The sequence below is a fragment of the Eleutherodactylus coqui genome, chromosome 10 (assembly GCF_035609145.1).
Source record: "Eleutherodactylus coqui strain aEleCoq1 chromosome 10, aEleCoq1.hap1, whole genome shotgun sequence".
Classification (NCBI taxonomy): Eukaryota; Metazoa; Chordata; class Amphibia; order Anura; family Eleutherodactylidae; genus Eleutherodactylus; species Eleutherodactylus coqui.
This window is the reverse complement of record NC_089846.1, coordinates 137,133,234-137,256,164: the sequence shown is the minus strand read 5'-3', so window position 1 is coordinate 137,256,164 and position 122,931 is coordinate 137,133,234. Positions and strand designations below refer to the sequence as shown.

Below are 122,931 nucleotides of genomic sequence, written 5' to 3'. Positions count from 1 at the left end.
GTGCCCACTTTTTGAAAAACTGTAGCAGAAACCTGAAAGTATCATCAAAATCTTGGCAAGGGACCTTTCACACAAAAAATCCACATTGTAATCTGCCGCTGCGAATTCTGCACCAAAACCCATAAGCAGGGGCGTAGCTAAAGGCTCATAGGCCGGGTGCAAAAGTTTATCTTGGGGCCCCTCAACTTCTCTTAACCCCTTAACGCAGAGGTGTAACTTGAAGCTCCTGGGCCCCAATGCAAAACCTGTAACAGGACCTTAACTATAATGCTTTATTCATAGTACTGGGCTCCCTGTATGGAGAAGAGAGGCCTTATGGGCCCCCTAAGGCTCCTGGGCCGGGTGCAACCGCATCCCCTGCATCCCCTACAGTTATGCCAGTGCCCATAAGTATTATCATCCCACATTAAAAGTGTGGGACTTATCGCTGCATGCAGTTTGGATTGTGGAAAAAGTACGCCTGTGTGACAGGTCTTGAAACCGGGATGAGTGGCCTAAATCAGATCGCATAATTAGTAAGTCAGGGCACCTACTGTATCGCTAGTAATGTCTGAAGGTTTGTGAATGTATCACCCTATGGCATCCTGTGACCTTAGTTGCCCAACAGCAGCTGCAGGCAAGTTGCACAACTGAAGCTAGATGAATACGTCTCTTGTGGAGTGAAGTCAGGTGACTTTTCTGCTCCAAAAGAAATACATAAGAACAGTGGAGTGAAGATAGTTCTCCATTCACTCATAATAAGTGCAGCTGAGTAACTGTCGAATTTTGCTCCCCGGTTGCGTTGCTTCTGTGCATTGTCCTGTTGCCAGAGCATTAAGTTGTATACACAATATAACTTCTGAACTGATTTCCTCATGAGTTTTCACCAATAAACCCTTTGGAATTGTATCATGTAATGAAATGTAAAGAATAATCACCATTTATATGAACATTAACCCTTTCCAATCCACTGTCTGATTTCTTCTGACATTCAGATTGAAGCTTGTACAGCTCCAATGTCAGAAGACATCGAACAGGTTATTCTCACCGTCTATTGCCAGCCACTCCGCTGTCGGAGCCTCTCTGGCGCACACATACTGGCTTTAGCCAGCAGATGGCACCGTTGTATAACAGCAAAAAGAGGAAGCCTTTTAGGAAACCCTGAATCCAAAATTGGATTGGAAAGGGTTAAGCAAGTGACCCCAAAATGCAACATAGAATCAAGTGGGAATCAGTTTCAGTGGGAATCCACATGACAAATGGGAAAATCGAGGGATCTGAGCAACCTCCAATGAGGCTTGGCCATCGGCGCTAGACTAATACTGGCTTTGTGTCCTTTCAGAAACCAGGTGCAACTGCTACCTCTGTACCCACTATAGCTACAGCCCTGCAATAAGCATTCATATGCAAAAGCAGTATAAGCTCTTGTTCCCACCGTGCGGTTTGGATGCAGTATTTGCATATAAAGATCGGGGAAAATTATAAAGGAAACACTTCTCCTTCTGATAGATTATTATAGTCCGCTAGTCAAACCTGATACTTTCCATTATAAGTCAATGGGACTTTGTTGGGATCTGTTTGAAAATGGATACACATTAGAGATGAGCGAGCACCAAAATGCTCGGGTGCTCGTTACTCGGGACGAACTTTTCGCGATGCTCGAGGGTTCGTTTCGAGTAACGAACCCCATTGAAGTCAATGGGCGACCCGAGCATTTTTGTATTTCGCCGATGCTCGCTAAGGTTTCCTTGTGTGAAAATCTGGGCAATTTAAGAAAGTGATGGGAACGACACAGAAACGGATAGGGCAGGCGAGGGGCTACATGTTGGGCTGCATCTCAAGTTCACAGGTCCCACTATTTAGCGGCAAGAGTGGGGCCCCCCCTCCCAAAAACTTTTACTTCTGAAAAGCCCTCATTAGCATGGCATACCTTTGCTAAGCACCACACTACCTCCAACAAAGCACAATCACTGCCTGCATGACACTCCGCTGCCACTTCTCCTGGGTTACATGCTGCCCAACCGCCCTCCCTCCCCCCCACAGCGCACACCAAAGTGTCCCTGCGCAGCCTTCAGCTGCCCTCATGCCACACCACCCTCATGTCTATTTAGAAGTGCGTCTGCCATGAGGAGGAACCGCAGGCACACACTGCAGAGGGTTGGCACGGCTAGGCAGCGACCCTCTTTAAAAGGGGCGGGGCGATAGCCCACAATGCTGTACAGAAGCAATGAGAAATAGAATCCTGTGCCACCGCCATCAGGAGCTGCACACGTGGGCATAGCAATGGGGAACCTATGTGTCACACACCATTCTGTCAAGGTGTCTGCATGCCCCAGTCAGACCGCGGTTTTTAATTCATAGACACAGGCAGGTACAACTCCCTATTGTGAAGTCCCTGTCGACCGACAGCATGGGTGGCTCCCTGGAACCCACCGGCGGTACATAAAAATATCCCATTGCATTGCCCAACACAGCTGAGGTAGTAATGTCGTGCTTAATGCAGGTGGGCTTCGGCCCACACTGCATGCCCCAGTCAGACTGGTAATATGTACCTTAACAGTAACCGCGTTGGTGGTAATGTGTTGGTGACTGCGGACCTAGTAGCACGGTTGTATTTTGTTGGTTTTCGGAATGTGGCCAGGATTAAGTGGGCTGTGGCGGGGGATGTTTTTGAGGCACTACGTGTCCTCTCCACGTGTCCGTGGTTATATGCACCTTAACAGTAACAGCGTTGGTGGGAAATGGCCTCGCCGCCATCATGTCTTTGGGAAGCCTCTGTTTCCACAACCCAGAGACATACCATTAGCAGCGGTATAGGCAGAGCCCATAATTAGTAACATTTCAGCCGTAGCATTAGGACAGGCCCCACTAACATATCACTAGCAGCATTATAGGGGGAGCACAGTATGCATTCCATTTCAGTAATAGTAGCACTCAAGACAGGCCCCAGTAACAATTCCGAAGCAGCAGTATAGTGGGAGCGCAGTCTTCGTTCCATTTCAGTAGCTGCAGTATAGACAAGGCACAAGTTACATTTATGTAGCTAAAGTGTAGGCCAACCCCACACACCTTTCTGTACCATGAGTGCAGGCGAAGAACATAGAAATTGCTATGATTACACTGTAGGCGAGGGGCCACAAAAATTGCTGTATCAACAGTACTAATGTACATCCAAAAAATTGGCCATGGCCAACCAAGAGGGCAGGTGAAACCTATTAATCGCTTTGGTTAATGTGGCTTAAGTGGTAACTAGGCCTGGAGGCAGCCCAGTTTAACGAAAAATTGGTTCAAGTTAAAGTTCCAACGCTTTTAAGAGCATTGAAACGTATAAAAATTGTTTAGAAAAATTATATGAGTGAGCCTTGTGGCCCTAAGAAAAATTGCCCGTTCAGCGTGATTACGTGAGGTTTCAGGAGGAGGAGCAGGAGGAGGAGCAGGAGGAGGAGGAGGAATATTAGACACAGATTGATGAAGCAGAAATGTCCCCGTTTTGGATGGTGAGAGAGAACGATGCTTCCATCCGCGAGTGCATAATACGTATTGCTTAGGTATCGCTGCTGTCCGCTGGTGGAGAAGAGAAGTCTGGGGAAATCCAGGCTTTGTTCATCTTGATGAGTGTTAGCCTGTCGGCACTGTCGGTTGACAGGTGGGTACGCTTATCCGTGATGATTCCCCCAGCCACACTAAACACACTCTCTGACAAGACGCTAGCCGCAGGACAAGCAAGCACCTCCAGGGCATACAGCGCGAGTTCAGGCCACGTGTCCAGCTTCGACACCCAGTAGTTGTAGGGGGCAGAGGCGTCACGGAGGACGGTCGTGCGATCGGCTACGTACTCCCTCACCATCCTTTTACAGTGCTCCCGCCGACTCAGCCGTGACTGGGGAGCGGTGACACAGTCTTGCTGGGGAGCCATAAAGCTGGCAAAGGCCTTGGAGAATGTTCCCCTGCCTGCGCTGTACATGCTGCATGATCTCTGCGCCTCCCCTGCTACCTGGCCCTCGGAACTGCGCCTTCCGCCACTAGCGCTGTCGGATGGGAAGTTTACCATCAGTTTGTCCACCAGCGCCCTGTGGTATAGCATCATTCTCGAACCCCTTTCCTCTTCGAGAATGAGAGTGCAAAGGCTCTCCTTATACCGTGGGTCGAGCAGTGTGTACACCCAGTAATCCGTAGTGGCCAGAATGCGTGTAACGCGAGGGTCACGAGAAAGGCATCCTAACATGAAGTCAGCCATGTGTGCCAGGGTACCTGTACGCAACACATGGCTGTCTTCACTAGGAAGATCACTTTCAAGATCCTCCTCCTCCTCCTCTTCCTCCTCCTCGGGCCATACACGCTGAAAGGATGACAGGCAAGCAGCATGGGTACCGTCAGCAGTGCGCCAAGCTGCCTCTTCCCCCTCCTCCTCATCCTCCTCATGCTCCTCCTCCTCCTCCTGAACGCGCTGAGATATAGACAGGAGGGTGCTCTGACTATCCAGCGACATACTGTCTTCCCCCGGCTCTGTTTCCGAGCGCAAAGCGTCTGCCTTTATGTTTTGCAGGGAACTTCTCAAGATGCATAGCAGAGGAATGGTGACGCTAATGATTGCAGCATCGCCGCTCACCACCTGGGTAGACTCCTCAAATTTTCCAAGGACCTGGCAGATGGCTTCCCAGCAGGCCCACTCTTCTGTAAATAATTGAGGAGGCTGACTCCCACTGCGCCGCGCAAGTTGGAGTTGGTATTCCACTATAGCTCTACGCTGCTCATAGAGTCTGGCCAACATGTGGAGCGTAGAGTTCCACTGTGTGGGCACGTCGCACAGCAGTCGGTGCACTGGCAGATTAAACCGATGTTGCAGGGTCCGCAGGGTGGCAGCGTGCGTGTGGGATTTGCGGAAATGTGCGCAGAGCTGGCGCACCTTTCCGAGCAGGTATGACAAGTGGGGGTAGCTTTTCAGAAAGCGCTGAACCACCAAATTAAAGACATGGGCCAGGCATGGCACGTGCGTGAGGCTGCCGAGCTGCAGAGCCGCCACCAGCTTACGGCCGTTGTCACACACGACCATGCCCGGTTGGAGGCTCAGTGGCGCAAGCCAGCGGTCGGTCTGCTCTGTCAGACCCTGCAGCAGTTCGTGGGCCGTGTGCCTCTTCTCTCCTAAGCTGAGTAGTTTCAGCACGGCCTGCTGACACTTGCCCACCGCTGTGCTGCCACGCCGCGTGACACCGACTGCTGGCGACGTGCTGCTGACACATCTTGATTGCGAGACAGAGGTTGCGTTGGAGGAGGAGGAGGAGGAAGGTGCTTTAGTGGAGGAAGCATACACCACCGCAGATACCACCACCGAGCTGTGGCCCGCAATTCTGGGGGTGGGTAGGACGTGAGCGGTCCCAGGCTCTGACTCTGTCCCAGCCTCCACTAAATTCACCCAATGTGCCGTCAGGGAGATATAGTGGCCCTGCCCGCCTGTGCTTGTCCATGTGTCTGTTGTTAAGTGGACCTTGGCAGTAACCGCGTTGGTGAGGGCGCGTACAATGTTGCGGGAGACGTGGTCGTGCAGGCCTGGGACGGCACATCGGGAAAAGTAGTGGCGACTGGGAACCGAGTAGCGCGGGGCCGCCGCCATCATGCTTTTTAAAGCCTCCGTTTCCACAACCCTATACGGCAGCATCTCTAGGCTGATCAATTTTGCAATGTGCACGTTTAACGCTTGAGCGTGCGGGTGCGTGGCGGCGTACTTGCTCTTGCGCTCAAACTGTGGCGCTAGCGACGTCTGGACGCTACGCTGAGATACTGGATGGGGCCGAGGACAGCGGAGGTGAGGGTGTGGGTGCAGGCCAGGAAACGGTAGTGCCTGTGTCCTCAGAGGGGGGTTGGATCTCAGTGGCAGGTTGGGGCACAGGGGGAGAGGCAGGGGTGCAAACCGGAGGCGGTGAACGGGCATTGTCCCACCTTGTGGGGTGCTTGGCCATCATATGCCTGCGCATGCTGTTGGTGGTGCCTCCCCAGCTGATCTTGGCGCGACAAAGGTTGCACACCACTGTTCGTCGGTCGTCAGGCGTCTCTGTGAAAAACTGCCACACCGTAGAGCACCTTGACCTCTGCAGGGTGGCATGGCGCGAGGGTGCGCTTTGGGAACCAGTTGGTGGATTATTCGGTCTGGCCCTGCCTCTACCCCTGGCCACCGCACTGGCTCGGCCTGTGCCCACACCCTCACTTGGCCCTCCGCATCCTCGCCCGCGTCCACGTCCTATAGGCCTACCCCTCAGCATGGCGTATTACCAGTGATTTGATTTCCCAGGCAGGAAAGAAAGTGGCGCAAGCCTGCAGCCAAAATAGAATTTTTTCCCTTGTTTTTCAAAGGACAAGCCACACTGCGTGTATTCAATGAATACTACTAAGTTTAATAACTGTGTTGTGGCCCTGCAAATGTGTCAGAGAACTGCAGTGATGCAAAGTTATTCGCTACAGCAGATCAGGGATTTCCCATGCAGGAAAAAAATTGGCGCAAGCCTGCAGTAAAACGTAGCTGGCTGCGTCTGATTTTTTTTAACGTTCTGCACGCAGCACACACGTACCCAGAGCCCTGAGGACTGTCAGAGGCAGGCGAAATAGAATTTTTTCCCTTGTTTTTCAAAGGAAAATCCACACTGCGTCTATTCAATGAATAATGTATGTCTTCTGGCCCTGCCTACACAATTCTATCCCTGTAGTATTAATGCCGGGTGCAATGGTCTGCACAGCCGGTTTTGAGAAAAAAAAAAAAATGCAACACTGCTAACAGCAGCCTGGACAGTACTGCACACGGATAGATGTGGCCCTAGAAAGGACCGTTGGGGTTCTTGAAGCCTACACTCACTGCTAACACTCTCCCTGCCTAACCACCACTTCTGTCCCTATTGCTGGGCGCAATGCTCTGCAGATCCAATTTTGAAAAAAAAAATAAAAATACAGTGCTAACACAGTACTGCACACTATTAGATGTGGCCCTAAGAAGGACCGTTGGGGTTCTTGAAGCCTACACTAACTCCTAACGCTCTCCCTACAGCAGCTCCAGCACGATACCACTGTCCCTCAGCTAACTCACAAGGCATGTGTGGCGAGCCGCGGGAGGGGCCGACTTTTATACTCGGGTGACACCTGATCTCCCCAGCCACTCACAGCAGGGGGGTGGTATAGGGCTGGAACATCACAGGGGGAAGTTGTAATGCCTTCCCTGTCTTTCAATTGGCCAGAAAAGCGCGCTAACGTCTCAGAGATGAAAGTGAAAGTAACCGGAACACCGCGTGGTGCTCGTTACGGGTAACGAGCATCCCGAACACCCTAATATTCGCACGAATATCAAGCTCGGACGAGTACGTTCGCTCATCTCTAATCCACATACTTGTCCATTAACAGAACAAAGCCTAAATCATATACCATGGTGCATGAGTACGTCTTAATTCAGTATATAGATAAGAAGAGGATCCCAGCCACTAGCAGAATGTACTCTATTACTCCTACAAAATAAAGTGTTTAGCAGACCCCAAGTGGCAGTAACTTTCCTGCACATTTCGAACAATACTGTTTTTACTTATGACATGGTCCCACAGAAGAAGGCTGCTGCCGGAGCCTAGACCAATCCGTTCGTGGGGCAGTTGGTAGAAGTACAGTACCCTCCAGACGTTGGGAAGCGCCCCATGCTTTATACAGCAAATCAGTAGTCAGAAATATCTCCTGGAGGTTTTCCACCAAGAATGGAAATGGATCCCGACCGAAAAACTGAAGAGTTGATCCACTGTACGCGAAGAGTATGTGCGGCTTACAGGCGGAGGCTGGAGTCATCCAATATTTGAAGTTTTTTCCAGATTCCAAGAATCAGCTGGAAGATTGTTCTGTTGTTTTGCCTTTTTAGCTCAATAAACCCGTGCATCCCACAGCATCAGGAGTTTTTACCATTTTCCCTACATTTTACACTCATAAGTGACATTTCTGGAGGTGCCACAAAGCCACTCCCACAGGTATTAGTAAAAACTGCATTTTCAAACAGCGTTTAACGCACCCCTCATTGCAATGGGTTATGTAGTGCGTTAAAAATAGCTGAAATGCACTAAAATAGAGCAGACCGTTCGGAAAGTGCACCAAACTCAAACGCTCTTCCGAGAAGCCCCATTGAAACAGACCGCCCCGCTTTTTAAATGCTCTGTTCTATTTTAGATGCACCACATCACCCATTATAATGACGGGTGTGTTAGAAACCGCACTGAATGCGTTCGAAAATGCTATAAAATGCAGCGTTTTTACTTGCGCCTGTGTGAGACTGACCTACCTGTTGACGGAACAAGCATACGTACTGTATATAGCAGCTTTATAGAAAATTCATTCCTGAGTTAACTCCTTAATGACGCGGCCCTTGTTTTTTTTCCATTTTCGTTTTTTCCTCCATCCTTTTAAGAAATCGTTACTCCTTTATTTATCCATCGCCGTCGCTGTATGAGGGCTTGTTGTTTTTTGCGGGACGAGTTGTATTTTTCAATGGTGCTATTTAAAGTACCATATAATGTACTTTTAAAAAAAACTACTTTCGGACAATGTTCACCGTGTGGGGTAAATAATGCACTACTTTGATAGATCAGATGCGGCAATACCAATTATATGTTTTTCTTTTATGATTTAGATTTTTTTATTATAGATATGGCAAAAGGGGGGGTGATTTATGGTTCAAAAATATCTTATTAGCTGTATCGGACAGTACAGTAGATAATCGTTGCAGGGTTAGTTGTGCATCAGTCAAATCCTAATCACAGACCTTTCTCCCTTATAGTTCCTCCGCCACCCAATGCCCCAGCTATTTTTATTTTTATTCGTGAAAAGTGAAATATAACAAAACAAAGTAATCCAAAATCCCCTGGTGTAAATTGCGACACATCCTGGTCTGGGGGATTGAGGTAATATCGGGGTCTTCAGGGTTTTAGAGTAGAGCACTGAAAACCCTGAAGAAGAGATTTAGGGGAGGGGGGGGGGGGGTATAGGGGAGTAGAAAAGTAGAAAAAGAGAACGGGAAAAGAGAGAGAGAAAGATGTCTGTCCAGTCTATAAACACCCATCAGTAGGTTCGTCGGTATGTTTGTTAGGGTTCGTCAGCTCCATTAGGGTGTGTTCTGGAACTTAAAGAGCGGCAACGCCACCACACAACCAGGCATCCAGTTTAGGTGAAGCCCGAAACTGTATCCACACCGCCCAAGTGTTATAGAATTTAGAATATTTCATGTCATCTTTGGCACAAAGTTCCTCCATTTGTTTTAAGTTGTCTATGGCTTCCAGCCACATCAGTCGTGATGGGGGAGTTACCGCTTTCCATCTCCTGGGTATGATCTGTCTCATATCCAGTAGAAAGAAGGGTAGCAGGGAGCCTTTTGCTCGCGACACTGATCCTGGTATCATGGATAGAAGTGCCATCTCAGGGGTGAGATTGAGCGGACTTTTGCAAAGCGCTGTGTATAAAGCTTGCACCTCACGGCCCAGTGGTTGAATTTGTGCACAAGACCACCAGAGATGTACGTAGGTCCCCTTTTCGCTGAGGCACATCCAGCAAAGCTCCGGATACTGGGGGTACATTCTGGATAGTCCCGCCGGGGTCCTGTACCATCGGATCAGAATCTTATAGTTAAGCTCCTGTAGTCTGCTGGAGACGCTCATCTTATGGGTCATAGCATAGGCCTTCTCCCACAACTCTGCCTGAAACTCCTTTCCTAGTTTGTTCTCCCAGGTTAGTTCCAGGGTCCTATTTCCCCCTGATGTGTCTCTCTCTAGAAGTGAACTATACAGTGAGGAGATAGACTGTGGCGTGTCTGGTTTAGTCAAACATAATTTCTCGAAGGCCGTGATTGGTCTCCTCAGTTGTGGGCGTCCCAAGGACCTGATATAGTGGCGTAGCTGTAGGTATTGGTACCATGCTCCGGCTGGGGGGCCCCTTCTCTAGTACCTCTTGTAGGCTCTTTGACCCTGTATCTGTCAGAATGTCCCGTATCCTGGGAACTGAGTCTGCCATCCCGGCCGTCAGGGGTGTGCCCTTTAAGAAGGTTGGTATATCTGGATTGCCTACCAGTGGGGTAAGTGGACCCGGGGATGTAATCCACCCGGATTTGACGGCTGGTCCGATCTAGGCGCTGAGTAAATTTTCTATAAAGGGCGAGAATCCCAGGTCTCTGTGTCTGTCTTTACCCGGAATCCAGATGCAACCTTGCCCCCCAAATAGGGTTGAATCCTGCTCCGCCTCTACCCATCTTTTCTGTTCCCTACCGTGGAGCAAATCTAGCACGCATTTGGTCAAGGATGCTCTATGATAAAGTGAAAGATTGGGGACTCCCATTCCTCCGCTAGCTTTCGGGCCAGAAAGGGCTTTCCATCTACTCCTGGGTCTGCGATTGCCCCAGATGAATCTCATGACTAACCGCCGAATCCATGACAGAAATACGCCTGTTAGTTTTATCGGAACTGTCTGGAAGATATATAAGAATTTGGGGAGGGAATTCATTTTGATTGTGTTTATTCTCCCGAACCAGGACAGCGGCAGAGACCTCCATCTATCCAAATCCCTCTCAAGGGCCGCAAGCAGCGGGGTATAGTTTTTTTCAAAAAGCCTGTCAGGGTTCGCTGTGATGACTGTTCCCAGGTATTTGATCCCGTCCTCTCTCCAGGCGAAAGGAAATGCCAGTTGTAGGGATTCTTTCTCTTTTCTGGGCAGGGTAATATTTAGCATTTCAGACTTATTAAGATTTACTTTGAAGTTAGATATTCCACTAAACATCTCAAATTCCTTTAGGATACAGGGGAGCGCTATTCTCGGATTGGTGATGTAGATCAGCAGGTCGTCTGCATACAGAGCGACCTTGTGCTCCTCTTGGTCCACCCTGACCCCTTGTATACTGCAGTTAGCTCTTAGGGCATTTGCTAGTGTCTCCATCACCAAGATATAAAGGAAGGGAGACAGGGGACAACCTTGCCTTGTGCCGTTATTGATGTTTATTGGCTGGGAGAGTTGTCCGTTGACCCGTACCCTAGCAGTAGGGCCGTGATACAGAGCCAGGACCCTACTCAAAAAACGCAGACCTATGCCCACCATCCGCAGGGTTGCCTCTAGAAACCTCCAATCCACCCTGTCAAATGCTTTCTCGGCATCTATGGATAGTAGGCACAGTGGGCTTCCCGAGCGATGTGCCCCTGATACAATCGCCAATGTTCTAATTGTGTTGTCCCCTGCCTCCCTTCCGGGGACGAATCCCACCTGATCCCTGTCTATCAGCGAGGGGACAAGCGGTCTCAAACGAGCCGCTAGCATCCCAGAATAGATTTTAGTGTCAATATTAAGCAGCGATATGGGCCTGTAACTGCCACAGGCAGAGGGATCTTTCCCGGGTTTAGGGATGACGGTTATGGTGGCCTGTAGGGCCTGTGGTGGGAAAACGCAGTCATGTGATATGGCGTTAAAGGCGTCTAGCATTATAGGGGCCATCGCCTCCCCGCATATCTTGAAGAAGCGTGGAGTGAAGCCATCGGGCCCGGGACTCTTTCCCACCTTGAGGGCCCGAACACCGTCATTTAATTCCTCAAGTGAGAAGTCCTCTTCCAGTGACCGGCAGTCTGCTTTGGAAAGGTTTTTAGGGCAGTTTTGTAGTAGATAGGCGTCCTGACCCCTTATTATCTCCTCTGGCTTCCCTGTGTGCTCCTTCTGTAGGTTATATAGATCGTGGTAGAAAGAGTGGAAACTATCTAGAATTTCCGTGTTGGTATGTACCTGTGCCCCTTTTCGTGACTGGATAGAGAATATGTATGTCTGTGGGGACCTAGGGTTGAGAGCCCTAGCTAGTCCTCTGCTGCACTTATTACCGTATTCATAGAAACTTCCCTTCGCCTTATCTCTCTGACACAGCAAAGCCTGATCCAGCAAAAGCAGGATCTGGCTGCGGACATCTGATATCTCTGCCGCTCCCTGGTCCGAAGGTGTTGTTTTTGTTGGATGATTCCAAGAGACCCAACCCAACCTAGTGAGTAGGCCCTCAAGGGCATTACTTATTTCTTTTTTCAGGCGTGGGATATAAAAATGCCCCGTAACACGCATTTAAGGGCCTCCCATTTAATTGGGGCTGGGGTGTCATCCAGCTGATGGTTGGCTTTGAATTGTTCTATTGCTAGTTGGATGTCCTGTAGGCAGGCCCTATCGTTCAACAGATTATCGTTGAGCCTCCAGCTGTTGTTAGTGTTATCCTTCCTACCCCACTCTAGGGATCCCCAGACCGGAGCATGGTCCGACCACAAGAATGACCCCATGGAGCACCCCGGGCCCCTATCTAGGAGTCTATGTGAGATGAATAAATAATCTATGCGGTGATAGCTATTATGTGCTGAGGAGTGGTAGCTGTAATCCCTAACCTTGGGGTGTAGCACGTGCCACATGTCTATTAGCCGCAGGTTTGTCAGTTCCCTCACCAATCTACGTGTTGCTGAGTGCGATATGCCAGACTTACCCTCCGATGAGTCGAGGCCAGGATTCAGACCCAGGTTGAAGTCGCCTCCTAGTATTATAGAAGACCCGTCAGCAAAGGACGCCAGAGCCCCCAGCATCCGGATCCCAAAGCGAACCTGTGCCTGATTAGGAAAATAAACATTGGCAATTGTGAATATCTCCATGCCCATTTGTATTTTCACGAACAGATAACGGCCCTCGGGGTCAATTTCTGATGAGAGGAGTTTGTGTGGAAGATTTCTGTGGATAGCAATAGAAGTTCCCCCCGCCTTTTTTTGCGGGTGAGGGCTGTGAAACCAGGTCGTGTAGTGGCGGTGTCTGCATCCGGGGATGTTTCCGGCTTGGAAGTGTGTTTGTGTAGGTAGTCTAATATTTGACCTCTTTTGGCTGGTTTGTTTAGGCCTCTCACATTAAAGGTGCCGAATGTAAAGTTAGCCATCATGTGGTTACCCTGTGGTGGTTTTCAAAGACTGGACAGACATCGAGTAGAGGAAGGAGAGACATTAGAATGTGTGTGGGGGGAGAGAAGCTCAGGAGTAGGAGAGAGAGGGAAAATAGTGAACGGCGTAAAATAGCCGTTAGATGGTGAATCAGTGGTACCAGCGATTCGCCGGGGGTCGCGTTCAGTTGCGCGACTAGTCACCCAGTAGGGAGAGTGAAAGCACATCGAGGGTCAGGAGGCACCCCCTGGCTACTACCACCCTTTAAAATATCAAAACTCAAACGTGTGACCTCCAAGAGGTCTCTGCTAATGAACCCCAGACACCGACGTCCCGGTAGATTTAGGTAATTTTTTTCTTAAAACAGTAGGCCCTTTCAGAACTGGGCCTCTTAAACAGGAAGGCTTGAATAATCCTAAACATTGCGCCCTTCGACGGGACCCGTCTCCGTCTCTTCCCCACCCCCGGCAAGTGGCCGGGGAGGGGGAGTCGACCGGAGACAGACCCCGCCACTCCGTATGCAAAGGCATCAGGCAAACATTCTATTCTGGGATAACCCCCTCGAGGGGGGGGAGCATGCAGTAATAAACTTTCATGACATTAAAGTCTCCATTCACGTGGTACGGCCTCCTCCTCTGTGGCCTTCTCGTTGTCTCCTGGGACACGTTGTCTGCCACTGCTCCCGTGTGGTCTGCGTGAGCAAGCTGGGAGGTGTGGGCCATTCAGGGGAGGGGGGGGTGGGGTGATTTAAACTTTTATTACTTTTTTTTTTTTTACAATTAATAAAACTTTATTGATCTTATGTTTACTTTTTTTAGCTTCCCTGGGGGACCACAGCTAGCGATGCTTTGATTACTCCTGCAGTATGATGTAATGCCACAGCATACTGCTATCTGACAGGCAGTCTATCAAGCCACCCCACGGGGATGGCTTGATAGGCACTCTGCTAAGGCACAACACCTCGCTTGAGTCAACCCAAACAACCAATCACTGTGAATCAGCCAACCCAAACAACCAATCAGGTTGTGAATCGAGCAGAAGTGTTGTGGAATATAGATATATGCGCCCTGGGGCCTTTTAGAAGGACCCCAGCTGCCATGACAACCATACAGCTCCCTGCAATCTCACGCAGGGGCCTGTATGGGACCATTCGGCGGATTTAAATGCCGCTGTCAGAATTGACAGCAGCATTTAAGGGTTAATAGACACGAGATCGGCCAGTTGCAGCTATTTCCCGCAGGTGCAATAAACAGCTGACACCCACGCTGTATGAAGAGAGGTCGCCTTGCGATCTCTCTTCATACATAGCCCGCCGATATAGGCCGTCAAAAGGTGTATCGGCAGTCGTTAAGGGGTTAAGTACTGTAATTTGTAAGCGTGTTGGCTCCTGTGTTCATGGCTTGGAGTCCTCTGCGGTCTCGGACTGTGTATTTTTGGGGTATGATGGCAATGCCATAAAGCTTATTCATTCTGGAGCAATGTATCCCAATGTATGTCTCAGCTGTAAATCCTCCAGGATGACTCTTCCTGATCCAGCTGGCACTAGATTTCTAATCTTCCATATAGATGACATACGAGGCGGTACCCAAAAACCAACAGGTATCTTCTTCTGGTGGGTGGGGTGTTACTAGTAGAGGCTTCTGCTGCTGGTGAACGTCTGCGGACCCCTTCGGAGGTGGTATAATAGGTGATGTTGTTGGGGAAGGTTGCATTCAATTACAGGGAGTTTGTTTTTCATCTATTCCCTGATGTCTGAGTCATACGGAGGGGGGGGACCTCTTCAACATCAGCAAACGTTTGCCTTCGTGATCTATTTTAACCCGAGGAAGTAAAAAAAAATTTGCACAGAGCGAAATTGGATGAATACAGAGGGTTAGGTGAGGGTGTCGGACCATTTTTTGCCCCCAAACTGTTTAATACTCAGCACTGCGTGGGCAGGTGCGTTGGCATGATGGAAGAACCAGTCACAGGATGTCCAGAATAAGGGTGATCATTGCCTGACATTTTACCTCGTTTGGAATGGGGGAACCATTTGTAAACTTCTGTTTTACTCAAGCCGCTTCCTTATAGTCTCTTTGAAGCATAATAACCGGATCTGTTACTTTTTCTCTTAAAAAGAAAAACACAATTTCCCAGCTACTCGTTGTCCTTACGAATCAACTAACACAAAATAGGCAAAAATGTGAAAATAAATTATTGGAAGCCGAACACAACCTTCCCCAACAATGGTGGCTGGTGTACCGCCTCAGAAGGGTTCCGCACACATCCACCTACCAACAGAAGCCTCTACTAGTAACACTACGCCCAACAAATGAAGATTCCATTTTTTTTTGGTAGCCCCTCCTATACTTACTTAGCTATATTATGCTGCACAACTAACTATAACCCAAACCTGGAACTCATCTAACCTCTCCATCTGAGAACTAATGAACATGCTCACAGAGTTATTACATGGAATGGGGCCTGATATGCCTCTCTATGTATTTGCGGCTTCTCTCATCTTCTGTAAGATGCAATTATTTGTTATGCTCTCTCCATGCACGGTGGGCGAGCTGAACCTCCTTTATTTGTTAGAGGATCTAATTCAAATCTATTGACAAAAAACAAGCAATGCAAGATTGCAACACTCTTCCATAGATTCGAGGTTTCGGGTCGCCCCTGACACGGAGGAGGTGTGCTGCTAACACTTTCTCTCCTGGCTGCCAAGAGAAGTAAGATAGCATTCAAAACAGCAAACAGGTAGAACCTGCTCATCGCCCTGTTCCAGCGTTTAGCATGTCCAACGCAAGGATACCATATAGACAAGGCAAGTAATAGCAGAAAGGATCATCCACATTCTCAGACAAGGATCAGCAGCTATGCTAAGTCATGACAGATGACAGCGTAGATCCCCAGATGCAGACATGCTTTGGATGTACTATGCATCCTTAGCCTGGGATTTGGAGTCTCCTTGACGGTGTTTTTCTTGGTCCAAATCAGGGGAGAAAGATGGAAATGATGTCAATGTGCTGTTAATTTTAAAGGGAGACAGTCTGCAGTTTTCAAACTGCAGGTAGGGGCAGGGGTGTAAATGTACCTCTATCCGAGCTTCTAGGGTCCCCAACAGTCAGAAAATTAACTTTGATGTTGCAAGTGCTGTCTGTCCACCCCTACTTGACAACTGTAGCAGTCTTCTGGTCAGATACTACAGCTATTAATCACAACTGTTGAGCAGTTCAAGGGGCAGAGAGGTGAGCACTTCAGGGAGAAGTTCTGTCCCCAGAGCTCTCAGAGCTCAAACCCAGGAGCGCCTGTTCTCCAGGCGGCGACTCTTCCTGTTGAGCTATTCAGCCTCCTGAACAGCTCCCTCTGCTAAACCTTGTTCCTGCTTATGTTTCCCTGATTGGCTCCACTCGGTCTCTTGATTGAACATCCTATATAACCTGGCCTAGCACCTCCCATACTTGCATGATTATTGTGCTCCAAGCCTGTAGTCAAGCTCCATCACCTGCCTGCTCATCCATACAACTGGATATACTGTGTACCTACCTCTGGTTTCTCCTGACTAAACTCCTAGCCTGCTCCTCCATACTGCAAACGGATATACCAACCTTTGACTTGCCCTGACTATGCTACCTGCCTGTTCTGGTTGCAATAAGAGGTTTCAAACCTGAACCAGAATTGTGACAATTGCAGTGGTAGCAAAGATTATTTTCTGACTGCTGGGGACCCTAAAAGCATTTTCCCTACCCATACCTAGCGCTGGCAGCAAAATTGCAACTTTAACGGGTTGTAAGACCTAAAAAAAAAAAAAGGTCGTTTCATACCAAAAAAAAATCTTGCGCACTAGTTCTGGCATTGCAGCTCAGCCCCATTCAAAGGAGTGGACAACAAAAGAGTCAATGATGTAGGTATCCTCAATGAGGGCTGTTTAATGTTGACCTACTTTTGGAATAACAACATATATTTCCATTAAGTGTTGAAGTGTGACCCACATGCAGTTTACATGCGGCCAGAGTAATACTGTTCATTCTTCCTATAGTACATTTGCCGTGCTAGGTCGTTTTAGCTGTTCAATTATCAAATTGTGCAAAGTGATTAAAAAAGAACGGTGTAAATGTAACCCAAATTTCATCATACACGAATTTACATACAACAGCCAAAGTGACACGAAAAGATGGAAGAGCTCTTCAGGTTTGTAATGCACTTTACAGATGTTTGATATGGGTGCTCTCGAAAACACGGCGGATGACAAGTTGATAGGCTGGCTCTGCCCAGACATATCCAGGCATATCCTCTGCCTTAAATTCCACTGAACTGTACTACTAACTTGACATCTACTGTGTGACCAATGGTGTCCACATCCAACATCTGTAAGGTGCATTAACCCTTTCCAATCCAGTTTCGCACCTCGTCTGGCATTGAGATTTCTCTACATAGCACCGATGTCGGGCAAGGTTCGACATGTTTCTAACACAACGGAGCTCTGTCCTGCATAGTGTAATACACATAAGCAGAACAGCCTCCGACATCAGAGCTCTGTCCTGCATATTCTATTCATTTCTAATTTCTCTAATGACTTCTATCTATCATTAGAGGAATTAGGAATGAAGAAAGCCTTATAATATAAATGTATGTTATATCAATATACATATATTTATAGGATTATTACAAATGATCTTCTTGCTGTGAAACACTCATAACTCACATTTAGTTTTTTAGAAATTGCTAATAAAGTCATCATGGCCGGACATTTTTCTGTGTTTCTGTTGAGTAATTCCAAGGAATCCATAATGTGCTTTCCCACCCAAAATAATAAGAGCCGGGGAGTGTGTGGCTACAGGGAAATTGTATTGGAAAGGGTTAAAGAGTTCTGGCTGCTGTACGTCAGTTCATGTATGAAGAGGGAAAAAACTGAAGTTTATGACCCTGCTGTAACATCATGTATTAGGCATTAATGGCCATCATATCTACAGGATCACTCGGCTCCTCTCACGGAGACCAATCACATGTTCTTCATGAACGAATAAATCCGCTTCACTTTTGACCCCTTCTTTGTGGATCTGCACCCGGGATGGTGCGGTCACACGCATGTTACTGAGCTATTGTCACTGCCTCTATGGCTCTTGACGTGTTTGATGGTTCAGGATTGGTTTATGCACAAGGTATAGGAAACTGAAACAGTCTAGTCTTGCAAATGTTTGAGGTTTTCAAGAGAAAACCACCGAGAGGCGAGACGTGTTCCAAGAAAAGAGCGAAAGAGTAATAGAAAAACAGAAACATAGTAAAGGCAGTAAGGCCTCACGGCCGTGTCAGGCTCCGCCAGCGGAATATCACAGCAGAGTCCGACACGGCGCCCCCCAAAGGCCCACATACTCAGCTCTCTGGATCCGCTGTGCGAGTCCCGTCCAGCGAGCATGCACAGTGCAGCGCATCACATTCCGGCGGTGATGCGTAATCACGCAATACTTCCGCTATGCTCACAGTGGTAGTATTGCGTGACGGACAGATTCCATTTACTACAATGGAAGCCGGCCGCGCGTTTTTCCGCAGCAATTAGAACACGCCGTGATTGCTTTCACGCTTCGGAATTCTGCGTAACATTGAAAGACAGAAAGCTACTAGGTTCAATAGAACCTAATAGCTACGGGATAACGCCACAGATTTCCACCACATAAAATGCGGCAGAAATCCGTTCATGGGCATTAGCCCTAAAACTACATATAGGAATCAAACAATTGGAAGCTAGAGACGTAAGCCTCATTCACGTGGGCATAGGCAATTTTGGTGCATGAAAAATGCACCATTTTCATTGTGTGTGCAGGTGCAACTTGTTTTTGGTGTGTATGCACCTTTTTTTTCCCCCATGCATAAAAAACATATCTGAATACACCAAATTAACTCAATGGGGCTGTATCCTTCTTATATGCCTACGAAACGTGGACCGTCTACAAACGTCACTCTCAACTCCTGGACCGATTCCATCAGCATTGCCTTCGGAAAATCCTGCAAATCTCTTGGGAATACAGGCGGTCAAACGTCAGCGTTCTGGAAGCAGCAAAGACCACCAGCATTGACGCGATGATCCTGCACCATCAACTTCGCTGGACTGGCCCCATTGTGCGAACGCCCAACTACTGTCTTCCAAGCAAGTACTGTGCTCCCAACTCAAGAACAGAAAGAATATTGGTGGACAGCAAGAGATTTAAGGATGGGCTTAAAGGGGTTCTGACACGAAAAATGTTTTTATGCTTTAACAGCCATTGTTCCCTGGTCTGCCTAATGGACACAGGGAACCCACGAATAAGGGCCTGTTAAAGCATTAAAACTAATACTTACCTCGTGTTCCATCGTTGTGGTGCTGTGGGGATCATCTCCCAGCAGGCAGTCTTTTTCCTCCGACAAGCGGGATTGCGTGCATGCGCAGTGGAGAGGTGCCCTCTGACAGGAGTCAGGACGGGCAGCATCTCCACTGCGCATGCGCAGAATCTCGGAGTTCAGCCAAGACGGACGGGCCGCCCACAGCAAGCACTGCTTGTGACGTGCTTGCTGTGGGCAGCCTGTCCATTCACCTCGGAAGTGGCTGACGGATGGAGCAGAGCGGTCATTTTGACCGCTCCTGCTCTGCTTCTAGAAGCCACCGAAGAAGAAGCCGGATGGAGGGGACATGCCTGACGATCGGTCCTGGCCAGGCAAGGTGAGTAAAATTTATTTTTTTTCTCATGTCAGAACCCCTTTAAAGTTAATCTTAAAAACTGTGGCATAGTCATGGAGAACGGGGAAGCCCTGGGCCTCGAGCGCTCAATTTGGGGGTCAGCCGTTACCAACAGCACTGTGAATTGCAAAGAGGCTCAAATGGACGGCGAAAGAGAGAAAAGAACGTCAAGCTAACTCTGGGTGGGACCGTCGTGCACTTGGAAACCGATGTCCCCACCGCGAAGTAACCTGTGATCAAGAATAGGTCTCTATAGTCACCCACGGACTTATCGCTAAGGCCCTATACTTGGAAGGCAATCATGCTCGGCCACAAGTGATAGCCAGTGATCCAGGCAGTAAAAAAATACAGATTTAGGGCTTATTCATACGACCGTATTTACACTGGTAGTTCAAAACCACACAACTAAACCGTGAGCATTCGAAGCCTTGGATTTCAGTGGCTTCATCAGACGAGTGTTTCTTTTTCAGCGTCAAATATATGTGCATGAAAAAAATAGGACATACGCAATCATTTGTGGCCGTACATTTTATAAGGCACGTGAAAAGATAGGCCTTTCCTTATGAGGCAGGAAGCTATATGGCAGATAGTAAAAGGGAGAGTGTTACCCTGCGTACAGCGCTGGGAAAAGAGGACCGTTCGGCGTAATTAGGCATTTTAATGCCATTCCGAGGATTTCTGTCGATCTCTGCTTGCTATCGCTTTTGTGTATTTTTAACAGTTACGCTGCAGCACCCCATGTGAATGGCTTTAAATAAAAGAATTAAGGTCCACGGACGGACTTGAATTGCAAAATCCGTATGGGGCACCCATGCGGGCGATGTGCAGTTCAAACTGCCTATAGAGAATCATGGGCGTCCGCAGTTGAATTTAAGCATGCAGATTTAATTTGCGGACCTTTTGGCCTGGAAAACAAATTGCAGCATGCTCCATTTCAGCGAGTTTCCCGCACGGACGGCTTCTATTGAAGTCAATGGAAGCCATTTGATCCACGGCCCATCTGCAATTCGATTGCGGACGGACCACAGATTCCTTTGGAAAGCAGTTTAAGAAAAAAAACCCTCCACTGCGCTTGTCATACAGCATGGCGGCCAGCGCTTCGGTCCATGTCCGCAGTGAAGAAAATAGAAGATTCCGAAAGTGTGCAGATGAGCCGGACAGGTAAGGAGTGTCCTCGGCCGTGCGCAGGGTCGGATTCTGCTGTGGGATCCTGCATGCAGAACCAATCCACCCCTGGACATTACGGTTAAGATCAGGCCTTGATCGTGTCAAAAGGTCATTCATGATTGGTTCTCGAGCACCTTGTCTCAGCCAATCAGAGGCAGCGCTTCCTGGAGGCGAGGTTTTGAACCTCCAATTCAGGAAGTGCTGACAGAAGACTTCAAACCTGGGAGGAGACGTGCGGCGGACTGGACAGCGGCTGTTAGGTGATTTTTTTTTTTTAATGCAGCTATGGATTATTTTAGGGCTGTTACATGTGTTTTTGTGTGATGCGATGCAAAAGAAATGAAGCCTCCATAGGGAAAGATGGGCTACAAAGCCTCCAAATCGCAGCAATATTAAGTCATCCGCGATTTTTTTTCTCTCTCGCAATGGAGCAAGCTACAAAACATTAGGAATGTGAAGAAACGCATTGGAAAGCACGGGCTTTACATGCATGCGACAGCACTATAAATCGCATCGCAAGAAAATTGTGTGATTTTGTTGCCTGTGTGAAACCAGCCTTAAAGTTAGGTGCCCCACGTGAAATACTACATCAGCTTGTACGGAGCTCTCCCAGCTCCCTGCTGCGTCCAGCGCCACAGGGTCTCCCAAGAGACGTATTGTTTAAAGTTTGCAGCAGTCGATCGCTGAGCTCTCATTAGCTGCTGCAGCCTGTGACGTCCCGTACATACACTGCTGCAGCCTGTAAACAATACCAGGAGCCATTGGTGGAGGACTTGCAGGGAGAGGAAAGTTTGAGCTGCTTTATTATTTTTTCACATGATGGACCCGCTTTTAAAAAATATTGATATTGGAAAACCCCTTTAGGGGGTTTAGTTTTTCAGGTGTATATAAGTAAGTAAACTGTAAAAGGGGTTCTCCCACTTTTAGCTATTAACCTATCCACAGGCTAGGTCATCAAGAGCATATTGACGGGGGTCCAGCTGTGCCCGTAACTCAGCTGTACCCCAAGCCAATGTCTTTGTGTATGGAGTCACTTTACTGCGAGAAGCAGAATGCCACATACATTGTGCAGCGGCTCGGGTCATTATTGCAGGCTGAGCCCCGTTCGCTGTAATGGGACTCTGCCTGCCGAGCCACTGCACAATATACTGCTTCCTGCAGCAAAACAGCCCCATACATGAAGCCACAAGCCAAGGGGAGCAACCGACTACTGGGAGTCCCAGGCAGCAGACCCCCGTCAATATGCTATTGATGACCTATCATAAGTATAGATCAATAGCTAGAAGTGGGAGAATCCCTTTAAAAGGTACATCTGCAATGTCCAGAGACATCCATGTAGAGACATAGAAACAAAAGCATTTTAAAAAGTTTCAAAAAAACTTATTACAATTCAGCTATATTTGCATAAAACCGGAAAATGCCTTATACAATGGGATTTACATAAGAAAACCCGGTATGTAGCAATTGGATCTGTTCTCCATTTAATTCTGTGGAAGAGAGCGGTGCGACCCGAGGCTCTCACAAAATGATGCCTGGGACAGTCAATTGTGACTTTACTGCTGATACATAGATTTCAGGAAACCACAATGTAGAGACCTTCTCACGAAAAGCAACTGGTGTAGAAAGGCCCATGAACAAAAAACAAAACTGCGTCAAATCTAAACAAACCACCAAATCCACCTGCTGCTTCAAGGGGTATTTTTCCTTTAATTTTCTATCCCAACAAGCTACATTAACCCTTTCCAATCCAATTTGTATCCTGGTTTTCCTAGGGGGCTTACTCTTTTTCTGCTGTTACACAATGGCGCTATATGCTGGCTAAAGCCAGTACTGCATGAGATGACACGGATAGGTTCCCTCAGCAGAGAGGCTGGTAATATACAGTAAGAGAACCCTGACGGATGTCTTCCAACATCGGAGCTGTACAGCCTTAAATCATAATGTCTTCAGAGGTCAGACAGTGGATTGGAAAGGGTTAATGCTGGAATATACCACTTGTGCCCAAAGAGGTTGTTCTGGCCCATTTAGATGCAACGATGATCACTCAAAATTCGCTCAAACGTCAGGTTGAGTGACGGTTTTTAGCAATCATTTTGCATAAACTCTTAAGTAGATACTCAGCTACTTAAGAGTTTATTAGCGTACAAATGAAGCCTTTAGCTGAATGCAGATAACAGCTGGAGGTCTGTTATCTCCATTCCGCTGCTTTGTTTTCGTGCAGCACTGCAGCTGAAAGAATGCCATCAGCGCTGTGGAGAACTCAGCATGTGATCCCGATAAGACACATCGCTGACTTCAAGCTGGCCTGAAGTCAGCGATGAACGAATAGTGCTCGCATTTAGACGCAGCGATTGTCGCTCAAAAGATTGCTTTTGAGCGAATTATATGCGATAATCGTTGTGTCTAAATGGGCTTTTACTCCATCTTTCCACAGATCCTGATTGGTGCATTTATCTGCACCTTCATATTTAAGAAGAATCAACAGAAGCAACTTACTCCAATCGATCATCTTCCAGCGAGCCGCAACAAATGTATATCACATGCTCGCTCTATAAAACGAACAGGAGACAAATGGTGTGCGATGCATCCATCATCCGTACCGAATACAAGCTGATATCCTGCAGCATTTACAGGTCAAGCCGTGGGGACGAGATTTAAAGAATCTTCACATGGAGTGTAAAATTGGCGCACAGACTCTACAGCATATTTGAAAGACGCCGCAGATTCTTAATCCTCAGTCTGTCAATTTATGCAGCAGATTTTGACTGCAGATTCTAATTGAAGCTCCTGCTGAATCCGCACCATTTAGGTACATATTTGGCCCCTGTGGATTTGCTGCTGATTTTCCACTTTGGAAAGTTGGCAGCGATACGCCCCATGTGCAGATAGACATCGATACATTAAACACCGCCGGTCCACATTCGTTACATACATTGTATAGGAGGCGTGGCCCTGTCCAATACGCATTAATAGTACTGACAGCCGTTTCTTCATGGCGGTCATGTAAACGAATGCCAAACCATATTCACTCCTCAACATTGAAATTGCAACACTACGAAGGACAAGCTGTAAGGTTATGCAAATTGAGGCAGTAGAGAGCATCACTAACATGTGCAAAGGACCACATTCTCAAGCATCTAGCTCCAACTTGTGACATGTGGGAGGGGCTTCAATGGTATCAAAGTGTGATCGAAAGTAAAGTTTTTCCAGCCACATAAAAGCTCAAAAATCAGTTAGTCTTGTGGTGTGATTGTCTGAGGCATCGTGTTCGTCGACGTGCCCGTTATTACCACTTGTTGCAAACTAGAGGGACAGAATCCTTGAACTGAGAGACCTTAGTTTATCGTTCTGGTAGATCATTACACACTTAGGCCAAGATGTCAGCACCGTGTGGCCCAGTGGTTGGGAGAACAAACTCAAATGTCAGCAAGAGTTGCACAGAGAACCTCCGCACAGACCATCATCAAATTAGATTCTGTACAGCGAGTGAAATTGGACATCACATCCCAAGCCGAGGGTATCAAACAGTGTCTACACAAACCATCAGAAGGTTTCTTGCACAACCAGCGCCAGGTGTTCCATTGACTTAACGCCATCGGTCTCAAGGGCTATCATGGTGCAGAGCAAGATGGCAATGGAGGCTGGAATGGAGGTCTATCCTCTTCAGCGATGAGTCCCGTTTTTGTCTCAGCAGCCATGATAGTTGTGGTCTCTAGACCATTTGGCAATGCCATGAGGAGGCCTTCACAAGGAACGTCACACCAGTCCCAGCATTACGGTGTGGAGTGGTTTAATATATGACAGCAACTCCCCTCTAGTCTGCATCCCAGGTACATTAACAGCTCAGCGCTACGTTGATTTGGTTGTGGAACCAGTGGTATGGACAGTTCTCCAGTATCTCATAAGCTGCTTTTCAACACGCCAGGCCACATGTTTGTGCAACTGTGAGCAGCTTGTGTGGCCTAAACATGCTACCATTGCCCGCAGCGTCTCCACACTGATCTCCCATCAAGCACATCAGAGACGGCATAGGTCAGCAATAGGAAAGGGAGTCGCAAGCACCAGACCTTGACGATTTGGGTGCCCAAGTGCTTTCAGCATGGCAGATCATTACTCAGACAACCAGTAATAACCTCATTGACAGCATGCTGAGGCGTGTGAGTGCATGTATCTGTGGGTGGTGCTCATACTCGATACTAAGATATTGTCTACATTTATTATTTGCATATCATTAACATGCAGGGGTGGATTGGGAACTTAGTGTCCCTGGCAAACAAAAAAAAAAAAATCTAAAAAAAAAAAGGGCACCAAGTTTTAGTTGGGTCCAAATTAGTAAAAGTTGGAGCCAACACAAGTAGGCAAGGTAAATAAACCATAGCAACAATGGTGGCAGGTAGGGACAATGCAAAACCACAATGGCAGGTGGAGCTTTTAAAGAAGGCAGGGCTAACGCACAAGTAAGTAAAGCATGGCAGTGGTAGAATGAGCCAGAGACAAAAAGGAGCTTTATGTGGATTTTTCTTCTTTACTATTTTGGGCTTTTTTTTTTCCAACTATTTTTAATATCCCCAATAGTAACCCATCAGCCCCCAATGATGTCATAGAGAGAGCTCCCTGTTAACTCCATCCATGCCGCGATCACCATTTACTTTGGCAAGAAGGCTCCTGGGGAGGAACAGCCAAGTATAGAATTTTTTTATTTTTTTTTAAATTACAAAACTATTTAAAACAAACTGGTGTATTCCATCCCATAAAGTCAGTGGAGACGTTAGCGCTGTTCCTGTTCCAGTTCTTGCTATCATTGCGGCACAAGGACATGCTGAGCAGAGCCAAGTGACTTGACCAGACAATCATAGACCACCATGGTAGCAATAGTAAGTGAAAACTTTCAGATGTTTCCCCAAGTACGTCCACCCCATCAGCAGGGCAGTCTCAGATGTCAGAAAACACTTTTGTGGGTTTTTTTTTTTTATTTTATGACCTGCACATAAGAGAGCAATGCCTGTGGTCTTCTCATTGACCTGGTCTTCTCTATGTGACTGCAACGAGCCGCGGCTACAGCTGCCATGTATTTGAACAAGGTCCACGCCTGCTCCACCTCCTCTTCTCACGCTATACATGTATTTGTACACACCGAATGACAAGGATTCTTTCCTACCACCTGGGATGTACAAACAAGGCCCAACATTGTGTTTGTAATGGAATGAAGTCAGTCAGCTTGTATTGTATCAGAATTACCAGAACACCTAAACTGTTGCTGCATTTCCAGCTAATCGCACCTCGACGACACGAGTAACAAACGTAAGCCCAATGGATTGTGTGTTACACCATCTACAATAACTGTTTCTAATGCTGCAGGTTGCACACTTCAGACTTCTGCGCAGGGCGGTAGGGGTTGTCTTAGACCCCATCCATATGCCCCATTGGGCTATATGAACATTATATAGAAAGTGCTCCCCCTTGAGGTAGGATGCAGAGAAGTCCTGGTGGGCTATTACACCGCATAGAAACCATGGCCAGAGGTAACTTTCCTAGTGTTTTTTTTTTCTGAAAGTTTTGGATGTGGTGAAAACCACATTAGAAACACACTTTTTTCCCCACATTCAAATGACCCTGCGTTAAATACACCAAGTGGGGCCTATTTCACACGAGCGTTGTATAGAGGCTATTTTGGCGCGATAGAATGCCAGCCGAGAATCGCGACCATCTGAAGCGTTGGATCCCAATGCATCCATTTAGCTGGACGGTTTTCCGGAGGGTAAAAATTGGCCGGCAAAGAAAGCACATATGGGGCGCATTCCGGTTGGCCCCTTTTACGCACTGCAGGGAAAGATAGGACTTGTCCTATCCTTTGAAGGAATATTCCGACTGTTCCCATAGACTCCTATGGGAGCTTATGAGTTCTGTCAGAAAAAGGAAGGGGGAGGGAGTTTACCAGCGGCTTGCATTGCTAAAGTCCCTCCCCAGCAGCTCCCATAGGATGGGAAGGGAATTTAGCGTGGCAAGCGCTGCTCAAGTCCCTTTCCTTCCCAGCAGCTGGCAAGGGGAGGGGGGAGAGACTTTAGCAGTGCTAAGGTCTCTCCCCTCGGCATGCAGCGTATATATGCTGCAGCCCAGTTGTGTGAACGGGCGAGAAAACAGGAGATTTAGCCGTGACTTGGTCTCGGTTTTTCCCACCGACAACGCATTTCTTCCCGACTCCAATTTGGCAGTCAGAATAATCCCTGATCAACCCTTCTGCAGTAATCAGGGATTAGAACAGGTTATATTGTTACACTCAAGAAAGGAGTCCGGACCTCATTGAATTCTTTTAGTGACATTCTGTATTCCTCCAATATATTTATTTCCAGATACTAAAAAGAACTGAAACAATCATATTACATTCAAAGCAATAGTTCCCATTAGTATCATGACAATGAGTGATAACAGAGGGCGCCGGACATACAGCTACACAACAGCACAAGGCACTTTATTATCCAACATGTTAAAAAGCTATAAGCTGGTGATTATCGAAGAGAAGAACATTCCAGAAGTCACCCCGACCTCCGGAATGTCAGACCGTGGTGAGACCGAAGAGGAGCCACCTATGGTAATAGTCACCCACATCCACCATTTTGGTCATATACTCGATTTGGCCTGCTAATGTCTCTACTGAAGTACTCAACATCGATGGTATCCAATACTTCAGACTTGTGTGACCAAATTCAAGGCAAAAGTAGGTGACGAAGGTTGTATCAGCTACATAGTTACTACAAGAACTAATACAACGAAGAGAAGTGATTATACAAGGGAGAATTAAAAGTTTTAAATTAGAATAGTGCTCATTTAGACAATGGGACAGCCAAGTGCTGAGTGATAAAGACAAGGACATTGGTGGGTCATTCCTTGGAAGACTTTCAAAGTCTGTTTGAGGCAAGTTTGACACTTGCTTGTGTAATGCTTGTGGGCAAATGGTCTTTGCAGTGCCTGTATGTGGGCATCATTTTCATCATGGGATGAAACTGAAAGGGAGGAGACACAGATTGGATATTAGAACACACTGACAGTGAGGGGGATCAATGAGTGGAACAGGTCGCCACGGGAGGTGGCGAGCTCTCCTTCAATGGAAGTGTTCAAACATAGGCTGGACAGACATCTGTTTGGGATGATTTAGTGATCCTGCACTGAGCAGGGGGTTGGACCCGATGACCCCGGTGGTCCCTTCCAATGCTACCATTCTGTGATTGTTTTCTCTGCAGTGTCATCAGGATTTAAGGCCCATTAGACGTGCGGTGTTCAGGACATCATCCCGTGTCAGATAGCAACCACAGAGTTGTCTGTAACCGGTGAAGGACTCCCGGCCGTGCAGTACCCTCCAGTTATCCACAAACAGAACCTGAAATAAAAGGAATTAAGTTTAAGTTCAGGAAAACAAGCAGAACGTGGAAACAGGATCCAGTGTGGCCCCCAGACCGTAAAAGGGATAGAAACGGATTGGGGCATCAAATATGAAAACAGAACCTGAAAGGCTTCACCAGTGTGGCTTCTGATGCTTCCCCATTACAGTCAATGATGAAACACTGCCACATGGGGCAGAACACGCGAAATTAAGAGGTCCTTGACCAAGGGCCACATAGGGGGAAGTGCTGCATGCTTTTCTTGGAGGAACAAAGGAATCTTTAAATTGACACCTATTTTGGATGCTGTCACATTACTCCTAGGCTGGATTCGCACGAAGCGTACGAGTGTTCGCGCGCCAAACTGCTTTTTATGGTACTTTGAGCATGCAAGTAGTGTGCAAAAAAGAAAAAAAACCAAGAACATGCACCGACGCCCTCAGACATTGAAACGGCCAATTAGTTTAAGGAGTTCAAGAGGAGTTTTTCCCTGTGTGAATGCACAGAAATAGAGCATACCCCCATTTTTTTTGCACACAAACATGTGCAGGCGATTGAAGTCCCAGTGATTTCTATGGGTTATTTACTGTATACAGTCATGTGAATAAGCCCTTAGGTTGGGTCCCAAAAGGGCCAATTTGCAGCGGAAGGGCTGCACCCAGCATTCTGCTGCAGAAAACCTGCGTCTAAGGTTGTACCGTTTGGTTTTGATCAGAGTTCCCCCCCACATTGACAAGGTGAATTCCACAGCGGAAATGGCGATAAAATTGAAGTGCTGCGGAATCGAATTCCGTACTACGTGTCAATTTCCACATTTTTGTTCTTGCAGCTTGTGGACGAGATTTTAAAAACCTTGTCCACTTTGCTGCTACTGTAAATGCCGCAGAATTTCTGTGAGGAGGGTAAATCCCCCCCATGTGAACCTTGTATGCAGAGAATTGCTTCAGTGGATCCCTAGAGGTAGCGAATCGTGCTTCCCATGTATAAGAGGTTCTGGGAGACCTGCTGTGTTATGGACTGATGCTAAATCTAGAGTTACATTCAACAATGAGAACTTCGAAAGACACAATTCCTCATCATCCTGCTGCAGTAAAATACAGAAATGACGAAGGCCTCCGACGCAGATCCGGCCAAAATAACGGAGCGCCATTTCATCTGGAAAAACGCCAGATAGCATAACGAAAGCCGGAGGAGCAGAAAACAGAAACCGGAACTGGTGTGAGCCCAGACGGAGTGTGGAAGCGGGCCTTAGGCCTCATTTATATGTTACAGCTCCGTATAACCTCCAGGCTGGTCTGTGCAGTAAGGAGGGCACCACCAGCCTTCTATGGGGCTCTACTGCCCCTCTGGATGCCCCAAAAAGGTTTCTCAAAGTTTTATCTGTATATGATAAGCATGTGACAACAAAATGACAAGCAGTGCAAGAGGTCACACAGTCTTGTTTCCTTCATGATTTGTGTCATGGGAATTTCCATAAATGATAGTGATAAGTGAAATACTGTACAGAAAGCCCCACTGCTGCTCAGCATGAACCCATGGCAGCCAAGATATTATACTGTGCCTAGGTCCCTGGAGGTTAAACAGGAACTGCAATTTTTAATGGCTGAGTGGAATCCGTGTGCCGAGCCCCCCGCTTACTGCTGAAATAAGGGGCTGCAGCACTAACACAAGTACTGAGCTCCCCCTCTATAGACATCCTGTAGCTTCTGTTGGTAAGAGTTTGGGGTACATAGGACTTTGATTTACTACATTTTTTTCAGGGCGACCAAACAAGCGCATTGCTGGTATTGCGTATTTCTCTCTGATGGCATTCACTATTTGGTATAAATAATGGCTTATAAGGGGACTTGAACTTGCGATCATTTAATCACTTATATACTGCATCACTATAGTATTGCAGTATACTGCAATTTTTAAAGGTATTCTATTAGGATGTGCGACGTCCAGGATACTTAAATGTTGTTGCCAAAACAGAGCATTCAGATGGTTAACAGCCGTAATGAGAGTTACTTAAAATTGTGACAGTTGTGGGCAGGGGTCAGCTATTCTACAAACCCGAAGATCCAACGCACATTGTGTGAAACGCACAAAAATTTTCAGAAATAGGAACTCCATTGTTTAGAACGGAGTCATACATGTGAGCGATTGTTTCCCTCACAATGACGCTCCCCAGAATGCATTTCCCTTTGATTTTAAAGTGACTTTAAGTACATTGCAAGGCTGCCGCATGTCGTGTGATGCGAGGTTTCCCAATGAAATGAATGGGAACCACTTCCGATCTGCTACCGTGCCGGGGGATCAGAATTTAACGAGAGGGATGTGAGGCTCGCCCCCGTGTGAAGACAGTCTTAGAAAAATCTTCTGACCAACCATCAGAGGGCGTTTTATTCCAAACCTCACTGGATCTCCAAGCAGTTATGATCATTGGTTATATTCCAGCCAAGGAGAGCCGCTTCATATTAAGCCGACAACGTGCTCCTTTATTAGCTATAACTTTGGATAGTAGTCAGATAATGAAGCAAACTTTCTTGCATTACATTCTACGATTATATGGTAATAAAGCTGGAATTAGGAGTCAAACATGAACTTATTTCTAATGGTTTCCACAATTTGCCATTAGTGTATTTCACCTCTGTAGACAAATCTAAGTCATTCTCCTCATTTTGACCCAAAAATTCGTCACTTCTGCAGTACTTTTGTACTCACTTTTCTTATTGTGAGAGGTTTTACAATACTGCAGAATGAGTGATGTGAGGCCGGAGATGTTATCTGGGACCTTTAGATTGTTGCATAAGGTAGGTTTATCTCATCTGTGATGGAACCGTAATTACCAGCCAAATTAATCACCAGTTACCCATCACAACTACACTGCAAATGTCATCACCCTTCCTGTAACCCGCAGCTGGTCATACAAGGTCCTCATCATATCCCATGGGGGCACAAGTAACTGTAGACTTTAGTAAGCAGGTAATCAGAACTTCTGTAAGAAACACCAATCTTTTTTTCTTCTTTTTAGCAGTACCATCTCTCCAACTATAAATAAGTGTGAAAAAGCTGCATGCAGAATCCGAGGTTGTTACTTTGTATCACTCCTAGCAATGTGACTGTAGGACAAAGGCCTCATGTCCACTCAAAAAATACAATCCGCGCAGAATCTGCCGCGGATTCGCTTTAAATGGCGTTTTTTGTATGCAGATATCCGCACACATTGCTGTCAATGTGAAAGCGATGTTGCCGATCCTCACGGATTCCGCGGCAAATTGAGCATGCCGCGTTTTTTCTCCCGCGCATGGAAAACGCAATTCTTTTAAAATGCACACTTTGGCTGAAAAGTCAGGGCAGTTTATCAAAATCGGTTCCTCTGGGCAAATGTTCCACTTCTTTACACCAATCTGGATCCAGTTCTCACCCAAAGTCTAATCATTAAACAAAATGGCTGTACTGCCTCTGCGGACATTAGGTCTTAGGAAAAAAAACGACAAGAGTGCAGAGAGACCAGTTCACTAAGGACAGGAAACACAAGAAGTCTCCTGCATCATGTGGAGGAGTGGGCAGAAGGAGCTAAAATTATGATTGGCAGCATCAAACATGGTACCCACATTTCAAGCAACTTAGGGGTTATGCAACAGTGGCCAAGTTAGAGGCTGGGCATTTATGGGTCCCTGCTACCCATCTGGATCAATGGTCTGAACATGGTTGACCCCTTTATGGCTACAATATCTAGGCTATGATGGCCATCGTTAAAAGGCAAACTGGTGAAAATGTTAGTAACCAGTAAGAAAAGCTGAGAAATCTGTTGCCATCTCATCGGTTCGGAGCCATAACATTGGGCAGAGCTTGTCAAAGGCATTGCACAGCAACAATCCAGAGTGTCAATGGATGACAACTGTAAGACCCTCAAACAGACCTGCTGCTTCCTGTACAAAGTTATTCCTACAGTTAAGATGGCGGACAGAGCGAGATTATTCTCCTCTATGAGCCAGTTCATATAAAGTGGTTGCGTCTGTCCAACTGTTTTTGCTGAGTTGGGCAACTGATGACAGACCCCAGCACCCTTAGGGTCCACATGTCTGCCGGAGTTTCTGGTTGAAGGCTTTTTCCAGGGAAATGCCATTAATGACCTATCCCGATGATAGGTCATCAATAGTTGATAGTCTGGGGTCCGTCGCTGAGGACACCGACTGATCAGCTGTGCAGGCGTATGCTGTCAGCACCACAATAACAGAGGTCGGAGCAGAAGTTTCCACTCCAGAAGTCTCTGCGCCAACCTCCCATGCAGTGGCCGGTGCTTGTAACTGCAGGCATGGCTCCCATAGATTACAATGAGAGCTGTGCCTGCACTTACAAGCACTGGCCACTACACAAAGGTCGGCGCAGAGGTTTCCGCTGTGACTTCTGTGTTAATGTGGCGCTGACAGCATGCACCCACTCAGCTGACCGGCTGGGGCCCGAGCGATGGACCCCAGCCAATCAACTAATGATGACCGATCCTGATGATAGATCATCAATAGTATTTCCCTGGAAAACCCCTTGAAGTGCTTATAGGAACACGACAAGAATTTATTACTGGAAGCTTTCCTGCTCTCCACCCCCCGGACATGTCAGATAACGGCACCTACAAGTAATTTCCAGCGGCTACCTAATGCCATCATGTCAGTCTTATAAAAGCATCCTTAAGGTAAATTCTAGCCATGACCTCTCAGACTTCAGTTGAGTCTCCACTCACCTTTCCGGGTTTTAGTTTCACCCACAGCTCATTCTCCGGCTTCCTCAGTTCGGTGGTGAGGATGCGATGACTAGAATACCATCGGCGCACCAAATCGTAGGGTACTGTGTTAATGACGGCCCGATCATAGTTATTGTACCTGAAAGAGGCAAAGACAATCCGAATAAGATATACAGCGGTGATTCCCTGGGGGTCCAGTGGGGTATACTATGGGGCACTGTATGTTACTCATCTCATAACCCAACTGCAAACACCGTGCCAATGCCTAGATACCTTGTGAGAACCAGTTTTAGTTGGCAGAAAAATTACACCGGGCATATACCCATCATATAGGAAATCCGATAACAACTAGGTGTAGATCTCATAGCAATGCTCCAATAAATACATGAATACTACAATCACAAACCAGTTATGTGCCTACTATATATTATATACACACACACACACACACACACGGGTAAACGAAAATATGGAGACACCATACAAAATGCATGGGATTTTAATCAGTAGCACTGAGCTGTCCTTTTGACCCAATCTTGGCTGAGAGTTTTCCTGCCAAATTTGTGTTTACTTCACCTCTTGCCCTGCTCTGGGTGGTTTTGGGAGCCAGCTGGTAACAGAGTGGCTCAAACCCCCTGACCAATGCCACATTGTTGCCCAGGCAGATGTTCAATTCTGCCTGGCAGCATATGTCAGTTTAACTCCACAAAAAAAAAAAAAAAATTTGGTCTCTATATGTCTTATTGAAATAGGTTTATAATCCCCTCCAACTTCAGGCATTTCCATATTTTTGTCCACCCCGTGTACATCCCTCACTTCAGTAAAGATGCCACATCTTTTTGTCTGTGACTTGTTTATAGGTCTTTAAAATCATTGAGACATTCTTGGTAAATATCCCCTTTTTTGTACGTTTGGGTCTTCGTTAACTTGAGCTGAAGATGAGGCGTCTGCAGACTGAAGGTGATAGAAATGGAAGACTTAAAAGAATCGTTTGTTGGGTGGACGTGGAGGTTGGTCCTCATGCAGCTGATTGCTGAGCATTCTGGTTCAGATCTGCAGGTGTGAATGCTTAGCTGATCCACGACAGTCCGTCGTCTGGAAACCAGTCGGCTGCACTCATCTTTGGTTCAACAGTTGGTTGAAATCCCTTTAGTCTTCACAAATGATCTTACTTTGAGGCCGCTTCCACACGGACGCTACAAATCACATGTATGTGGAGCCCGCTCTTTCCTATGGGTTCTTCCACACAAGCATGCTCTATACAGCTGCGATTTCTGTACCCCATGTTTCCCAATGGAGCCTCCTTATGTGTGCTGCAGGTTTTGTGCAGTGCAACTTTTACAGTAAGAAATGCTACTCTAAAAGCACTAAAATAAGCCCTAGCTGCATCAAGAAAAAAAAACATACATCACCAAAAAAGCGCTGTCAGATCTGGTGGGTCTTCTCCCCGATCCTCAGCAGTTGTCTTCAGGCATTTCTCCCTGGTCAGGGATTTGTAAACCCCGCCTCCAGGAAGCACCACCTCTGATTGGTCCATCGAGCACTGGTGCTCAGTCATTTAAAGGAGATGTCCCGAGGCAGCAAGTGGGTCTATACACTTCTGTATGGCCATAATAATGCACTTTGTAATGTACATTGTGCATTAATTATGAGCCATACAGAAGTTATAAAAAGTTTTATACTTACCTGCTCCGTTGCTAGCGTCCTCGTCTCCATGGAGCCGACTAATTTTTGGCCTCCGATGGCCAAATTAGCCGCGCTTGCGCAGTCCGGGTCTTCTGCAGTCTTCTATGGGGCTCCGTGTAGCTCCGTGTAGCTCCGCCCCGTCACGTGCCGATTCCAGCCAATCAGGAGGCTGGAATCGGCAGTGGACCGCACAGAAGAGCTGCGGTCCACGGAGGAAGAGGCCATCTTCAGCGGTGAGTAGAGAAGTCACCGGAGCGCGGGGATTAAGGTAAGCGCTCCGGTGAGCTTTCTTTACCTCCCTGCATCGGGGTTGTCTCGCGCCGAACGGGGGGGGGGGGTTGAAAAAAAAAAAAACCCGTTTCGGCGCGGGACAACCCCTTTAATGAATGGCTGTTATTGGTTTGAGCACTGGCTCCGATTGGTGCTCAGCCAATCAGAGGCAGTGCTTCCTGGAGACGGGGGATTTACAAATCCCTGAAGACCACTGCCGGGGATTGGGGAGAAGATGTGCTGAGCTGACAGCGCTTCTTAGGTGATGTGTTAGGTTTTTTTTATGCAGCTAGGGCTTCTATTTCAGCCCTTTGATGCTTACAATAAAATAAGCCGTTCTGAAAGGCGATCAGAAGCGCCGCTGCCGCTCACCTAATCATATAAAGCTCTTTATTCCAAGGATAGACATTTAATACCGGGCCGATGCCAACCATGTGATTGTGACTCTCTCCAACATTTTCGATGTATTCGTGCCTCAGTGGGACATTGCTGAGAATTTCAAAGTCTTCAGGGTGATTTTGTCGCACTTGCTCAGCCGCGTGGAAGCCGTCAACGAGGAGCGTGCGACCCCCGGTGCCTTCGTGCCGCAGGCAATGGAAAAGCTGCATCCTGCAACAGGAACAGATTAGCAAGTCCCAGTATTGCATAATAAAACACAGTATGTACAGTACTAATGAAACACGGAGGCGATGGTTTGTTTTGCATCCATTCGGTGGAGGTCTGATCGTTGGGAGCCAGAGACGGCGCCCCTTACGTTGTGACAGCAGTGGGAGTGCAGGTACACCGCTGCTCCATTCACTTCAATGAGAACGGCTGGAAATTAGCAAGTGCTGAACTGTGCCACTTCCAGCCGTTACCATTGAAGTGAATAGATGAGTGGTGCGCATGCACGGCCACCGTTGTCACAACTGAGGGATGTGCCGGGGCCCCAGTGGTCATATCCGACGGATCAGCAAGTTATTCCCCATCCTGTGCATAGGGATCAACTCGCAGAGATGGAAACATCTCAGAATCAGATGAGCATCCACTAACGGATGTGGTACGTCCAGCCATCGGTTGCAGGAGGTAGCGGTGTGCCACCACCGGACGTCCTCCTCTCTAACCAGAGATTACAGCCCCCGACACGTGGCCAATCATTTCCTGAAACCACAATCTGTATCTTACAGAAACACAAGGGTTTACTTAGACTAAAAGAGAAGACTTTAAATAAAGAAGTCCTGGATAAGTCTTACAAATAGTAATTATTGTGCCAATTAAGGCCTCGTGTCCACGGCACGTGCGGATGCCACCTGTGCCCGCAGTCATGGACATTCTCACCTGTCGGGATGCGGTGTGGGTCTTCTGCATCCCGGCAGACCTTTTCTTTTGCACTGCGTACTGTGGGGATGCACCGGTCGGCGTGCCGCACATGTGAAGTGAAGTTTTTTCTCCTTTCTTCAAATCTCCTGCTTTCCCGCAGCACGTCCACATTGTCAGCTGCGGGGTGCCGCGGATCGGATGGCTTCCATCGACTTCAAGGTAAGTCGTCCGCGCAGGAATCCTCAGAAAATGGAGCATGCTGCGATTTTTTTTATCCTGCACGTGTGATCCGCACACCGGGATAATAGAACGTCTGCAGATATTTCATTACCTGCGGATGCCCAATGATTGTCTACAGGCATCTTGAACTGCGGATCATCCACGGGGACATGAGGCCTAATGAGATAGTTATATTCAGGGGTCCGGTGTATTCTTTAGGCCTCTTTCCCACGGGCTACAAAACCATGTATGTGAAGCTCACGGTTTCCAACGGGTTCTTACAGGCTATAAAACATCTCATGTGAAAGAACTAGATATGAGCGAGCATCGCTCTTCGAGTAACTGCATTCTCGAGGGAGAGGGATCCAGTTACAGGAGAAAACATCCATTGTAGTGACAGTCACTGGCAGAGCTGATCAGGGTCTGCTAGGACCCTGCAGCTCTGCTATGGCAGGGGGCACTCTGGGGTCATGTGATTGCCAGCTTGAATAGTGGAAATTACACTTGTGCTTCCTCTCTTCAATACATAGTGCTCACTACATAGCGTTTCTGCCTTTTCCTCTGGGCCCTTGGACGTCACTGACATCTGAGGTCCTGACCTGCTCCTGCTACACTGCAGTGGCAAGAGCTTTAATCCTGCGCTGTATTTTTACTATCAGCCAGGATTAAAGCCCAGGACCAAGTGCTATAAAATAATGTGCTTGGTCCTTAAGGGGTTAATATACAGGCATAAGGCTGTATTTACACTGGCGAGTGCCATGCGATGCCGATCTGGACAGAACCTGCATGTGAAAATACTACATTACTATCAATGTGTTGATTTACATGAGAGATTCTCGCAGTCCTATCTAGAAGAATAATGAATAAAAGTCACACTGTTGGGCGATTCTGTTCAGAAGTTGCCAATTAGTTCCTATGGAAAGGCGGGGAAAAAATTACATCGCACTCATGTTTATTTTAATTTTTATGCGAGTACAATGTAATTTTTCTATTTTTGTTATTGTAACATTATGGCAATTGCTGGAGGGGGGGGGGGGGGGGAAATCACTGGTTTGCAAGTGCGATGTTGGTCGGAGGTCATTGTGCAGGAAGGGAGGAGCGGTCATAGATCTGGGGTTATTTGGCTCCCATTAGCTTCACAATACAAAGTATTTCATAGTAATCCTGCCTGCGATGATAAGTGATGAGCTGCCTGCCGAGAAGTTATCTGTGCAGAGCAGGAAGTGGCGGACTGGTGGGGGCTCTGTGGTTGGTGTAAAAACTGCAGTAACAATTGAGCATTCATCGGAGGAATTTAAAGGGGCAGTACATGTAGAAAGTGAACATGAAGACAAAGATACTGTTAACACGGACCATGCCATCCTCCTCTGCAGTGAGCCCACTCTGTCCCATAGAGCTAAGGGGAGAAAAATAATGTCCTGTCCATGGGCACCTTAGGTGGCATCTATTGGGCACTCCTATTCTCAGACCAGTGTACGGTTGGGAAGCATCTTGCCGCAGCACAAATTTTTCCTTCAAGACGAGGAAAACTAAGACCTTCCTCAAGGGACAGATTTCATCCAAAATAGATCTTACAGGTCATCAAGTACAAGAAAGTCAGAAGACAAAGTCGCAGCCATTTTTCTTGCATTCAAACAGAGTAACAGTTCTATAATTTGCAAAGAAAGTTAACGTACCCACAAGGCTCCTGGAAGTAAGTGGTGTCTGTATGACGGTCGAGAGCGAGCTTGGTATACGCCGTGTCTCCCCGTGAGAAGTCGGATGTGAGGTCCCACATTTTACCATAAATGGTCTCCCTGCAGAAGTGGGAAATGCAGAATTAAATATTAGCAGACAGATCGGCATCACGACACAGCGGCCGCACTGATAGATGGTACCGGTGGATACAGATGCAGACCCCAGAGTCACAGAACTCCCGACAGCCGGATCACGTGACCTGGGCGCCATCTTCTGCTTGGCCATTCTAGGCCCGCTCTTACTACCCTAGGAGATATGACAATGGTTTACATGGCAGGCTGCAGGAAGTGGATTCATGAAGATTAGAGGTGTATGCGACAGAGGACTAAAAACTTTACTTTGGGAGTTTTTGAAGACTTATGCAACAGTGCCTCCTAGTGGTCAATAAGAAAAATGTACTCCCTGCATTCAGGATACACTTAACCCCTTAAAGACGCAGGGTTTTTTCAGTTTATACTCCCCACTTTCAAAAAAAAAAAAGTTTAAAAATATATGTTTTATATCATATATAGCCCATTTTTTGTTAACAGCTGTCTAGAGGGCTTGTTTTTTTGTGGGTCGAATTGTATTTTTCAATGGTACCATTTCATATACCATATAATGTACTGAAGGGGGGGGGGGGGGGGACTTTCAAAAGTTTCTAAGAGGGCTGAAATGGGAAAAAAAAGGCAAACCAATTTGGCCTTTTTGGGGGTGGGGGGGGGGGGGGGGGTGATTCCTTTCAGCCCATATGTTCAGCTTATAGGGCTCATATTACCCGACAGTCTCTAATGTCTGCGCTGGACGTCTCTTTGGTCTCCATTTTGCAAGTTTCTGTACCCATCAGTCTTTTTGGCCGGGTTAAAAAAAAGAACAGAGTTCAGCATAAGAGATGGAAGACTGCGCTAGATTTAAAAAAAAAAAACCCAACTATATGAAAGTTGCCCAAACCTGAACTCTTTTCTTTAATAAAAGATTTCCATCCTCCCCTAAATTAGTGATCTGCTCACCCAGCGGAGCGCAGCACGGGATTTTCAGTGTGAATTCAGCATAAAAACAAACAAAACCGCATCCAAATCAGAGACTTTCTGCAGCTTTTTTTGACGTGGAGCTGCACACGGAGCTTGCCTGTGCACACAGCGGAACGCGCTGAGCGCTGCCAGGTGTGCACACAGCGGAACGCGCTGAGCGCTGCCAGGTGTGCACACAGCGGAACGCGCTGAGCGCTGCCAGGTGTGCACACAGCGGAACGCGCTGAGCGCTGCCAGGTGTGCACACAGCGGAACGCGCTGAGCGCTGCCAGGTGTGCACACAGCGGAACGCGCTGAGCGCTGCCAGGTGTGCACACAGCGGAACGCGCTGAGCGCTGCCAGGTGTGCACACAGCGGAACGCGCTGAGCGCTGCCAGGTGTGCACACAGCGGAACGCGCTGAGCGCTGCCAGGTGTGCACACAGCGGAACGCGCTGAGCGCTGCCAGGTGTGCACACAGCGGAACGCGCTGAGCGCTGCCAGGTGTGCACACAGCAGCACCCGCTGAGCGCTGCCAGGTTTGGACAGGTATTTTGCCGCCTATCTGCACCCGGTAACCAATAGTTTACAGGGGTGTTTTGACAGATTCTTTCGGCCCCATCCATTCCACCGTGTGAACAGATGAACGCACCGATGGACGATCCCCGTCCGTAACCTACAGGGTTGTTTGTGGTCTGTCCACAGACTCGGCTGAAGAGTTCCATCTCCTTGCCCTCCAGACAGTTCACTAACATACAGTATTGGAGGAGTAAGTTACCGGATATGGCTGATTCTCTCCGCCACTTTCTGGGTTTCTTCTCGGGTGGCTGGAACGTCTTCTACAAAAGCAATACCATAGAGAAGGAAGTTCTGCAGAAAGTCTCTCAGCCCCTCGCCTGTCTCCAAGAAGTCTAAGTAACTGACGGACGGAACGTTGGCTTCCTTATAGCTCTGGGTACTCCACAATATCCTTGGCTGGACAAGCTGCTGTTTCTGGCCTTCATAACAATTCTGCGACAACCATTCCAAGCCATATCGGGTCATGTGACCATCCGGCCCTGCAAATGGGAACAAGAATACAAGTAGCAAAGCTAAAGAGTAAGAAGAATTGCATCACAAGCTCCATTCAGTGCCGAAAGCAGAAACACCACAAATCCTCCTCTTAAAGTATAACACAACTTAAAAAACAGTTACAACCGTTCAGAGGTTTCTATGTAAATTAGGGAGATTGGACAATACCTCTGCAGCGCCACCTATTGGATGGCAGCATTCCTTCACATCAATGCCAGACCCTTTATACCAAGAATTGGGCATAAGGAGAGATGAGACCATTTCCTGACCCACTCACCCCATTGGTGTCTTCACACACTTTTTTGGGTGCTCTCCTTAAGGAGTGATGTTCCCCCTCTTGACCCACGTCATAGGTCTCTCACCAGCCAAGCCAGAAACCTACTGCACACTGATGAGGGGCGAGCACCCCAAAACAGCTCTCTATGTAGTTTTCTGGCTTGGTTTTCCATCCCAATCATTGTTATAAAGACCTGCATAAAGGCTCTGACATTGATTTGAAGGAATGCTTGCATCCAATAGGTGGCGCTGCAGAGGTATTGTTCCATCTTCCTTATTTGCATAAATTACCCAGAGGAGTGTGCATGGCCCTATAAGTCTCCTCACTCACTTTTTAGGTGTCTTCTCACACCCCTTCTGGCTGCTCTCCTTGGGAAGAGACGATGCCATCCCCCGACCCACTCACTCCGCAGGAGTCTCCACACACGTTTTGGGTGCGCTCCTTAAGGAGAGACGACACCCCTCTTGACCGAGGTTTTATGCAGCTTACTCACGGTTTTCAGTATCAAACACTGAATGGAGCATGTGACGCAAATATTTTTTGCACACTTCTGTATATGTATTACTATGTGCTGCATAGAGGGAGCTTAATGGTGCAGATCATAGATTCATCTACACTGTCCTACACATGTAAAAACAAGTGCGCTGTAGACTATTATCAGAGGGTTGGACGTTTCCAGAAGTGCCGCTCTTGACCACGGGCTGCATTTGATTTTGCAGTAACAGACCGGGCCAATCTATAATACTGGACCGGGCGCATGAACAAAAGAACAGAACCCATTGTAATCCTATATAACGTAAGTAAACCTGGTCAGGATGTAGCCAATAATAGGCCCAATAGTCCCATTAATGGCCTCCTTTATGCCGAAGGTGACGCTCCTCGGTTGTAAGACACTTACATGTTAGGTACAGCGTGGTCTCATCTACTCGCACTTGTGCTGGCTTGATGTCCAGTTCCACGCTGGCCGTGTCCAGACTGCGCTGATTGGTCTTCGAGTTATAGCATGAAGCTGAGCGGCAGTGATCACGGAGCCACACATAGTCCAAGTGCATGGACGCTCCGGAGTATAAGAGCTCTGCGGAAAAACATAGGAAGGAAAGACTGGAGATGGAGCAAGATTTGCCAAAATTTGTTTAGTTGTACAATGGCTCATGCCAACATCTGGAGGTTGTCTGGGTAATAAGATTTATTTTTAAAATTGGATCAAAATCTGTTAAGATTATAAAAGTAGCAATACTTACCGGTCATCTCAGCGCTGCACTCCTGCTGCAACCAATCAGAGGTAGGAAGCAGTCATGTGCCATTCTCCTGGGAGCCTGGATGCAAGGAGAACGGCATATGACCTGTTTTTACTTCTGATTGGCTGCAGTGGTCAGGTGGTTGTAGTGCCTACACAAAGACCAGGACCACCGTGGGACTGCAGTGCAGGATCACTGGGAAGAGGACAGGCAAGCACCACTGCCTTTATTGTTTTAACGGATTCAAGTCATATCACGCCAGCCAAGCACTTAAAATATAGTTAATAAGTCGGCCCAGGAACTTCCACATGCCTCCCACCAAGTCCCATGGCAGCAGAGAACTGAACAACAGCTTTTCAACATTATTCTATAAAACTGCTACAAGTGGCCTCATATCCCCCTCAATTTAATAAAGAATGTACAAGAGAAATGGGAGCTATAGATCTATACATACGAGCACATGGAGTAACCAGAAAGGGCAATGTAACCTCATCTCAGAAGCTTCCAACGGTGAATTAAAGTGACTCTCAGGTCCCTGAACAGGAGCAGGGGGAAGTATTATTACCTGCCGTCCTCCACTTGTGCTGGTGTGCCAAGGCAGGGCCTTCCAAGATAGCTCTAGTGCTCCACTTACTACCGACGTACACTGTGCAGTCAGACTGGCCAGTGCTGCACCTCAGGTAGTCAGAGAAGGTCCATGGCCATCTTGGAAGAACAACGAGGGGCCCTAGGAGATCTGCAGCACAAATAGAGGAGAGGTAATATGACAGCCCTCCTCCACCCCCCAGCTTTGTCCTGGGACCAAAGGGTCACTAACTACTTAACTAATTGATTTCTCATATTTCTGTAGACAGAGATATAGATTTTTTTCCCCATCCCACACAGTTAGTCTTCCATATACTGAGCAATTAGACAGTAAAAGGAGTTAAAGAGTTGCATTATTACACATTTTTCAAGTCTCAACTCACCCATATGACCAGGATGGAGGACCCATGAGCATTCTGGAGTCCCTGGACCAGTACTGAGCCATCGGACCACCGACGGAGAAGACCTTTGTAATTTAGTTGTCCATCGATGCGGCCGTTTAGCCACCTTGGTTAGAAGCCTCCTGGTCTCCGGATAGAGCCATGCCAGCCTGCGACACCACATGCTGTCCCGAGAGAGAAAAGCATCAGAGTAGGGTGAGCGAGAGCGTAGGACAGCGGTGGTCCGTAGAAAGGAGAAGAACGCAACCAACGGCAAATCAGAGAGTGACAGAAGAAGGGGGGCAAACTGCTAAATACAAGCAGCAAGCAAAACAAACGAGTCAGCAGGAGAAAAATGTGACTTGAGGAAAACCTACTGAAAGGTCAATAACTATTGTGTCACCAACTGCAGGTCTCCAGTGTGCACCAGCTACGAGCAATTAGGAAGTCAATCCCCCTTGTATACTGCTCAGTCCAGCGTGTTCCCGAGAAGAAGACTTACTGCTGCTTGGACTCCGCTCAAAACTAGAGGATTTGGTGTGACGCCAATAGCCTAATCTTTCCAGGGCGAAGCGGGCGGAGAGCAGACACAGCCTGGCTACACTACAGCCCCTACCAGCAGGGCACTGCCGACTCAAGAAGTAGGTGCCCCCTCAGCCCTAATCTTAAACTGCACATCAAAAGCGTCCCACAGACCCGGCTTCCTGCGTAATTACATTACAGCCAGAACGACACAAACAACCTCTGCACCTTGTCAATCATGTTCTGCTAGGAAGACTTCAAAGATCACCTTGGAGAGCCGGCTCAGCTTTATTATGGCTCAGCTTTATGATATTATCCTCCTTGTGGCCGATCTGCTGATTTAATGCACTCTGCACAGAGGAAGCTGATCGTCCAAGATGCTAATGACCGCTGTACAACACAAGTACAGTAACTAATAGCATGGACAAGGGACAAATCCTGCAGACCGTTCATTAGCAGTGCGGCAGACATACCAGCAATTTATATACTTTTATCAATTTATAAACAAATGTATTAACTTTCTGAAAGTGAGGTGATCAATGAGTGGAACAGGTTGCCACGGGAGGTGGGGAGTTCTCCTTCAATGGAAGTCTTCAAACAGAGGCTGGACAGACATCTGTCTGGGATGATTTAGTGATCCTGCACGGAGCTGGGGGTTGGACCCGATGAACCTTCCAACTCTACCATTCTATACCTAAAGGCCAGCATTATTACAGTAATGATCAAGACTAGACAACCACATAGAAGTTATTGGAGCTGCAACCTGTATGGTCAATCAACAGACCAGCCACATGGAAGAAAACAGCACCCCTTTCTTAGGATCAGTGAGGTCCCATTGGTTGGACCCCCAGTGAAACAATTCTTCCCTATTCTGTGGATAAACAAGGTTCCGGCACTTCAGAATTGTGACAATTACTTTATTCCTCATGCATAATAGTAGAATAAATTGTATGGAGTATGCAACTGTCCTACGCGTTTCAAGCTGAGCTGTTATGCCATGACTAGAACCTCACCTCAAACACGTAGACCAGTTGTATACCCGGTGCACGGCTTTATTCTAGGATTACTCTTTGTGCACAATGTTCTTTCCACGATTGAGGAACTGGAACCTTTTTGTGGTTAATGGGTCTAGCAGCGGCTTTGTGTTCTTGCTCTCGGCAAGAGAAAACAGTGAAGCGGAGTTAGCTGGTGTCCTTTCCTGGTACCATCATGTGGATGGGAAAGAAGTTTATCTAGGGAGGATTGCCTCTATGTGTGGCATGATGACAACCTTGATAAACAGAGTCATTCGGAGAACGGCTGTCTGAAATCGCAGATGTATGGCCAGTTTTGCTCAGAATACTTGGGTGTTGCACTACAAGCAAGATTGCCAGATGTTAAACCATAAAGTTCTCCAACTCAGTCGGCAAACAGGACAATAGTAACCAGAGTCTGATCAAGAATTAGTTTGAATAGAACCACATTCCACCATAGCGGTCACATTGAAGACGATATTGGGGTCGAGGGGTGTCGTCTCTCCTTAAAGAAGAGCACCCCAAAAAGGGTGTGGAGAAGCCAAGGGGGCGAGTGGGTCAGGGGATGGCATTGTCTCTTCCCAAGGAGATCACCCAGAAGGCGTGTGAGAAGACACCTGAAAAGCGAGTGAGGAGACTCATACGGCCATGAACACTCCTCTGGGTAACTTATGCTAATATGGTTTCATTTTCCTTATTTGCATGTGAGGCCATCAGCACTTTAGTCGGTTGAAGAAGAAAATGCAGCCAACAGTTATACAACTACCGGCTGCATTCTTTTCAAGAGAGACGAGAGGGAGGGATGGCCAACTAGTGTTCAGCTACTTCTAGTTCACGAGCCACAGAAACGATGTAGAACTGACCTGCTCGTTAGCAATCCTTCCTGCATTCACTGATCCTAGAGTAGTCTGCTGGTAAACCAAATCATCTAGTCTCATGTGCGCCAAGTTCTAACACCCCCACCAAGTCTTACAAGAATGCAAAGGTCTTCCCCTCCCCCTTAAGAATGCATAAGTCTTCCACCTGTCAGGGATGAACAACGTGTCACAAAAGGGTCGTGAAAAACTGTAAAGAGAGATAGAACATTAAAGGACATAACCCTACCGACCTTCTGACTGCGTCCTCTACACCGAAGAACCAGGAACTCTGCAGGTATCTTCCTTTATTCCTCACGTATCAAAGGTTGCTAAGAAGCATAAAATAAGACTGATGAGTAAACCAAGTAGTTGGATCGTTTCCCTTATTATCTTGGGGGTTAAAGGTTCAGTATTTGACGTTCACCATCCTGGTGCAGGAACACCTTATTCTCCTTAGGGAGAGCACCTAGAAGGTGAGTGAGGAGACTTATAAGGCCATGCATGCTCCTCTGGGTAATATGCAAATAAGGTAGATGGAACACCTTATCTGCATCTGTCCTGATGTGACACGGGGGAAAAAAATGTCCCAAAGCGATATACCATGGTAGACAGACTAATAAATCACAGTAAATGAGGCTACACGGCACCGTCTACTGACATCACCTTAAGGGCTCGTCCACATGAGACTATTGGCACAGCGCGGCACGTGCTTAATACGCATTGAAAAGAACTCATTGATCTTGATGGGTTTGTTCACATAAGCGCATTTTTTCAAGCGGTGTGTGATTGCGTGTAAAAATACGCGGTATGACCTATTTTGGTGAGCATTTGCACACCGCAAGATCCCATTGAAATTAATAGGTGTGCGTAACGCGAGTCTCCACCGCACCTAGACGCACAAAATCAATCTGACTTGCGCATATTTTTTTGTGCGTGGAAACACGGGGCATTTGTGTACACAAACACAGGACCAGGTAGGTGAAACAAGTGGGCTTAAGGGCATGTCATTCGCACAGACATATGGCGTATTTGCGTGTCTGAAACATGTTTACGCCCATGTGAAGCCGTTGCAATGCAAAAAGTGAAGTCTACATGCAACTATTACCATCATGCGGTATTACAGAGGCCTTAAGGCACCGAATACAATGCGGTACTATATGGAAGCAACATATGCCTAGGGGTCCAGAATATAGAGCTGTAGGGGATCTATGTGTACGAGTCCCAAATAAGGGTACGCACAGCGACACCCGGGTCCATTGTCCTGGCCTTCATTACCAACGGATACACAACCATCTGCTTGTACTCAAGCCATTGCCATTCATGGTGAACAATCGGGCAGGAGAACATATCTCGCGGATGTCAGCGTGAGGGGAACGCAGACAAAGTGAAGAAAATCCGTAATGTAATCTACATGAGCAGTAATGGATACAGCTGAAGAGAAGGGAGTTGTATCAAGACCACCACCATGCTGTATGACAAGTTAAGGGGTTATCCTCCATCCGCAGGGACCCCCACCGGTCACATGTACGCACACTGCTACGCCATTCATGTCAACGGGACTGTCGGAAATAAGAGTACCAGTATTCGGCAATCTTGGGTCGTCCCAATGAAATGAATGAAGCGATAGCATTAGTTAGAGCCCTAACCCGTTCATTTGGGGGTACAAGATTACACTGTTCTCATAAGTGGCGAGGCACAGTACATATAAAGACCATTTATGGCATTTGCTCATGGGCTTTAATCCCAGCCGATAGTAAAAATATGGCCAGGATTAAAGCCCCAGCTTCTGCAATCAACCAGAAGCATGTCGGGTTGTCAGCTCTTAGTGACAGCTAACAACCCGTGGGAGAAGAAGGCAGGAATGGTTTTTAACCTCTTTGCCTTTTTTCTCTAGTACACAGCGCTCAATGAGTGCTATGTACTAAAAAGTAGAAGTATTTCTTCCACTATGCGAGGTGGCTGCCAGGATCCCTTGCTACAGGATCCTAGCAGACCCTGACCAGCTCTGCCAGTGACTGTCACTACAGGGGAGGTTTTCCCTGTAACTGAGGCTCCTATGGATGCAGCCCCTATGGACGCCCCAGCTGCAAAGGAAAAGTGTCAAATAAAAATGTAAATGTCGCCCAGAGGTTTTATGTGATGTCACAGGGGGAACATAGATGGAAAGAGCATGATTACATAATCCTGCGCACGGCTGTGACGGACTCCACCAGCGGAATAGTGCAGCAGAGTCCACCACGGTGCCCCCTAAAAACCCCATACTCACCACTCCAATCCGCTGTACGAGTCTCGCATGGAGGGCTAGTGCACATGCAGTACAGCGCGTGATGCGCCGGCGGCAGTGCCAGATGACGCGGCGGGTATTCACGCAATACTTCCGCTGTGCTACAATGGAAGCCAGCCATGTGTATTGCTGCAGCAAATAGAGCATGCCACATTTTTTTCATGCCACGGAATTCCACAGTGCGAACATTGAGCTACTAGGTTCAATAGAAAATAGTAAAATGCGGCAGACATCCGGCTGTGGGCATTAGCCCTAAAACCACCACATGGGTAAAATCCCTAACAATGTCCGGTCCTTAAGGGGGGAGGGGGTGTCGTTATACAACACTGAAGTAGGTAAGTGTGTAATATGTGTGAGCAAAGGTACTTTACATGGCGCAATTACTGCCTGAATAAATCGCTAGAAACAGCAAATTTGGGTAACAGTTGTCCCAAGCTGATCAAGAGTAGTCTGATGTAAGCTCAGTCAGGGCTTATTCACATCAGCGAGGCTCTTACGTGGGTTTTGCGCGATGCGAGACTCCAATATGAATGCCAATCTTTTGAATGGACTTTACATTAAAGAGAATGGCAGCACGCTTTATCTAATGGCGTTTCCACGGAACGCCTCGCCCATTGTTTCCAATGGGACCTTAAAAGACCTCGCATGCCGTGTGATGTACCGCGAGTGCCATGTGATGCTTCCCATTGAAATCAATGAAGGATGTGCCTGCAGTTACACGCACCGGCCACTAGGTGGAGACTTCTGCTCCGACCTCTGTGTCATTGTGGCGCTGACAGTGTGCGCTCGCTCAGCTGATCGGTTGGCGTCCTGCGCGACGGACCCTGGAGAATGAACTATGCTGAGGATAGGGCATCAATAGGATTTCACTAGAAAACCCCTTTAAATTGTGCTTAGTCTGTACAACCCCTTTAATGCCCCTTTTACACGAGACAATTCGCGTTTTACCGAGCGGGTGACGTCCCCGCTGGCTGTTGGCGCTCGTGCTGAAGGTTTGGACAGGCAGCTCACCGCTGGGAATCCCCGACTTCTCGCTCTGCGCTTCACATTCCGTTGCGACACGGAACAAGAAGTGAGCGAACAGCGATGATTATTATTCAGGCTGAACTAAGCAACAAACAAAAAGTGCGCGAGGCTTCTGCTCCAATGAAGCGATTATCGTGCACTGCCGTTCATTTGAACAAACAGTGACAAGCGGTGCGTGTAAATGGGCCCCGTTTAAGTTTATGGTCTTCTTTGCGCCCATGAGCTACATTATGAGGCTGAGGGGAGGGAACAGGGAGTTCGGGAAGCTGCTTGAGGGCTCACGCACACGGCCGGATCCGTAAAACGCTACAGGCGCCCCCGCTGCATTTCACACACTTTGCAGCCACACGCTTCGCTGGCAGAGAGCCGGCAGATACCGCGTATCACACGCACTTGTGCTTTGTTCTTTTGCGTATGGACAGCGTATCATACGCTTCCCATACGGGTGTGCAGGGTGCACGCTGTGGGGGCCACACATACAGGTCCAGGTCTCTTGCGTATCGATACACAGTGTCCATACACCGGTCTGCACGGAATAACGAAAGTCCGTTGACTCCATTTACCACATATCTCACATCCGTGGTAGACATGACCCCCTATACTCAGGGGTCCCCCGCTCCAGCCCCGTGCCCCCTAGAAATTAGCGCATGCCGCAGCGCCTCTTTTAGAAGGCTCTGTGCGCCGCTCTCACTGATCTGATGGGACAGCGCACCGAGCCGTCGGAGGAGTCGCCTTTTGCATACACCAATTTTTCAGAGACCCAAAAAGCAGCCCCCCCCCCCTCACCTTTGACCCCTGTAACAGTTTATGGTGCTGGCAGGTTCCCTTTAAAGCCATAGACGCCATCTGCCGGCGGAGGGAGACGAGCCGCTGCGGGACCCAGGAGCAAATAAATGACAGTAAATGCACCAAACTCAGCCAAAAAACGGTAAAGCGCCCCGCAGATCCGTACGGCGGATTACACAAACACTGGTTAAAGGGAAAAGTGATCGTCGCAAACAGAAATCAGCTAATATTAGAGAAAGACACGAAATACATCCAGCAGGGGCCACAGCCTGCAGCTGGTGTGGGACTACAACTCCCAGCAGCCAGGACATGCTGGGAGTTGTAGTTTGACAAAAGCCACTGCACTACACAGACAAAAGCAACACGTGTAGTATCAGTGTATAGCACAGGAGTATTTGCACGGCGTCCCCTCTGCCCCCTCCCGAGGCTCCTGCAGCACTGCCACCGCAAGCAGGCCGCCCCCCTACCTGTAGACCGGTGCCCCTGGCGGATGGCTTTACTGAGCTTTTATATTTCAACTGGCCAACACAATTCTTCACCCTCCAAGGATTATGGAAGTTGTAGTTCTTTGACGCTCCACTGCCTGTAACAGTAAGCAAGAGCAGGACTACAATACCCAGTATGCATTGCATATTGTGAATAAACGAAGCCATTCGCTGCGAATATTGCCCAATAGACTCTGAAGAATGTGGGACGACGGGAAATGTAGTTTTGTCAGCCGTTGAGTGGCATTACTGTACAGAGGTTAACAGAAAGGGTGAACTACTATTCCCAGAGTTCTAAGCGCCGTCCGAATGAGCAGTAAGCGGCTCCCCGCTGTCTTGCAGGCTGCTGATGTGTGTGCTGTAAGCTGATCTCCCACTGAGCACCACGTGTTCACTTTCTGCTTTCCTTGCCTGGATGTGGGAAAGTGATGTGTATAGATGTTTATTATATGCCTGTATTAGATGGGCGTGGCAGTGAAATGGTTAATTGCTGTACTAGGTAATTGTTATTTTTTTTTGCATTGTTACATTTCAAGATGCAACAATGTTGCCATAATGGAGCTGTATCAGGTCTTGTTTTCTATTTGTACCATCAGACTATTTTTTTAATGTGTTTTATTCAACAAAGTTGAAAATGCTGCATAGATTATAAAAAAAAAAAAATTTTTTATTCAGCCATAAAAATCATCGTTGGCTTGTTCGATTTAACCCCTTAGTGACCGCCAATGCGTGTTTTTACTGACCTCGCTAAAAGGGGTTTTAATTTGCACATCTTTTTCAGGAAGTGGCTTGGCTGACAGCCAGGATCCTGCGCCAACAGCCAGTAGCAGAGAAAGACCAGAGCCTGGCAGTTTAACCCCTTACATGCCACAATCAATAACAACTGTACCATGTCAGCAGATGACAGGGGCCCATGCTGTCAGATATCTTCACCCCGCAGCACGATCATAAGGCACCAATGGGTTCCCATTGCAGCTGGAAGCCTAACAAAGACCTCTATGTCTGTCATGTAAGTCAACCTATTAGACCTCGCCTCCGGCAGAGTCTAGTAGGCTGCTGTCATAGGCTTAGTAGAATGCACTACATAAGTAATGCAGTGTACTATCGTAGCAATTGAACTATCGCAAAATGTGTTTTAGCCGCCTGCACATGGGCAGATTTGCATTGCAGATCCTGGAGCGGGCGTTCGCTGCAAATACCGCCCATAGCATGCTATGGAAAACTATGGCTTCTTCCTCTACATGAGCGGAAATCAAGTGTGATTTTCAGCTCGCGGAGGAAAAATTGCAGCATGCTCTATTTCTGCATGTTGAAATCAATGGAAGCCGTCTGACATTGTGGAAAGGTAGTGGATTCCATATCATCGCCTAGCGATAACGTGGGAAAACCTCTATTTTGAGAAAAAAACTGTACTGCACATGACCGACGGCTCGCTGTGCGAACCATCCGCAGTACAGGAAGAGGTACGCGTGAATGCCGGCCGGGCACAGGGTCGGATTCTGCTGCAGGCTCCCGCATGCGGAATACGACCCGGTTGTGTGCAGCCCTTGGTATCACAGCAATCATGCAGATCCGGGTAGGAGATTTATCATAGTATTTCCACTGACGGGTTAACCAGCGCTCATTCAGTCCCTCTCATTCACCTATAAAGCGAATGTAAAAGCTGGAAGGATTCTGAATGAGCCAATGATGTATCTGCCTTTCTAAACCGGCTGCACGAGCCAATAATGTTGTGCTGCAGCAAACACATAGCCCCCAGCGTTGGCTGTGCCGCAGCATCCGACGATGACATTGACAGTACGGAATTGCTATATAAGCAGTGGAGCTCCGCGTTCTCCATAGAGGTTTAGGATGACTTGGTACAAGGGTTGGAATTCGCAGTGGGACAGTCCGGCTGTGTTTACCATTATCCCCGGCGGCCGCATTCTTTCCCATAGACACGCGTGTTGTTTGTTGATAAACATACACAGGGGATACTATGTACAGCCTTACTGCACCCAAATCTACAGACAGGAGGTTATGTGCCCTGAGAAGCCTTCCAACCAGACCTAATTCATCAAGCACGCCTCCCAGGTTCCATAAATACGCGGCTTCCACAGTCATTTATTTAGTTAACGGGAACTGTTGTATTCTCTAAAATGGCAGGAAAGAGATCGGAGCCGAGCCAGAATGTGCACTTTGATGTCAGAACTAATTTGGGAAGAGAAGGTCAAGGACAATGATGTAAGGCCACTCCTCTCCCACGACTGGTTATGTAGACTGAATTATGCCTCAGGGTACAGTAAGTACACATGTAAGGGGGCGGTGTGGATGGGCAAGATCAATGCAACGTGTGTGATGGGTGAAAACCTACCTGATACCTTAAAGAGGTTCTCCCACCAAAATCATTTAGCACATACCCAACAGGATAGGGGATAAATTATTGATCAATGGGGGTTCAACTGTTAGGAATCATGAGAACGGTGCACCCCGAGTCCCCTGAGGGACTGGAACTCCATTCACTTCTATGGGAGTGATGGAGATTGGCGAGCGCATCGCTTAGTTATTCCCATAGACAGTGCATGGAACCGTGTTAATAAAGGTCGGACCAACGTTGACCCCTCATTTATCACCTATCCATTGAGTTTAAGTGGAATAACTGTTAGAAATATCTCCAAAAATACTGGCGGTGTGTGCCACGGGGTCTTTATGTTAATGTTGACCCGGTTTGAATTAAAATCCAAAAAATGTATTTAAAAAAAGGCTTCTATGTCTGGGGCCTCCACTATATCTTTATCTCCTCTCTGAAGGTCAGAGTCATAGATTTGAGAACAATGGCAGAGCTTGGGTTTCTTTGCCAGTGACTGTAGAGACCTGTAGTAGCTTACAGCCATAGGGATTATTTTAAACCCTTTCCAATCCACTGTCTAACGTCTGAAGACATTCTGATTGAAGGCTGTACAGCTCCGATGTCGGAAGACGTCCGGCAGGGTATTCTTACTGTATATTACTGGCTGCTCTGTTGTCGGGGGCCTCTCTGGCATGTCACATACAGCAGTACTGGCTCTAGCCTGCAGATGGCGCCATTGTATAATGGCAAAAAGAGAAAGCCTCCTAGGAAACCCTGAATCCAAAATTGGATTGCAAAGGGTTAAAATAAAACAAGACTTGGCTCTTACGGCTGCTCAATTAAAGAGGTTTATTAAATGGTTAAAAACCTACATAAACAGATATTAGTATTATACAGAGAGTCACCCCAGGGTGGGATCCTCACAGCAGATATGGAATCAGCACCCATCTATTATAAAGCCACATATACCATGTACTTCTATCACAGTACTAAATGGCCACTCGCACTACTATAGTAGTATATAATAGTCCCACGTACGCACCGAAGATAATTCACAGGCACAAATATTCCAATTTTCCATTTATCTACCACTAATATTAGGAACTCAGTTGTTCAGGGTAAGGCCGGGTCACACCGCCGTGAGCGTAAGACGCTGCATGCGTCACACAGCGTTTTACGGCTGTGGAGCCGCCGGTGACCCGACCTGTCGCCGCGTATGGGAGCAAAATTGTACTGTGCATGACAGAGTATCTCAGGAGGGGTATCTTTTCTCCTTAAGGAGAGCACCTAGAAGGTGAGTGAGGAGACTTATAAGGCCATGCATGCTCCTCTGGGAAATATGCAAATAAGGGAGATGGAACAATACCTCTGCAGCGCCACCTATTGGATATCAGCATTCCTTCAAATCATTATCCGACCCTTTATACAGGTATTTATAATATACAATTCACAATCATTGTTATAAAGACCTGTGTAAAGGGTTGGACAGTGGTTTGAGGGAATGCTGCCGTCCAATAGGTGGCGCTGCAGGAGTAGGTCACCTGTCCATGGGCGTTAGAGCATGCGTAATAGACGATAATCAGACGTTCTTGTGAGCCCGGCCTTAGTGAAATAAAACTTTTTCAACTCAGAGGCCTCTGGAGGGCGTTCTACTGCTCTAAATAGGAAGGGTTTCTGCCAATGGACGCCTCGGGGGATGCACTCGTTATTCCGGAAAAAAAAAATAGTTAAAAAAGTCGCCAATAGGTGGTGCTGTAGCAGACCAGGTCTACCGGAACAGACCTGAATCAGTGTCAGCATGCGGTGGCATGTTGTAGCGATAAAGGGCTGCTTCACACAAGCGCAATTCAATGCTTGCCGCCTGCATGTCACAGCCGCGCAACACGTAGCAAGTACACAATAATATTACCGCGGGTCGCCGATCGCCATGCTCTATCTTGGCCTGTATACGTGCCATGATAGAACATGCTGCGATCTCTGTTGTACGTGTATTTTGCGCAATATGTGTGAGCAGCAACATGGGAGCCGATTGCAAATTGGTACAGTGTATTCCGCGCCCTTAATATGCTGTGACAATACGTGCATGTAAAGGAGCCGTAGAGCTGATCTGCTGCGCTCAGAAATGGAAAACGTGGTTTAGTGAATCACGAGCATTGCAGAAAACAAGGGGGGACTTATTAACTTATTGAATATTTGTAGTGTGACGTTTATCATAAATGGCGCGTGCGTCCGCTGAAGTGGCCGTTGTCTGAAGTCTCTTTCATTTGGATTAGCAGAACGCCCTCTAGTGGCCTCTGAGTTGGGGGAAGTATATTGATTCCAACTGCCGGACACCGCCACTGACCCCCCACGCTGCCTCCAGCGTTCCTTCATGCTTGCTGCAGTAGCGCTCCAGGTACTCCAACACTTCATGCATGCAGGGTGGCGCTGCAAATTCTTGGCTGTCTGTTGTTTGAATAGTATAGTCAATATGACATATTGCACAGCAGGGTGGTGACAACACAAAAAGGTGTGCTGCAAGGCGTACTCCATCCTAAAGGAAGTGATTCACAACCCACAGTGGGTGTTATAACAATTATATATGGTGGATAGCTGCCGAATTAAGTACATTGCTATACAGTTCAATCCAACAGACCTATTCACCTCCACAGCGGCAAATGACCCTCCACCGTCTCCAGTAGATGTAGTAACATACATAGTAACATAGTTCGTTAGGCCGAATGAAGACAATGTCCATCTAGTCCAGCCTGTATAGCCTCCTGTGTTGTTGATCCAGAGGAAGGCAAAAAACCCCAAGAGCAGAAGCCAAATAGCCTTTTTTGGGAAAAAATTCCTTCCCGACTCCCTAATGGCAATCAGACTGTTCCCTGGATCAACCCCTAATAGTTCCTACCTGCCTGTATACCAGGATTAACAATTAACCTAAGTAGAAAGACTGTTGAATAATGTATACAGCTATGTGGTTCCATTCAATAAAATATCCTGGTGCTTCTAAAAAAAACTCCAAACACGTTTCGAGGCTATCTTCGCCCCTTCCTCAGTGGCTAGTATCAAAAGTAATTTTTGTCTACTCCATCATACTTGGGGAGAGGGGAATGAGATGCGGGGAGACACCTCTGGCAGCAACTTATCCCCCATAGAAACAAAGGATTGGACATGTTGAAATTCTCGATGTGAAAAGATTAGAGACCCAGTAAAATGGAAAAAATGTCAGATGTCCCAGATCAGCAGATATTCATACTGTCCCTCTTCTTACAAAAATGATGAAATATAAACATTAGGGGAATTTTTAAAACTGCTTAGCCCAGTGGGATAATGTTGGGTTGTTGAGGGCTCCTTCACATCAGCGTCAGAGGTTCTGGTCAGAACCTCCATCTCTGATTTCCACTATTTCGTTCTGTAAATTCCGGGTTGCTGGTTGGAGATCAAACCGACCCCATTATAGTCAATGAGGGTCCATTGGGTTCCATCACAAGATGGAACTGCTCAGCCAGGGGGCGTTGTTTTCCTGCTTCCAGAATGGAGCAGGAAAACGGAACTCTGAAACGCCTTTATCTGTATGTTGTTAGGGTGGCCAGTGGTCTAACATATCAGACTCTAGTGTTAACTGTTGGGGCTCATTCACATGGGTGTAGGAAGTTTTCGGTTCATAAATACGCAGCATTTTCACAAAGTGAAACACGGTGCGTTCCCTGTGTATCTGGCTCTGCTTTCAGGGTTTTTTCTGTAGGCAATAACAGTGTTTTTCTTGTGCACAAAAAACAAAGGAAAGCGGATCCATTGATTTCATATGTAAATACACAGTGCATATGCATGTATTATGTGTACTCACTGCATATTTGTGCAACCGCATTGACTTCAAGGGTGTTAGGTTGTGCATCCTCGACCTGTTGTTTTACAGGCTTCCTGTTGCACACCTTCACAGGTCAGGGGTTAATTGAGCTGGCTGGGTGTGGTTGCTCAGGTCAGCCAATCCCCTGTGTCTGGGTGTAGTTATAAACTTCAGCCTCTCTGCAAGAGGAAGCTGTATCTCCTCAGTCTTGTCTCCTCAGTATGTGTCATGTCTCTCTGCAGCTTGCTGTGTGTGTAGTGCCTGGACATGTTGCTTTGCAGCTTGCCGTGTGTTTTGTGTCCTGTGCTGCCTGATTGTGTGTCTTGCTAGAGTAGGGACCGCAAGACACAAGGACCCTTGATCGTTGGGCTTGCGGCTTAAGTTTATTGGCCAATGCACAATCTAATCCCTCGTTTTTATATTCAGCTTTATCATCTGCTTTAGTGTGCGAGGTTGAGTGGTAAGTTTGTTTGTCATCTGTCAGTTTCCTGTTTGTGTATTTGGATTGTCGGTACTTGTCCTGGCTCTGTGTACCACCTATTCTGGGAGAGCCAGGGCTGAGGTTCCAGCGTGGGGCCGCCTTTATTGAGGCGATCACTCCGCTGTTAGGTAGGGCCTCGCTATCTTCCCTTCCGCACAGGGTCTGTTTCCCCTTCCGTGTTCTGAGTGCCAGCTCTGTCTATTACCTCACAGTCTGTCCGGCTGTCAGTTGTCTGTTGGTTCCCATTCTGTACCTGTTGGGTCTCGTTCGTGTGGGCCTGGTGCTTGTTTGCCCACACGAACGTAACATAATGGGCTGTTTTGGTCCGTTATAAATTGGGACATGCTGCGATTTTTTTTCACGTGCGTAAATATCTGTGTGAAAAACGCAGTTCTGTATACACCAGTGCAAATTAATGGGAATTCAGCACTCCTTATTACTCGCAGAATACATAGAGTATATACGCCTGTGCGAATGAGCCCTTATGCGAAGTGGGTTACTCTGGACTCCAAATGGAAGCATAGGTTCAGATCCCACTGCTGACGTTGATTGCTAGCTTTAGAAAACACACTTGTTCCTAATTAATGTAGACGTCTAGAGTATTTTAAAAGTTCGCTAATTTGAGGTCTCATGATGGTTGTGCATGAGGAAGTCACAGTTTGGTGTCTTGAGTCATCCTTTCATATGGTTATTAACATGCTGGCTTTTTTGGTATGGTCACAAGACCTAAGACATGTGGAAACATTAAAGGAGCTTTACAGAAAAGTTATTCCCTGTCCACTGGGATATCCTGCAGCAAAGTGAATAAAAAGGAAATGCATCAAAACAGGCCAGTGTGAATAAGTTCTCCCATATTCAGAAGCTGTTCCTGTTTATTATAACAGTGTGGCCCTTAAACCAGAGAAGGTTGGGCACCCCTGCTGTAGACCATACATTCTATACTGAAAAAAGCCTAACTTAGTTCAACTTGATACACTGTTGATTCCTAGTAACACAGGTAAAATGTACAAGTGGATAAATACCATTTCCGTTCCGTGCCGTGAGCTGACATCTTTCCCCCTTTTATTTTAAAATACTGTTTGTTGTGTTTACCTGTATACCCTTATCTCCATTGTAACATCATTTTCTGTATATTTTTGTATACATATAGATATTTCGCACTGCTAGTCTTTTTTAGAATAAATATGCAATTTATTAGTCAAGCCTTGTCTGTTTTAAAGCGAACCATAACTTTGAAGATTGTGCTTATAATTCATAAATCTGGGTTCCAGTTTACCTGTAAAAGCTGGTGGTCCTAGCGAGTGCGTATGGGTATTGTAGAGTGCAGGAGCCGTTAGACCGAATCAGGCGGTGATTTGAGCTTTTGCTTCGCATGCATGCAGAAGTCTGTATTCTAAAGACTCCAAGCTTGCAATCCCGCTAGATTGATCGATCGAGGCTCTGCCGTGATCAGTATTTCAGCGGCGAGAGTGCCCAGAATAGTCAATCCGTGACGAATAGGCGGCAGAGGTGGGATTGGTCGGGGCCCCCCCTCTCTCTCCGTGATAGGTCCCATTTTGGGTATATACAACTTTTTGATCAATATTTGACCAATTTCACACAAGAGTATTATCGGCACATTTATGGCTCTTCCAGCCAAACTGCAGGTCTGCTGACCCAAACTCAAAGCATCATATTGATCCAGCTTGGGTCAGTAGATCCATGGCCCGGTCGGGGCTCTCATCTGTATAAGGGCACATTCACACTGGCATATTTTCTGTCTAGATTGTGTCTGTATTTTGTATGGACAATATAAACCCCATTGATTTGCGTTGGGGTATGCAGGCGTGTCATTGTTTACGCGCATAAAAATAAATTGCAGCACCTCCTATTTTGGTCCATATTACAAACAGAAACTGCCCATTAAAGTCTATGTGGTCTTTTTACACATGTTGCCTGCAGAGCGTGGGTAACAAAATGACATAAATTGGTCCCTCTTGCAGTTTATACAAATGTTAATATAGATGAAAAATGCAGTTAATACAGATGAAACGCGTGTAAAAAAGCATGCGTACCAAAAACGCTGTGAATACTGCGATTGTCACAAATTGAAATGGCATATGCCCTGACAGGTACATAAATGTGCCGTATTACACCCAAGAACGGGGGTCCTGTGTGAACCTCTCCTCCTCACCGTGGGCTGACTGCACCCCCTGCAGGAGGAGGAGATCGAGTGGAGTGGCAGTCGAGCATGCATGGTGCGGCTTCATTAATCTTTAATGGGACTGGGATTTCTATCAGCCCAAGTGAAATTAATGGAGCAGCTCAGCGAATGCGCAACCACTGCATCAATTCATCTCCTCTTCGCTGCGTTGGGTGCAGTGAGCCCACAGTGAGGAAGAAAGTGGAAAAGGGCATCCCCGTTCTAAGGATCGGTGGGGGTCTCAGTCGTGAGAGCCCCATCAGTCAGACTTTTAGCACCTATCCTGTGGTCGTCTGAAGATGCCTTTATGCCAGTTTTGTCACAACCCAATGTGCAAATAAAAAATACAGTGACTACAGATACTAGTGCGGACCATTATACCTGCTGCAATTCGCTTTGTGTGTAACATCGGTCCACATAAAAAAACGAACATTTCACTCCACCACTATACTTCAATGGATTCATAGTCTGACCATATTTATTAAGTAAAACATACAGAGTGAATACGGACAGAATATCCGCCAGCGTGGATGGACCTTAAAGGGGTTGTCCCGCGGCAGCAAGTGGGGCTATACACTTCTGTATGGCCATATTAATGCACTTTGTAATGTACATTGTGCATTAATTATGAGCCATACAGAAGTTATAAGAAGTTTTTCACTTACCTGCTCCGTTGCTGGCGTCCTCGTTTCCATGGAGCCGACTAATTTTCGCCGTCTAATGGCCAAATTAGACGCGCTTGCGCAGTCCGGGTCTTCTTCTTATCTCAATGGGGCTCCGTGTAGCTCCGCCCCGTCACGTGCCGATTCCAGCCAATCAGGAGGCTGGAATCGGCAATGGACCGCACAGAAGCCCTGCGGTCCACCGAGGGAGAAGATGCCGGCGGCCATCTTCAGCCGGTAAGTAAGAAGTCACCGGAGCGCGGGGATTCAGGTAAGCGCTGTGCGGATTTTTCTTTAGGTCCCTGCATCGGGGTTGTCTCGCGCCGAACGGGGGGGGGGGGGGGGGGGATTGGGGGGTTGAAAAAAAAAAAAACCCGTTTCGGCGCGGGACAACCCCTTTAAGGACTGGAGCTTCCAAGCGCCTTATTTCTACCTCCACATTTAGCTCTAATGTTTTTCTTGGCTTTACCAATTCTATAGCTGTAGATGGCGCTCTAGGGCAGTATAACGCTGAATGATAAAACATGGAGTCTCCAGCGCAATATATTACTGGAGGTATGCAGCCGAAATCAGGACTTCATACAAATACCCCAATCGTCTTACTGTTTTCTTTGCAGCTTGGCTCATCATCACTCTTTGAGTTTCGTCTCATCTTGTCACTTGTTATAAAGGCAGCTGTTATACGCAATATCCTGGCCATTTATGGACAAGCTTTATGGGGCACACCTATAAGAACTTTCATAGATAGGCTTTGGAATATATAGGAGAATTGCAAATAGTGCGGCATATGTGCGGCATTCTGCAGCGCTTCTATAACTACTTACTGCCAGTTTCATCTAGCAGCTCAGTCCAGTAGTTTGCGGAGGGGCCGGATCAGACTCAAACATCACAATTTGATATTTGCAGATTGCTTTCATGCAGTTTTCATTTATTTGAGTATCACTTTCTGAGCGTTGGGTTCTGTTTGAAAGCTGTCCCAAACAGTGGCTCCTACCTCTGCGCTTGAACTTGGAGCGCCAGGCAACTGTTATACAATAGATTAGAAGGAGTGGCTGTAAATCACTTCCACTGAACATCCCCTCAGAATCACAGCTTCTAGTGAGCCTTAAAGGGGTTTCGTCAAAAAAAAAATCAATACTCACCAATTCCTTCCCCGTCTTCTTACCGCACCTTCTCCTTGCTGATCTTCTTCAATCCCCCGGGGTCAGCTCACCGCAAGCCATCCGGATCCTCTGCTTGTTATGGAGCGTTGTTCCTCTGCATTCTCCTTTCAGCAGGTCAGTGTAGGTTACATCACTAGTGGTTAGAGTTGAGCGAGCACGCTCGGATAAGTCAGTTGCTCAAGCAAGCCTCGCTCTTCTCGAGTAACTGCATTTTTGTCCGAGCGTGCTCGGGGGTGGGGGATAGCAGGGGGTAGCGGGGGAGAGAGTGAAAGAGATCTCCCCCCCCCCCACCGCCCCCAGAGCATGCTCAGACAAGAATGCAGTTACTCGAGAAGAGCGAGGCTTGCTCGAGCAACTGACTTATCCGAGCGTGCTCGCTCATCTCTACTAGTGATATAATGTTCACTGCCTAGAAAGGAATGGTGATCTATTGCCAAGACTACACATGTGCGCTGTCACACCGCGAGAGTTCACATACTATTGCAGAGAGACAGCACTCATGCACAGTTTTGGCAATAGCTCAGCACTCTCTGCTAGACTGTGAATGCTACGTCACTAGTGACAGCGTACATTGCCGTGCAGGAAGGAGAATGCAGAAAATGGACACTTTGTCCCCGGAAGATGAAGAATCGGCCTGCTGGAGGTGAGGTGACCCGTGGGACTGCAGGAGACAGGAGAAGATTGGCGGGCAGAAGATATGGTAAGAAGGCTGACGGTAGAGGAATAGGTAAGTATAGAATTTTTGTTTTCTAGTGACAGAATCCCTTTAAAGACAAGAGGTGGTGCGGTGCAAGCTAATTTAAAGGGGGTTTTCGACATTAAAAAAATCACACGGAGCAAATAATTATGTAAAACAGAAAAAAAGCCATACTCACCTTCTCAGTGGTCTCCACCATCCAGCACTGCTACTCTGGTCCCCGTCGGTCTGATCCTGGAAGTGACTACAGTGCTCATGTGCCATTCATTGCTCAGCCAATCACTGGCCCCAGCAGTCACATGCCATTAATGCACAGATGTCTATTGAGGCCTATAATTGGCTCAGTGGTCACATGAGCAATGAATGGCACATGACTACTGCAGTCACTTCCAGGATTGGACAGGCTGGAGGTGGAGAAGCTCTTAGTAAAGGTGAGTTTTTTCTGTTTTGCACCATTATCTGCCCATGTGATTTCTCTTTATGTCTGTAAACCTTCTAATGAACCAGCAGAGAAATTCCTCTTACATGTGCATACGTTTGCTAAGACCTGCGGAACATGGCTAAGTCTATGACATCACACAGAATCTCTATAGTTCCATGATATGAAGTCACGGCCTGTGCTGCCATATGGTGCTTCTGTATGGCCCTGTATTTACCCCAAACAGCAAGGAGAAAGGTTCAGTAATACGTCAGGCACTGGTGTGAAAAACTAATTCTGTATCTCTCCATATAAGATGGTTGGCATACAGAGGTGCAGTACATGCCCCATTTCTGGGAGTGTCATAATATAGATCTGTTGGTTTGATCAGGAATTGTCCATGTACCTCCCACCTCTTTTCCAGTCAGAAGGACCAGAACAATTTTTTTCTCTTGGAAAGCATTTCAATAACGCCTTGTTACAGCGTACCTAACCTTTCAGACGACTTTTCAGAATAAGCCATTGTGTGTGTACATGAGGAATAGCACTATTTCTGGCCATTATATGATGTGTATCTTGTATTTTCCCCATTTACATCTGATTCACAGTTTTCTCAGACTGGTGAGAGGTGCCTGGCTGCTGTGCTGTATTCTATACACTGTGTACAGAGAACTGTAGATTCTGGTCTCTAACTGTCCTTAACACACACAAAAACATAACATCATCATGGAGGACACTACAGCAGTACTGAGCAGTGGAGATGTGATTGCACAATCTAAAATAATCAAAAGTTACTTACTGTTAGCTGCTGGCAGCATCTGCCTGAGTCTCTCCTCCTTTTCCTCCTCTACTCTCTGTACACCTCAAGGAGCAAGATGACTCACCACCTCCTCCACATCCTGTTCTGTCCTCCCATCTCTAGTGACATGCTTTACAGCAGGTAGTGGACAGCACATTTGGAAGAAGATAATGGACAGTACTTTAGAGCGATTTTTCAGCACTAAAAGGTCATTTTAGGAAAATAAATTTTATAGCACTTTTGCTAGCGATCACACTGACTAGTATATAAGAAGAAACATCAGTGACCATTGAAAGGGTGTAAAGTAGCGGTGGTGAGGGCATTCAGAGACCCTTGAGTCACTAGCTCTGTTATGTTTGACTACTAGTATAGGAGTTTTGTTGCCATACTGAGCAGAACAAGGCACCGTATTCTCCATATCGGTAGTGATCTCAGCTCATGGATGTGTGTCGTTTTCATTTTCTGACAAACACTTTTTCAAGAATCAGAAGTAGTATCTATTTCCACGTGTTAGTGCTTAGTGGGGCTCTTTGGCCCTAATGACGTTGGATACTCGCCGTGGCATTCTTTCTACTAATGCCTGATATACTTCAGCTGGTATTTCCCTCCATTCATCCTGGAAACATCTGGTGAAATCACAGTGGTATAGAAATCTATATAAAGTTTACTGAAACCCTTCACAGATATAGATTAAAATTTAATGACTTTTATTGAAATATTCTAAAAAACGTGGGCTCACATATAACACTTACAGACAATACATAAAGAGACAGGTAACATATAAACAAAGAATAGGCCCTAGTAGAAATATGTAGGGTAACGTATCTCTCAGATAGATTTTTGGAGATAGGTACCGCTCATAAATATGAAAAAGGATAAGAATCCAGATGGAGAGAGAATAATATCCAAATCTAGAGAATATGTACTTGGATACTAGTGCGGTACAGGAAATGGTACCTATTTAGGGCACAATGTTATTAAGTATACTCATGTTGCTAAAACAATTTTTCAATGAATTCCCATTAGTAGCACGGTTATCGCATATACGGGTGCTAGGTGCATGGGCTCATTACATGTCAGTGATGCTGACCAAAACGTTACGAAGGCTTGCTCGACGCGTTTCCCTACCCTTGTAGGGGGCAGTTCCTCAGGAGCACGGGTAATTATTGCCCGTAGATTCGTGTATCTAAGATTGTCACGTTGAAACAATAGAGCAACAGGATTGGTGCGCCAGGACGTGGTCCTGCTATAGTTTGGTCCTGCTAAGGCGATGCCACCTGTTCGATATTTCCCGTACAATTACGGTTACCACTTCTTACTTTGCAGTTCAGGCGCGGTATCTATATTAGTACCGCTGTCGGGCTTTCTCTTTGAATATTTAGAGAGAGAGAGGGTCATTCATTCGGTCTGGCATATAGAATGGTATATACCAGTATTCGAATGTCTCAGATAGAGCCTCCGGATAGCAATTGGTGACCTAAGATCAAGCTTAGTCACCAGCTACTGGAGCAATGCCAGGTGATGCCCTCCTAAAAAATTCCTGCATTATCCATTAGGGTGATCGCATTGTTCTGTAGATTTCTATGACCAATATAGGTTAATGCAACACCCAAATAGAGATTATTCTGTCACTCGAGGTTTACTAAAGCGAGTGCTCCTCTAAGGTCTCTAGCCATCCACTCTAACACAACGTGACAATCTTAGATACACGAATCTACGGGCAATAATTACCCGTGCTCCTGAGGAACTGCCCCCTACAAGGGTAGGGAAACGCGTCAAGCAAGCCTTCGTAACGTTTTGGTCAGCATCACTGACATGTAATGAGCCCATGCACCTAGCACCCGTATATGCGATAACCGTGCTACTAATGGGAATTCATTGAAAAATTGTTTTAGCAACATGAGTATACTTAATAACATTGTGCCCTAAATAGGTACCATTTCCTGTACCGCACTAGTATCCAAGTACATATTCTCTAGATTTGGATATTATTCTCTCTCCATCTGGATTCTTATCCTTTTTCATATTTATGAGCGGTACCTATCTCCAAAAATCTATCTGAGAGATACGTTACCCTACATATTTCTACTAGGGCCTATTCTTTGTTTATATGTTACCTGTCTCTTTATGTATTGTCTGTAAGTGTTATATGTGAGCCCACGTTTTTTAGAATATTTCAATAAAAGTCATTAAATTTTAATCAATATCTGTGAATGGAAACATCTGGTGAGTTCGCTCAAACAAGACGGATGCTATTCATAGTTCCTGACCGAATGTTCCTGTTCGTCCCAAAGATGTTCAGTTGGGTCCATTCAGGTCGGGAGACTGACAGTCCAATCATGGAGCATCCATATCCTCAAACCAACATAAAACGGCGTTGGATCAGCGACAAGGTGCGTTCTCTGGTTGGAAGTGTGGCCGACCATTCCCAGAGTATTGTCATATTGTCAGCAGCACATTATTATCTACAATGTCAGGGTACACCACCGTGTTCGTGGTTCTTGCCACTACAACCATGGACCGAGGCCATGCCATGTAAAATATCCCAAGGCCATAAAGGAACCTCCGCCGTACGTACCTGTTGGCACAACACACTCAGGTACAAGGTGTTGCCCAGGCCTCCTCCACACCCAGGTAAGTCCATCTGATCTGAAGAAGGAGTAGTGTAATCTTCACTCCATAGAACGTTCTTTCATTGCTCAACTGTCCAATGCTGACACTCCTTGCACCAAAGTAGATAGCTGATGCATTGCTCTTCATGATGGACGGCTTGTGTGCAGCGGCATAACCCATATATCCAATAGCATGCAGTTCTCATCACAAACTATGCCTGACACCTCCGAGGGTCGGCATCTTCTGTAGCATGGTTTAGGACACTCGCCATGCTAATAAGACACGATCCATCCTACTGACGTCCAGATACTTTTGGTAGGATAGTGTATCTCTATGACATGTCAGAAGATGATTCAAAGCAGAGCAACCTTATAACAGTAATGGTACAATGACAGATACACTTTAAAAAAAACCAAATGAGGTATTTCTGTAATGCTGCTCCCATCTAAACGAACATTCACCATAGCTGCACCAGCCGTCTACATCATATTATGAGTTAATGGGACCAATGGAATTCAGAGCAAAGTTATCCACCAAAAGAATTTAAAGAAACTCAATTAATGGAACTAATTTTCACAAGGGAGCTTTAGCATAGGCCATAAAAAGTCAAAAGCAGAATTGCAAGAATCCCAGGGATTAATTTGCTCTTGTATAACCTCTGTACAGCAACCAATTGGGAGAAACTGAAATTCTTTCCTTATGTTGTAGCTCTCATCGCTGTGCCAGAATATGCATCCCGGGAGAGGGAGTTTCTGCATTGCTGCATTGTATTTATTTATTCCCCCGCACAATCAACAACACATTGCCATTGTATTATTCTCCATGACAACGCGTAATAATATTAATAATATTAGGCACGCACAGCAATGTCCTAATATCACCTTATATAACTAATAAGATGTGCAAAGTGCGACCTTCAGCTACAGTAAAAGGTTGAGCCTAAAAATCTTGGCTGCTCACTGTGTGAGTATATCATTCTTATAATGCTTTGTATTGGTATTCTACACTGAATGGCCGCTTTATTACACCTGGAAATTGGAACTGTGACCCCCGAGTGCAGCATAAAATCGAGTGAGCAAGTTTTCATTGGATCAGTTTCAGTGTTCATCCACATTAGTACCAGCCATAAGAATGTGGCTGTATCTGGTACTGCAGTGAAAGGGCTTTAGCGCTCACTGTAGTACCAAGCACAGCCACAGTGAGTGCTGCTGCCCCATCTGCCAATTGGTTGGGTTCTCAGGAGTTGGATCAGAAATTGATGGCCTAACCTATATCCATACAGTATCAGCCATAATAGCCCCCATATAGATGCCAGGCAATGCCAGCCGACATATACAGCATGGGCAAGTAAAAGATTCCTAGTTCTATATCTGAATTGTCAGCGTTTGCTTGCTCTGGATGGGAGGCGACTCGCAGGAATAGGACCAAAAATATTTGTTTCTCATTAAAGCCGTTTGGTTTCCAAGTTTTGGAGAGTGAAAAAAAATCCATCTGTTTTCCCCACAGAGAAAAGCCTGTTTATACGTTTTCTTCACAACATATACAGAATTGTTCCAGATGTACTCGCTTCCTGAGATGGTTTTTCCCTCAAATAAACTTGATGCATCTTACAGTAAGTCGAAGTTAGATTTGGAGAAAATAAACTTTGTCTTCAAGTAAAGAATCACCTAATATATAAAGTATAATGAGGGGATCCATACGGGATAGTTTTTTAGATGGATGATTATTTACCTACTACTTTCTAGGGACCCTTCATTTATATGGATGTGAATGTGTACAATCTTAAGGTCATATAGAAATATTTTATTTGCCTTCTTTTAAGAAACTAGATTGGCCCGATGTTTGCTACGCAAACATAATGTTTTTGGAAAAATGGTTGTTGTGAATTTCCCTCTCTCTCTCCCTTTCTCTCCATGCTGCTTCTCTTCTCCCCCCTCTCTTACTACCTCTCCTCTCCCCTCTCTTACTACTTCTCCCCCCTCTCTCCATACCACTTCTCTCTCCTTCTCCCTTTCTCTCCATGCCACTTCTCTCCTCCACCTCTCTCTACCTACCGCCTCTCTGCATACCACTTCTCTATCCCCTTCTCCATGCCGCTACTCTCTTCCACCCTCCATGCCACTTCTCTCTCTCCCCTCCATGCTGCTTCTCTCCCCCCCTCCATTCTGCTTTTCTCTCCCTCTATCCCCCTCTCCCTCTCTCTCCATGTCACGTCTCGCTCCCTCTCTCCCTCTCTCTCCATGCTGCTTCTCTCGTCTCCCTTTCCATGCTGCTGTTCTCACCCCCCTCCGTGCCCCCTCTCCATGCCACTTCTCTGTGCCCCGCTCCATGCCACTGCTCTTTCCTTCCCCCCCCCCTTGCTTCCATGCCGCTTCTCTCATATCTCTCCATGCCACTTCTCTCTTCCTCTCCCCCCTCCTTCTCTCTCCATGCCGCTTCTCTGCCCCCCTCCATGCTGCTTCTCTGTCCCTCCCCCCTTTTTCCCAATCTCTGCAAGCCGCTTCTCTCTCCCCCCTCTCCATTTCCCTTCTCCCCTCCACCCTCCATGATGCTGCTCTCCCCCCTCCCTCTCTAATGTCTGTGTGTGTTTCTCTCACTGGTGCTTCTGACTCTCCTTTGCTTCAGCCTGCAGCGACGTTCATAGTCTCACAACGGTGAGGGAGAGACATTGCGAGACTATGGACGTTGCTTAGTAATGCTTGAATCTTCATAATGGCGCTCGAGCTATACTTAAAGGGGTTTTCCGTTCAAAAATACTATTGATGATCTTTCATCAGGATAGGTCATCTATAGTTGATCAGCCGGGGTCCGCAGCTCATATAGTTGCAGTGAGATTTCAATGAGAGCCATGCCTGCAGTTACCAGCATCGGCCATTACATGGGACGTTGGTGCGGAGGCTTCCGCGCCGACATCTGTTATTGCGGCGCTGATAGCTCGCGCCAGCACAGCTGATCGGTCGGGGTCCCAAGTGGCGGATCCTGGCGATCAACTAATAATGACCTATCTAGAATATTCAGAGTCCAACTAGCAGCACCAAAGTCATCCCACTCTGGGTCAGACTGGGTCATGCAGAAGCCAGAAAAGGAACTCAAACCAGACAAGTTCCAATTTGTAAGCCATCCAACTAGGAAGGTAACCGGCAGCATAAGCAGATGTAGAAGACAAAACTTTATTGCCTCATCACCATGACAATTTCGGCCGTGGTGGCCTTCTTCAAGCTTATACAACACAGTACATATTATTTATGCAAAATACATCACCTACAATTAACCAATCACAATAAAACATGCACCTTTGTCACAGTTACCTTCCTAGTTGGATGACTAATAATGACCTATCCTGATGATAGGTCATCAATAGTGTTTTTGACTGGAAAACCCTTTAACATGTGGAACTTTGATGTGCCCCGACAGGTCACTCAATGTAGCAACCTCATATTGTAGGATTTTACAGCAGTGGTGAAGATCTAAGGCATCGAATGACACCAAACCCATCCTCCTTAGGTGAGGCAAAGTGCCCAAAGTCTGGTGCAAGAAAAAGCATGTAGGGTTTTTTAGATTAGATGAAAAAGAAAGTAATGGGAATGCAGAAGAGTGTTTGTATGCTCAACGACTCTAATCACACTTTAATATTGTGTCTCCATCTAGGAGGACAAGTCTACTTGTCCTCCTTGATTTTGGCTAAAAGCAATCTAGCTTAATAAGGGGTTTTCCAAGCACTGGCCACTACAGGGTCGGAGTATCGGCTTCCATCCCATTCCTCTGTGTGTTGCAGTGCTGACAGCAGGCACTCGATCAGCCGGGGTCTCAAGTGGTGGACCTCAGCCGATCAATTTGATGACTTATCCTAAGGATAAGTCAACAATAATATTTTCCAGGAGAACCCCACAAGATAAGGGATAACTAACTGATCAATGGGGGGACCACTGGAACCCCCACCAATTCCCAGAATAGTGGTCCCTGTCCTGTGAAAAGCTGGCAAAATGAATGGTGTGTCAGCGTGCATGCTCAGCCACCGCTCCACTCATTTTAAGGGAAGCGCCAAACATAGCTGAGTTCAAGCGCTAAGTTGAGCATGCACGCTGCTCCTTCATTCATTTTGCCAGTTTCTCGGGATAGGAACCACCTTTCTGGTGATTTGTGGGCTCCTGGTGGTTGGACCCCCATTGATCAGCTAGTTATTCCCTATTCAGCAGATAACTTAATATCAACCGATTAAAGAGATCACAAAGAAAGTGTGCGATTAGAGGACAGTCTTTTTTTTTCTTCCTAGAAACAATGTCACTCTTGTCCCATGGTCTGGATCTACTATTGCAGATCAGTCCAGTTCTATTGAATGAGGTACAGCTGCAATATAAGACACAACCCCTGAACTAGGGTGCTGCTTCTGGGAAAAATAAAGTTTGGACCCTTTTTTCCCTCCTAATTTCAGACAATTTAAGAATGTTTTAGGAAATTGCTAGATACATACCATCTACGGTAAATGCTGGGGTAGTCCATTTATAAGTGTACGAAGGGGGTCTCCCACAAAAAAATATTGTTTATAGTTAAATTGAGACCATAATTAAACACAGTTTTTTGCATTTACACGTATTCAAAATGTTTGTTACCTAGATATTCCAGGACTAGTGTTAGAATAGTGCCGCCTGCTGTTTATATCCTCAGATAGTCCAGGACTAGTGTTAGAATAGTGCCGCCTGCTGTTTATATCCTCAGATAGTCCAGGACTAGTGTTAGAATAGTGCCGCCTGCTGTTTATATCCTCAGATAGTCCAGGACTAGTGTTAGAATAGTGCCGCCTGCTGTTTATATCCTCAGATAGTCCAGGACTAGTGTTAGAATAGCACCACCTGCTGTTTGTCCTGGCATACGTGAGGATATAAATGGCAAGTGGCACTATTCTAACATTAATCCTGGAACATCTGGGGATATAAACTTTCGTTTAACTAACTGTAAGTACAAACAATATTTATAATTATGGGCTGGATCTAACTCCAAATAATTTTCCTGGGACAACCCCTTTAACATTCCTCGATCCACAGAGTGATGTGTGTGCCAGGAAAATATCATAGAAGGCATTGCCACCCACAATGTGCAGTGACCACCCATGGGTGCTTAATGATCGCAACCGGTGGTGTCCAGCTAGAATTGTCTGTGCAAAGAGACTAGTGCCTCCGGCAGAAATCACATGCACATGCAATGCAGGAGGCTCCATAGGCATATGCTGGGACATAGTGTCTCATCTGGGCTTGGGAAGTTGCTAACTGGACCCTAAAGGACTGGCAAGGTGTGGCCTGATGAGTCACAGTACCAATTGTTTTGGGCTGATTGTAGGATTTGTGTGTCATGCAGACCCCATGACTCCATGGACCCCAATTGCCAAGAAGGCACTGTGCAGGCTGTTGGTGGTTCCATACTGGTATGCGGCATATTCTTATGGCATGGGTTGGGTCTACTGTTCCCCCTTTAACACGTCATTGACTGGTGCCAGCTACATTGTACTTCTTAGTGACTATTTCATGGACTTCATGTACCCCTACAATGATGGGATATTCCAGCAGGCATTGCACCACTGGGTCCAAGTTATCTAGAATTGGTTTGTGGAGCATTCTGGAGAGTTGCAACAAATGGTGCGACCTGCACTTTGGCCATCCTGAGCCTAATTGTGCTTTTATGGGATGTAGTCAAGAGGTTCATTCACATCCAAGATCCTGCACCTACAACTACCATGAAGCTGTGGCTATCCAGATCACAAGGCTCAATAATCCTACAGATGTCTCCCATCCACTTGTAGAACCAATGCCAGGTCAAGTAGCTGTACTTCGGTTAGAGAAGGTCCTACACAATATCAGTTTCTGTCCCATGACATTTGGCACAACCGTGTATAAATTGCCATCAGTCTTTTCAGATAATACTGTCTGAATTGAAGAACTCTTTGTAACCTTTCATAGGCACATTTTATGGAACTATATGTTAAAAAGGTAAAATAGGAACAACATATAAAATGGAACTGTTTGTACCGAAAAGGCTGAATATATGAAGTAGATCTCACTGGGCTTCCTTATACATCTAAGAATAGTTCATCAATGAATGTTCCCATTTAATCCCACACTAAATCACAGTACTGTTGGTTAGCTGCACAGTATGTTTAAAGACTTCCTCATTGCCATCTCTTTTGTGCAGAGGATATGAATGAGTCAGTCATAAATGAAGAATCAGCATTCCTTCTTTTTAGACCTGCAGCTGCGAGCGTTACCCTTTCACTACCTCCATTACTAGGATCATTCTGCAATGCTCCATTTTACAACATACTTTAGTTGATTCTTGTTATGAAATGGTTAATTTTTTTTTTATGCACTCTTTTTGGATTTTCTTTGCAGCTGGTAATGTTGTCTGGCAATGCTAGCCGGATCCTGACCCCGGTATCTTCCGTTCCTATACTTTGCAGTTGTGTGTGAAAAGAAAACTGAGGGAGAGAACTTCCTATGGGCCAAAAGCTAATGCTAATAGTGATAGAAATGTTATCTCTCTGTTCCGAGGCTCAGATCCAAGAAGAGGAAAGTCTGCCAAAAATCTCTAGTCTTTTGAAAACAGAATGAGATGAAATATATTCTTTTCTGTGACCTCCCCCATCATATCTGGTAGAGCAGAGGATCTGTCTTAGTAATAAACCTGATTTTAGATCATCTGTTGGTTCCCCACTTTGCATATGGTCAATTTTTCAACTATGTGTGGGTTTAGTTACTTCCAGACAGTGCACTAAGGTCAATCTCCACTTTTATCATGTCATTTGGGTCAAAAATTCTGCACCCATTAATTCCTTGATATATCAATATATAGGATGATACAGAACTCCAAATCTGCTCCATAGAGATAGTGTTACATATGCCCTGGGCTGCTGACAAAGCCAAGTGGAGATTGACACCAGGGCAGTCAAGATGGCTGTATTAGCTTGCTATTCGGGTGGCTAGACGCAGGATCAGGCAGACAACAAAGACCCTATCATCCGCCTACCAACGGACAGGATAAGTCACGGGCATCTGCCCACCAACGGACAAACAAAACGGGTGTCCAACAACAAACGGACAGGTGGATCAGACATAGAACAGAAAACTGATATAAACTAGACTGGCAAACGGCCAAAACACTCACCTGGCATACTGGCACGCATAAACAGATGTAATTGCTACAGTACATACAAGGTATTAGTCCGTATTTTGGCCAAGATACTTAAGCTCGTGAGCCTGCTTCAAGGGTCCTCGTTGTCTCGCAGGTCCCTACTCTCACAAGACAACTTACCCCATGAATCCTGCCTGCATGCGGGGCGATCGTCCCAACATGCTGAAACCTAAGGACCTACCTCGCCTTTGATGGTAAACGATCCAAACAGACAGGAGACAGTCCATAACAGCACAGCATAGAATGCATACAATACGGAACAGGACTGTTCACACCCCATGTCTGGCACCTAGCACAGACACACAGAACATCAAGCATGAATGCAAAAGGGGAATAAGGAAACCAGCACCCTCTAGAAAGAGGGGCTGTTATTTATGAGCAGCAGACCCGTGGTGATTGGCTGGCTTGTGAACTTTATTGGGTTTTTTTTTGCTTTCTTCTGAATCAACATGAGGGAGGGCAACAAGCTAAACTGGATGTACAATTGTCTTTTTTCGGCCTAGCATACTATGTTACTATGTACTTTACTATGTTTTCTTAAAGGGAACCTGTCAGCAGATTTTGTAATGGAATCCAAGAGCAGTGCTGCAACATGGTTATTGCTGTGTTGTAGGATGGCTTCACACAAGCATATGGAGTGTCCCATCCATCTGGCACACACTATCATGTCTCCTTCCAACTGTTTTAATTTACGTTGACTTGCCATGAGCACGCTAGCCGCAGTGCAGCGTATTTTTGCAGTGAATGAGGTTGATGAGGTACCCCATGTCCCAACGTCTTATACTATGATTGATTCACATAGTGAAAATGGTGTGACAGACATCCTTTAAAGGGGTTTTCTGGGACTATGATATCGATGAGCTATCCTCAGGAGAGGTCATCAATATCAGATCGGTGGGGGTCTGCTGTTCTGCGCTCCCACCGATCAACTGATTAAAGAGGCTTTGGCACTGGCCCGAGCGCTGCCTCCTCTTCTCAGGCCTGTGGCATGATATTCATGAATCACATGGCTTAAGATCAGCTCGGCTGCAGTAAGTGAATGAGATTGAGCTGCTATATCAGGCACAACTGCTATGAAATGTACTGCTCTGTGTCTGCTGCGCAGTGAAGTCGCTGCGGAACTCACAAGCTTCGTGGCCAGTAGGGGTCCCAAGTGGTGAACCCCCATATGTCAGATATAGATGATATAGCCTTAGGATAGATCATTAGTGTCAGGGAATATTGACTATATCTCCATAGGTCATACAAGGAAGGGATAAATCCCAATGTCTCCATTATTCCTGGTGTTTAAATCACATTAGGCATAAAGGTTTAAATCTGTTTTAATTATATCATTAATCTCCAGGTATGTTACTGGTTCATTAACCCTTTTATAGGCCGCCTGCAGATGGCCGGGTCAGATCCCGCAGTGGGGTCCAACCCGTGCCCCTGCACAGCCCTGCGGCTCGCCCGCTTCCAGCGTCTCCAAAGCTCTGTGATGTGCCGGCTGCCGCCCAGCCGGTGCATGCGCAGAGAGGAGCCAACGCGTCACTAGTGGGTGGGCCTCCGCAAGACCTGCACAGAAATAGGCCATGCCGCGATTTGTTTTCAGCACGTGTTTTCATGCGGACAAATCGCGGCTGTGTGCATAGGATTGCATTTTGTAATACAATCCTACGGCAGCGGGCACAGGCGGAAATTCTGCGGGAAATCCCACTGTGGAATTTCCACCCGCATGCAGGAGGCCTTGGTCTCACAAAATAATGTAACATCAACAGAGGTTATCCAAGGATTCCATATCTCTTCAGATTGCCAGATTTTTCTCTTGGCATATGGCTATCAGTTTTTCATTCAAGAGAATTTTATTCATGCGAGATATGAGAGGTTCAAGTGGGAGTTTTGGTTTTCGCCACTGCTGTGCTATCAAAATACATCCTGCTATAGTAATGCATTGCAGCAGTTTAAAGGGAGCGTTGCAAATACCCGCAGGTTTGTTTCCTAGCAGTAAGACATAGGGATTGAGTCCAGGACTCTTCCCAGTCACAGAAGCTATGAGATGGGAGACCCTCCCCCAAAACGCCTGTGCTATTGGGCATATCCACCAAATGTGGGGATGTGAACCTATGTCATCACAGCCTCGAAAACATAAATTGGAGATCTCCGGGTAGATGGCATTTAGCCTCTCGGGTACCAGATAAGCTCTGTGTAACACCTTTAAGGATGTCTTTGTCAAAGAGACTTGCCCGCTATTTTTGCTTAGAGTCTCACAGCAGTGGTGCCAATGGTCTAATGACAGAGAGGAGTGGAAATCTGACCCCCATTGAAGCATAAAGGGGAGTTTGGAATCTTGTAACACCCCATTCAAAATATTATAGAAGTGAGACAAGGTGCCTGGGTGTATGCGGCAAAATTTATATATGGCTTCCATGTGACTCGTCTCCACCTTGGTCGATGGTGGTATAATGGAGGACCAATAATGGAAAACCTGCATTCTTCTCCACCATTCTTCCGGAGGGGGTTTATATTGGCTATTAAAAGATGAGAATGAAATCAGTTTACCATGGATGAGAAAATCGTAAAGAGAAGTCAGTCTGTTAGTTCGCCACCATATGAAAGTGCCGCATCTAAGCCGGGGGAAAAAGCTGGGTTGTAGACTAGAGGGGTGAGTGGGGATGGGGTGGGATGAGGGTTCAATTTGAACCTGACCTGTCCCCATAACAGAATAGAAAAAAATGAGTATGGTGCATTATTTCTAAAGTTTGAAGGGAGGGGGATTTACGTCCAGAGTAGGGAGGGCCAGTTATGAGGGGGAAATTGGGTTTCTTCAATGGAGGTCCACAGTGAAGTTTGGGAGCCAGCATAAATGGGTGGGATTTGCGCCAGGCGGGCTGCTTTATAATATTTAAGGATACATGGAACAGAAAAGAAAACCTCTTTAAACTGATTTCTGTACAGGTGATGTGGACCTCTGTACCAGGAAACCAAAGCTGCAGCTTGTATAAGAATATAGTAAAACCCTTGGCTTATCATTTTCAACAGATTTTGATGAAAAAAACAAATATCTGTTATTTGTAGATGGATACTGACTTTAGAAGTTTACATACCATCCATCTATTCCCCTACTAGGGAACTTCCACCTGGGTGGAATTTGGCCACAGAACACAGAAAGTTCTGTACCAAAATGCGCATGGCTTTTTGCAGATTTTGATGCAGAATTGAAAATGGTTTAATTTTGCATCAAAATCCGCATTTCGCTGTGTGAATTTTGGTTTGGATGATGCGGTCAAATTCCGGCCCTTGTAAAAGTCACCTACTCTGCAAGGCTTGTGTTCTGCACAGTTAGGCTCTCTTCACATGCGCGTATTTGCGTATGCATTAGCATAGTGTTTTTGCAGAATGAACTATGCTTTTTTGCGCATGCATCGGCGTATTTTACTGTACCTTTTGTACCTGCAAAGCATGTTCGTTTGCACATGTAAGACCTGCTGACATATACTGACTGCGGACAGGATACGTATCCCCAACACACAGCAGGACTATAAGATCCCGGGACATTCACATGTTCCCCATCCGATGTTGTGTACCTGATCCTGTGTAGTAAGTGTCCTGCTGGGGGGCTTTATGTTGGAGAAACAGGACAGAAACTGAAAGGGAGGATGAGATCTCATCGTCACACAATTAAACAGAGAAAGACAGAATACCCTGTGGCCGAGCACTTCTCTAGTCACGGACACGACATAGAAGACATGAAAGTTTTTATATTAAAAGGCAATTTCAGATCACAAAGCCATAGAAGAATTTGGGAATATCAATTTATAACAACTTTTGACACTTTCAACAGAGGGTTAAATTCTTTAAAAGGATTCGTGCATCACTGGGAAGTATGAGATATCTATAGCACAGATAACACTGCTGGCCTGGTGACCCCCCAACACTAATTCAGGGACCATAAAACCTTCACATCTATGTTTGTATTTCTGTTGTAGTATTCTTTTAAGTGCAAATTAATCACATCCATGTCTGTGCCTTATCATAAGTATGTGTATAAATATGCATGCCTCTTTGAATCCATTTCATTATGCCTTGATGAAGGACACTGCGTAGGTCCGAAAGCTCGCATTAACATCATGTATTTTTGTTAGCCATTAAAAAGTATCATATCTACAAGATGGCTCCGACAGGCTTTCTTCAGTCCTTGGCCATGCACAGAAGATTGCTTCCTGGTTACGGGACTCATAAATCCCACCTCCAGGATGCGATGGCTGTGATTGGTTCTCGAGTGCTGCTCAGCCAGTCAATGCAGCACTAAATGAGACAATGCGATGGCTGTGATTGGTTCATCCAGCACCGCATAAACGTCCATACAAGTTTGGCTGTGCTGGATACTGAAGCACAATCATACACCGCCCCGTTCACTTGAATTGATGAGCTGCAGGGCCAGGCACAGACACTCTTATATGGATGTCAATGGATGTCAATGTGCCGAATACTGCAGTAAAACGCCGCTGCCCATTTCTGATGGTCTGTGGATTTCTGTGGTGGGATGGAGCATCAATGTAATATCCTGGAAAAGCCTTTAACTTCTGCATTGCCACTAGAACTCCTAGGATAGTGTAGAAGTAGCTGAAAGTTTACTACAACTTTAAAACATGATTGACTGGAGACAGGTTGTAATGGTTTATGAAATGTAGAAAGCAAGGATGTGCATCAATCAGCGGAGGAAACAAAAGGGCATTTGAGGATAAATGTGATGGAAGAACAAGCAGAAAGATTGCGTTCGTATATGGAAGTTAATGAGGATGCAATTTACATTTGGTCCAAAAAGCTGAAAAATGAAAATGTAATATATTTAATGAGTAAACAGAAAGTATATTACAAGCTTCCACTATTCTGTAGATTCACATTGTAGATACTGAGAGCTGAAATCTCTGGTTTTTAGTCCATTAAATGTAGTATATGGCATAACAATATCCAATCAGAGTATTGAAACAAAAGGCGATTTAGAAAAAGAAGCAGAACCTTATAGCTTAAAGGGGTTGTCCCGCGAAAGCAAGTGGGGTTATACACTTCTGTATGGCCATATTAATGCACTTTGTAATGTACATTGTGCATTAATTATGAGCCATACAGAAGTTATTCACTTACCTGCTCCGTTGCTGGCGTCCCCGTCTCCATGGTGCCGTCTAATCTTCAGCGTCTAATCGCCCGATTAGACGCGCTTGCGCAGTCCGGTCTTCTCCCTGGTGAATGGGGCCGCTCGTGCCGGAGAGCGGCTCCTCGTAGCTCTGCCCCGTTACGTGTGCCGATTCCAGCCAATCAGGAGGCTGGAATCGGCAATGGAGCGCACAGAGCCCACGGTGCACCATGGGAGAAGACCCGCGGTGCATCGTGGGTGAAGATCCCGGTGGTCATCTTGCTAAGGTAAGGAAGAAGTCGCTGCAGTGTGGGGATTCGGGTAAGTACTGAACCGTTTTTTTTTTTAACACATGCATTGGGTTTGTTTTGCGCCTATTGAAAAAAAAAAAAAAAAACGTTTCGGCGGGGGACAACCCCTTTAAGCTGATATTTCCTTATTTGGCTTCTTTATAAACAATTAGAGATGAGCGAGCATACTCGCTAAGGGCAATTACTCAATCGAGCATCGCCCTTAGCGAGTACCTGCCCGCTCGGAAGAAAAGATTCGGCTGCCGGCGGCGGGGGAAAGCAGGGAGGAATGGAGGGGAGATCTCTCTCCCTCTCTCCCCCCCCCCCCCCGCTCCCCCCTGCTGACTGCCGCAACTCACCTCTCACCCGCCCCGGCACGCGAACCTTTTCTTCCGAGCGAGGAGATACTCGCTAAGGACAATGCTCGATCGATCGATTAGAGATGAGTATGCTCGCTCATCTCTATAAACAATGTAAAACTGTACATGAAATAAATGTAAAAAAACCCCGACATTGGCCAAGCAGTTGAGGCTTATCAAATTGCAAACTTGGTCTAATAATCCATTTTATATAATCATGGATAATGTACAAGGCTATCAGAAATCCAACCACGATTATATAGGTTCAAGAAAAAGTAAGTGAACCTCTTGGAACTACCTGGATTTCTGCATTACTAATAAAATTGTGGTCTAATCTAAGGCCTCATGCTCCCGGCCAGGTCAGATTCTGCCAGCAAAATATCCTGCACCCACCAGAGACCCTATACTCACCTGTCTGGATCCGCGGCGAGCGCCCAGCGGTGGGCTGTGACGTGATTTCCCGCAGTGCTCACTGCGGAGTATTGCAGGACGGATGGCTTCCATTAACTACAATGTAAACCGTCTGTGCGATTTTCCGCACAAATTAGAACATCCTCCGATTCTCACCCACAAGCAGACAATTGCAGCTGATTTTCACTCGTGGGCATGGGAGAATCTTTTATCATAGCATGTCTATGGACGGACATTGCTGAGAAATTCGTGGTGGGCGTCTGGCTGCGAATTCTGCAGCGATCATCTATCCATAGGCATTAGGTCTAAGTCACAACTACAGACAAACAATAGAACTAAACTAATAACACACAAATGGTACTGTCTTTTATTGAACACATTGAGTAAACATCCACAGTGTATGGAGAAAAAGTATGTGAACCCTTGAATTTAATAAACTCTAGATCCTCCTCTAACAGCAATCACCTCTAGCAGATCTTTGCTTTAGCTACATGTAGGATTTGCACAACACGGAAGAGGAATTTTGAACCATTCTTCCCTGCAAATGTGCTTCAGTTCAACAATATTTCTGGGATGCCATGCTTGCCTTCTTCAGGTCATGCCACAGCATCTCAGTAGACTTAAAGTCAGGACTCTGAGTTAGGCTGCTGCACATGGGCAGGTTGGACCCTGCATGTGGGATTCCCGCAGCAGAGTTCGACCTGGTGCCTGGCCGGTGACCCCTGCTTACCTCTCTGGCGTCTTCTCCTCTGCTGCTGATGTGTTTTCCCGGCTGACGCACATGCGCAGTATGGAGGGCGCGATGGCGATGACGCGGCTGCCGCGACCATTCTGCAGTGATGATTACAGAATGGCCGCGGGACGGACGATTTCCATTGACTTCAATGGAAGCCGGCCATGCATAGCCCGACAAAATCGTAGAATGCTGCGATTTCTTCCCCGCGAGCAGTAAATCGCTATGTATTTCAGCTCGTGGGCAGGAAATTGCATTTTGCCATAGCATGCTAGGGGTGGGATTTGCTGCAGAATCCAGAGGCAGAATCCCATTACGGATTTCGCAATGCAAATCCGCCCGTGTGCAGCCGGCCTTAGCCATTCTAAAACAAAATCTTCCTCTTTTTCAACAATTCCAATCTGCTGCAAACAGGAAAAACAATCCTTTCCAGCACAACAGACTGTATTCGCCTTCAACCCAAGTTTACATCAGCATTGCTGCTGTTTTACTTCAAGAATTCACCAAGACTTCTTAAAGGGATCAATAGTTTCTGCTAAAACCAGCTCATCATATGACTTTTTGTTGGCCTGAAGAACTCCTGGACCTCTTCATTATGTCTGCATTTATACATTAAATTGCTGCAATGTCTTTGGCATATTGGATATTTGAGCAGGTGCACTGAATAATGGAGCTATGCAAATACACTTATTACCAACCCTAAAGATGTGGTAATAATCAGCTGATACTTTGCTCTGTCACAACTAGTGATGAGCAAACTTTTCAAAAGTTCGATTCAGCCGATTTGCCAAATTTGGGTGAAAAGTTTGGTTCATTACTTTGAACTGAACTGAAACTTCACCAAACTCCTGAAACTGGTGTATAGCATCTAAGAGCCATAAACGACACAGAAACGGATAGGGCAGGCGAGGGGCTACATGCTGGGCTGCATCTCAAGTTCCCAGGTCCCACTATTAAGCCACAATAGCGGCAAGAGTGGGCCCCCCCCCTCCCAACAATCTTTACTTCTGAAAAGCCCTCATTAGCAATGCATACCTTAGCTAAGCACCACACTACCTCCAACAAAGCACAATCACTGTCTGCATGACACTCCGCTGCCACTTCTCCTGGGTTACATGCTGCCCCCCCCCCACGCACGACCCAGTGTCCACAGCGCACACCAAAGTGTCCCTGCCCAGCCTTCAGCTGCCCTCATGCCACGCCACACTCATGTCTATTTATAAGTGCGTCTGCCATGAGGAGGAACCGCAGGCACACACTGCAGAGGGTTGGCACGGCTAGGCAGCGACCCTCTTTAAAAGGGGCGGGGCGATAGCCCACAATGCTGTACAGAAGCAATGAGAAATATAATCCTGTGCCACCTCCACCTGGAGCTGCACACGTGGGCATAGCAATGGGGAACCTATGTGCCACACACTATTCATTCTGTCAAGGTGTCTGCATGCCCCAGTCAGACCGCGGTTTTTTATAAATAGTCACAGGCAGGTACAACTCCGCAATGGGAATTCCGTGTGCACCCACAGCATGGGTGGCTCCCTGGAACCCACCGGTTGTACATAAATGTATCCCATTGCAGTGCCCATCACAGCTGAGGTAACGTCCGATTAAATGCAGGTGGGCTTCGGCCCACACTGCATGCCCCAGTCAGACTGGGGTTCTTTAGAAGTGGACACATGCAGTTACAACTCCGTGTGGACCGACAGCATGGGTGGGTGCCAGGAAGCCACCGGCGGTACATAAATATATCCCATTGCATTGCCCATCACAGCTAAGGTAATGTCATGTTTAATGCAGGTGGGCTTCGGCCCACACTGCATGCCCCAGTCAGACTGGGGTTCTTTAGAAGTGGACACATGCAGTTACAACTCCGTGTGGACCGACAGCATGGGTGGGTGCCAGGAAGCCACCGGCGGTACATAAATATATCCCATTGCATTGCCCATCACAGCTAAGGTAATGTCATGTTTAATGCAGGTGGGCTTCGGCCCACACTGCATGCCCCAGTCAGACTGGGGTTCTTTAGAAGTAGACACATGCAGTTACAACTCCCTGTGGACCCACAGCATGGGTGGCTCCCTGGAACCCACCGGCGGTACATAAAAATATCCCATTGCAGTGCCCAACCCAGCTGATGTAGCGTCAGCTTTAATGCAGGTGGGCAAAAAATTAATTCGATTACACTGTAGGCGAGGGCCCCAAAAAATTGGTGTACCAACAGTACTAATGTACCTCAGAAAAATTGCCCATGCCCAACCAGGAGGGCAGGTGAAACCCATTAATCGCTTTGGTTAATGTGGCTTAATTTGTAACTAGGCCTGGAGGCAGCCCAGTTAAAATAAAAATTGGTTCAGGTGCAAGTTTCAACGCTTTAATGAGCATTGAAACGTATAAAAATTGTGACTGAGCCTTGTGGGCCTAAGAAAAATTGCCCGTTCGGCGTGATTACGTCAGGTTTCAGGAGGAGGAGGATGAATATTATACACAGATTGATGAAGCAGAAATGTCCCCGTTTTGGATGGTGAGAGAGAACGATGCTTCCATCCGCGGGTGCAGCCTACGTATTGCTTAGGTATCGCTGCTGTCCGCTGGTGGAGAAGAGAAGTCTGGGGAAATCCAGGCTTTGTTCATCTTGATGAGTGTTAGCCCGTCGGCACTGTCGGTTGACAGGCGGGTACGCTTATCCGTGATGATTCCCCCAGCCGCACTAAACACCCTCTCTGACAAGACGCTAGCCGCAGGACAAGCAAGCACCTCCAGGGCATACAGCGCGAGTTCAGGCCACATGTCCAGCTTCGACATCCAGTAGTTGTAGGGGCCAGAGGCATCACGGAGGACGGTCGTGCGATCGGCTACGTACTCCCTCACCATCCTTTTACAGTGCTCCCACCGACTCAGCCTTGACTGGGGAGCGGTGACAAAGTCTTGCTGGGGAGCCAGAAAGCTGTCAAAGGCCTTAGAGAGTGTTCCCCTGCCTGTGCTGTACATGCTGCCTGATCTCTGCGCCTCCCCTGCTACCTGGCCCTCGGAACTGCGCCTTCGGCCACTAGCGCTGTCGGATGGGAATTTTACCATCAGTTTGTCCGCCAGGGTCCTGTGGTATAGCATCAGTCTCGAACCCCTTTCCTCTTCGGGTATGAGAGTGGAAAGGTTCTCCTTATACCGTGGGTCGAGCAGTGTGTACACCCAGTAATCCGTAGTGGCCAGAATGTGTGTAACGTGAGGGTCACGAGAAAGGCATCCTAACATGAAGTCAGCCATGTGTGCCAGGGTACCTGTACGCAACACATGGCTGTCCTCACTAGGAAGATCACTTTCAGGATCCTCCTCCTCCTCCTCAGGCCATACACGCTGAAAGGATGACAGGCAAGCAGCATGGGTACCCTCAGCAGTGGGCCAAGCTGTCTCTTCCCCCTCCTCCTCATCCTCCTCATGCTCCTCCTCCTCAACGCGCTGAGATATAGACAGGAGGGTGCTCTGACTATCCGGTGACATACTGTCTTCCCCCGCCTCTGTTTCCGAGCGCAAAGCATCTGCCTTTATGCTTTGCAGGGAACTTCTCAAGAGGCATAGCAGACGAATGGTGACGCTAATGATTGCAGCATCGCCGCTCACCATCTGGGTAGACTCCTCAAAGTTTCCAAGGACCTGGCAGATGGCTGCCAACCAGGGCCACTCTTCTGTAAATAATTGAGGAGGCTGACTCCCACTGCGCCGCGCAAGTTGGAGTTGGTATTCCACTATAGCTCTACGCTGCTCATAGAGCCTGGCCAACATGTGGAGTGTAGAGTTCCACCGTGTGGGCACGTCGCACAGCAGTCGGTGCACTGGCAGATGAAACCGATGTTGCAGGGTGCGCAGGGTGGCAGCGTCCGTGTGGGACTTGCGGAAATGTGCGCAGAGCCGGCGCATCTTTCCGAGCAGGTCTGAGAAGCGTGGGTAGCTTTTCAGAAAGCGCTGAACCACCAAATTAAAGACGTGGGCCAGGCATGGCACGTGCGTGAGGCTGCCGAGCTGCAGAGCCGCCACCAGGTTACGGCCGTTGTCACACACGACCATGCCCGGTTGGAGGCTCAGCGGCGCAAGCCAGCGGTCGGTCTGCTCTGTCAGACCCTGCAGCAGTTCGTGGGCCGTGTGCCTCTTCTCTCCTAAGCTGAGTAGTTTCAGCACGGCCTGCTGACTCTTGCCCACCGCTGTGCTGCCACGACGCGCAACACCGACGTGCTGCTGCTGACACACCTTGATTGCGAGACAGAGGTTGCGTAGGAGGAGGAGGGTGGTTGAGTGGAGGAAGCATACACCGCCGCAGATACCACCACCGAGCTGGGGCCCGCAATTCTGGGGGTGGGTAGGACGTGAGCGGTCCCAGGCTCTGACTCTGTCCCAGCCTCCACTAAATTCACCCAATGTGCCGTCAGGGAGATATAGTGGCCCTGCCCGCCTGTGCTTGTCCACGTGTCCGTTGTTAAGTGGACCTTGCCAGTAACCGCGTTGGTGAGGGCGCGTACAATGTTGCGGGAGACGTGGTCATGCAGGGCTAGGACGGCACATCGGGAAAAGTAGTGGCGACTGGGAACTGAGTAGCGCGGGGCCGCCGCCGCCATCATACCTTTGAAAGCCTCCGTTTCCACAACCCTATACGGCAGCATCTCCAGGCTGATAAATTTGGCTATGTGCACGTTTAACGCTTGAGCGTGCGGGTGCGTGGCGGCATACTTGCGCTTGTGCTCCAACACTTGCGCTAGCGACGGCTGGACGGTGCGCTGAGAGACATTGGTGGATGGGGCCGAGCACAGCGGAGGTGAGGGTGTGGGTGCAGGCCAGGAGACGGTAGTGCCTGTGTCCTGAGAGGGGGGTTGGATCTCAGTGGCAGGTTGGGGCACAGGGGGAGAGGCAGCAGTGCAAACCGGAGGCGGTGAACGGCCTTCGTCCCACCTTGTGGGGTGCTTGGCCATCATATGTCTGCGCATGCTGGTGGTGGTGAGGCTGGTGGTGGTGGCTCCCCGGCTGATCTTGGCGCGACAAAGGTTGCACACCACTGTTCGTCGGTCGTCTGCACTCTCAGTGAAAAACTGCCAGACCTTTGAGCACCTCGGCCTCTGCAGGGTGGCATGGCGCGAGGGGACGCTTTGGGAAACAGTTGGTGGATTATTCGGTCTGGCCCTGCCTCTACCCCTGGCCACCGCACTGCCTCTTCCAACCTGCCCTGCTGCTGCACTTGCCTCTCCCTCTGAAGACCTGTCTTCAGTAGGCGTAGCAGACCAGGTGGGGTCAGTCACCTCATCGTCCCGCTGCTCTTCCTCAGAATCCTCTGTGCGCTCCTCCCTCGGACTTACTGCCCTTACTACTACCTCACAGATAGACAACTGTGTCTCATCGTCATCGTCCTTCTCACCCACTGAAAGCTCTTGAGACAGTTGCCGGAAGTCCCCAGCCTCATCCCCCGGACCACGGGAACTTTCCAAAGGTTGGGCATCGGTCACGACAAACTCCTCCAGTGGGAGAGGATTCGGAACCATTGCTGCCGATTCTGCGCAGGGGCCCAAGAACAGTTCCTGGGAGTCTGCCTGCTCCTCAGAATGTGTCATTGTAATGGAGTGAGGAGGCTGGGAGGAAGGAGGAGCAGCAGCCAGAGGATTCAGAGTTGCAGCAGTGGACGGCGCAGAATTCTGGGTGGTCGATAGATTGCTGGATGCACTTTCTGCCATCCACGACAGGACCTGCTCACACTGCACATTTTCTAATAAAGGTCTACCGCGTGGACCCATTAATTGTGAGATGAATGTGGGGACGCCAGAAACGTGCCTCTCTCCTAATCCCGCAGCAGTCGGCTGCGATACACCTGGATCAGGAGCTCGGCCTGTGCCCACACCCTGACTTGGGCCTCCGTGTCCTCGCCCGCGTCCACGTCCTCTAGGCCTACCCCTACCCCTCAGCATGCTGTATTACCAGTAGTGCAGAAACAGAACGCTGTAATTAAATGTGCCGCTTATTGGCCTGTGGTTGGAGGCTGACTTCCCTTACGGAACGCACAGCAGAGCCAGGAAACAATTTTGCGCACACCTGTAGTGAGACGTAGGTGCGTATGACTGAGCTAGTGGAATTCACAGCGCAGAAGCAGTCAAGTGGCCAAAGGCCACTAGTAGGCCTTAAGTATTTTGCTTCTATTTTTTTAAAATGCTGAGCTGATACAGCAGATAGATACTGTAGGCAGCGTATAATATTATGTATACTCTTTCCCTCTGGAGGGATGACGGCGATCATGTAACAGAGACAGCAGATCCAGGAAACAATTTTGCGCAAGCCTGCTGTAACGCTTAGCTGCGTATTAATTAGGACTACTACCCCCAGCAGATAGATACTGTAGGCAGCGTATAATATTATGTATACTCTTTCCCTCTGGCGGGATGACGGCGATCATGTAACAGAGACAGCAGATCCAGGACACAATTTTGCGCAAGCCTGCTGTAACGCTTAGCTGCGTATTAATTAGGACTACTACCCCCAGCAGATAGATACTGTAGGCAGCGTATAATATTATGTATACTCTTTCCCTCTGGCGGGATGACGGCAATCATGTAACAGAGACAGCAGATCCAGGAAACAATTTTGCGCAAGCCTGCTGTAACGCTTAGCTGCGTATTAATTAGGACTACCACCCCCAGCAGACACACAGTAAACTGAAGACGGTCACAGGCAGCCCAAATATAGTATTTTCCCCCAATTTTTTGGAAAAAGCCCACTGCGTATATAGCCTGAATATCTCTTTCCCTGCCTCACCAGTAATGGCCCTATACTCTGTACAATGACTACAGACTGCGGACGCAATGCTCTGCACGCCCGATATACAAAAAAAAAAATTGTGCAACACTGCTAAAAGCAGCCTCCACACTACTGCACACGGTCAGATGTGGCCCTAAGAAGGACCGTTGGGGTTCTTGAAGCCTAAAATACTCCTAACACTCTCCCTATAGCAACTCCAGCAAGACAGCACTTTCTCTGATCTCTGTCAGAACGCATCTGAGCCGAGCCGCGGGAGGGGCCAAGTTTTATACTCGGGTGACACCTGATCTCGCCAGCCACTTACTGCAGGGGGGTGGTATAGGGCTTGAACGTCGCAGGGGGAAGTTGTAATGCCTTCCATGTCTTCCTATTGGCCAGAAAAGCGCGCTAACGTCTCAGAGATGAAAGTGAAAGTAACCCGAACATCGCGTGGTGCTCGCCTCTAGTAACGAGCATCCCGAACATGCTAATACTCGAACGAGTATCAAGCTCGGACGAGTACGTTCGCTCATCTCTATTAATTATCATAGAGAAATCTTCGATTTGCATTGCTTACCGAGTGTCAAGTCAATGAAGAATGCAAAGTTTGATGTGCAACAAAGTAGATACATGTGATGTGTTCTCTCTGTAAACTGTTTCAATTAAATTTTTCACATGTTTTCCATGGGATAGTTTACATCGTTCCTGTCATGAAGGCTTTCTTGGAATCCTCCTAGCTTTCTTCATTACCTTCACAATTGTGTCATCTACTCTGGCAGACTCCTTCACCTTGAAATAGCCAAGGTCATCGGTTTAATCCGAGTGCACTGGATGGGCCTTAACATGTTAGCATGGTTGCAAATTTACAAACAAAATATTAATAAATTGCTTTTGACATCACAACATCTCACTTTTGTTGATACAGCTGCGCAGTTCAGAAGTTTATGCCAAAAAGAGAAAGAAAATTCGAAGCTTACATTTTACAAACAGCTTGCAAAATAAGCTAATTGTCCCCCAGATAGATTGTTGTTATGAAAACCTCATGTGACATCTGCAATGCTTTTCAGAGTCTAGGACAATAATCTGGATCCTGATCGTGTCCTCCTCTCTGGCTGGAAATGAACAGATCGCTGCCCATATTTTAGGATTTCTCACGGTTGAGATGATTAATTCTTTCTCTTAGCGATGCAGTCCATATTCTAGTGGAAGGAAGGAAGCTTAGCTGGGATGTTTATATGTTCTGTCCTGTCTGATACATCTTGGTATTCATCCCAGTGGTCGAAAATCTGGCAAGGGAGTCCCAAGTGGAGCATGAGAAAGTCTCTTTAGACTGCATCTCCATCTGCCTTCCACATAACTCGAAGTTCTCAGTGATTCGTTGAGATGCGAGCTCCCATATAGCAGTCTAAACTGTGATTCATATCTGGCATTTTTCTGCTAGGAACGTACTGGGATGCATACAGTTACTCATGCTCTGTGCTCCTTGTAATGACCGGGAAGCTACTGTGACAGAGGGAAGGCACATTCCGTATATAAATATATAATACGGATCAATCAGCCATAACATTACAACTACTGGCGGGTAAAGTGAAGAACATTGAACATTTCATGGCAATGGCACCAGTCAAGGAGTGGGCAGCAAATAAACAGTTCTTGACAATGTGTTGGAAGCTGAAACAATTCTAAGTGTAAAGATCTGAGCAACTTTTCCAAGGGCCAAAATGTGATGGCTGGACTACTGGATCAGAGTACCTCCAAAACAGCAGGTCTTATGGGGTGTCCCTGATATGAACTAGTCCCAGCACCCACACTGACTATTGCCCAAAAATGAAAGTGGCTACAATAGACACGTGAGCATCAGACCTGGACTATAGAGCAATGGAAAAAGGTGGCCTGGTCTGATGAATCACATTCTCTTTTACATCAGGTGGACAGCTGGGTAAGCATCGCTTACCCAGAGGACAGATGGCACCAGGGTGCACTATGGGAAGAGGACAAACTGGAGGAAACAGTGCGAAGCTTTTGGAAATGTGCTGCTGGGAAACAATGGCGGCATGCAGATCACGTGACTGCTCTGAGACCTGTCCAACCACTGACTCTCCTCTCCCTTCCCCTGAATGTCCAGCAGCACAGTCTCACATTAAAGTTGCTAGGGGTTGTTTCTTCCTCAGTCAGTGCAGGCTGCTCCTTCCCCTCTCGTGGCAGAACTACTCTGAAAGCAGGAAGAAAGGGGAGTAGCCACCTGCACTGACTGAGAGAGCAGCATCCGGATTAGCTAGAATGTAAGTTAGCTGTGTACTGCACCTGCTGGCCAGATACTCCAGACATTCAGGGGAATGAGGGACACAGAGAAGGGGATAAAAGCTTCAGGGACCACAGAGGGGATAGCATTAATTTGTGGGCCACAGAGGGGATCCTAGGACTTTGTGGGGCTACAGAGGGGACTTAAGACTTTTTGGGGCCATGGAAGGGACCCCAAGACTTCCTTGGGGTGGTTATTTGAATCTAGCGGTAGGATAAGGAGAGTGTGCAGAGACCAGTCATAGCTGGAAGATATCTTCATGGTGGTCTGGACCCAGAGAAAAAACAAGAAGGAAAGCAGACATCGCCAATCGGAGAAGACACTGCCTGTAATCACTGGTTGTAACTGCTTTGTAATCATATCAGTGTGTAGAGTTGGTATCTGACTATTACATGGAGACTAACATCAGTTTTAGGCAGGTAGCTTTAAGTAGTTGTCTGAGTTAAAAGTTTTTTCTAAAAACAGCTTCCTCGTGGCTACAACATAACAAATTGCTGATACTTACCTATCCTTGTTCTCCACTCTTCCCCCACTGGTGGCTCCAGGTCCTCCAATCAGTGGCATATCGTAAACCTGCCACTGCAGCCAATAACACAGCTTAGCGGTAATCGCTGTGCGTCATCAGTGTTTTGCCACATGCTGAGCAAAGACCAGTGAAAGATGAGGCGAACATGGAAGTCCTCCATGTGCATTCCGTCTTTTCTTTTTGCACACCCATTTACATGAGTGGGTGACTCTTGTCTGAGAAGTTGGACCAAAATAGGACAGAACGTGTAAAAAAAACCCTGCATATCTATATATATAGTTCTATCGACTGAAATGGGGCGGTGTGTTGTCTCTCTGCAGACAGTTGTAAATACAAACAGTACACGGATGTGAAAATCGACCATTTGAATAAGCCCTTATGGCGCTTGAATACATGCACACACCTGTACGCACTTTCTGATTTTTGGATACGTTATACACTATAGAGTGCCATGCTCTTTTTTCTTCCTTCTAGATCAGCAAAAAGAGGGTACCTTGCAGCCTTAGATTTAGGGGTGACACTCACTACTTCTGCAGATCCTGTGAAAAGGACGTACAGGCAGTGCTTGAGGAGGCAATACTGTTGTAATAGTAATAAAGTTAGCCCTGTTCTACGGACCCTGTTGCTGCTGCTACTTTACGTGGCACTATTCTACAGGCAATGTGGCTTTCAGTATTGGATGGGCATTAAGTTGGGCATTACAATTAGTGTCGAGTGAACCAAAATAGCTTAGCCCAGTTTTTGGTTGAACTTTTCAAAAAGTTTAGTTCAATGTGATTCCAAACCTCAAGTTGCTCTTCTCGGGAGAAGAATGGTAGCTCAGTCGTTAGAACTGGGATCCCAGAAACATTCATGCAGATGTTGTCCTTGGTCAGTTTTGAAGCTCGCTCCCCAGTGCCTCAAGGCAACAGTGCCAACCACTGAGTGGAGGGGGAGGAACTGAATACTTCAAAAGTTTGCTCCACACTAATTACAATTAAATATTTGCATTGATACATGCAGCATACAGCATGCCGGTTCTTTTCTCCAGCCTTCATATACCCCTGGTCAGAGAGAATTCAATAGTTTATAAGTTGTTGCTGAACTTTTGCTCTTTGCTTAAGATACTGTAGTATTCTTAATCATTAAACAGACAGGCCTCATTCCCAGATCTGGAGAAAGCATCTGTTATATTGTCAAGCATCTCACCCAGGAATAAAAACTCTTGACCTTTTGTTGCCTGAGCAATCTGATACCGGTACGTCCACCTGCATATTAGTCACAATGCATCTGTTAAACAGATATGTTATATAGAGACATTGATACAAATGTTCACAGTTTGCTTAAACATCTGCAGCTGCAAATGACACGGCTGAAAAGGTGGTGCTACAACGGACAGACCCCAAGACTAATAAACTGTAAGTATCCTTGATTTCTAGGAACATTCCCTAGACTACAATAGGAGACGATACTGTGCTAAGCCATCTGAGTAGGTCCTAGAAATGTCCTCAGAACATGCTAAAACTGGAAGATGTTATGTTGCATCCTGTCAGTGTGAAGATCATGGGTATGGTGATGCATATATGGCACACACACATGTACAATAAATGCCCTCATTATAAAGCAGATCAATAATGTCACCATACAGTGTACAATGTGTATAGATTGTGTTGCCATATTGTGCACATAACTAGTGCCAACATACAGTACACATAAACAGTACATTCATATAGTACAATTAATGCTACTGTACACTACACAAATACCATGCTGACAAAATGAGAACCATACTAGAAAGCAGATGGTCAGCATAAAAAGTGCCAACTGTTTCTCCACAGTACCAGCAGAGTGCCCCCGAAAATCTGTATTAGGTAAGTACCATCTATGTAATAGAGTAGCAGCATAATCTGTGGTGGTCTTGGACAGCAAAGGGATTAATGGGTATATCCCTGGTGATCTAGGTTACTGAAGTGGTTAGTGTCATTTTGTTTTATTTACTTTAATAGATCTAAAATGATTTGCTGATTCACTTTATTATATATCTTTATAACAGTTGGAGGTCTCTCAAAAATCGCCTTTTTTGTTCATACAGCTATCGAGTTAAATCGTAGTATTCTAGCTGTTTACAGTCACCATTAAAAGAAAACTTGCTGATTACAGGTGTAGCAAACATTAACTTGATGCTTATTTAAAAGCATTGTCCCATGAAATGAAGTCATCCTATATCCACAGGTTAGGGGATAACTACTTGATTGTTGGGGGTCTGACCGCTGGGACACCTGCCATTTGGGAGAATAGGAGTCTGGGGCATTCTTGAATGAATGGAGTGATGATCACACATTAGCACTACAGCTCCATTTATTTCAATAAGGCGCTGGAGATCCTGTCGAATCTAGCAAAATGCCAGACGGCTGTCTGGAAACCGATTGGACCCCATTATAGCCAATTCGGCCCTTTTCAGCGCCACTTGGCTCTGTTATATGATAGTTCCATTTGACCAGTTGAGCAGGAAAACAGAAACCGTTAGCGCTGTTGTGAACGAGCCCGTAGCTTTTTCTGATGGCCTCATTGAAAATAGAGCGGCTGTGTAGTTTGCTGTAACTGTGTATTTATTCTTCCCTCCCTTCATCCGGAAGGGCCATTAATTTTTAATTGGAATGCTCATCAGGTATGGTCATACACAAATTCCATTCTGCAAAAACAGCACACAGAACTCATGCAAATACACATACGCTCATGTGAATCCAGCCTAAGTGGAACCATTATTGTTAAAAATTGCGAATTGCTAAAGAGGCCCTGTCATGAAATAAAGTCAGCGGGTCTGGCTGCAAGCTCTTCTAGCCTCACTACTCTGTTCCTGTTTGCTTAGGTCTGGCTCCCAGCGCTGTCAGTTTGTCAAGTAGGTAGTCCCAACCGCCCATTCTCATTAGTGACGTCGGACTTAATTGACAATCCAATGTCACCCATTGAGACTGATGGGTGGTGACTGTCCACTTGGCACCTTGGCTGTGCCAGGACCTGGACCTAAGAGTTCATCCAAGCGAAGGGGGGCGAGTATAAAAAAAATCAATGATAGAGTCAGCAAGGCTGCAGCTACAGAGCCGTACAGCCAACCCTGCTGGCTTTATCCAGTGACAGGTCCTCTTGAACACCATTGTGCTATAGAAAACCAGTATGAACCAGTGACACGGTTGCCTGCCACCTTATGCTGGTTTATTTGCCCGGTCAATGTGAACAAGCATAGGCCGTAGACTGTTGGCACTTTTCTCTCATGGGAATCTTGGATTGCATGAGCAGTTCACTGGTAAAACCCCTGTAACACTGACATGCATCCATTTATTGTCTAGTAGCATCTCTATAGTACAGTGCGGTACTATTCTTTACCTATGCCAGGATGAGTGGCGCCTTTGGATACCAGATGAGGGCAACTCCATTTGTTTTTTCTGATTCAGTGTGTATATGACCCTAAGGAAGCTCCAGTCCTCACCATAGTAAGTGATTTACAGCTTCAGACAGCTCCTTCTGACTTTATAGTGAAGGGTTTGCTCTGTATGAATTAGGCTCTGTTCATATCTCCGTCACGGTTTTCGCTGTAAATGAAAACCATGATGCAGTTCCAGCTCCATGGCATGCCGCATACAAATAGAGCCAGACAGACCCCTTTGAATTATAACTGGATCCATGAGGTTCGTCATTTTGACAAAATCTTTGACAAAGTCTTCTATAAGAGCCTCTGATGAAGATTGGAGCATAGCCTTATCTGATTAGATTTCTTTTAATGTTTATTTTCTTATTTTGGTTGACATTTTGGTCGCCTCAGAACCAATTACTAGTTTTCCATAGCGTTATGGTCTCACATAGCAAAACTTTCAACTTGTAATGTTTGCCCTGGAACACGTTAAAGTTACTCTCCAGGCCTGGACAAACAGAGATGGCCGCACCTCTCCTCTGACTACCTGATGCACAGTAGGTATTAGTATGCATCATTAGTCTACGACACTACACCAGCTTTGATTGGCCAGTGTTGCCCATGTGAGCGGTGCCGGCCAGTCAGAGCAGCATGTAGTGTCTTAGTCAGATAGTCAGAGAAGCGGTCCAGCCAACTTTATTTGTCCGGGGCTGGAGGGTTGCTTTAAAGGGGTTGTCCCGTGCCGAAACGGGGTGTTTTTTTTTTCAACCCCCCCCGTTCGGCGCGAGACAACCCCGATGCAGGGGTTAAAAAAGATCACCGGACAGCGCTTACCTGAATCCCCGCGCTCCGGTGACTTCTTACTTACCCGGTGAAGATGGCCGCCGGCATCTTCTCCCTCCGTGGACCGCAGGGCTTCTGTGCGGTCCATTGCCGATTCCAGCCTCCTGATTGGCTGGAATTGGCACGTGACGGGGCGGAGCTACACGGAGCCCCATTGAGAAGATAAGAAGACCCGGACTGCGCAAGCGCGTCTAATTTGGCCATTAGACGGCGAAAATTAGACGGCAACCATGGAGACGAGGACGCCAGCAACGGAGCAGGTAAGTGAAAAACTTTTTATAACTTCTGTATGGCTCATAATTAATGCCCAATGTACATTACAAAGTGCATTAATATGGCCATACAGAAGTGTATAGACCCACTTGCTTTCGCGGGACAACCCCTTTAAGACTTAAGGTTTGTCTGTTTGCTGATGACACAGAATTCTGCAATAGGGTTAGTAGTCCTCGTGGTGTCTCGAACATGGAGAAAGATTTAATCTTTTTGGGTAAATGGTCAAAAAATTGAAAACTGCAGTTTAATGCGGGACAACCCCTTTAATATTGTTATGTGAAGAAACACTTGTATAAGATAGTTGATGATTGGGGTGCTGAACACTAGATGGCAGTATAGAAGCCTGGACACTGCTGTGACTTGCAAAAAGCAAAGGCTTTATTAAATCTCGCCGAAGTAGGATGTGAGTGAGCATTATCACTTGCTGGAGAAGAAAGCAGCATTGATTCAAGAGTCAGTGGTTTCCTGAACTGACTAATACATCAACTTCAATCTTCATTTAGCCTCTTGTATAACGCGTAATGCATTTGCAAAGACAATGCTGCAAGATCTAATGAGACACAACAGTATCTATTCAGTTCTGATAAGCCCAATAGGAAGTGTCACCGCCTTATGATGTCACAGCATCAACATGACTAGTGCTGAATATCAAAATGTTACATAGTCATAACTACTCCAATATAACGGCCAGGGCTCGGGGTGGAAATCTTCCTACTGTGGTAGCTAGAACATTATGAAGCTTGGAGCAAAGGGTTCTGGAGTGATTTTCATTTGAAAGAAGATATTTGCAGCCCAAGTTCAGTTTAAACTCTTTAGTTTGACTTTACTTGTCTTCCCTTTCAGTGGCACAGTAAGCTTGATGGTTACAGCTCTCAATTGTAGGCACTAAATCTCAATGCCTACAGTTCGCAATGTTTCTTCACTTTCCAGAACACAAACTGAACAAAACAAAACACTGAATGAATGTGTCTCCCTCTTTATTAGGTTTTGTTAACTCCATAGAAGCCCTTCCTCAGGACTATATTACTTTACACAGGTCTCCACTTGGGATCAACTTCTCACTGCAGGATATGAAGACAGTCTCTGCTCCTCGGATCCATCCTCCTATTAGCAACTCAGCTATAGGTCCACTGCTTTTCAGTACCTACCTGACCAGGCAACACTACAGGCCTCAGGCAAAGCAGGCCACCACTGGAACTATTAGCTTGGCCTGGACTGGAATCTTCTATGTTCCCCAACATTACGTAGCTTCCCCTGGTGCTCACTCCATTCTGGTGCCTGCCGGGCCGACGTTCCTCCCCACAGCTCCAACAGACTCTCCCGGAGCTAATCCTACCCGGACTGACAATGCAGTCAGCCAGCACCTCCACTCCAGGAGCTGCCTGCAAGTTACCCTCTTCAACGCTCATACTTCCCTAGGCTCCAACTAATAAACTATCACTCTGTTGGCTCACCATCGGCTCCGTGTGACACCTCTTCAAGGTGTTGCTTAGTGAAGAAGCCCAACAACTTCCCTCTTGGAGACTCCCTCAAAGCAATCCTCCTGTTTCTGGACAAAATTCTATCCTGGGACTGATGGGGGGAAGTATGTTACCTGCTGTCACTCTTCTCTGCTGATGTTTCTCTGATCTGCAGTTTGGGATCCTGTTTTCAGATGACCAGGATAGCCACTGCAATTTTCTAGCTACCTAATGCACACTGTGCACTGCTTTTGGATTGGCCAGATGATCACATGAGCAGTGCTGGCAAATCAGATTGCAGGTACAGTGCATTGGTAGTCTAAGACTACCAATGCATTGTGGGTATTAGGTAGTCGGAAGATTGTGTTGGCCTTCTTGGACAGCTGTAACTGCCGTATCTCTGGAGCCTCAGTACAGAAGACTAACAACAGGTAGTATAACTGCCCCTTCCATTCCAGGACAAAACCTTGACCCAAAACCAGAGGGTTGCTTTAGTTCACCTGGTGACTCTCTACACAGCCGCTACTTGACAGAAATTCCTGCAGCTCCTTTAATGTTGCTGTAGGCCTCTTGGCAGCCTCCTTGACCTCTTCTAGTCTTGTCATCAATTTTTGAGGGACGTCCCATTCTTGGTAATGTAACTGTTGTTCTTGATGACCGTCTTCACTGTGTTCCATGGTATATGTAATGCATTGGGAGTATTTTGGTCCCCTTCTCCTGACTGATAGCTTCCAACAATCAGATCCCTTTGATGTGCTGTAAGCTCTTTACAGACTAACTAAGAAAATGTCAGGAAATCCTCCTAGAAGAGCTGAACGTTATATGGGGTACGTCAGACTCACTGTAAATAATGGCGGCGGAGTGCGGACTGCTATTAACATGAGTTTAAATGTGATTGGCTAATTCTGAACACAACCACACCCCTAAATATAAGAGGGTGTGAACACTTATGCAACCACATTATTTAGGTTTTCTTTCTACTCTGATTTCAGTTTGTTTTTCAATGGAATTGTACAGATAACGGGTCACATGAAGGCCTCTTGCACACGAGTGAGGCGCTCCTATGCTGGCCGCATCGAGGCCAAAAATTGCATGGTCAAGTCGTGACTAAAATTAATGTTTTCTCGTCCATTCACATGGCTGGCTGCGGCATATTAGCGGAAAAATACGCCGCAGACCTGAATTTTATTGGTAGGCATAAAACCTCGGAATTAATTCTGATGCCTAAATACAGACACCGGTCATTTTTTCGCAGTGTTGGACGCTCTTAAACTCGCTTCCCCTCCCTTTTTCTGTAGCTCCCATAGGAGTCTATTGGAGCCACCAGCGTATATCGACCAAAAGATAGGCAAGACTTAACTTAAAATCGGTCGCCGATGTCCTATCTTTCCCGGCAATACATTGGAAACAAATGCTTCAGATGGTTGCGATTTTCTATCGCTGCTAAATTAGGCGCGTAAAAACGCTTATGTGAATAAGGCCTGAATGTGGAAATAAATCGGAAAAGATTCATCTTTATCACATTTTCTAACATGACAAAAATATGGCATTTTAACGGGTGTGTAAACTTTATATCCACTGTATGGTTATCAGTCGTGTAGTTTATACAGAGATTGCTTTATCAGTAACTTTCCTCTCTTTGGCCTCAAAGTTTCTGCGGAGGGCAGTTGGCATACTGAATTCTCTTCTCTGGAACAGACACTTCCATCCATTATTACAGCCGAGAGGGCATGGAGAGGTAAGACCATTTTATACAGTGGCATCTATGGTCCCTATTAAAAGTCAGGAAAAGTTCTCGAGTTCCTGGTGAGTCACAGAGATACGAGTCGGCCTATGGAGAAGACATTGCTGAAAGACTCATCAAAGAAACCGAAAAATCTTCAAATGCCTTCACACTGACTGTTGGCACCCCAGAGGAGAATGATGCGGGCTGTATACTGTCTAGTTTGGTTCTATAACCAGTATATCTTCGGAAAAATCACAGATTTCACAGTTCAGAGTATTGAGAAATGATATCATGGGTTTCTTTTTTGGAAACATATTTTAAACCTTAGTTTTCCCTGATTATTTCTATTGTGACATCATTTCCTGTAACATTATACAAAAATCATCACATCTACAAGAAACCCGGCATGTTATAGCATGCAGCTAATACTGTAGCTAAACATAGTGGTAGCTGGATACATGAGGGGAAAACAACGGGTCTGTATCAGATCGCAGTCCATAAACCAAGACGACAAGTTATGGAATAGCATCAAAAGTTGACCAGAACATTTTCTTGCTTCTTATAAGATTTTCAGAAGTTCTTGGAAATAAGAGGGGTGTTCATTAAATATTTCCCCTGACCCATTTCCTGTGGTCTGAGAGCAATGAAAGTTGGCACAGTTATTAGTCCTTCTCTACATAGGTGCCACCTAGGGACACAAATGGCTCCCATCTCTTTATGACACCCCGCTTGTAGAAGTCGACAGGTTGCTCCAAAAGCCACGTTGTGACTTCGGAGATCAGAGTCTCTTCATTAAAAAATGACTTAATTGCTGGAAAGAGGTGGAAGTCCGATGGTGCGAGGTCGGGTGAATAAGGGGGATGCGGTAGAATTTCATACCCACAGCAGCGTGCTTCCATCTGGGCAACATGGGAGTTGTGAACTGGGGATTTGTCTTGCAGAAGGCGGACACCTTTGGTGAGCAGGCCACGTCTCTTGGTTTTGATGGCCTCCCTCAGTTTGCCGCAGTAGTGAAGCATAGTACGCCATAGTAATCATGGTACCCTTTGCTAGGAAATCCATAAAGACTACTCCTGCTGGTCCCAGTTAAAGTGAGGCACACCATTGTTTTCTGGTGAAATTCTCTGGCAATTTGATATATCCCACACCTTTCCCATGGGAAAAATTGAGTTAAATCTAAGATAGAGGCATTCAAAATGGCCGTCATGTTGGCAACAGCCTTACAGGTTTACCTCTTGCCCCGCACCCTCAATGCAATATTGGATCACTGTCTGCCAAAGCATTGTCATTGTATACGGGTGTTTCCACACATTCTCTTTAACCCTTTAAAGGGAACCTGTCATATCCCCTCAGTACCAGAAGCTAAGTTATGGTGCCGTTAGGGAATGTGACAGGGAGCCAGGTGATGTTTTTATAGTCACCGGCTCCCACAATCCAGTGTGTCACCACTAAAGTAGGCGGGCGCCATGAAAATCCTGCTTTTTTTAGAGTCCCGTGCATGTGCTCTCCTATAGGCTTGTACAACTTTTTGTTTTTCCTTTGACATAGTCCTATGAAGACTTATTTTTGCGTGGCAAGCTGTAGTTTATTGGTACCATTTTGGGCTACATGTCATGTACCGTTTGTATTGTTTTTTTTTTAGAGGAGAGGGTTTTTGGGGGGTCTCTGCGGGTCGGAATGATTACAACTATACAAAAGTTATATAATTTTTTAGATTTTCCACTTTTTCACACTAAAGACCCATCATTTTTAAATTTTTTCATCGACAAATATATGGCAGCTTGTTTTTGCTGTGACAAGTTGTAGTTTTCACTGATTCCATTTTGGGGCACATTTGACTTTTTTGATCAATGTTATTGCATTGTTTTGGGGAGACAAAATGATCAAACCCCCAAAGTAAGTGAACATTTTTGCAATCACCTAGATTTTTTCATTTATTACAAATAAAGTATGGTCTAATTGTCTGATTGTTATCAAAGTCCCAATTATAGACAAACAGACACAAAGTAACTAAACTAGTAACACACAGACATATGTACCTTTCATATCTTATTGAGCAGACTGAGTAATCATCCACATGGCTGGGAGAAAAATTAAGTGAACCTCTGTGTTAACGACTTCTCTGAGAGCTAACTGACAAATAGTGTTTCAATTAGGGCTCCGTCACATGAGCGTATGCGTCTTTACATTCGCTCATACGCGACGTTAATTCGCATGAATGGACGCTTTTCCGCAATCAAGTCTCGAGCTTAATTAGTGTTGTCTCATCCATTCACATGGCTGGTGACGACGTATTAGCAAAATAATACGCGGCAGCCCGGAAATCCCTCGCTCGGCATAAATCCTTGGAATGACTTCAAATGCACCTGTAAAGCCCTCTTTTTTTCCCCAGCTCCCATAGGAGTCTTTTGGAGCCACCAGCATATATCAGTCGAAACATAGATCAAGAACTATCGTTTTCAGCTGTGCGTAAGAGTGCCCGCTGATTTTGGTCCCATATGTTCAATTTTTTAGAGTGCAACGTTTTTATGTGCTGCAAATTCGCCCATGTGAACAAATGCATTGGGGTTCAATGCCTCAGATGGTCGGGCATAAAAATGCTTGTGTGAATAAAGCCTTAAGAAGATTATGTATGAAGTGTCGGTTTCACTGGTGCTTTGCCCATTAAATAAAGGCTTTCAAAGCTTGGTTAATGACAAGTATGTTCTCAAATAAAATTGGTTATTATGAAAAAAAGCTATACCAAAATACGCCATATGATCTAAGTTTTTCTATTCTATCTATCTATCTAATTTTAGTACTAAACTCAACATACTCTTTGGCCTGTGCATTGATTATTAGTGGTTATAGAACTATTAAGCTATATTTTGACAGTGTGCACCATCTGTGTTGCTGATGGACATAGACATCAATTTATTCTAAGTGGGTGAATCCCCAGTACAATATAAGATAATCACATTTATTTAGAATCACAAACTTTCTAGCTCTTCATCCTCAAACTGTCCCTTGGCAGTGCAGATGTCTGCTGAGGGAAGGATATCATTTATTCCTCTTCCTACTTTTACTCTCTATCCACCCCTTACACTCCCCCTCGGGAGGTGAGATTACATCCCTGGAATTTCCCAGTAATTCTTAGACTAACAGCTGTTAGAATTGAGGAGAATGTGAATATCAGTTTTTCTGTCCTAATACTGAACTGTGTACTTGCACATAATAATGGGTTCCAATTTTTCTTTTGCTTGATAAGAGAACACTTACATAAAATGTAACTATTTCACGATATGTTCATGTTCTGACACTTCAGTCAGTTCTAATGTACGAAAAGCATTGCAACTCCATATTTACAAATGGCTTCACTCAACAGATGGTGCTTTTGCAAAAGTGTGATTGTTCCCAGCAAGAGAAACCATGTAATCTTGTAGATATGATACCTTTTAATGGCTAACAAAAATATGTGATGTTAATGCAAGCTTTCAAACCAACACAGGGTTCTGCTTCAGGTTTAAATGAAATAGACTTGAAGAGGCATGCATATTTATACACACATACTTATTACAAGGCACAGACATGGATGTGAATAATCTACAACAGAAATAGAAACATCTTTAAATAGCCAATGATAAGGGAGTGAAGGTTTTATGGTCCCTGAATTAGTGTTGGGGGGTCACCAGGCCAGCAGTGTTGTCTGTGCTGTAGATTTCTCATACTTCTCATTAACACATGAATCCTTGTGAAGAATTTATCCCTCTATTGAAAGTGTCAAAAGTTGTTATAAATTTATATTTCCAAATTTTTCTATGGCTTTGTGACTTGAAATTGCCTTTCAGTATCATAACTTTCATATCCTCTATGTCGTGTCCGTGACTAGAAAAGTGCTCTACCTCAGGTAATTCTGTCTTTCTCTGTTTAATTGTGTGATGATGAGACCTCATCCTCCTTTTTGTCCTGTTTCCCCAACATAAAGACCCCCAACAGGACGTTTACTGCACAGGATCAGGTACACAACATTGGACGTGGAACATGTGAATGTCCCCGGGATCTAATAGTCCTGCTGTATGTTGGGAATTTGTATCCTGTCCATGGTCAGTACATGTCAGCAGGTCTTGCAGCTCCTTACATTACAAGGATAAGTTCCTTTTTGTGTATCGGAGGCAATACACTCTTGATTATAAAGTTTCTCAAATTTGGAGGTTGCCTGTAACATAGAAGTGGAGGGTCCAGGAATATGGTTTTTAGATGGTCCGACTTGTGTAGGGTATGATGGGGTTTCTTTGTGGTTTTCCTTAGTGCCTCTAGCTGTGAGGTACTAGAGGTACCTGACCTTGTCACCGTACCAGTGTGCGATTATTCTGCTACACAGCATTGACTGATCAGCTCCCCTTCTGCCTGTTCCTCTGCTACTGTGACAAGACCTCCTGATATCGACTTCTGGCTTTTCATCTGACTACATTACCCACCTCATCCCTTGTACACAGTATTCTATGTGAGGCTTGACAAATGCCTTATATAGTGGGAGGATAATGTTCTCATCCCTCGCCCTTGTAGATCTTTTAATGCACCCCAAGACCCTATTTTCCTCCGCAGCAGATGACTGACACTGGTTGCTCCAGTTAAATCTACAATCCACTAGTACCCCCAGGTCTTTTTCCATCTCACTATCTCCATCGCTACCTTCTTGTCTTAGTAATTTAAATGCTTTTTTTTTTTATGGCTTTTTGTCCCCCTTACAGTCTTGTCAAGCCACATTGGTTTCCTTCTACTTGTAGTTCTTTTATTTTTAAAGGGTAGGAACTGCTCACATGAGGTAATTAGGATGATTTTAAACTTCTCCCATTTGTCATCTGTGCATAGAATCATAGAATCATAGAATGGTAGAGTTGGAAGAGACCTCCAGGATCATCGGGTCCAACCCCCTGCTCAGTGCAGGATTTACTAAATCATCCCAGATAGAGATGAGCGAATGTACTCGTTTAGGGTGAGTTCGCAATCGAGCACCGCTTTTTTCGAGTAACTGACTACTCGGGCGAAAAGATTCGGGGGGCGCCGGGAGTGAGCGGGGGGTTGCAGAGGGGAGTGGGGGGGGGGAGAGAGAGCTCCCCCCTGTTCCCCACTGCTACCCCCCGCTCCACCACGCCGCCCCCCGGCGCCCCCCAAATCTTTTCGCCCGAGTAGTCAGTTACTCGAAAAAAAGTGGTGCTCGATTGCGAAATCGCCCTAAACGAGTACATTCGCTCATCTCTAATCCCAGACAAATATTTGTCCAGCCTTTGTTTGAACACTTCCATTGAAGGAGAACTCACCACCTCCCGTGGTAACCTGTTCCACTCATTGATCCCCCTCACTATCTAATATCTAATCTGTGTCTCCTCCCTTTCAGTTTCATCCCATTGCTTCTAGTCTTTCCTTGTGCAAATGAGAATAGGGCTGATCCCTCTGCACTGTGACAACCCTTCAGATATTTGTAGACCGCTATTAAGTCTCCTCTCAGCCTTCTTTTTTGCAAGCTAAACATTCCCAGATCCTTTAACCGTTCCTCATAGGACATGATTTGCAGACCACTCACCATCTTGGTAACTCTTCTCGGAACTTGCTCCAGTTTGTCTATATCTTTTTTAAAGTGGGGTGCCCCTAACTGGACACAGTATTCCAGATGAGGTCTGACTAAGGAATAGTAGAGGGGGATAATGACCTCATATGATCTAGACTCTATGCTTCTCTTAATACATCCCAGAATTGTGTTTGCCTTTTTGGCTGCTGCATCACATTGTAGACTCATGTTCAGTCTATGATCTATTAGTATACCCAAGTCTTTTTCACATGTGCTGCTGCTTAGCTTAATTCCTCCCATTCTGTATGTGCTTTCTTAATTTTTCTTGTCCAGATGTAGGACTTTGCATTTCTCCTTGTTAAATACCATTCTGTTAGTTGCCAACCACTGTCCAAGCTTTTCTAGATCTTTCTGAATACTCTCTCTCTCTTCCCTAGTGTTAGCTATCCCTCCTAGCTTTGTGTCATCAGCAAATTTGATCAGTTTCCCATCAATTCCCTCCTCCAGATCATTTATAAAAATGTTGAACACCACTGGGCCCAGGACAGAGCCTTGTGGTACCCCACTTGAAACATTCTTCCACTTGGATGTGCAGCCATTTATGACCACTCTTTGAGTACGATCACTCAGACAGTTGTGAATTCACCTTACAGTTGCCTTGTCAATCCCATATTTGGTCATTTTTTCAATAAGTGTGGTATGAGATACTTTGTCAAATGCTTTATTAAGGTCAAGAAAAACTATATCCACCGCATTTCCCTGATCAACCCAGTCAGGGATACTATCATAGAAGGAAATTAGCTTAGTCTGACATGACTTGTTTGTTACAAACCCATGCTGGCTCTGGTTAATTACTCCATTTTCATGCAAGTACTTCCATACACCCTGTTTAATAATTTGTTCAAAGATCTTTCCCAGTATAGAAGTCAGGCTCACAGGCCTGTAGTTTCCTGGATTAACATTCTTCCCTTTTTTTGAAGATAGGGAAGTTATTTTTGAGGAAGTTGTCCCAATTTATGTTCTCAAGAGTAAATCTGAGCTGATAAAATTTTGCTTTACTAAAGTTTAGTTTTTTTGTCACTCCCAAATAGGGATTCCTATTGAATAACAGTTAAAACTTAATTATATTGTGGTCACTATTTCCCAAGTGTCCCTCAACCTGCACCCCCATTATTTGTTTTGGCTTGTTAGTTAATACTAAGTCCAGAGTGGCTCTCGCTCTAGTTGGCTCCCACACAAGTTGGGAAAGGCAGTTGTCTTTAATTGTTCTCAAGAACTCATCACCCTTGTGAGATTTGCAGGTTTCGTCTTTCCATATTATATCCGGATAATTAAAGTCCCTCATAATAATTACTTCATTGCGGTTTGACACCTCTTATATTTGCCTTAATAAGAAGTTTTCAGTTTCTTCTGTTGCTCTTAGTGGCCTATAGAAACCCCCTATCAGGATTTTGTTATTCTTTGCTACCTGAATTTCTACCAACAGAGATTCCACATGTTCATCTCCTACACCTATGTCTTCTTGTAGCTTCCACATTAAGTACGATTTAACATATAGACACACCCCTCCTCCTTTCTGGTTGTCGCGGTCTCTTCTGAAGAGATTGTAATCCTGTAAATTCACCGCCAGATCGGACTTATCATCAAGCCATGTTTCTGTTATTCCCACTATATCGTTATTTTCTTCAGACATTCTCACTTCGAGCTCACCTATCGGTCCTACTAGCTATATTTCCAGTTCTAACTGTACTACCCCCACCTCCTGCTCGACCCCCCACTCCCATTACTTGGTCCCAAGTCGCTGTCTACACTATCTACCCCCTATTTCTCTTGGTGCCATCACCCGGATCCCTAGTTTAAACACTCCTTCAGTCTTCTAGGCATCTTCTCCCCCAGCACAGCTGCACCCTCCCCATTGAGATGCAGTCCATCCCTACGGTAGAGCCTGTAGCCAACAGCAAAGTCTGCCCAGTTCTCCAGGAACCCAAACCCCTCCTTTTTACACCAACTCCGGAGCCACTTGTTTACCTCCCTAGAATCCTGCTACCTTTCTAGTGTAGCTTGTGGTGCAGGTAGTATTTCCGAGAGAAACTACCTTGGAGGTCCTCACCCTAAGCTTGGATCTAGGTCCCTGAAATCGTTTTTGAGGGCCCTCCATTGACCTCTAATTAGTTCATTGGTACCAATGTGCACCATGACCACTGGATCCTCACCAGCTCCTCCCAGTAATCTGTCAACCTGATCCGCGACACAAGCGCCAGGAAGACAACACACTGTTCGACGATTATGGTCTTTGTGGCAGATTGCCCTGTTTGTCCCCTTATAATACCACTAGGACCTGCCTAGCCTGCTCTGCACTCCCCTTCTTACTGAAGCAGTCATCTCCCTGGTGTTAAGAGGGTATGTCATGCTGCAGTGCTTCTGGCTCTGTGATGGCACCCCCCTCATCTGCCAACTTTGCAAACTTGTTGGGGTGTGCCAGTTCAGGACTAGCCTCCCTGGTTCTCTTCACTCTACCCCTTCTAACTGTCACCCAGCTAGCTGCCTGCTCCCCCTGCTCTTCCAAACTACCATCCTCCCCGCCTCTGCCCCAGTGAGTGCCTGCTCAGTGAGCAGCAAAGTCCTTTCCATGTTGTCATTGGATCTCAGTGTTGCCAGTCGCTCATTTAGATCCAGTATATAGTATATATTTTCTTGGTGTCATTTCCCCATGCAGAAGAGACATTTAGCTTTTATCACAAGAGAATAGATTAAAATTGAGTGTCCTTTAAAGTAGTAAAGATAGACTTTCAGGACTATGAGTCACTGCCAGCATAGCCATTGCTGACTTTCTACAATCTAATGAACTTTCTCTTCTGTCTGATTATACTCCAGCCAAGTGCTTCCAATCACAGGGTGAGACAGGGGCTCAGCCAGCCATAACCTAATTACCTTTGATTATATCTAATGGGATAAGGAGCCTAATAACACTTAAGCATCCTTCCTGTTGTAACGAGGAAGGCCATATCTATTGCCTGTGAGCTTTCATATACATATATATAGCAATATACAATTTACTTATCTATTTTTTCCTTAAATTGAATGTAAAATTCAGCTTGTAAAAATAGAACGCTGCACTGTATGTGGCAATAAAAGACCCTTAAAATAGGTTATTAACATACATAATATGTAAAAGTTGCACTTACTTTATTGTATTTACCTTTTTAAAGGAGTAGTCCTCTTGTCAACTTTTGGTGGCTTATTGGAAGGATAGGCCAAAAATACTAGATCTGTGGGGGTCTGCTCCCTGGGATCGCCGCCGATCAGCTGTTTGCTAGGCCAGTGTGTTCATTAACTAAGCTCATTTCGGCAGGAAGCAGGCAGCTCCGTTTCCACTGCAGTGGCCAGGCTTGGTACTGCAGGCAAAGTTCACACTGTCCTTTGGAACGCTCTACCGAAAAATCTCCGGGCAATCCCTGACTCACACAACTTTTAGCCGTGCTCTAAAAACGCACCACTTCAAAGAGGCATACTATATCTCCTAAACCAAACCCCTCTTTACTTCCCCTGATAATATAGTCTCTGTCCTATTGACTGCAACCCATGCTAGCCACAATCAACCGCCCCCTGTAGTCCCACCAATTCAGCCACTATACGGCGCAATTTGACCATTGTCTATGTGTATAGCATCCCACACTCTCCACCTCGCCATACCTTGTACAACTTCAGCCCCTTTACCTTCGGTATCACCCCATTATCTGTAGTATGTAAGCTCATACTGTCTCCATCAATTGATTACTATATGTAACCGTGGTTTTGTTTCTGTTCTCCCTGTCTTGTAAGTGCTGCAGAATATGTTGGCGCTATATAAATAAAGATTACTAGTAGTAGTATTATGTACTATTAATGGCCTATCCTAAGAATAGCTCATTAGTAGTTTACAACTGGATAATCCCTTTAAGAAGCATCTAATGTGACATTGTAACAAAATCAAAGATACATGCCAGGCAAAGCTGATAAATTGCAATATGCCTAGTACCGGGCCTAAAGGCCCATTTAGACCCAGTGATTCTCGCCCAAAAATGTCTTTTGAGCGAGAATCGTTGGACATTGTGCAGTTTTCGTTAACGAGTCATTCATTGTTGTTTTTCCGCAAGCTGAAAGAGAACGACGAGTCTTATCAGGACCACATGCTAAGTTCTCCGCAGGATACCGCTGATACTATTGTTTCAGCTGGTATAATGCTGGAGAACACAGCCAGAGTATGAAGAAGACAACACTACAGCTGTCTTCTGTATACCCCACTCGGAGCACTTAGCTGTTTACCAGCTCTGTGCTCCGTGAACACAGCAGAAGTATGCAGAACACAGCTGGAGCGCTGTCTTCTGCATACGTCTGCTGTGTTCACGGAGCACAGAGCTCTCCAAGAAGAGAACAGCTGTATGCAGAAGACAGCGCTCCAGCTGTGTTCTGCATACCCCGCTCCGATACCAGCTGAGCGCTCCGAGAAGACAACAACTGTATGCAGAAGATAGCAGTCCTGCTTGTCTTCTGCATATAACATGAGCCTTCATTCACACACTTATGCAAAATGAACATTTGAGCGAACTTTGAGTGATCATCTTGTTGTGTCCTCTCACCATGCAGGTTGCTGACTACCAAATGGAGGAGCAAATAACACCTGTGCAGGACATTGATAAGACATCCACTCACACTGCCTCTTGATAATGAGGGGGGTGGATGCTTGGTGTAAATTCCCACACATAGTGGATACAGGGTGCCAGACCATTCTGATATATGTAGTTCACCATGCAGACCAGCAACCTAATAATGACGCCATGATAATTCGGCGGGTTGCCCTGCATTTCCATCAGTGAACCACATTGGTACTGCCACCCTGGGCTCCCCCTGGAGTCTTAATGCCACACTGCATGTGAATGATAGATAATAAATGCAAGGCAATTTGGTAGTCAGCAACCTGCATGGTGAGAGGATGCATCTATATGCACTCCTTACTCAGTAAGTAACGGCCATTTTTCTGTGATTGTTTTTAATTTTTAATTTCCCCTTCTGTGATGCATCATCTTGTTGTGTAAGTGAACATAATGATTAATTATCGCTTAAAAGATGTCTTTTGAACGACATTTGAGCGATAATCGTTGCGCCTAAATGGGCCATAAGAGGCAGAGCATGACACGTTCATTCTCTCCTGCCTAAGTTATGAACTCTCAAGCATAACACAGTATATTAGTTTTGTGTGACCAAGCCTGTTTGTGCCTTAGTGACGGAGCCAAACTTTAGATATCTGACATGTGTCACTGTAACATAGAATAACTCAGTAAAGGTTTTGCATATCCCAGTAATTCTGACATTATTTTTTCGCTACATATTGTACTTCATTTAGGTGATAAAAATAGACCGATATATATATATATATATATATATATATATATATATATAGCACCAAAATTGGGAAAATTTAGGAAACATTTTTACTTTTATCACATTTTCAACTGCAATATGTCAAATATGTAGAAACATACTGTACAAATTTAGTTGAAATATATATTTCCATCTGTTTACTTTATTCTGGAAGCACATTTGAAAAACTTTAGTTTTTTTAACCATTTAGGAGATGTACAAATTTAACATTAGTTATTAAAAGTTTGAGGAACATTTTGTTTTCCTACACCAAGCTGAAATGGCAAAGCCTCACATGTGTCAGAATGATAGATACCTCCACAAATGACCCCATTTAAAAAATATATACCCCTTAACGTATTTACTAAGGGATGTTATGAGTATTTTACTCCACAGTTTTTCTTTCAGGAGCTAATGCAATTTAGAGGAGAAAAAAGTAAAATTTCATATTTTTGCAAATATGTCATTTTAAAGACAGATTTTTTTTTGCATTGGTGGGGGGTAGAGATGAGCGAGCATACTCGTCCGAGCTTGATGCTCGTTCGAGTATTAGGGTGCTCGGGATGCTCGTTACTCGAGACGAGCACCACGCGGTACTCGTCTCGATTAAACGAGCACTGACCATTGAATTCAATGGAGCCGGCAATACAGCCGGCTCCATTGAAAGCAATGGCCTGCCGGCGAGCGCGGGATGAATTGTCGGGAAGGGCTTAAATATATAAGCCCTTCCCTGCAATTCATCCAGAAATGTGTAAAAAAAAATATATATATATACTCACCTTGTCCCGGCAGAACGATGTTAGCCCATTGAATTCAATGGAGTCGGCAATACAGCCAGCTCCATTAAAAGCAATGGGCTGCCGGCGATCGCGGGATGAATTGTCGGGAAGGGGTTAAATATATAAGCCCTTCCCTGCAATTCATCCAGAAATGTGTAAAAAAAAATATATATATATACTCACCTAGTCCCGGCAGACGGAGTTCAGCGCGGCCAGCGGCAGTCCTCCTGAACTGCTCTGAACAGCTGTGAGTAGTATTCAGCAGCCGGGGATTTAAAATCCCCGCCTGCTGAATGAGCTGCCTCTAATTGGTCACAGCCTGACCAATCAGAGGCAGATTCCACTCACACACACATTCATGAATTTATGAATGGGTGTGTGACTGCTGCCTCTGATTGGCTCAGCGGGACCAATCAGATGACCCGTCTGCCGGGACCAGGTGAGTATATATATATGTTTTATTTTTACACATTTCTGGATGAATTGCAGTTGAATTCAATGGGCTAACATCGTTCTGCCGGGACAAGGTGAGTATATATATTTTTTTAATATTTACACATTTCTGGATGAATTGCAGGGAAGGGCTTATATATTTAAGCCCTTCCCGACAATTCATCTCGCGATCGCCGGCAGCCCATTGCTTTCAATGGAGCCAGCTGTATTGCCGGCTCCATTGAATTCAATGGGCTAACATCGTCACAGCTGTGGCAGAGGAGAACGATCTTTATGCTGACAGTGCGGGAGGGGGGGGCCCACTCTTGCCGCTATTGTGGCTTAATAGTGGGACCTGGGAACTTAAGATGCAGCCCAACATGTAGCCCCTCGCCTGCCCTATCCGTTGCTGTGTCGTTCCCATCACTTTCTTGAATTGCCCAGATTTTCACAAATGAAAACCTTAGCAAGCATCGGCGATATACAAAAATGCTCGAGTCGCCCATTGACTTCAATGGGGTTCGTTACTCGAAACGAACTCTCGAGCATCACCGAAAGTTCGACTCGAGTAACGAGTGCTCGCTCATCTCTAGTGGGGGGAGATTAAATGTTTACCTTTGTTTTAGCCTTGCATGTGAAATGCTTGTTGCCTAGCATAATGCTCATTAATCACTGTATATGCTTATTTCCCAGCCTGCATTTTTTTTCATGCGCATATAGAAACGCGGTTACATATGCAGTCATACCCTCACAAAAAATGCATACACACTCAGAATCAGGGAAGTACGCAAGAAATATGCATGAACATACGTCCTTAGATGGGTAGGAATGAGAAGTATGTTGCTGTCACTTTAATGGGGAAATGGGGTTTGGGGGATAATTGTGCTGCCAGTCATAGAGGGGTAGGAAGAGATTCCAAGCTGCTGCCACTGGGAGAAACTCTGGATAGGGTGATAATGCTGCTGTAAGTGTACAAAAATTGGGGAAAAGGTGAAACAACAGAACAATGCTGCAGTCAGTAGTAGAGTGGAAGGGAGCCAATACCTTGTAGTTCTTTTATTTTTAAAGGACTTGAACTACAGTAACAAGGGACACCCTCTAGGTCTAGAGAAAAGAAGGTTTATACACTGACATAGAAGGGGGTTCTTTACTGTAAGAGCAGTGAGACTATGGAACTCTCTGCCTGAGGACCTGGTTGCAAATTCAATAAAAGAGTTCAAGAGGGGCCTGGATGTCATTCTTGAGCGTTACAATATTATATGTTATAATCATTAATAACTTCAGGGATTTTTTCAGAATACCAGATTGGAGTCGGGAAGGATTTTTCCCCCCCTAAATGAGGAAACTTGGCTTCTACCTTATCAGGTCTTTTTGCCTTCCCCTGGATCAACATTGGGGGGTAACAGGCTAAACTGGATGGACATATGTCTTTTTCAGCCTTACATGGTATGTTACTATGTTAGGAGCGGACAGATTGCGCTTGCAAATGGATGTGAATAAGTTGGGAGCTTGGACAGAAAATTTAAAAATGAGGTTTAACACTGAGAGCTCAGTCAGACGAGCGTTTTTCTCACGGACGTATAGGTTCATGAAAATGAAACACGTAATGCATGTATAGAAAACGAGTGACCGAAATGCAGATGCATTTTTTATTCGCACTTATTGTGCGGTCACATGATCCTTAATTCGCACATCTAGTGCGGCCTCATTGAAAGCAGTGGGACAGGATCGCTGTCACAGCCACGGCAGGGGATTCCTTGGATGTGAAGCCCCTGGATGCTGTCACAACAGCACCAGCCCCATTGAAAACATAGGGAGAAGATCGTGCTCCTCTGTCACAGCTGTGGCAGGGAATTCCTTCATCCCCGTGGGGAGGCCCCTCATCACTGAACATTCTGGCTGTGATTGGGTAAAGCGCTCAGCCAATCAGAGGCAGCGCTTCCAAGAGGTGGGGATTTTTCAATCCCCGGCCAGAAGAAAATGAAGAACAGTGCTGGGGACCCGGGGAGAAGATGCAGCAGAGCCCTGGACACCGCTTCTAGGTGATGTATTATTTATTTTATTTTTTTCCAGCATCTATGGTTTATTTAAGAGATTTGACAGTAGGAATTCCTACTGTCAAAGTGGCATCGATTTGCACGAAAACCACGTTTTTGTGCGAATAGCAAAACACGGTCCTATTTTTTACAAGTGCAAATTTTATTTGCTTGTAAAAAACAGACATGTGACCACTTTCATTTGAAAACATTGGTTCTAATGAAGCCATTTTTTTCCGCCCCTTTAGTCCCCCTGCACACGGGTGGAAATTCTGCAGTGGGATTTCCCGCAGAATTTCCGCCCGTGCCCGCAGCCATAGGATTGCATTAGATTTGTCATTGTGAAAACACGGGCCTGTGTGCAAAACGCACATGTTCTATTTCTGTGTGGGTCTCGCAGAGGCCCACACAGAAACGTCAGTAGTGACGGGCCAGCTCCACTCTGCGCATGTGCCAGCTGGCCGGCAGCCGGTGCATAGCAGAGATGGAAGATGCCAGGAGTGGGTGAGCCAGAGGGCTGTGCAGGGGCATGGGTCTGCATTCCGCTGCGAGAATTCTCGCAGCGACATCCGACCCGGCCGTCTGCAGGTGGCCATACATGCAGGAAAAACCGCTTGTCTGACTGAACCCTGATAAATGTAAAGTTATGCACATGGGCAGGGGAATACATGTCACCATTATACACTAAATGGGAAATCACTGAGAAACACTAACATGGAAAAGGACTTGGGGATTGTAGTTAATTGTAAACATAACTGGAGCAACCAGTGTCAGGCAGCTGCTGCCAAGGCAAATAGGACCATGGGGTGCATCCAAAGAGGTATAGGGGCACATGATGAGAACATTGTCTTTCCTCTTTACAAGTCACTGGTTAGACCACATATTGTGGACAGTTTTGGGCACTGGTACGCAAGAAGAACATATTAAAGCTTGAGCAGCTTCAAACGCAGGCAACTGAATTAATAAATGGAATGGGTTTGGCTACAATACCCAGAGGTTATCAAAATTGTTGTTCACTTATGAAAAAAAAAGGTCTGAAGGGTTACCTAATTGCTGAATTTATTAAGGGGTCTGATCAGGAGTTTGAAGGAGTATGAATTTATTTGTTTTGCAGGGATCAGGAGAAGTCATCATGGTGGTCTGGACAGAGTAGAGAAGAAGGTATGGATTAGAGCCTTCAATTGTAGATATGCATTAGAGAATTTGTCACCGTCACTGACAACATTACCATCAAGAATAATACATGTGCGTCAATACATTGTAAATAAATGATTTGCCTGTTCTTCAATTATCTGACATTGCAGCTCGAATAGCTGTGGAAGATCACAGCGTCACCTGATCCTTTTAATACCACATTACATCAGAGGCATAGTTGAAATTTGCACTTTGAGTTTTCTAAACCTTAGTAAGGTAATAAATTATAGAAGCGAAATATTTCTTTTCTGCATCAGTCACAAAACATACATTATGTACACTTGGCCTTTTTTTGTCAAGCCAACTAACATATCAGCATTTTTTGCCATGTGGGAGGAAACTCGCACAAACGCGAGGAGAATATACAAACTCCATTTAGATGTTGCCTTTGGTTAAATTTGAACTCAAGCCCCCAGCACTGCAAGGTAAGGGCAGCTTCAGACGGACGTATTTGTACCGCGAATTGCGCATGAGTACAGAACCGATTGATGTAAATGGGTTCATTCATATTAATAAACCTGTTGAAAAAAGAGGACTTGCTATATTTTCCTACGTATTTGTACAACAAGGGCCCCCAGAGAAGTCTATAGAAGGTGTGCACTGCACAAAACTACGGGGTAAGAGAACATAATTGGACCTCATTAGGCTACATAGCCTTTTAAATCAGGGTGACATATGAACATGATCTGTGTGTGCAAAAAAGTATAGTGCTATGTGCAAACACGCACGCAAATCAACCTCATTCACTGCACAAATACATTGCACTGAGACATGCATATTTGCGAATACGCTCGTCAGAATGTTGATGTCAATGGGTTTGATCAAATTTGTGTTTTTTTCTGCGCATTCTGTGCGCATGCAAAAACAATATGATCTGCTCTATTTTCCTGCGAATTTGCACACAAGAGTTCTCATAGAAGTTTATGGGAGGTGCGCAAATGCACACGCCATACGCAGCAGGAAATGCAATACGTTGCGCAAACCCGCTGGGGAAAGCACATACCAGGACATCATTAGGTTTTAGAGCCATTTAAATCAGGATGACTGAAGATGCCCATAGTCACTGGCCCACTATGCAATTTTCCATTAACTCTTTCAGTGGCACGCTCGGAAATTTTCTGGGACTAGCTCCACTGCCCATAGTGATATAGCCTGAAATATTTCCAGGCAATGTTTCACTATGGGACTGTGCAGAACACAATGCCACACCGCCTGCACAGTCCCACAGAGAACCAGCTCAGGACTTTAAAAAAAGAAGCAGGAAGATATAACTGATCTGCTGGCAACTTCCCGCTTCTTCTTTTGAACTCCTGCGCTGTTTACACGTTGCTATGGAGACCATTGGCTTGTCAGAAGCCGGTCGATGGTTTCTGTGGCAGGAAGAGCTGGTGATTGGCTGTCAGATGATAGCCGGTTACCAGCTCTTACAGCGGAGAATAGAGAAAACCTCAGATCTCCGCTGTTTAACCCATTACATGCCGTGGTCGCACAGACCGCAGCATGTAACGGGCTGTCACCATTGGACCCCCCGCTATGTGATTAGGGGGTCCTGATGGGTCTCTGTGGTACCCGGAGGCTTGAATATAGCCTCCGGTTCTGCCAGTGATTACTGCTGTTTAACCCTTTACATGCCACGGTTTGTGCGACCGCAGCATGTAAAGGGCTGTCGGAGGGAGGGGGCTCCCTCTGTCACCATCGGACCCCCCTCAATGTGATCAGGAGGTCCTGATGGGTCTCTGTGGCACCCGGAGGCTTGAATATAGCTTCTGGGTCTGCCAGCTATATTAGGCTATGGCGCTCAGACTCATACTGCTCAGAGAATGCAGTGAAAAATAAAAATAAAAAACATGCCAGAATTACAGATTTCATTAATCTTGCCCCTAGAAAAAATGGAATAAAAAGCGATCAAAGTTTTACATGTTCCAAAAAAATATATAAATGAAGACTAGAGTTCTTCCTGCAAAAAAAACAAGGCCTTCTAGAGCTCTGGCAATAGAAAAATAAAAGTTCTGTGCTAATTGCGGTACAAAGCCTCCATTGATTTCAATGGAGCTTCACAGACTAGCACTCGAACGGCGCATTTCTAAGGGCACAATTTTCGAGCGCTGTGTGCTCTATTTTCGTGCATTTTAGGAATTTTCAACCTCATCACCCATCACAATGATCGGGTTCATTAAAAAAACGCTGTACAATGCATTAAAAAATGCAGCTTGAAATTGCGGTAAAACAGTGCGATTTCGGATGCGGCATTTTGTGAAAGCATATGTGAGAGCGGCCCTATGGGGTACATACAACTTGTTGACTAACTTCTGTTAAAGGGAATCTGTCATCGGGTTTTTACTGCCCTTGTTGTTTTTTAGTTTTCTTAAAATCACTGGGGCTTATTTACTAATATTTTCTAAAAGAGAGTCTTAAAATGTGCCGGACCCATCACAGCAGCGCTGCTGAGTGATGAATCTGTTGCCTTTTAAGACTGCCTAGTCTGAGTTTAGACTTCATGTTAGTTGGCTTGGTTTACTCCAAAAATTGGGCCAAAATTTTGCTACAATTTAGGTTATACTCTTTTTCGAACAAGTCTGCAAAAAAATAATCTGTCCGCAAGTGACTAAAAACATGTCGGCAGGGCTTCTTCACATGGGCGTGTTTTAGTCCCGTTATACGGCCGTGATAATCATGGCTACATAACAGGAGGAAACAAAACCATTGATTTCAAAAGTCAACCTAAATGATTGTCCAGAAGAAGACGGTGTCAGAACCGGCAACTCTCGGGGCCGCCGGGCCCGCACCACCGGTCCGGCCACCCGGGGTACAGGAGCACGGCGCAGAGGTACCCCGGTTCTTGTGATCTCCCCGGGCCGCTGTAAGACTGGTCGCCGCCGGGTTGCTAGGGAGGCAGCTGGTGCTTCTAGTCGCTTGACTACCAGGCTGGCTTCCCTGGTAACGGTCTGTGCAGTGAGACTGGGGGCGTGCCCCCAGCACCGCCCTGATTAGCCCTGCTGCTGTCAGGCTCCCCGCCCCAATCAGCTTCTGGGGCGGGAGCGCTGACAGCATTTAAATAGGTGTGTTTTCCTCTCAGGCCTTGCCAGTGTTAGTTTGGTTCTCCAGCTGCACCCGCGTTTATCCTGACTGCTCTTGTGACCTCGGCTTTTCTGACACCTGCTTTTGGACTTGACCACGTTTTTGCCTGACCCCTCCGTACTGCGTACCCTCTTGTTGCCTACCCGGATTGTCTGACCACTCTACCGTTGCTTGTCTCAGTGTCTGTTTGTCTCCCGTGTCCCGCTTCCCTAGTGAGGGTAGGGACCGTCGCCCAGTTGTCGCCCTGGGGGGTAGCCCAGGGGGGCAAGTAGGCAGGGACAGGGGTTGCGGGATATCTCAGGGACCCCATATCCCGGACACTGTCCTGACAGTAACACTGGCCGAACTAAGGTCAGACCCTTGCATCCGCCCGGCAACTTTGAGCCCCTCGATGGAGGCCGTGGCGGCTGTAGCGAACCAGGTCCAGGTCCTTACGACCCTTGCCCAGGACCTAACAGCCCGCTTGCAGCCACGGGAACAAGTGGCAGCTGCAGGCCCCATGCAGCCCTCGTCCGCTCCAGGAACGATGTCAGAACCTCGAGCCACGCTTCCGGATTGCTTCTCCGGAGAGAGAGATCAGTTTTTTGCATTTAGAGAGAGCTGCAAGCTCTACTTTGATCTCCGCCCCCACTCCTCTGGTACTGAATACCAGAAAGTGGGAATCGTAATTACCCGCCTGAGGGGAGAGCCCCAGAATTGGGCTTTCTCGCTACCAGCTGGCTCCCCAGCCCGACTATCCCTTGACGCCTTTTTTTTCGCCCTGGGTCAAATTTATGACGAACCCGACCGGGCGGGCTACGCAGTCTCCAAACTTCTGGCCCTGCGCCAGGGTTGTAAGATGGCGGAGGACTACTGTTCCCAATTCCGTCAACATTGTACGGAATCCCGGTGGAACGATGCCGCCCTAAAAGACTTATTTTTGACCGGTCTGTCTGAGGGTCTCAAGGACCTACTTGTGGCCCACCCAGAGCCTAAAACCCTGGAGCAAGCCATGTCGCTGGCTATTCGAGCCGACCGACGTTTGAGGGCCAGACACGCCGCTCGGACCACCCCACTCCCCACGTCTACTTCTTCGACTGACCCGACCTTTTACCCTCCCACCACCGAGGCCATGGAGCTGGGAGCCGTGAACCCCGAGCAACGACGGGAACACCGCCTGAAGAAGAACCTCTGCTTCTACTGTGGGGAGCCGGGTCACCGCATTGCTACCTGCGCTAAGAAGCCTCGGCAGGAAGAACTCCCGCTCCTAGGCAGTTATCGGGGGGACTGTCTAGGAGCCAAGGTACTCCCTGTGTTGTCCAAAATGTTAGTGCCTTGCACCCTAGAATTTCATGCTTTCCACCGTACTGGGCAAGCCTTTGTTGATTCGGGGGCTGCGGCTAATTTCGTTAACTTTAATTTCGTTGCTCAACTGTCCGGGGTTTTGTTACGTTTAGAAACTCCGATTCTGGTTTCAGGAGTGGACTCCACTCCTTTGCAAGCAGGGGTGGTTAATCTGGTGACCCCTGAAGTAAGGTTTACTATAGGAGCCTTACACGTGGAAACCTGCACCTTTCTAGTGATGAGAGATTTGTCTGTGGACGTCGTCCTAGGCCTCCCCTGGCTCCGGGAGCACAACCCGGTAGTAAATTGGGACACGTTGGAACTGGTAAAGTGGGGTCCCCGCTGTGCCAACCACCTTTGTGCGGTGAAGGTGGGAATCTCCACCTGCGAGGGGAGCCCCCTACCAGAATACCTCTCCGAGTTTTCTGACGTGTTCTCCAAACAATTATCTGAAGCTCTGCCCCCTCATAGGGAATGGGACTGTAAAATAGACTTGATTCCTGGGGCCAAACTTCCTAAGGGCCGCATTTATAACGTTACGGTTCCAGAGAGAGAATCCATGAGGGACTACATCCAGGACAGCCTGGCCAAGGGGCACATCCGGCCCTCAGAATCCCCGGTGGGTGCCGGGTTTTTCTTCGTTGAGAAGAAGGATGGGGGTCTCCGGCCCTGTATTGACTATAGAGAGCTAAATAAAATCACAGTCCGAAACCAGTATGCTCTTCCACTCATTCCTGACCTCCTCAACCAGGTCGCTGGTGCCCGATGGTTTTCTAAACTTGATCTCAGGGGAGCATACAACCTCATCCGCATTCGGGAGGGGGATGAGTGGAAAACCGCCTTCAATACGCCCCTCGGGCATTTTGAATACCTAGTTATGCCTTTTGGATTGTGTAACGCCCCCGCCATTTTTCAGGGGTACATGAACTCAGTGTTTCAGGATATCATGGGGGTGTTCGTGGTTGTATATCTAGACGACATTTTGATTTTTTCCTCCGACTTGCCGAGTCACCATACTCACGTTCAGACTGTGCTAGCTCGACTCAGACATAACAAGCTGTTTGCTAAACTCGAGAAATGTGTTTTCGGGGTACAAAAGATATCATTTTTGGGGTATATCATCACGCCATGCGACTTCCAGATGGATCCTGAAAAGGTGAAGGCCATCACGGAGTGGGCCCAGCCAGGGTCGTTGAAAGCCCTTCAACGCTTCCTCGGCTTCGCCAACTACTATCGCAAATTCATTAAAGACTTCTCCGTGGTGGCTAAACCTCTAACGGACCTCACCAGAAAGGGGGCAGATGTGAGGACCTGGTCTTCTGAGGCTCTGAGGGCCTTCAATACCCTAAAGGCGGCGTTCTCGTCTGCACCTGTCCTAGTACAACCGGATCTGTCCAGTCCTTTTGTGGTGGAGGTAGATGCCTCTGAGTTTGGTGTGGGAGCGGTACTGTCCCAAGGTCCCTCCACTCTCACCAACCTTAGACCGTGTGCCTATTTTTCTAGGAAGTTTTCGTCCACCGAACGGAACTATGATATAGGCAACCGGGAATTGCTGGCGATTAAGTGGGCTTTCGAAGAGTGGAGGCATTTTTTGGAAGGAGCCCATCACCAGATTACGGTACTCACTGACCATAAAAACCTCACTTATCTAGATTCCGCTAAGAGGTTAAATGCTCGGCAAGCCCGCTGGGCCTTGTTTTTCTCTCGGTTCAATTTTGTTGTTACCTATAGACCTGGTTCTAAGAATGTCAAGGCTGATGCCCTGTCTAGGAGTTTTGGTTCTCCGGAACCTTCCGAGCCGGAGCCTGAGAGCATTCTCTCCCCTGGGGTGGTCCTCGCTGCTGTCTCCTCCGACCTTTCACCTCTCATTCACGCCGCTCAACAATCTGCTCCTGAAGCCCTTCCGGAAGGCAAATTATTTGTCCCGTTGTCACTGAGATTGAAAGTGTTAGAGGAGACACATGCTTCAGTCCTAGCTGGACACCCCGGTATCAGGGGTACTCTGGAGTTAGCGGCCAGACTCTATTGGTGGCCGCACATGGCCAAGGATGTACGGGTATTTGTGTCCGCGTGCCCGGTTTGCGCAAGGGGGAAGAACCTCAGGAGACGTCCTGAGGGGCCTCTTCTGCCCTTGCCCATTCCGTCCAGGCCATGGTCCCATTTGTCCATGGATTTTATTACTGATCTGCCATCCTCGCTGGGGAATACGGTCATTTGGGTAATAGTTGACCGTTTCTCCAAAATGTCTCATTTTGTTCCACTTGGCAAGTTGCCTAACGCCAAACTTTTGTCTGAGATGTTCATCAAGGAGATTGTTCGGTTACATGGGATCCCCGAGGATATTGTGTCTGATAGAGGGGTTCAGTTCGTCGCTCGCTTCTGGCGAGCCTTCTGTAAAAATCTAAACGTTAATTTGTCCTTTTCCTCCGCTTTCCATCCCGAGAGTAACGGACAAACGGAACGGATGAACCAAGAACTTATCCAGTATCTGCGACTGTTTGTCTCTGATAACCAGCATCAGTGGGCCAACTACTTACCTCTCGCCGAATTTGCTATTAACAACCATGGTAACTCGTCGACCCAACTGTCACCTTTTTTTTGTAACTATGGGTTCCATCCCCGGTTCTCGCTTTCTACTCCTTTGGTCTCGAACAATCCGGCCGCCGACATATCCGCCGAAGAACTGTGCACAGTTTGGGCCCAGGTTCGTAAGAACCTTCAGGGTTCCCAAGAGAAACTGCGTAAATACGCAAATAAAAGACGTACTATCTCTGCACCTTTTGTGGTCGGGGAGCAGGTTTTATTATCATCTAAGAATCTGAGACTTAAGGTTCCCTCCCTGAAACTTGCTCCTCGGTTCATTGGCCCATTTACGGTTTCTCAGGTTATCAACCCGGTGTCATATAAGTTGGCACTTCCTGACCCCTGGAAGGTCCACAAGGTTTTTCACAAGAACTTGCTTAAGAAGTATGTGACTCCAGTTCTCCCCACCCAGAACCCGCCTCCTCCCTCTCTGGTACAGGGGGAACTGGAGTATGAAGTAGAAAGGCTTGTGGATGCCCGACGGGTTAGAGGTGGGCTGCAGTACCTGGTCCACTGGAGAGGATTTGGCCCTGAGGATAGGACGTGGGTCCCTGCCAGGGACGTGCATGCGCCACGCCTAGTCCAGGCATTCCACAGGGCTTTCCCGCTTAAGCCCGCACCTGGCCATGGGGGTCCGGTGTCCCCCCGTAGAAGGGGGGGTACTGTCAGAACCGGCAACTCTCGGGGCCGCCGGGCCCGCACCACCGGTCCGGCCACCCGGGGTACAGGAGCACGGCGCAGAGGTACCCCGGTTCTTGTGATCTCCCCGGGCCGCTGTAAGACTGGTCGCCGCCGGGTTGCTAGGGAGGCAGCTGGTGCTTCTAGTCGCTTGACTACCAGGCTGGCTTCCCTGGTAACGGTCTGTGCAGTGAGACTGGGGGCGTGCCCCCAGCACCGCCCTGATTAGCCCTGCTGCTGTCAGGCTCCCCGCCCCAATCAGCTTCTGGGGCGGGAGCGCTGACAGCATTTAAATAGGTGTGTTTTCCTCTCAGGCCTTGCCAGTGTTAGTTTGGTTCTCCAGCTGCACCCGCGTTTATCCTGACTGCTCTTGTGACCTCGGCTTTTCTGACACCTGCTTTTGGACTTGACCACGTTTTTGCCTGACCCCTCCGTACTGCGTACCCTCTTGTTGCCTACCCGGATTGTCTGACCACTCTACCGTTGCTTGTCTCAGTGTCTGTTTGTCTCCCGTGTCCCGCTTCCCTAGTGAGGGTAGGGACCGTCGCCCAGTTGTCGCCCTGGGGGGTAGCCCAGGGGGGCAAGTAGGCAGGGACAGGGGTTGCGGGATATCTCAGGGACCCCATATCCCGGACACTGTCCTGACAGACGGGAGGTGTTGGGGCTGTCAGAGAACCTGTCTGACCGAATTGGCACCGAGTGTCACCAAGCAGCGTGCAATCTATTGGAATACATACAAACTTTAACGAAGACCAAGTCCAAAAACATTTCTTCTACCACAAAATAGATAAGATGCAAATAATTGATTTACATGTGTCCATAGTCTTAAACTTTATGGTTTTTCAGAGGATTTGAAAATACAGCTTCCAACCCCTAGAGAAGGGGGACGGTCACTCGAAGCATTGGCTATTACAGGATGTCCACATATAAAGTAGTTAACTATGATGACAAATTGTTTTCGGCTTTATAAGGGTTATAATATTAATGATCCCGTGGAGCTTCCTCACTGAATCACTGACACTAGAGAACATTCTGGAATTCCTTTTCCCCATTCTGCATTCATAATGCATATGGGGTTACATACAATATAATCTCGCAGAGAACTGGGCCATCTTCATGTTTAAAATAACTGAAAAAAGGTTTTTTTATACAAGGAATTTTGCACATTTAATTTTCTCCTTTGATATGAATTTGTTGTTCTCAATGGGCTTCTGCTTGAGGCAAACGTCTGACCTGATTCTTCTCTGAAGAGTATGGAGAAAAATGTGAGAAGGAATAAATCCATCTTTGCTGATCACATTTCGTATATCTTCATATGGGAATAGAAGTGCCGCTCACATCATTCACTGAAATAGTTCAAATTGGAAAATGTTACATATCTCTACAGGACAGGTAGCGAGGTGGTGGGAATATACAGCAGGGCTGTATGCAGGCAATCAGACAGACAACCCATTGGATCACATACATCAAGTAGAACCAGAACCGGGCATTATGGAGGAAGAAGTCACATGGAGCCTGAAACAGCTACCAAACAGGAAAGCTCCGGGTGTTGGTCACATACTAACCGAACTGCTCAAGCCAGTTTCGGTCAAGATCTTAACCGACCCATGTCAAAAGATCTGGAGCTCCAAACTGTGGCCCAAAGACTGGACAAGATCTGTCTTCATCACACTTCCAAAAAAAGGTGATGCTCAAGAATGTTCCAATTACCGCACCATCGCCCTCATATCTCACACAAGCACAATTCTTGACAAAGACCCCTGAGGGGTTGAAACGTTGTGTATTTCTGTATCTTGGAAGCAATAAAGAAGCATCACTTTGGATGCAGTGATTTCTTAAAGATCTGTCTATGCTGCTCGTTCTATTTATTCTATGAAGCTTTCTTTGGGTCCTAGGAGTCGGGTTCCCTTATTGAGCTTTGCCATGTATGCCTCGCACCATTGGTGCTTCACTTGTGGAGTGCTGCTGCTTCATTTACCATTTGCTTGATCACTGCAGCCAATTATCAACTCAATTTGGCTGATTCATTGTAGCGATCACATGCTCCTGTGTCATGATGTCATTGCTACAGCAAAGAGGAAGTAAATAGCGAGGGGACATGCACCGTTGGAATGTGAGCAGCGGGGGATCAGGTGAGGTGAGTATGCCTTCTTTTATGTTTGTCAAGCAAGCTGTGCACTTTTCACATTTTTTTCCTCTGAACAGCCCACTTAATGTCTCATCTACATGACTATACTATGGCTCTGTCTAGTCAAGATTTATAATGCAAACTTCATAGCTCATATCGGCCCCAGTTTTATACAGAGGCACACAGAAGGTTATTTTAGCACAAAGGTGCAAGAAAAGAATCATTAAATGCTTCACTGGTTGTTGCATTGTTTCAACAGGAAAAAACATGTCTCAAGCCAGTGAAGTTCAAGTCTTTAATATGGACTCCTAGTGACTCTGTGTGCCAATGTATAGTACATGCAAACTGTAATACTGTGGTGATAAATCCTATGTGAAAAGCTACATCGTATACACCAATCAGCCATAACATTAGAAAAACACTCAAAGGTGAAATGAATAACAATCAATAACCATCCTGTGAAAATGGTACCCATCAAGGATGATATATGAGGCAGCAAGTGCAGAATCAGTTCAGGAAGTTGATGTGTTGCAATCAGAAAAAATAGACAAACTTAAGCATCTGAGCGACTTTGACAAGGGCCATATTGTGATGGCTAGACAACTGGCTCAGAGCATGTCCAAGATGGCAAATCTTGTGGCTTTGCAGTATATTCCTAGTATAAAGGTGGTTAGTACTTACCAAAAGTGGTCCAAGAAAGGACAACCACTGAATTGTCAAACGGGTTCTGGGCACCCGAGACTCATTTCATAATAGCAGTGGATTCTTTCAGCAGGATAACGTGCCCTGCCACACTGCAAAAATTGTTCGAGAATGTTTTGAGGAACGTGAAAGTGCTCAAGGTAATGACTTGGTCTCTGAATTCCCCAGATCTCAATCTGTTCGAGCATTTGTGGGATGTGCTTGAAAATCAATCCCAATACAAAAAGGCTATATCTCACACAGATAAATAATATTACTACCCCAAAGTGAAGTAAATAAAATTACTACCCCAAAGTGAAGTAAACCAAGTTTAGCCAGAGATGCATGCCTTGGCGCATGCTTGGCCAGTTTTTTTGGCAGACTCAAATCTATGCCAGTTTTGAGTCTGCCAAAAAAACTCTCCTTTCTGCTAGCCCCCACCCACTTTTATAAAAGCGTTGAATCTCTCACATCACAAATGATCCCCAAGATTGGAAAAGATGCTCTTGTGTGTGGAAACTACCTCCCCATCTCACTGATTAAGGTTGATGTCAGGTTATTTTCCAAAATCCTAGCAAACAGGTTGGGCACTCTTCTAGCCTTAATCATACATAACGACCAAGTGGGGTTCATCCCAGCAGGGAGGCCAAGGATAATACTAACAAAACTCTTCTCCTGATCTCAAGAGACTCAACCCTAAATCTATCACTATGCTTACTCTCCATCGATGCTGAAAAGGCATTTGACAGGGTACATTGGGGGTTCCTACGCTCCGCTCTGGAGCAAATTGGCTTAGGTCCCAGGTTCCTGGTAAAGTTATGGCCCTTTAATCTCATCCCATAGCACAGATAAGGGCCTTTTATCTGAACAATTCTCCATTAAGAATGGAACTAGACAGGGATACCCACTTTCCTCGATGTTATATGCAATCATAATGGA

At 46.4% G+C, this 122,931-nt stretch overlaps 1 protein-coding gene and 1 long non-coding RNA gene across 3 annotated transcripts; one reads left to right on the top strand and one right to left on the bottom strand.

Annotated features, from left to right (window-relative positions):
• Positions 1–27,074: 27,074 nt before the first annotated feature.
• TMLHE (trimethyllysine hydroxylase, epsilon) lies at positions 27,075–49,657 on the bottom strand. 2 transcript variants are annotated; one of them, XM_066581902.1, is made up of 9 exons: positions 49,577–49,657; positions 45,265–45,342; positions 42,625–42,806; positions 41,317–41,493; positions 39,849–40,128; positions 38,022–38,141; positions 35,200–35,436; positions 32,872–33,010; positions 27,075–28,144 (listed from the first exon to the last, which is right to left on the bottom strand). In XM_066581902.1, exons 3-9 carry the CDS (start codon positions 42,803–42,805, stop codon positions 28,013–28,015), a joined length of 1,266 nt encoding a protein of 421 aa, XP_066437999.1. In that variant the 5' UTR covers position 42,806; positions 45,265–45,342; positions 49,577–49,657; the 3' UTR covers positions 27,075–28,012. The 2 variants fall into 2 exon arrangements, with proteins under 2 accessions (XP_066437999.1, XP_066438000.1); XM_066581903.1 differs by lacking the exon at positions 45,265–45,342 and having other exon boundaries at positions 49,577–49,642.
• On the top strand, positions 45,284–120,604 carry LOC136580959 (uncharacterized). Its single transcript, XR_010787035.1, has 4 exons — positions 45,284–45,308; positions 66,277–66,382; positions 111,442–111,488; positions 120,571–120,604. It is a non-coding gene; the product is annotated as an uncharacterized lncRNA (long non-coding RNA).
• The last annotated feature ends 2,327 nt before the right edge of the window (positions 120,605–122,931 follow it).

Coding starts and splice junctions, on each gene's coding strand:
- TMLHE (XM_066581902.1), bottom strand. CDS start 42,805: ATGTGGTGTCGCAGGCTGGCATGGCTCTATCCGGAGACCAGGAGGCTT. Junction 38,142..39,848: donor GAGAGAATCAGCCATATCCG/GTAACTTACTCC, acceptor CCACTTCTGCAG/GGAGACCATTTATGGTAAAA. Junction 33,011..35,199: donor AAAGAGCTTTATATGATTAG/GTGAGCGGCAGC, acceptor TGCCTCTTTCAG/GTACAATAACTATGATCGGG.